This window comes from Pelmatolapia mariae, linkage group LG16_19, assembly GCF_036321145.2.
Source record: "Pelmatolapia mariae isolate MD_Pm_ZW linkage group LG16_19, Pm_UMD_F_2, whole genome shotgun sequence".
NCBI classification, from domain to species: domain Eukaryota; kingdom Metazoa; phylum Chordata; class Actinopteri; order Cichliformes; family Cichlidae; genus Pelmatolapia; species Pelmatolapia mariae.
In genome coordinates, this window is record NC_086241.1 from 20,632,560 (window position 1) to 20,774,476 (window position 141,917).

Here is a 141,917-nt window from a genome sequence, read left to right on the forward strand (position 1 = left end):
CGCTGCTTGTTGAGAGTAAAAGCGATACGCGCTTTCACGTCTTTTTTTAGCGACTTTTTTCAGAAAAAAAGTCGCTAGGGGGTCTGAAAAGTCGCTAAATATAGCGACAAAGTCGCTAAGTTGGCAACACTGACTGAAGTTGGACTTGCTCGTTTTTAATGATGTCCTACGTGATTGCTAGCAAAACAGCTATGTTAGCATAACATTAGCACAGTGAAGCTGAAGGATGAACGCTAACTTTTTTCCACTCGATAAAAGTTAACGTGAGGGTTCCTGGTGGTTAGGGACAAATGCAATTGCATGGCAGGATACTATAAACTGACCAAACTTCAATCAGGAGAACAACTGAGATAATCCATCCACAATACCGGGGTTAGTCATTAATATACTGCAACAACATGGGAATAGAGTGGCTGCAAGAGAATTCGGCATTAATGAATCAATGGTAGGGAAGTGGAGGAAGCGCAGTTTTTGGCTTTCCCCATATTCCGAAAGTGCTTCGTCTCTTTGCTATCCGGTCGTTAAGTCTGACGTCACTAGCCGTGTCTGGGCCTAAACTCCGCTGCAGGTCCATATATCAAATGATCACTGTGGCATTACTGAGAGTTGAAAAACTGTCTAAAGTCTTTTATCTTTAATAAAATGATCAGCGTTCTGCTCTACCAGGTGTAACAATTGAGTTTAACATCCAGGCATCCATGAAAACGGAATTTATGACATTTAATGGAGTTAGAAGTTAACAGGAAGTTAGCTCGCTAGCTTCCATCTAAATACAATATAGCATGTCCTGACTGCGGGGTTTTGGAAACAAATTAAAACGTACAGCTCTGCTACCACTTCCAACATAAATGAAGACAGAAAACTAAACAGCAGTGAACTAAACAGCAGCGTTTGTAGGGTTACTGAAGTTTGGCTAGCTGGTATATAATGATGTGCTACGTGACCGCTAGCGACAGTTATGTTAGCATAATATAAACAAGCTAACTTTTTTTCCACTCGATAAAAGTTAACGTGAGGGTTCTCAGTGGTCAGGAACAAATGTAATCGCATGGCAGGATGCTGTAAAAGGACCAAACTTCAGCCAGGAGAACAACTGAGATAATCCATCCACAATACGAGGTTAGTCATTCATATACTGCTGCATGGGCTGGGCTGTAGTTACATCGTAAGCAATGTTCCCTCTAAGCTGCGCACGTGCGCAATTGCGCACTGCTGGCACGGTCTCTGCGCACAGAAAATCTGCGTTGCGCACAAAAAAAAAAATCTAACCTGAATTGAAATTAAAATTAATACTTTAACAATTCTGTTTTTCAGTGTTAGTCAGTAAGTGACTGGCTGCTCCCGTATGGGATTAGAACGATGCCACTTTATCCCATAGTCCAGCCAATAATGCGATTCACATTCACGTATATACGCAGCCAATCAACGTCGTTGACAGGCTATGACAGCGTCCTTATGTGCCGACACTGGAGTTTTAGCTAGCAAAGCAGGGTGGCTGATGTGGAGTGAAGCCACGTTAATGACAACGTGGACAACCATTGAAGATGTGAGCAGGACAGACGAACAATTGACGGAAAAAGTGTGGACTTTATACCAGTTTTCAAATTGTGTTGATAGGCCACGTAAAACCAGAGTTGTGATAAAAAAAAATATGCAATGTTTGGTTTTCTTCCTGAATACTGTCGTTGTTTATATTTACTGCGGGAAGAAACGGTAAAAACTGCGTTTTATAAGAAAAAAGGCTCGAAAGCGCTCTCCACCTGTGAGCAAAAACAAACCCCCACCCCCCTCTCTCTTTCCTATTCGTCCAAAAAAAGTACCATGTCGACCAATCAAAAATGGTATGGCAACGTGGCATCTAGTTGTTAAGAAACGGGGGGAAGTTTTAGGAGTGCTGGCGTATTTTGAGATGTGAGAGATTTGAGACGTTTAGCGCAAATCTTGTGTAGTTAGTGTGTAGTGTAGTCAATAGTTTTGTTGTGTGTGTCAGAACAATGAGGCGACTGCTGAATGTTACAGGTGTTACAGGAGTGATACATCTCCTGTTGTCAGGCCTGCAGGTATCAGGCTGTTGTTCTCCTTTATCTCATAGTGGACAGAAATTTTTTGGAGTGGCACAAATAATTTGTGTGGCATCAAATTTAATGCAGAACAGCTGATTGTTCTGTAAATAGTTTGAAATGTTTATTTAAAAATGCATTGGCTGCATTTAAAAAAAAATAGCTGCAAAAAACTTTGTTGTTTGCCAAACTGAGTTACTTTTTTGAGGAGTAACTATATGATTAATTGCCCAGCATTGGTCATTATATACTGTATTTTGCAGACAGAGAGTAACAGGACTCTCTCCCAGACCACAGACTCATACTCATAATACAAGTCAGAGCTTTATTTTAAAAAAAAAAAAGAAAGAAAGAAAGAAAAGAAAGTTGTGTTTTCGAAATTGGAGTTCAAATTATTTTTACTTCCAATAGTGTTAACATACTACACAGGCCAATGGCTAGATTTTTTTTTTACATTTTCATTGTAAGTGGGCTAAAGCAGTTTAAAAGTAGTCTAACATAAATGTAATTGCTGTAACTTGATTATTTTAATAAACCATGTAACTTGGATGGATTAGATGCTGGCGTGACCACAATGCACACGTCTGATGTCGCTCACAGTGGTCCAAGGGATCGCTCAGGGAGTTTGTGTGTTCGCTCAGACACATGAAAAATTAGAGGGAACATTGATCGTAAGGTTTTAAAAACTGAGCTTAAATAAATGATTAGCGGTAATAAAAGCCGAGGGAGGTCAACAGTGATCACTGACTGTTTTTAGGAGCTTTTTGAGATTAAATAGAAGAAAATACAAAACATTAAACGTGTTAACAACACAAAAGCCATATTAAACACAGACTACTTTAGGCCCGGAAGTAGGATTCGTCACGTCATCACTTAACGACCGGATTACTGTCGCCCAGCATAATTTGCAGATGATATTGTTTGCAGCCGCTGCAATGTTTTGGACCAAAACAGACGCCGCTTGATGACACCATCAACATGTGCTATCGCGGTAGAGCGGTATAGTCAAAATCTCTACCGTTGACCAAATTTATATCGTTTCTACCGTATATCGTTTATACCGCCCACCCCTAGTATAATTCATGTGTAACTGGAAGCCTTTTTGCAACCAGAGGAGTCGCCCTCTGCTGGCTTTTAAAGAGAATGCAGGCACTTCTGCATCAGCTGCACTCGCCCATCTGTTATTCTGTCTGTGGTTTTTGTTGAAGTCCTAACGACCAAACTCAGCATTACAGAACCACATGATGCACAAAGGCCAAGGACGGTCTTCAGGCCCTCAGTTCACTTATCAAAGTGTCACTGGACAAGATGAAACTTGTCCTTAATGCACTGTGTGAGTGTGTATGTGTGTCTGTGTGTGATACATGAGCAGTAGCATTCATGGTCCTATCGAAAATTACATACAAAACGTCACAGGTACAAACATTACATCCATCAGCAACAAAAATGATCAGCAGCAGCTTCACAAAAATGAATTGGGTGCAAGCGACGCGTCAATCAATAATTTAAAAATAAAATCAATGCAATAGACTCACCAAATAAGGTCCAACACAAGCTTGGTTGTTTTTCATGAAATAACTCAGTGAAACTCATCAAAAAAACTCAACAACAAAATCTATGGCAAGAAATTCCAACTAAAAAATGAATAGTTTGAAAATACAGAATTCAAACGTTCCATCCAACTTTTGCCTCTTATCTGAGTTCAGGTCGTGGGGATTCAGTGGAAATATTCAGTCACCTATATAATTAAAATTAACTTTGCCCTTTCTTTGCATTTACACATACAACGAGACCACACAGTGTTTGTGTTACGTGTGGATTTAAGTCCCCGTGGATGGCATTCACTGAACTTTGACAGTAATTGCCGTCCTAAATCATAAGCCAAAAATGGTTTCTAGCTACCGCTGTCTGCTTCTCCTGCTTGGATCTCTTGACTCATACATTTGTGACACAGACAAAATTTACTTTTCAAGACTCTGGGAAAGTTTTCCAAACATAAGTTTTCAGTGGATTAAATCAATGAATCATCATTGGTCTGGATTAAAATGCTGAATTTTATAGTTCTTTGTAAATCTCACATGAAACCCTTTTCACTGAATTTTCCTTAAAGTCCTTCAAGATTTATTTGTAATGTGCACATGCAAACCTGTGGGGACTACAAAGACGCAGTTTATGCTCAGTATGCAGACTGAGCCAGAGTGCTGCAGTAGCTCTCTGGACACGGTGTATTCTTCATCATTAAACATTTAACTCTGCTATTTTCAACTTTATTGATTTCCCAGAAAGGATTTGCAATGATAATAGCTTAGAGGTTGAACCATTTGCTGCACTGACGCAAGTGTAACTTTCTTGGCGAGGGGTCGTGACTGCAGGTGTGTGACCCGGTGACTTCACTCTACTGGGTTAGATAATGGTGGCCGGGAGGTGTGATGTGCTGTACCAGCAGGACTGTTAGTGACACTGGCACTGGCACTGAGGGATTTGAGGCCCGAGTCTCACTAAGTGACATAACTGAAGGCAACAGGCCAGTGACGAGAGTCCTCCGTCACTGCCGGTAGCTGTGCACCGGCTCGGAAACGATGAGATTCAATTTGGGCCACTTAGACAGAGACATGTCATTCACACCTCAGTGTGTGTTCTCCGTGTGTGTGTCACTGTCGAGCATGTGTTGACAAGCACATCGATTACGTCTTTCCTGCATATCTCAGCATCCTCCATCTGATTCCCTGCACACTAAACAGAGAGTAGACAGGCATTTTTTTCATAGCAGCACAATCTCTGAACTCAACTGCGAGAGCTGATATGCTTTGTCATATTTGGGGAAACAAAACTATGGAGCCATATCTTGTATGCAGGTTATACAGCATAATATATAACCTTGCACGGGTGAGATCAGCGCCTATGCAGTCTAGGGTAGGGCTCTCTAACCTGCAGCTGCAGGGCTGCATGGAGCTTCTGCTGTGGCTCTGATTAAAATCTAGATGAACAGGAATAATATATGAATTATAATTTTATTTATCATTGTAAGGAAGTCTAAATTTTCCAACTGTTAAAGGGTGTAACCTCTGCAAGTTTTAGAAATAAAGTTTGTTTTTTTTGTCAGCTTAAATGTGCCATTGCTTATGCCTATCACCTTATTTCATTAGTTTATCCGAACCCATGACTAGCATGAATGCACACACATAAATGGCTAGTCATGACTCCTGCTATTTAATTTTATCTGTTATGAAAAGTTGAATATAAAGAATTTAATTGTGCATGAATTTAATTGTGCACCACTAACCCTGCTGCTGTCCCATGTGCATGACCTGCAGCTGGGCTTTGGTCAAATTAAACTGAAAGTGGCCTATGTTTTTTAAATTTTCATTATTTTTAAAACTATTGGGTTTTTGTGTGTTTTATTTCTTATCAGTAATTTTAATAGGACTCATTTGCACAAACACAGGTAGTATTCAAACTGACTTACACAGATTAATATCTACTCCGTTTCAAATTAGGCCTATGCAAGGTAATTGGTTTTTCCCCAATTTGAGAATTGTTCCATAAAAAGGAAATAGCATTTTTCTTATTTTTAGTCTATAATTTCATAAATGCAACAAAAACATGGTATTATTTAAAGGAATATCCAAAGTTAACGTGCCAAACAGTCATAAGTAGCACAGCGTAGGCATAAGTGATTATAGATTTGAATGTTTACACCGCAAATAATATTGATAGTCTGATTTAGACTTAACAGGCTGGATCACCTTTATTATAAGACTAATATATTCTGTGGCTCCATACCATACATATACACCATACATGGCACATCTGTGTTTATGCTACAGGCTAACATTGCCTAAATTACATCTCTGTGTGGATGCCTCTCATAATACATCTATGTTCCATACTACATACTAGAGCCCAACAGTATATTTGCCAATATGTCAGTGTTGGTATTTTTAAAGGCAAATAATTTAATAAAAAGTGAAAAAGCTGTGGGAGAAACACCCTTCAGCTATGTTACCAGTGTTGTTGTTGCATATTTTTGTCCACCGGGGGGCACCCTGCAGTTTTCGCAAACACATCAACCAGCTGATCTGAGTAGAGCCAGATCGTCAGTGAGTCACTTGTGACGATGAAACGACCTTATTGTCTTATTAGCTCAGTAAGGACTCATGCTGGGGAAAACTGTTTTGTGTGTCTGCTACTTCTTCTCCTTCCTCCAGCTCCTTGCAGGGGTAGCCACAGTAGATCATCTGCATCAATCTCACCCAATCTGTAGCGGACTCCTCCTTTACATTAACATGTTCTGTGTGCCTGAAAGAAAAAGCATCAGCTGATATACTGGATTTTTAAATGACCACTTATTTTTCTCAATATTAGTCTTTAAAATATATATCAGTCGGCCTAAACTACATGCATCGTTTAATGGGTAGTGTTGCACTTAACAGTAATGACAAACTCTACTGTCATGCTAGTTTCTTCATTTTGTGAGCTTTTGACTGCACATCTAATATTAAATACTACATGCTTCTGTCTATAAGAGTAACATGATTAACTAGGTTCAAATGCTTGAAAGCAAACAAGCTCTTGGAGAAGATGTTGCCAAGTTAGGTGTAAAGTGTAAAAGTGATTTCAAAATATATTCACACTATTTACAGACACTTATGATGATGTGTTAGCTTCGTGGTTTCTCACGGAAGACCTTTCAGTTTCTGACAGGAAGAAGCTGTGTGGCTCAGCTTATGAACAGTGGCAAGAGTAAAGGCGCTGTTTCTTTTAGTAAAAACAGAACCACATTAACAAACAAAACAAAAAAACAAGCAAAAAAAATCCCTCATATCCCAAAAGTTTTAGAAATGAATAATACACTACGTAGCTAGCTAGTAAGTTGACGTCTGTGTTCTGGTTCTTGGTTTATCTCCAAAACAAAAAACAAGCCATTGCAGAAGTGACTTAAACCTGCCTTCTTTCCAGCTGAGGTTTTGCAGTGGCATGACCACCAACCACATGACGTTAACTTGAGGACATATGACAATGCAGGGCCAAGTGAATAAGGCATCAGTCACAGCCTTTAACCATCTGGGAACCAAGGGTCACAAGGGAACAGAGTGAGGGTTAAAAGTACCAGCTGAGAGTCAGTGAGCGATAAGAGGGCCTGATGTGCAGGAACAATGAGCCTAAAATAATCAGTGAAATGTGTTTGTATGTATGTATGTTTGTATGTATGTATGGAGGCATGGTACATGAGGTACACTGTCAGTTTATATTGTTATATTAAGCACACCTAAATGAAGGAAAATGCGATCAGACTTTTGGTTGCAGTCTTCTTTACAGCTCATCTGGACTTTGGCTGGGTCAAAGTTGGTATGAGGTGTTCCAGGCGTCTTGTGGCTTGTTCAGAGGCAGTTTTGGAAAACCTAATCCGTGCTGCCGTGTTCTTTTAATGCGAAAGAGGCTTCCTCCTGGCAGCTCTTCCAAACACGGCATAAGTATTCAGACTTTTTAAGTGTACTGTCATGACCTTTAACATTTAACATGCTAACTGAGGCCTGTAGAGTCTGAGATGTAGCTCCTGGGTTTTTTGCAGTTTCTCTGTCTGGGTCTGAGGCTTGGGTGAATTTTCTGGGACATCCACTCTTAGGAAGATTGTAGCATTGAAAAAAAACTAACTAAAAAACTAATGCTTTTATTAAGGTGCTCACAGTTGATGATGGTCAGTTATTCAAGTGCATTTGATAAGAAACACATGGCTGTTGCTTACGCTCTTAATTCTTATGGAAGCAATAAGGATATACTCAGTTTTCCCAGAACTGCATATGATAACGTTATTATAACAGTAATACTCTGCATTTGTGAATGTATCTCAAGTGAGTGCCTGTAAAATTTATGTGTATAAATAAAGCATGTAGATATTTATTTGCCCTTGCATATATATGCATGACTTGATATACTACATTTGATTCTTCTCTTCTCTTTTTTTTTTTAATTTACTAACCTTCCTGTTCTATGGAACACTGCAAGAGAAAATGTGCTCACAGTCTGAGGTGTATCTTTTCAAACCACGCAGTTTGTAGTTCAGACAGAGTTGTGCATTCTTGCATGCAGCCGCTGCTTGAACACAGATTGAACAGTGGCTGTGTGAGCTTGTAAAGCGGTCAGCCTCTATGAGGGTCAGCCTCAGTGGTTTTGAGGCTGAGGGCTAACGACCAAATGGGGGAGATGCAGACGTGAGAAAGGCAGAGATGGCGAGTACCAAGAGTGCTGCTGACTTGGGAAAAAAGGTGGTATTTTCCAAACATGGAGGCATTTGAGTGAAGGTCACGGGCTGATTTAACATTTCTAATCATTATGAAGACAATATGCTTTTGCTCACTCTGAAAAGATTGTTGTCTTTATGCTATTTTGGTGGCTGCAAACTAGGAAGTACAATGGCATATTAGGGCCACTGAAGAGAAAAGTGGCAAATTTGCCAGGAATAACTCAGAAAATATAATTATTTCGTCAAGGCAACTCATTGCTTTGCACATCTCTTTGGTGTGCACTATGCCAACATTAGATGACCTAATTACATGAGGCTTTTCAACTGGATTTAGTAACAAAGAAATACTTGTGATTTTAGCTCAGAATCACCCACTTTATCATGAACTGGGTCTATTCAGAAGAAAGCAACACACTGATTTGGATGAGGTGATAGTGTTTGTGTGTCAAGAACTACAGCACAATGGGCATTTGCCACTTTAAAGGTAAAGATTTTGTGTTTTTTCCACACCCCGCCCCCTTTTTCCCCCCTACCTTTAGTGGCCCTGATAAGCCGTCATAAGGAAGTGACATATGGAGAAAAAAAATGAAATGAAAGGACACGTTCTCGATTGCGCGTCTTCCTGCTCATGCCTCACAAACAGTGCCGCACAGACAACATCCTGTATGCACAGAATAAAGGGGGCAGTGCACCCGAGTGCTTGTGGAGTGCTGTGTGACATCATTTGTGTGCAATGACGTTTGTAATTACAGATAATGACGCATAATGTTATAGACAGCGTTAGTTTGGGTCCAGTTAGTATTTAATTTTTCTCTATGACCTCATATTAGTCACATTTACTCTATTCACGTCTTTATTTTTAAATGGCAAACATAAACATGTCTGAATGATTACAGTGCACTTTCAGTCTCTTCATGTAGGTATAACCTACAGACAGTGTTGGGAAGGTTACTTTTAAAATGTATTCCATTACAGATTACAGAATACATGCCCCAAAATGTATTTTGTAACGTATTCCGTTACGTTACTCAATGAGAGTAACGTATTCTGAATACTTTGGATTACTTAATATATTATCATGTTTTTTACAACTACATGAATGTACTATTGCTGTGTGATTTATTACTATTACTGAAGGTCCGCGGCTCCGAACCATAGTAAAGGGACCTCTGGCTAATACGTAGGGTTCCATGTCGGGCTCGTAGCCGAAAACTAGCTTTACTTTGTTGTCTGGGTCAACTTTGCTAGCGAGAGACAGAGAGAGGCGTTGAAAGGCTGCTCCAACGGAACTTATTGTTTCGGAGGAAAACACGAACACAGTGTACAGTTGAGTCTTAATAGCGTACTTACAACTGGGCTCGTCAGGCACTCTTATTGGCTGCAGTGGTTATTATTATATTTACATGCTTCCAGCTCCCGTTTCTGCTCGATGACAGCTCGTTGTTTTCCACTCTCCTTTTTCTCCCTCCTCGCGCTCACAGACACATAACGGGTATGGCAGTCCATTCTCCCTGCAGCACGGACTACACTGCCCATGAGGCTACATTCTTTAGGGCTATGCCTGTAGCATTCTGCCTATTAGCTTAGCACAACAACAACAAAAAGGCGCTCTCTCACCCAGGAAACACACAGTCGCAGAGAGCGCGTCATCCTGTAACCATGGCAACCGTAACGCTGCCGCCTGGAACAACAGAACATACCTGTCAAACAAAACCCAAACAGTCCTGACCTGCGACAATATGAAACAGGAAAATACCGCCGTGTAATCCATTTATTTCAACAAAGTAACTGTACTCTAAATACCACCTTTTTAAATGGTAACTGTAACGGAATACAGTTACTCATATTTTGTATTTTAAATACGTAACGGCGGTACATGTATTCCGTTACTCCCCAACACTGCCTACAGAGTAAGGTAATACAATTTTATTTGAATATTTCTTGGTCTGCAAGACCCACTGAGGTTTAGTGATTGTGCACATGCCTATTGCAGCCAATTGTTCGCAAACCAAACCATGAACTGTGCAGCTAATTACCCGAAGCAAAGCTTTTCAGTCAGAGACATAAACGTCAGTTTGCTGTTTTACGAGATCTTATCTCCCTTCCTGGAGTCTCAGTTGCCCGACAGCTGCTCCCAGCCAACAAGCGTCCCAGCACGTAACAATTTACCACGCCCACAAGGCCACAACGTGGAGTTTCTACACTTTATTTTTTGTACAAACAAGATTAAAAATATGTTCATTAGTGACCTTTACAGATGCTTGTGGGAGCAATATGTTATTGTTCAGCACAACCTGACAAACAGTTTTCCACTCATTTGTAGGCTTTGCATGCTGGTTGTTGCATCATATCTGACATACAAATGCTAGAGTGGTATCAAACATCTTATCTACCTCTCATGAGCAAACCATACAGACCGCATATATATGATGCTTGTAGCTACCATCATGGGCGTTTTAAAGCTTTAAACCTGGCATTTTTAGTCATCATGGTTTATTTAAAACCGATCATCATGCTAACATAAAGGGGTACACAGCAATAAAAGACTACTGCAGACTTGTTGACCAGTGGGGATTAATAATATTTAGTGCAAAAGCTGAAGCGGCTCCCCCTGAAAATGAGTTACTGCCTTTAAGCTGCATTGTTTTTACTGGCTCTTATACAGAGACATTATAAAAATGCTTTGAAACCAGATGTGATGAGAGAGGGGCGGGTCGGACTGTGAAACATGTGCTTACCAATTAGCTAATGACTTCACAGTTTGTCAGCCCAGGAGCATATCTAGATAATCTGGAACATAGTATGACCATGATTTACAAAATGGACCAAGATTTCAGTCCAGCGCGACCCAAAATGTGCAACTGAACCCATAAACTCATGAGGAAAATGCTTACAAAGGTCAGGGCAGGGCTGTTTCCCCCCACAGACTTCTATAGGACCAGAAGTGTTTTGCAATCACTGCTATTGCTCCCAGGTGGCTGTTGAAAAGAATGCAGAAGACACCTTTAAGAACCAGAAGCTACAGTATGTCCATCTTTTGTATAGAACATGTTGTACAGAAGTCTGTAGGGGAACAACCTACTGCCCCCTCGCTGTGTGACCTGTGTAAGCATGAGCTCTAGTTTATAGAAACTTTGTTGATATTAAATGGAAAATGTGGTCAGTTTTGTAAGTTATGGTATTTGGCTAACAACTTATCAATCACAAGTCAGGTTGGTTGCATCCATCTTTTACTGACTGGCTTTTTAAGCCAGCCTCCTCAAGGATTTATTGTTTTTGGCATCTGACTTTGGCTTCAGGTGCTGCTTGGTCTAAGTGCTATGCTAAGCTAACAGGCTGATTTGTATTTTATGCATAGATGTGAGTCTGGCAGTGAATACGTCATTCCTTTTAATTTACTGAGACCTTTTTAAACTATTAGGAATTATAAAAGGAAGCTTTGTAATTCATATCATTATTATAATTCAATAAAGAGCCATGTCAGTAAAAAATCAAAGAAGGTAAACGTACTAGCTGGATATAGTGGATTACTAATTTTCCCAAGGGGCCACATGAGAGACTGGAGGGCCTCAACAATAAGCTGAACTCCTTTTTTGCTCAATATTCATTTTATGTCTTTTAGCTTATTGGTCTCGCTCCCCTAAAAATTAAGGCATATTGTAATAGCCTTGAAAAGTAAACTGCAAACTCTCTCTACAGATGTATTGTACTAAGTCAGGTTCTGCATTTAAGGTCATTTAAGTGTTCCAGAGCCCCCCTCTGTCTGTGGTGTAACATTAAAACTTTGATTGCTTTTAAAAGTCTGTTTTGTGACTTCAAACTCACCCTTCCTGATTAGTAGCTTCAAGCCTGCAGGCCCAGGGCAAATAATTAACCTCCAATTCTGCAATTATCCCAGCAGGCAAAAGAAGCATTGAAAGACTGAGAGGACCTGAGCTGGAAGTGCGTCATGCTTAATTTTCGAATGCGCCGACTGTTTTTAGTCGCCAGTCACACACTGGCAGCAATCTGCAGCACTTTGGATAACCTGTTGATTCTGAAAATGGTTTCATTTTCTCTTTACGTCAAAAACCAGCCGGATCTAAACAACCATCTTTCCAAACTAAATAGACCTACATCGACATGCAGTAGTGTTATGTTAGAGTGGGTAAAGAAACTCAGCAGGGCTTTAAAGATTGAAGAGATTTAAAACAAGGAAATGAAAGTGTGAAAGCCCATCTGTCTGTGTGCCTCTGACACTATAACTGACTAAAGTCAAAGTATGTGGTTTTATTCCTTATGCTTGATGATAAGAAGTTTAAATTATGTGTCTTTTACCATGAAAAACCACTTTCCATGTCATTTTCCACCTAAAAAATATTGTTATAGCTGCTTTAGAAGGCTTTTCTACACTCAGGGGGTCACTTAATCCAGTTGGAGTTTCTGGAAATCAACGTGTAAGCACTTTCATGGATACAGCCTGGTGTTAATGACAGAAAGAGACCCGCGTCATCATGGGATACTGCCTCTGCCTGCTGGTGATGACAGATCAGGCGAGGCTGTGATGTGCAGAGGACAGTCAGGGAGAGTGTGACAGTGGTTTTCCATCTGCTCTGATATTGGTTGTGCAATGACTAGTTTGGCTCTTTAGAGTGATGGTGTTGATGGTCATTTTGATGTGAGGGTCACCTTGTTAGTTTAAAAACAAAGTCTTTTACAAGACAGGAAATAATGGTGCAGTGACATAACAGATACATCACGGTGTGTTGCTTTTTAAATGTGATGTGCTCCTTGATAACGACAGGTGAGAATGAAGGAAGGAAGCAGCAGACTTTCAGCACATTTCTCTTTGACCAGACTCGCTGCTGGAAAAAACACGGCTGAGAAAAATAAAAGCTTTGCAGAAAAACAAATGTCAACAATAAGTAGAAAGTTTAAATACGGCATGTTCCTTTATCCACTTTTGCATCTTTTTGTTTTAAATCAGCATTCAGACATGACTTTCATGTCATTTCCTTCTTATCTGGGTCTTTTTGCACTTTTATCTATGTACAATAAAAGCTTTCAAAACAAAAATAAAAATGAAATACAGTAAAAACAATTTAAAAAAGCTGCCATTTGGGCTCAGCTTTAATTGTTGTCAGGATAGTTTATTAAATCCAAGGCAGGGCATTAAGTTACACCTTGTTACACCTTGAATTATTGACATTACTGGCTGAAGGTCAGAAGGATGACGCTCCTACAATCTGTGTGTGTCCAGGATGAACTGAATATACAGAGAGCTGCACAGCTGGTCTACCTGTGCCAATACTCCCTCCCTGTGGTTTAGTGAGTCATTACACTTCAACGCAGAGCAGTGAGTAAAATTAGGTTTATGCACAGAAGTGAGAGAAATGTTCAATTAAAAAAAAGCACATGCCAGTATTTATGCATGTCTTCTATTTAAATTGACTATAGACAAAAATGAAATCTAGTGTCAGATTAAGCAGTAGAATAGAAACATCCTCAAACATGTTTTGGAGCACAAGAGGGACTTTAAAAAATAAGAAAAGGAATAAAACAAAATCTGACATTGTCCCTTTTCTACTTTGTTCTAAGACATTTGAACAAATGTTTGAGCAGCAAATGAAAAAAATAATTAATAAAAATAAGTGTAACAGTACTTCACTACTTTATCACTACACGCTAATAGCACTGTATGAACAGCGGAAAAGGCCTCAAAGCATCTCTGCAGAAGAAGCCGATACCTTTGTCTCTTCACTGCATGATCCCTACATTTCCCACGATGCAACTTCACAAACAGATAATCAGGTGTCCTCACAGTATTTGATGTAAGCTTGAAATGCAAGCCCTTACCCTCAATAACAACGCCACAAATGACAATTTAGCCAAAACGAAAAAAAAAGGTTTGAAACGTTAAACTGGGGTTGTTTCCTCCTTTAAATGAAGTAAAATGTAGAAAGCAGCAACACCAGATCACAAACCCTGTTTTATGAGCTGTGTCATAAACTTAGTTAGAGAGAAAAGTTGGACAACCTTGAAGCTCTATTCACTTTAATTACACTGTAAAAGCATTTTTTGTGCAACAAGCTTATAACTAAGCTTAACAAGTAAGTAAGTAAAACAGTGAGCTGAATTTATCATCACTTTCTGTTTGCAGGTACCTGGTTTGAAGGTTTCTAGGTACCTGCTAGCTAAGAGGAAATACAGCAAATTAATTAAAACATGTCACAGAAAAGCGAAACAAACCAGAGTCTGTAAGCCCCCAAACTTTATGTATGGCTCAAGTCTTTAATAGTAGGAATAAAATGCAAAGAATATAAACTATTCTGTAAGAAATGAGACTGTAGGCCTGCTTTCCACCATTCAAAGATTAAACGTAAATATCAGACCAAAGCCAGCCGCTGCATTATTGACGGTGAAGGGAACAAATTCATTTTGCACAAGTCGGAGAAAAGAGTCAAAAAGCTCCAGAAAGATGATGGTAAAGTCCCTCATACAGCATTTAAAGCTGCAAGGTGAATACACTCAGATTACTTGTAACAACACTGTCAGGATTAAAGTTAAAAAAAGGGAATGTTATTTTCTATTTTGCTTCAACTGTCAACAAATCCCAAAAAATAACAACAACAACAACAACAGCTATAAATATAATTACAACTTCTCTGTCCTCTCTGCGACTGTATATCTTATAATTTCGATGACACTGCAGGTGATCGTGTGCTGTGTCTCAGTGAGAAGAGAGTAAAATCCACCTTAAACAGGACACAGTCACTGAGTTACACCGCCTGACTTTGATGGTTGCAGTCCTGCCCCTCGTGTGTGGTGATGTAGGAGAGAAGGTCAATCGCTGTCACGACGGCAAATAAAATCTGCCTCTGGAGGGCCGACCCATCGACCCCGTCTGCACAGAGACACAAAACTGCTGTTGGACAGAGATCTGCTAATCTCATAAACACGTATTTTATTTGCAATATAGAAAATATATCAGATCTTTAAACTGAGACACACTATTACAATAATAATACAATATTTAAAGCGAAAAATGTTGACTCATTCAGAATTTGATGGCAGCATCATGAAGGAAAAAACAAAGGAAAGCCAGAACTGCAGCTAAAAGAAGAGGGGATGTTACACAGTGGTCATTTCTCTTAAGATGATATACGTGGGTTCTATTGTATATAAATGATAACATATCAGCTTTTTTTGGGGGGGGGGGCTAATAATTCACTCATTTAACAGTTGATTAATCCAGCCTCTGGGTCTCTTTTGTGTGACTGTAATTCAGCATCTTTGGTTTTGGTCCATTAGTCAGTCAAAAAAGTGGAGTCCTCGCAGCTTTGTGAACGACATTTATCAACCACGCAATAAACAGCTCATTATAAAAATGATCTGCACATAAATGTTCTGTATAAACACTATTTAGGAAATGGATTTTCTCACATTGCGTATGATTGTGAACCACCAGGGCAAAGTTATCAGTTTTGAGGATATGGGAAAGCTTCCCCAGGTTGTCTGTCAGGTGCACCTGAAAGCACAAGTGGAGGAAGATTAAACAAGCGTGTAAAAATGTTCATTATGTCATCAAAGGTCGCCATGAAGAGCTCTGCACTCTCTGACTGACCTGTTTGAAGTCTTTGAGGAGCACCGTGCTAACAGCAGCTGAAAGTTCAACCTTCCCCGCCAACAGAGAAGACAGAATGGTTTCCAGAGTCACCATTCCCAGGATAGCCCTGTGGAAATACACAAAACCCAAAAACTCCCATCAGACTCAGGTGTCAAGAAGACTAACCCATCGTGTCTCTGTCTGCTTATGTCAACCAAATGTCAAGATTAAAAAATGAGTAACCAAACTGGATGATTAATCAATATAGTTTTTAACTAGAGTTTATCTTGAGACGAGATCCAACTTATATGGTTACACACTCAAATAAAGATACCTCACATGGGGATTTACACTGGAGGGACAGGGATGTAATGTATGTGTATATACCCATCAGACTTCCAGCTGCCCAAACATATCTTTAAACTACAACACACATCTTAGTAAGCTGAATCAATTGACCAGAGGCAATGAGTAGTTAAGTCCACTAGAGGGCAGTCATCCTGGCACAAGTCAAGAACAGGACCCCAGGCAACCAAGAACTGCCAAGTACCAACATTCACAGGAAGGCAGGAACTTGTCCCATGTCCCATAGGGACCAAGGCTCAGGAAGCCTCAGGCCTGGCATTTATAATACTAACCTGATATAGAGAAGAAGAGACATACCCTGACTCAGTGACGACTGGTGCCTGATCCAGTGAGTTCTCCTTTAGGATCTCAATGGTTTTCTGGCAGGACACAGAATGTGTGACAGTGAGGGGGGCAGACAGGTGTAGACTCTGAACAGTCCGGTTCCACCACCTGCAAGACAGAAAAACTGAGGTTTTAACACCCATCTGCCCCGTCATACCACCTCTGAGGGGTATAAGCTATAGCTGATTTGGGGATTCTTGTTGTTGTTTTTTACCAGGGTTTTGGGTTCATTTGAGCGTCCAAGCAGAGGAAGCCTTTCTCACACATCCACTGATCCTTCAGGAACTTTGACCTGCAGGTAAAAATCGGTGAGTTTGAAGAAGTGTGCTGAAGTTTGGTCAGACTTTCACCTAAAACATGTCTGACTCTAGAAAATCTTTTTTTAATGGATGCAGCATTTCAGTTATGGGAAGACAGGGAAGACACATGACTGTAAAAAATAAAAATAAAAAAACACGACAGCTGAAAGTCATCTCTCATTTTCTTTCACCTTTGTCTTGTAGAAAAAAATCCACATAAAAAAGAAAGTGCTTTTGTGTACTGATGTCTAACTGCAGAGGTTACTGTTTTTAGCCCGTGTTATTTCTTTAGCATGTTTAAAAGCGGTAACATCAGTTGAAATGTTTTGTAAGTTAGCTTAACAATTATTGGATCATGTACTGTTAAATTTGGTGCACACATTCATGCCTTAGGCCCTTATTTTAAATCCAGCACCATGAGATTGAGGCCAAAGTTTTTTCAAAAACATTTTGTTAAATCATCAAATACCATAAAAAAAATTGGCATTCCCATCAGCTTCTGCTGTATTTTTCTTTTTTCATGATGTCAGTCCTTAAAGCAAATAGAAAAACTGGCATTAAAGTCTTTGGACTTTGGAAACTTGGATATTTTATTGGCGCTGACTTTACAAACACACATCGTGTAACAATTACAGTTACTTAATATTTTTATCACTCTGTGTATCTGCCATTGTGTCTCATACATGTAGTTGCGGACAGAGTCAGGCAAGATGACCACACAGCGCTGCCCCTCCTCCAGCTGCTGAGCCATCTTCACAGCTGCTGCCATCGCTGAGCCAGAGCTGCCACCTTCAGCAAAACAGGCAAATCGATCATTTAGAGCGAACTGAGAAAGAGGGTGCTCATAACATACCACAACTCACTGATATGAACTTACCGCACAAAAGACCCTCCTCTCTGATCAGTTTGCGGGACATAAGGAACGTTTCTGTGTCGGTTGATTTGTACCAAATATCCACAATCTGTGCAGATTCAACAGAGACGGGCATTTAGCAAAAATACTCACTTTACAAATGTGCATGTTAACAAAAATACTCACAGATCTGTCCAGCGTGGTGGGGATGAAGTCAAGGCCGATTCCCTCCACTTCAAACGGAAACTTTTTATTCTTCCCTTCTGAGCCTTCCAGAACAGAGCCTTCAGGATCCACACCGACTATCTAAAAACAGACATGAGGAATGAGGTAAGAGGCTGCAAACACTGCAGGGTTAAACAGTTATCAAGTAATGTTTGATGGAGCTGCCAATACATGCATTGCTTCACTGATGGATCTGCATCAGTGTGAGTCAGAAATTTTGGCTCGATGTATGAATACAGTAAATAAAAACCATCCATTAAAGACTGTGGACTAATAGGTTGTGTGGTGCTCACTTTGACATTTGGACATCTTTCCTTTAACTTTCAAGCAACACCAGTGAGCGTGCCGCCTGTGCTGACTCCAGCCACCAACATGTCCAATTGGCCTAAAAACAAAAACACATTTTCTTTTTCAAGCTGTAAAAAAAGTTTTTTTTAAATATTAATATAATATCACATTCATGCCTAAAAAGCTAATATGAACGATTAGAGGAATTTTCAAGGTTTAACAAAGAGGACAAGCTATATGGCTTCATTTACTCGTGCAGTTTGATATACAGATCAGTGTTTCAGGCATGTTTCTTGTATGATTAAAAGTAATTGAATACATTTGTGCAAATATAAAACAGGCACTGAAAAAATGTGGAATCTGTCCATATATTTACTGTTCGTCTCCTCCCAAGCATTGACATTTTGTCATGTTTTCATGAGAAACAACGGAAAGTCTAACCTCAATGCACAAACAGATTACTTCTGATTGGATTACTTCCAAACTCGTCCCACCTCATCTCTCCAGAAATTCTTATTATACTTTGTTTTTTGTTGATGAAAGTGATAAAAAATAATTTTGACACTTTCACAGTTTTTGTGCGTTCATTTTTATTTGGTTATTGTCTTTTCTCGTTCTTGTTTTCATCAAGAAAAAAATATGGTTGTTGAGAACAAAATTAACCCTGCTCCTCAGAGCCAGGCTCAGACTTTTTACTTCAATGAGTGAAGGGAGAGAAAGAAAAGACTTAGTGGCAGAGCCATGTATTTCTTTTCATTACCCTCAAAATCAGTTGTTGAATAAAACATGTACAGCAAAAATTAGACTCAAGCTAGAAGATGCATCAAAAATCAGAGTTTCTATCAGCTCGAACCATCACACTGCTCCAGTATCTCCTCAGCCGTGGTGTCATAGTGAGCCAGGGGGTTGCTTGCATTGCCATACTGGTTGAGGATGTGCGAGTTGGGGATCTCGTTCTTCAGACGCCAGGCCGTACGTATATGAGACTCTGGTGAATCAAAAGCTGCAGCTGTGGGTGTGCGGACAATTTCTGCCCCGAGAGCTCGCAGGACATGCACCTTGGACACAGGAGAGGATGAGACTTCAATAAATTCCTCACATTGAAAAGAAGAAACAGAGCTACTTACCTTCTGCATGCTCATCTTCTCAGGCATCACAATGATGCAATGGTAGCCTTTTACTGCAGCTATGAGGGCGAGGCCAATACCTGCACAAAGAGCAAGATTTATATAAATGACCTTTTTCCTTCATTATGGAGCTACAATACTGCACTTCAGTTCGGTTTATGTTAAACCGTATCAAACACTGAGCCTTCAACCCATTTGTTCATTCACACTCATGTACCCGTGTTTCCAGAGGTGGGCTCGATGATGGTGTCTCCTGGTTTAAGGACCCCGGCTCTCTCGGCGTCCTCCACCATGCGCAAGGCGATCCTGTCTTTCACACTGCCTCCTGGATTGAAGAACTCACACTTGGCCACTAAACACAGTCACCCATTAAAAAGAATACTGTCATACTACACAGATAATGTGTAAAAACTGAAATAAAACTAACAGAAATGAATAAATAAACAGATAAAAGAAACACATGAACAAGAGGAGCCTATAGAGAATTTATACTGCTCATCTTGGAAAAGCTAAATGTGTTTGGCACATTGCGTTCGGATCATCAACGTAGGTTTGAAAAGATCAAAGAACCTGGATTTTGAGATGGGCTGCCAGTATGAAATAATGAAGAATAAGGCAGGAAAACCTTAACAGTTTTCAGCTTTCCAGCTCAATTTAATTTACAGGTGTTTTTGTTCTTTCATCCAACAGAGAAAAAAAGTCTTTCAGTCTCACCTCTCCATCCAGGGAATGAGCTGCCTCCTCATACAAAACAACAACAGTCTCACAGTAGGAAACATAAGGCTACAAGCTACATGATACTTCAACGCTCCCTTCTCAGCTATTTTGCTTGTTCTACGGCTGTGCCACAGTCATTCAAGGCCCTGCTCTTTACTTCTCCCATTTAAACAAGCAAAGTTTCGTGCAGATTCATTCACATAATGAATCTGCATGAAATGCATAACAATCATTCTAATGTTTATTTGGAAGATTTTGCAGAAACTGAAAGTAAAAATAGTCAAAGTGATTGTTTGCAGAGAAGCTTATGGATTCTGCTTGTACTGATATCCAGGCATGTGTGGGTGTGTCACATTTTACATTCATACTCACAGATATCACACTTGAGCCCAAACTCTTTTGGGATTTTGTTCAAGCGAACCAGAGGTGTGTGTCCAATTTTCTCAAGGATGCTGGGGAGGATGCCAGAGGGCTTGGTGCTGTAATGTAAGAGATAACACACAATTAACAGTCATTACCATCTTGGAGATACCATACAGCATGTCATGTTCATTATATCTCGTGAGAATTTAATTACAAAATACCAGAAATATCAGAACTATCACTACAACATACTCTAACTGGCCAATTTGTTAGGTACACCATTGGGTTTAACGCCCTTTTTTCTTTCAGAAATGCCTTAATTCTTTATGGCATCAAATGGGTGACATGACCGCATCGAAGAGTTGCTACAGACCAGGTGCCTGACGTTCCACCAAATCCCAAAGATGCTCTACTGGATTGAGATCTGGTGACTGGAGGCCATTTGAGTGGAGTGGACTCATCGTCATGTTCAAGAAACCAGTTTGAGTTGATTTGAGCGTTGCAGCACGGTGTCCTATCCTGCTAGAAGCAGCCATGAGAAGATGGGTACACTGTGGTCATAAAGTGATGGACATGGTCAGTAACAGTACTCAGGGAGGCTGTGGGGTTTAAATGATGCTCAGTTTATACTAAGGAACCCAAAGTGAGCCAAGAAGATACCCCCCAAATTATTATATCACCAGCAGTCTGAACCACTGACACAAGGCAGGATGGATCCATGCTTTTATGTTGATTATGCCAAATTCAGATCAGGTGAAGTTTTTTCTATTGTCCAGTTGTCCATGTGAGCTGTAGCCTCAGTTTCTGGTGTTTAGCTGACAGGAGAGGCATCCAGTGTGGCCTGCTGCTGTAGCCCATCTGTTTTAGGTTTGATATGTTGTGCATTCAGGGATGCTCCTCTGGATAACTTGGTTGTAACAAGTCTTTTCCCTCTAACTTCTGTCATCAACAGAGTTTGAGCACATTTCCCCTGTTTTAGCTTCACTTCACTGGCTGCCCATTTCTTTTAGGATTCATTTTAAAATTCTTTTATTTGCTTTTAAAGCTCTCCATGGCCTCGCCCCATCTTATCTCTCTGAGCTGCTTCAGCCTTATACACCCACCCGCTCTCTCAGGTCAGCTGATCAGTTGCTCCTGAATGTACGCAGGACTGGGCGTAAACTTAGAGGAGATCGAGCTTTTGCTGTAGCAGCCCCAAAACTGTGGAACGAGCTTCCTTTAGAGATTAGACAGGCCAGTTCTTTACCTGTTTTTAAATCACTCTTGAAAACCCACCTCTTTACCCTGGCCTTTGACACCACGTGAGATGTTTTTATTTTTATCTTATTTTAGTTGTTTTTAGGTGATTTGATGCTGTTTTATCTTGTTTTTGTTTTAATATAGGGCTGTTTTAAATTTATGTATTATGTGTTTTATTATTTTCTGTTTTCTGTTATTCTATTGTTTTAACTTATGTTCTGTACAGCACTTTGTTCCTGTGCTGGGTATTTTAAAGTGCTTTATAAATAAAATTGGATTGGATTGGATTGGATCAACAAGGCATTTTTTTCCCCAGAGAACTGGACATTTTTGTCTTTGTTTGACCGTTTTCAGTAAAGCACAGAGATAGTTGTGTGAGAAAATCTGAGTAGATCAGCAGTTTCTGATAGTTCTGAGTCAATTAAGTCACCGTTCTTCATTCTGGTGCTCAGTTTGAACTTCAGCAGGTCATCTTGATCATCTTTACATGCATTGAGTTGGTGCTGTGTGATTGACTGTTTATATGTTTGCCCATGAGTGTATGTGTGACATCTGTTTGCAAATCAACATTCTTTTACAGCTGCAATGGAGTTTCATTATTTCAAGGCTGAGCTTAAGCTCAGAGCATCCTCTCCTCTGCACAGCGACTTCTTTATTTCTCCAGACTCTTACCGTGCTGAGTGGCTATGAGGCGACTCTGACATGGGCGCGCCCAGTTTCCAAGTACATCTCCTGGGCAAATCAGGACGGATCCACTTCGTCTCATCAGGAGTCTCATCTGTTTTCTCCAGCTGAGTCTCAGTGAACGATTCATCCTTATCTTCACCATCAGCAGGTAACCTGTCACCACTGTTCACAGCTGCTGTAGCCTGAGAAAAAAGCTGCACGTTAACCTATCCCAGCTGTCTTATTGTGAGAGGCAGGGTACACGCACAGGTCGCCAGCCTGTCGCAGGGCTAACACACAGACACAGACAACCATTCACACTAACATTCACATCTGCGGGCACATTAGAGTTTCCAATTAACCTATCCCCACTAATTGCATGTCTTTGGACTGTGGGAGGAAGCTGGAGTACCCGGAGAGAACCCACACAAACACAGTGAGAACATGCAAACTCCACACAGAAAGACCCAGGCCTGATGGTGGAATTGAACTCAATAAATAAGCTGCACATTATTTTATCTAACCCTAAATTAATTTAAAGCCAATTTGCATGACACAGTTTGATTGATGTCCTCCAGACATAATTTTAAGAATTTGTTGCTCCTTCTGTGTTCACCCACACATTGTTTTGGCTGCTTATCCAGCTTAGAGTCGGAGGTGCCCGGGGGGTGTGCCACTGACCGACACAGGTCGCTGGTCCATTACGTGGCCAACACAGAGAAAAAGACAACCGCACACTATCACACCCCCACCTACAATTTAGAAGCATCAATTATCCTAGCAAGCATGTCTAATCAGTGGAAGGAAACCCACACAGACACAGTCTGGCCACACAAACTTCACACAGACATACCCCGGCCAGACCGCAGTAGTAGTATGATCCTTTATTCTGTGCTGTTTTTCAGCTTTCTGGTTATGGGGTTATGCTTACTTTCCTTGTGCTTGATATGATCCTGTGTTCTGTGCCTTTTGTCTCCTACTTGCTTGAGTTGCTAGGTTTGTTTATTTCATTTTTCCTCTGTTCCTTCTCTCTTCCCTTCATGTTCATGTCTTCTGTCTGTGTCAGGCTCGTGTGTCTGTTCCCTCATTACCCTCTGTGTATATATATATTATCCTTGCCCTTTGTCTCTCTTGCATCGTAGCCTTGTTCCTGAGTCCTACGTTTAGGACCTTAGTCCTGCCTGACACACAGCCTAAAGAAGAAATACATATTCCGACTCCAGTTTCAAAAGACTTCCAAGAACACCCAGCCCGCATAATAATAAAACCATTAATATATACAGTCACAATGTTACAGTCATCTGTGGCTATAGGGACCCAACATTTCTGCTTAATCTTCAGAATAAATATAATGACAATTTCATTCACTTTGTAAACCATGGAATATGATTACATACTTTATTTTGTGAATTAAATCATATACTGCACTACTGAAAACACTGAACACTTAAAAAAAACAACATAAAAGTACTAAAAAATACACAGCACAGATGTACTTCCGCATTTTAAGGGCGACCCAGGTGGGGAAACCACACCCAACTCCCCGCTGGCTAATACAGTTAGCTAAATCAGCTTAGCTAAAAACTTACTAAAACATTTACTCACCAAAACCGTGAGAAAGTAGTTGGACATTATCAAGCTGGTAACGCAATCACTTTTACTTTCATTCCTAAACACTTTAAGAAGAAACAACAGGCTTTTTTTTCCACTCCTGTGTTGTTGCATTCCAGCTCAAGCAGAGAGGGCGGGACTTGTTTCCTCCCTCCAATAGAATTTCAGTATATGCCCCAGGGGAATCCAAACTTCAATAATACACAAATTAACCTAAGATCTGGAGTTCTAAATCAGAATGTAAAATAAGACACACAGAGGGCTGCTTCTAGTGGGCTACATTGTAATAACATTGTAACAAGTGAACTCTGCTTTCCGCTGATAGCACACAGGTGAGTCCTAGTTTCAGCATAACCGCAGCCTGGAGATAAAAACAGGAATCAACATGTTTCTCTGTGTACTGAAATGCTGAATTCCTACTAACTGTAGTTAAAGGAGTGGTGTGCAATAACATTCACAGAAAGGCATGGAGTGATGCCCACCTCCATACACATGAACGAAAATATCTTCCTCCGCTGTTTAGAAATTCAAGATAAATTGAATCAGATTAAAACATACCATTTGCACTCCCTGTCTGCAGAAAGACACAAGCCACTCACCTGTGTGCTGGTAGAGTGTCAAAAACTGATTTCCAATATTTGCCATAAAAATGACTGTTGGAATTTAAACAGTTATAAATGATTGCTGGCAACTAAGATATGCCAGACATATAATATCAAGTCATTTTGACTCAGCGTTAACACTCCTGTTAGCAATGAATTTTTTGTGTATTCACTGTTATATTTCCTTTTAATTTTAATGTCTCACCAACATTAAAAATGTTTTTATTCAAGAGTGATCTGGCCATGAGGGCAGCTGAAATAATAAAAAAAAAATCCAATTTCTGTGAACACACTGAGAGACCAAAAAGAACTAGATTGATTATACTGCAGTTGCAATAAGGCAGAGTCATAAAAATGTTTGCAAAACAGGTTATTTCTTTATTTTCTATATAACCTCATCATAAACCTTGTTCACTACAGTCTAATTACAATGTAAGTAAATATTAGACATAAAAAGCACACGAGAACAGCAGGAATCATTGTTTGGCTTTTTTGGCACAACACCAACAACATCTGATATCTCCTATTGGTGCTGTTTCTGCATCATCATCATAATATTGGTCCATGATCAACATTGTAACTGACCAATAACATTGTCATGATGTTATATGCTTTGCATTGTGAGGGACACAGAAGAAACAAAATATGCCTCTGTTTATATCAAACTGTCTTCTGGACATAATTGTATCTATATTAATTTATACAACATAATAAACTATTTTATCAGCGTAGGTTTCTCTTAGTCAAATTTAGGTTATGTTGGTTTGCTAGTTTTTAAATGTATAAACTAACTTCTTGGCTAATGCTAAGTGACTTACAGGGAGCAAATAAAGCAAATTGATAAAAACATGTACAAAAAAGAAAAAACACTAAACACAGAGGCACCACACTTAAAAAAGACATTATGTGTGGCAGGAATAAAATGCAAAGAATATAAATATTTTACTGTATTGTAAGAGAAAAGAGTCATAAAGTTCCAGAAAGATGATGAACGTCCCTCCAGAAAAAACTAAGTTGCCCTTTAACTGGAGATTTTTCACTCATTACAAGATGCACAAACTGTTAAAAAAAGAACAAAAATAGCTATGAATAGTGCTTTACAACTTCTCTGTCCTCTCTGGAGCTCTATTATTATCATTATTATTATTATTATTGTTTCAGTGACACTACAGGTGATCGTTTGCTGTCTCTCAATGAACAGGAAGTAAAATCCACCTTAAACAGGACACAGTCACTGGGTTACACCGCCTGACTTTGATGGTTGCGGTCCTGCCCCTCGTGTGTGGTGATGTAGGAGAGAAGGTCAATCGCTGTCACGACGGCAAATAAAATCTGCCTCTGGAGGGCCGACCCATCGACCCCGTCTGCACAGAGACACAAAACTGCTGTTAAACACAGAAGACTGTTGTGATTTGTTTACTGCACAGGCTCATGAACAGAGTTTCCCATGTCATCCACAAATACAGGTTTTAGCTCAATGATGGAAAGAAAGAGCCATATGTGAACATGATCCAGGAGAATGCAAATGTGTGATTGTAAATCAGTGTCTTTGGGTTTAGGAAGATTAGCTGGACAAAATATAACCAAACCAAAATGAAGCTTTGTGAACGACATTTATCAACCACACAATAAACAGCTCATTATAAAAATGATCTGCACATAAATGTTCTGTATAAACACTATTTAGGAAATGGATTTTCTCACATTGCGTATGATTGTGAACCACCAGGGCAAAGTTATCAGTTTTGAGGATATGGGAAAGCTTCCCCAGGTTGTCTGTCAGGTGCACCTGAAAGCACAATTGGAGGAAGATTAAACAAGCGTGTAAAAATGTTCATTATGTCATCAAAGGTCGCCATGAAGAGCTCTGCACTCTCTGACTGACCTGTTTGAAGTCTTTGAGGAGCACCGTGCTAACAGCAGCTGAAAGTTCAACCTTCCCCGCCAACAGAGAAGACAGAATGGTTTCCAGAGTCACCATTCCCAGGATGGCCCTGTGGAAATACACAAAACCCAAAAACTCCCATCAGACTCAGGTGACGAGAAGACTAACCCATTGTGTCTCTGTCTGCTTATGTCAACCAAATGTCAAGATTAAAAAATGAGTAACCAAACTGGATGATTAATCAATATAGTTTTTAACTAGAGTTTATCTTGAGACGAGATCCAACTTATATGGTTACACACTCAAATAAAGATACCTCACATGGGGATTTACACTGGAGGGACAGGGTTGTAATGTATGTGTATATACCCATCAGACTTCCAGCTGCCCACACACATCTTTAAACTACATCCCTGCAAAGTTTAACATCTCTGACAACAAGTGAGGTGGCAACACTGCTGGAAGTGTTAATAAAAGCATAAATAATCACTGAGGTTTTAAAAGCTGTGGGAAATACAAGCTTCACATGTTCATATTATTTATCTTTAAAAAATATTTCAGTTGGGTAGTATAAAGATGAAAATAAGACAAAAAGATTAGACAAGACAAAGGTCACTGACAAAGTGTTAGAATCTCGTTCTGACACTGTGATGTCATCCCGAAATTCAATTTCCACCATCAACTCGAGAACAGAGCCACATTTCAGTGTGAAATCCTGAGATCAAAGTACGACCTGTGGAACATCTGCTGAGCATTTAGCTGCTCTGCACAAGCGAAGATGATGATACAGAGGATGAGATCTGTTTCTCTGAAATCTCCATGGAGACCACTGTTTGTGTTTATGCTGGAAGTTCCTGTCCTCTTCCTGTTTATACAAGGTCATATCCAAACAGAGCATTCATAATACTAACCTGATATAGAGAAGAAGAGACATACCCTGACTCAGTGACGACTGGTGCCTGATCCAGTGAGTTCTCCTTTAGGATCTCAATGGTTTTCTGGCAGGACACAGAATGTGTGACAGTGAGGGGGGCAGACAGGTGTAGACTCTGAGCAGTCCGGTTCCACCACCTGCAAGACAGAAAAACTGAGGTTTTAACACCCATCTGCCCCGTCATACCTCCTCTGAGGGGTATAAGCTATAGCTGATTTGCAGATTTTTGTTGTTGTTTTTTACCAGGGTTTTGGGTCCATTTGAGCGTCCAAGCAGAGGAAGCCTTTCTCACACATCCACTGATCCCTCAGGAACTTTGACCTGCAGGTAGATACGGGTGAATTTGAAGAAGTGTGCTAAAGTTCAGCCAGACTTCCACCTAAACCACATCTGACTCTAGACAATCTGTTATTTATCAGCTGCGTCACTGCTTTACGTCAGTTTTTCTTTTTTTAATGCTGACAGCTTTATTGTGGGATTTATTGGTTAGGGATAGGACATGGCTGTAAAAAGAAAGAAAGAAAGAAAGCATCCTAGTTGAAACACATGTGTCTCTTCCTCTCTCATTTCCTGTCACTGCTGTTCTGTCCTTAATAATGGGAAAAACATCCACACAAAGGGTTTCAAAAGAAAGTGCTTTTATGTTAAATTCTTGTCTAACTAATGGCTGGTGGGAGCAACATGATTACTGCTTTTAGCCAGACATAGCTCAGAGGAAGAGAGTCCAACTCTTTGAAACCATGAAGATCTCTAAACTGTTCAATGGACTGATTTAATAATTTCTACACACATTTACACATTTTTGAGGACAAAGCTAAAAACTATTGGATGGTGTGTGGTTAAATTTGGTACATATGTTCATTCACTGGCGTTTAAAGATTTCATTAAAATGTTCTTTTTAAAGGGGGAAAGATTATAAAGCATACATCTTTAATTATCTTAAAAAAAAACAAGAATGGAAGCAGAAATTTAAATACATTTTCTCTCTAATCCACACAGGATCAAAAGTATACATACAAGCCCCTGGTTCAAAATCAGCAGCTTCAAGTTCAACTGAAAAGAGCAGCTGCCCCACATGGACAAGCCAAATGCCTTCTGAAGAAACGTTTTATGATCAGAAGGGACAAAAACTGAGCTATTCGGCCAGTAACAAGAGGTGTATTTGTAGGAATAAAGCTGAGGCTTTCACAACAAAGAACATTATAACATCTGTTCATGCTCAAGGGTGTTTTGTGCCCAGTAGTGTGTATGGATGCACAAATAATGAAGAAGGAAAACTACCTCTAAATTCTGAAACTTTACATCAAATTAACAGCTAGATAAACTTGACTTGATAAAACCTGGACACATTAAGGTGTTCCAGCAGGACACAAACACACATCCAAACTGGTTTTGGAATGGAAATAGCAAGCTTGTGAAATGACCATCGAAAAGTCCTAACGTCAACCCTATTTAAAAAGTATTGATATTCATGGGCATGATGAGTGCATGTAAACGTCTGCCCACAACTGTATTTTTGAAGGCATGAAGGCCTGTGAGCACTCCAGACTCTCGCTGGATTCAAAGTGTATCTGCCATTGTGTCTCGTACATGTAGTTGCGGACAGAGTCAGGCAGGATGACCACACAGCGCTGCCCCTCCTCCAGCTGCTGAGCCATCTTCACAGCTGCTGCCATCGCTGAGCCAGAGCTGCCACCTTCAGCAAAACAGGCAAATCGATCATTTAGAGCGAACTGAGAAAGAGGTTGCTCATAACATACCACAACTCACTGATATGAACTTACCGCACAAAAGACCCTCCTCTCTGATCAGTTTGCGGGACATAAGGAACGTTTCTGTGTCGGTTGATTTGTACCAAATATCCACAATCTGTGCAGATTCAACAGAGACGGGCGTTTAGCAAAAATACTCACTTTACAAATGTGCATGTTAACAAAAATACTCACAGATCTGTCCAGTACTGTGGGGATGAAGTCATATCCAATACCTTCCACTTCAAATGAAACCTTTTCACTTTTCTCCTCTGAGCCAACCAGAACAGAGCCTTCAGGATCCACACCGACTATCTAAAAGCAGACATGAGAACTGAGGTAAGAGGCTGCAAACGGTGCAGGGTTGGAGCTGTCAATACATGGATTGCTTCACTGATTAATATAAATCTCAGTAAAACAATACTTTTATTTCAGATTCTAGATAAGTGGGTTGGGAATCTCGCCTTGACATTTGGACATCTTTCCTTTAACTTTCGAGCAACACCAGTGAGTGTGCCGCCCGTGCCGGCTCCGGCCACCAACATGTCCAATTTACCTAAAAACAGAAACACATTTTCTTTTCCAAACTACAAAAAATATAAATATTTTTGGGATTCAAATAAACACCTGTTCCATGAAGATTCGCGGTTACAGGAAAAACTATATACGGCTTCCTTCATTCATGTCAGTTTGACGCATAGATCTAAGTTCCAGGAAATATAAAACACACACCGTAAAATTGTAGGCAAATCCTCACTTGTTACAACTAAGGTCTGCAAAAGATCATCTCTGTTTGCACAAGACAAATCTTGCGCTACAGCAGCAGAAAACCACACTGGGTGTCACTGACAGGAGTGAATGGGAAACTTCTGCTGCCACATTCGAACGGTAAGGTCAAAATTTGGCATAAAAGATAAGATCATCTTGTGTTAATGGTTCAAGGTGGTGGTGGTTTAATGGTGTGGGGGGTCATTTCTTGAAAAAATTCAACTTCAAGCTAGAAGATGCATCAAAAATCAGAGTTTCTGTCAGCTCAAACCATCACACTGCTCCAGTATCTCCTCAGCCGTGGTGTCATAGTGAGCCAGGGGGTTGCTTGCATTGCGATACTGGTCGAGGATGTGCGAGTTGGGGATCTCGTTCTTCAGACGCCAGGCCGTACGTATATGAGACTCTGGTGAATCAAAAGCTGCAGCTGTGGGTGTGCGGACAATTTCTGCCCCGAGAGCTCGCAGGACATGCACCTAGGACACAGGAGAGGATGAGACTTCAATAAATTCCTCACATTGAAAAGAAGAAACAGAGCTACTTACCTTCTCCATGCTCATCTTCTCAGGCATCACAATGATGCAATGGTAGCCTTTTACTGCAGCTATGAGGGCGAGGCCAATACCTGCACAAAGAGCAAAATTTATTTAAATGACCGTTTTCCTTCATTATATAGTTATAATACAGCCATCAGCTCATTCGCTCAAACTGATGTACCCGTGTTTCCAGAGGTGGGCTCGATGATGGTGTCTCCTGGTTTAAGGACCCCGGCTCTCTCCGCGTCCTCCACCATGCACAGGGCAATCCTGTCTTTCACACTGCCTCCTGCATTGAAGAACTCACACTTGGCCACTAAACACAGTCACCCATTAAAAACAAAAAAAGATATATTGCATCAGGGAGTGTTCAAAGTTAATCCAAAAGGTTTGCATGACAAATTTAATATGCATTTTAAATAACTAGGACTGAACCACTGCAGAGACAAGAATAATAGTTAATCTATTAACCTTTACCAGGTCACTGACGACCCATCTAGGGTTGGTAATTTGAGAGGAAACATCTTAAAGCTTTTGAAATAAAACCGCTATATAAAACTCTAAACTTAGATGGCTCCCCAATCACCCGCTAAAAGGTTAACAAGTATGAAAAGCATGCTTCTGTCATCTGTAACTAGATTCTGGTTCCCATGAGAATCTAGTTTTTACTTTGCCTTTATTTGTCCTGCTGAAAGTGCGTGTCTATGCCAGTCCACGTCTTTTATTTCCACAGAGAATAGTTCATGTCAGATCTCCCTCTGTAATCCTGACTGACTGTGTTTGAAGTAATTATGGAAATTCAATTTGTGGAGTGTGAGATCTGGATCTGCTCTTTTGCAAACTCATAGCAACACAGGGATAATGACATGCCTGCCAGCTACTGCATCAGCAACAACATGTTGTTAAGGTACCGGAACAAAATAAACTCTAACAGTTTTCAAGTTTAGAGCTGCATTTTATTTGCAAAGGTTTTCTTTTTACTTTGTTGGATGACAGAACAAAGAGTCTTTCAGTCTCACCTCTCCATCCAGGGGAGCGAGCTGCCCCTCATACAAGAAAACAACAGTCGCACAGTGAAAAAACATAAGGCCACCAGCTACATGATACTTCAACGCTCCCTTTTTAACAGCTGAGCAGGAAGCCAAGAGGGACACAGTGGGATCAACAGCCCTAGCTTAAACAACGGCACCTCTTCCACTTGGATGCATCAACTTAACAACATATCCCCTAAAAGACGTTCTTTTACACAAATATGGTAAGCCAGGTGAGATTTCACTCTGTAATCTGCTGCTGCTCAGCTACAGTCTCATCCAAGCAGGGTTTTTTTCACCCCACAGTAAACTTATCAGCTTTCTTGCTGCTTTGGAGGGAGAACAATAAAGCTGCTGTTAGGACATTTAAAGCATCTTCTATCCTGAAAATAAGAAGACTGCACTCCTGCTCATTTTCTTGCAAGGACATATCAGCGTCATTTTGGGGTGAGCGAAGGGGACTATTCAGAGAAAAAACTTAACATTTCATATCCATAAATATCCATAAACCCATATCTTTTGGATTAAAGTTGTAGCTTTGCAGTACAAGTACATGGATAGCAGTCAGGTTAAGGATCATGTTATTTATTTATTAAGGTTAATGTCATGTTTTATATTCTAAAAGGTTAATTCTGTTTAAATGTGTTTTGTATAGTACTAAAACTTAAAGCATGAAAAATGTGAAACTTTCTCTAAGTTTCCTTTTCTTTCTTTTTTACTTATTTATTTAATTAGCTTACCCTGTTGTGTAATATTCAAGAAATGATGGTGGCAGAGCCATTCAAGCCTCTGCTTTTACAAGCAAACTTTCAATTAGACTTATTTACTTAAATGCATAATAATAATTGTAATACTTATTTTGCAAGATTTTGCAAAACCATAAGCAAAAATAACTCTTTTTTTAAAATCATCTTCTTATTTTTACATAATTTGTCACATCATTTACTCACAGATATCACACTTGAGCCCAAACTCTTTGGGGATTTTGTTCAAGCGAACCAGAGGTGTGTGTCCAATTTTCTCAAGGATGCTGGGGAGGATGCTGGAGGGCTTGGTGCTGCAATGTAAGAGATAACACACACTAGGAGATACCATACAGGATTTCATGTTCATTATATCTGATGAGAGTTTAACCAAAATTAGTGGAATTGTCAGAAATATCATCACAACATACACTCACTGGGCAATTTGTTAGGTACACCTTGCTAGCACTGTGTTGGTTTTCAAAACTGGCTTGAAAACCAACCCGGGAAACATTCCTCAGAGATTTTGATCCATGTCGACATGATACTATCACACGATTCGATGGCCTCACAAAGATTTTCTTTTGGATTGAGATGTGGTGACCTGTGAGCTGAGATCATCTGAGCTTTACAAACACTAAAGAGGGCAAAGTGTCAAAAAAAAAAACCTGTACACCAATCCACCAACACAAAGTGCCAGAACCACTGACACATGGCAAGATGGAGCCATGTTTTCGTGTTGTTTACACCAAATTCTAACCCTACCGTCTGAATGTCGTGGAAAAACATCACCATTTTCCCTCATTCTGATGCTTTGTTTGATCTTAAGCAGGTCATCTAGATCGTGTTTACATGCACTGAGTTGCTGCCATGTGATTGGCAGTTTACATATTTGCATTAACCAGCAGTTGAACAAGTGTACCTAATAAAGTGACACATCAGTGTATGTGGGACATCTGTTTGTCAAATCAGCATTAAATCTTGCTGGTGACTCAACTCTGCTGCAAAGAGTGAAGTGGACAGAGTCACTAGTTTTATTTAAAGACACAGCGACCTTTTTATTTTTCCAGACTCTTACCGTGCTGAGTGGCTATGAGGCGACTCTGACATGGGCGCGCCCAGCTTCCAAGTACATCTGCTGGGCAAATCAGGACGGATCCACTTCGTCTCATCAGTAGTCTCGTCTGTGTTCTCCAGCTGAGTCTCAGTGAATGATTCATCCTTATCTTCACCATCAGCAGATAACCTGTCACCACTGGTCACAGCTGCTGTAGCCTGACGCACACTTGAAGATACTTTAGTACAAGAGACTTCTGTGTTTGTTGGGTGAGCTACAGATGTGCAAGGAGAAGGAACTTCTTCCAAGGATGCAGCACCAGAAACAGAGGGCATGGCTGCAGTGGGATGAGACATATAATATTATCATCACGCTGTATTTTTTATTTTATCTAACCATGCATTAATTTAAAGACAACTAGCATTAAACAGTTGGGTTGATATCCTCCAGTTATAATTTTAAGAATTTGTTGCTTCTTTTGTCTCCATCAACACATTCCATTCACCATTTATCCAACTTTGTCTTTGGACAGTGGGAGAAAACGCACACTGGTACAGTCTGGCCACCTACACGTCACACAGACAGGCCCAAGCAAGCCAGCAGGCTTGAACCTAAACTGTGTTGCTGTGAGGCAGCAGCACTGACCCCCACAAAATATGTGTCTGGTACATTTTTGCATTGCACACAAACAAATTCCAGTTTTTCTAGAACATGAACCCTTTTGTGTTGGCTCAATTTATTTATATCTGGGGGACAAAATCACATCTTACATAATTTTCTACTGTTTAATCAGTTTTTTATATTTTTTGCTCATTTATATCACAGCTCCACAGTGCAGTGCCTTACACATCTGGTTAACAAGCAACAATTTGCTCCAGAATCAAAATCAAAACATGAATATGAAGTGAAAAAATTATGATGGACATTCTCCCCTGATGGGCATTTGCTTCAGTAAACAACAAATCGATTTATTTAATAATTTAAAAAGTGATAGCCATTCCTCGTTTCACATTATGCAACTTCAGTTTTTAGGAATTACAAGCTAGACAATTAATAGATAAAAGGCCTTTAAATTTAATAGTTTCAAATATAGTTAAATATGTTCATGTTTTCTCCCGATATAACAATAGCTCACGACTAGCATAAAATAACAACGTTGTAATAACGTCGTGACATCTCAGCAGGTAAACTTGGGCTCTGTTTTCCTGATAACGCACAGGTGAGTTCAGGAAAGCCTGGAAATAAGAACAAAAACAGTCTTTCCCCAGCTGTGCACCAGAGTACTGAATCTCTGCTGTGTTTAAAGCCATTCATATTGAGCGTCACGAAAAGCGCAGTGCACTCACCTGTGTGCCGGACATGAACCCCTGCAGCTGACTGATGGACACCTGAGTTCTCTGCGCTTTATCTTCAGGTCCCCATCCGCCAATCAGCGCACAGTGATTGGTCTTGCCCCTGAGCATTTATGTCCAATAGCATGCAGCGTGGACGCTTCTTACAGTGAATGTTCAGCGATCACAGGATGCTTTTTATAGAACTGTTTTTACTTCAAGCTGTATCTATATTTTCTACCGTTACTATCCAAACATACAAAGAAGTCTCTCACACAGCAGGGTTTAGCAGTGGGCTTTCAGTTTCACGCTTATGTGGTTTTGATTGTTACAAAGAAGCCATTTCTGAGAACTTTCATGTATATGACTTATTAATTTTCAAATTAACGTGTTTTTAATCTGTAATTTTACATCTATACACATTTTAAGCCTCTGAAAATGGGGCATTCCTAATTTAAATGAATTTAAAGGTCCGGGCTTCAACCATATAATGATTGTTTGATTTAAAATCACAAAAACTGCCACTCTCCTAAAATATATTGTGGCGTAAAGAATATATACTACGTTTCTGGCATCATTGCTGTTCACAGTGCTGCTACCGGACATCGTCAAAAAACAAAAAAAAAATCAGAGAATCTGGAGAAAATTTTGTATGAAAATCCGTAGTGGATGCCCGTGATGTTTGGGTCTTTGAAATGCATTAAAAGCAGACATGGAAATCACAGTCCGTGAATGCAGTTCATCGTACCAACCACAAAAGCTCCATAGTGTAAAGAAAGTGCGTGAACGTGATCTAGAAACGCTGCTGTTCTCACTGAGCCAAAGATCATTCAAAATGGACCGAGCCAAAGTGGAAAACTGTTCTGTGATCAGATGCCCCCTCTCCTCTTCAGGGAAGGCCTTGCATATTTCAGCAAGACAATGCTAAACTTCATACAGCATCTATTACAACAAGCATGGCTTCACAGTAGAAGAGTCCACGTGTTGAACTGGCCTGCCTGCAGTTCAGACCTTTCACCAAATGAAAACATCTGGAGCATTATGAAAAATAATGATGACGAATACAACAAAGAAGACCCGGGACTGTCGAGCAACTTATCCTCTATGAAACAACAATGGAACAACAGTCCTCTCCTGAAAGTCCAGCATCTGGGTCCTGGACAACGAAGCTAGCTCGGCACATTCGGTGATATCTTCACATTATCTGAAACAACTTACCTGTAACCTGCACAAGTCAAATCAATGAGCGGCCACACGAGGCTGGTTATCAACTCGATAGATTAACCCTGGGTTTCCCTGCGCGTTCACATGAAAGGGGTGGCGTTGGCAGAATCTGACCAATCACAAGCGGTGCGACTGACTTAAGAGAGATAAAACTATATTATTAGAAAAATCTAAAGAGGTTAGAAGCACCGGGAGGAAGGTCAATAGAATTCAATATTGTTGAAATTACAACTCCATCGTAAAGTCACGTTGTGCTTTTATGGATTATAATAAATATATATATTTCTGCATTTGTTGTTTAAAGCTGAACAAAATCCAGAATCTGCGCAAATTTGATGAGGTCAGCAAACACAAATAAATGTTCTATTTTGACATCGTGTATTTATAGAGCGATAATACTGTAAAATTGTTTTCCAGAGAGCTGATTGGTCAGTAGGCGTTGATTTCATACCAGCTGATCTCTAATCTCAAAACTATAACCGGCATTCGGAGCAGGTTATGGTTACAGCATGGGTTTCCATGGAGATATTCCTCATTTAATAAGTGAACCACCTTCACTGTGCAGGAAACCCAGAGTTAATCCTGAAATTAGCAGGATAAGACAAAAGTGCTTCATAGTATGGGCCTCTGGTCTCAGTTCCCTACATTAGACTTAGGGCCACCAAAAAAAAAAAAAAAAAAAAAAGTGGGCACATCTTTTAATCTCAGAATTTTGACTCTCATTTTTTTTCCTTGGTGGCCCTAATCCTCTTCTGTAGTTTAAACATTCAGTTCTAGGTTCTATTGTGAATTAAAAAACAAACAAACAAATGTTCTCATGAGATTCGCAAATCATTGCATTGTTTTTATTTACATTTTACACAGCCGGATATCGTTTTATCCGCCTATGAAACAAATGATCCAATTTCTGTTTACAGCCTATATGAGATATAAAATCTTGAATCACATGTAATAGAAATGGAAGTAACTATGGCAGCAGAAATGAGTGGGCAAGAAAATCCTGTTTTTTAATTTTTAAACTAAGAAATTATCCTGGATCGTGAACTTCTTCATGACTAAGTTCAACAACACACTACATGTGAGGAATAATGACTCATCAGTGGCTATATCTGATTTTGAAATGAATGCTTAATATGAAATATGAAATGAGACTCAGTAATCATTATCGTTTGGTACAAATTTAAATTTAATGAAGTGAAAGTCATTTTCAGAAATCAAGAAAAACCAAACTCCTCAGTGGATTCACATCTTCGAAACAGCTACCTTTCAGTTAGTCCCAAAACAGATCTGCAAGGGTACAAACTTAAAAAAAAGACAGGGATGAACACAGGGAGGGCGAGTAGTCACTGCTCGAAGTTCAGAATCGCCCCGAACGTTCTCTGTCTCTGGAGCGACGTCTCTCATGGTCACGGCCGCCTCCTCGACCCCTGTCCCTGTCTCTATCCCTGTCCCTCGAGCGAGACCGCCTGTCTCTTGATCGAGACCGAGACCTGATGCGGCTGTAGGTGTGAGGAGGTAGAGGATTAGGAACTGTGACAAAATGTGAAACATCCGAAGGTTTAACGACGGGCCTGACATGCAAAGTTTGTACCTCTTCCTTCGACGGCCGTAGAGCTCTCTCCTCAGCTCACGTGAGATGGGTTTCAGATGCATGAAGTTACAGAAACCACCACGAGTGCATTCCCTGTGGAGAGAGCACACAAAGCATATGAAAACCAGGGCAGCAAGAATCAGATTACTCAGAGGACATATTTCACCCATCTCTCTACTATACTGGCTTCTCTTCATTGGTTCCCTCTTGAATCAAGAATCTAATTTAAAATAATTCACATACAAGGTCTTGAATAATCAGGCCCCATCTCATCTTAAAGACCTCATAGTACCGTATCACCCAAATAAAGCACTTCACTCTCAGGCTGCTGGTTTACTTGTGGTTCCTGGAGTAGATAAAAGTAAAATGGGAGGGAGAGTCTTCAGCTTTCAGGTCCCCTTCTCTGGAACCAGCTCCCAGTTTGGATTCGGGAGACAAGACACCTGCTCTACTTTTAGGATTAGGGTTAAAACTTTTTTTTGCTAAAGCATATAGTTAGGGCTGGATCAGGTGGCCCCAAATCCTCCCTTAGATATGCTGCAATAGCTGTAGGTTGCTGGGAGATTCTCATGATGCATTAAATGTATCCTTTTCATTCCCCGTTCTTTCTCTCCAATCACTATGACTTTATACACCACTCTCCATTTAATCATTAGTTATTATTAATCTCTAGCTCTTCCATAGAATATTCTAGAACTTGGTTTTGCTGGAGGTTTCTTCTCATTAAAAGGGAGTTTTTCCTTCCCACTCTCGCCAAACCACTTCCTCACAGGGAGTCATCTGATTGTTGAGTTTTCTCTGTATTATTTTAAGGACTTTACCTTACAATATAAAGCGCCTTGAGGCAACTATTGTTGTGATTTGGCATTTTATAAATAAAAATGAATTTAATTTAATTACTTTTCCCAGGAACAAACAGAAGCTTCTAGTTAGAAACTTTACCTTGAACTTAAAAAAAGAAGTACTCATGAGTGGACTGTGACAGTGACTTTCATTAGGCACACAATGAATAGGATACCAAAAACTGCTTTAAACTTTAAACCTCTAAAATGAATCAGCTAATTGGCAAATAGGTTTTACTTGTGCTGATTAAATGATCAGAAATTGCCGAACAGATCTGAGTTTCTGTTTCTCTCCAGCACAAAAATTGAATTTTTATTTTTTACAAAAAATAAATAAATACATAAAACAAGGTAAAATAATCAAAACTGGCCAAACCTATACCGAACAAGAATTTCACCACTGCTAAACAATATCATATTTCTACCATCCTCACTTTAGTTCAATAAAACAATTAAATACTGAACTACTGGAACCACATAGCTGGTTTTGCAAATGAACTCAATGTTGGAAAAAACAAAAAACAGTTTAGGACACTGTCTGAAGCTGTCCTTTATTACATGAGGTACACAACATTCTCTGTCACAACTGGAAATACTGTGTTGGCTTTGGCTGAAGCAGCTGGCTAAACAGAGCGAATAATGCAACGGGGGAAAAAGAAAAAAAAAAAAAAAAAGACCAGGCATCTGCTCACTAGCTGTGAATTTACCAAACTATTATAATCTGACTCTGTATCAGAAAGCTGGCCCAATCTGACTGTGTTGGATATTCCGGATATTCTGGACCCTCTGTAAGGCGTTTTGGGGTTAAATAAAGCTCGTAAGCTGTTTCCTTTGATGTAAAACTCACCCGATCTCATACTGGCGACAGCAGGCTTCTCTAAAGTCTGTGACAGGAGACAGCTCAGCGTGGATGGGCTGTCCATTAAACCACCGATTGTTTAGGTCTATCACAGCCTTCTCAGCGTCCTCCTCTTTACGAAACTACAAAGAGAGATGGCAGTCGAAGAGAAAAGTAATGTCAGTGGATCAAAGCCAAATTTCACTACATTTCAGGGAAAGTGGAAGCTTGACACTCACCTTCACATACACGTTTCCAACTAGGTGGTCACCAAGGTTGTCACATACGTTCATTTCCTCCACTTCGCCGTACTTTTCTTCCATCTCTGTGAACACCTCCTGTGAGGAAATGATAGAGAAGTGAAGTCTGACGTTATGTGCGCTGTGTGAGCATTGACTACAACAAATCAGTTAAGAGCCTGTTAAAGGAAAATATGCACGACTCCTTTCTCAGTGGGAAGCTGAAGAAGATATCTGAACCCACTCTTCTGTTTGTTCAGTGAATGTGCAACAGCAGCTATCAGTTAGTTAGATACATATGTAAAATCTATAAAAGAGCACCACAATAGATCTTTTTCAAAATCAATGAACACAACATTTAGCTGTTTTAACCCAGTTTTAGTTCTTGAGAATGGATCTTCATTAATTACCTTAAACACAGTTAGAAAAAAATGTACCAGTGGAAAAGTGGTGCAGTCATGGTTTGAGGCAGAGCGGCACAACATGAGAAATACTTCACAAGGGAGTGAGTTACCTCAAAAAACTCATCATAGTGCTCCTGCATCTCCGTGTCGCTGATGGTACCTAGTGGTTAGAGATAATTCACAGTTTAAGCAACAAATACTAAGTTGCATAAAATAATCCTTGCAATGACATCATGGTCAGTTCACATTAACTGCTCGTTTTCAGGTGGTAAATGTAATTAAAGTGCAAGTGCAATTCTTTAAATTAATAGGTGTGAGTTAGCATTCAAAATAACTGATAAATTAAAATTTAAAAAAGGAAGAAGAGACAGGAGAAACACCCTTAAACAGAGTCATGCGTGGCATTGGCAACATATGCTTGGAACAAGAAATTAGGAGCTGATCCGAGCAGAGTCAGGGAGAGCTCGGATCTGTTTGGGAAATCTGTTTATACTTTATATGCTTGAAAGTAAACAAAACATATCAGCAGATATATTTAAATATTTCACATTTTAATATCAGCAAATATCATTATCAGTATCGATCTTAAAATCCCTGTACGCAGAATGCTCTTTCAGACTAAACCTCAGACTCTAATGTTAATTTGTCTGTGATCCAAACAACACAGGTTAAACCAAGCTAACCTTTAAATGTAACAAATGTCTAATAAGATTAAAAAACAGCTAACCAACAGTTTGTTATAAATAACAGAATAAATAAATCCAGTGAATATGTGCTTGAGATGTAGACATGAATAATCTATACACAGTGTAAGTGTTGCTATATTCCAGATAGAAGACACTTTTCAGTTGGCGTGATTCTGTAAGTACAGCTAACACATTGATTTTAATTAACTATGTAAATAAAAACATTAGAAAGGGCTTGATAAGCTTCGCTTCATTGTGTCACTTTAAACCTCAACTGCTGCCTACTCGCAGCAGCACGGGTGGCAAACAGACACAAGATGGGTACATGGTCAATAAAAAATAAATAACCTTTCCAACACTCACAGACCACATTTTCAATAATAGTAATATTTTAATATATAATAATAATAATAATAATAATAATAATAATAATGCATACTTTATCAATCCTGTAGGAAATTGCTAAGTCCTCTACATTTAACCCATTCACTCAGTGAAGCAGTGGGTATGGTACCTTAACGGTACCTTGCTCAAGGGTACCTCAGAGGAGCCATTCGGTGGATCTGAACCCCTGACCTTCCAATCATGGGGCGAATACTCTACCCTACTGAGCTATCTCTGCCCTTGTTTTTTTTTTTTTTTTTTACTTACAGGTCAGGCCGTCCACAGACTGGGCGCTGTTCTGGGGGTTCCGGTAAATGTTCAGGAGGGCAATCGTCTGAAGCACAAAAGTTGATGATGATGAGCACTTACACACATTGGGTATCAAATTATAATATTTAGCAGATCAAGCCAATCCCAAAATCAAAAATTTTGATTGTAAAGTACACTTTTATTTTGTGTGCAGTTTATTAACTCTTATCTGCCGTTTCTGTGAGGTCTGTGCTGCTCTTTTATCAATTTGAATACTAGAAATAAAACTGGAGGATCGGGAACTTACCTGGCTAAATGTCGGCTTATTGTGTAATCTGGAGCAGCGGTCACCATGTCGGCAGGCACCAATTTTAAAATAAAAAGAGCAGTTCACCCTGTAAAACAAAATATATTAAGAGCACTGAAAAATGGGAGGCTGTACTCTGAGGTGAGGTAAACATAAAAAAAATGTTTATTAATATTTCTGAATACAAAAAAACAAACTGATAGCCTAAACGATCTAGATGGGACTAGAAAACATACAACACATAACAAATAACATTAAAAAGAACAAGAATGAAAAACCCTCCAGTGTGAACTCCTGGTAGTTTACATGACTACTGACATTATTTCTTATTTCACTGTATCTTCTTCCAGCTGCTCCTACCTCAATCTGCCTTTCCTCCTTCACTACATTAATCAATTGTCTCTGTTGTTTTCCTCTTTTCCCTCTTTCCTAGCAGCTCCACATTCAACATCCTTTGTCCATTATTTTCACCACGTCCAAACCATCTTAACCTTGCTTCTCTATCGTTGTCTCCAAATCACTCAACTTGAGCCATCCTATTTTACATATATACTCATTTCTAATCCTGTCCATCAAGGTCATTCTCAATGTCAATCTAGCATATTCAACTGTCTTTTTGTCAGTGCCATTATCTCCAAACCATACATCATAGCAGGTCTCACCCCTGACACTCCTCCTGCCTGCACACTCTTCTTCAACTGTTGTTTTGGATGACTGTATGGCCCAATATTTCAGAATTGTTTATAATATTAAAAAAGTACGTTTCCATCACCTTCGAGTTGTACCATTTACTTCAATGGCAAATTTCAAAATTCTATTGTACAAAAAATCAGCTCAATTTCTTCAAGATCGCCCTGCTCTAATACACCCAAACTACTGCTGGTTACACATTACACTTTCACTTTACATGATCATTTAACTCAGTATTGAACCGTTTTCGCTCAGTATTATTACCTCTAATTAAAAAAAAAAGGTTAATAACAACCCATGAAGTTTTACACGTTTTCATTTCAATGTCTGCTTTACATTTCTACGAGGCTACGTTGCTTCATTGGGCATAAAAACGCTTTTTTGTTGGCGGTTCAGCAAATTAACTGTTACAACTCGCAAAGAGGACAATAGAAAACAGTACAATGAATAAAATAGCGGTCTAGACAAATTACAAAGACGAAGTTTATTTACCTAAATGCGATTAAGGAGCACTTGTAGTATGTTGGAGGTTTCCATTGTTTCAAACACGTGTGAGTTTTACAAAGTATGATATTTGTTAACGCCAATAAAGGGTCTAGTTTGTGCACGACTTACGCTCAACTTTGATTAGTGAATTTACTATATTTTCATTTAAAGTTACCCGCTGTGATTGCTTTCTGACCAGCTCAGCACTGTCCATCACCCAGATGTTGCTAGCTAGCTTTTAGCACGAGCGGCGCGGTTTTTCACTTGCGAAAGCTAGCATATCGCGCTAGCAGATAAAGCCACAGAAGCCTAGCCAGCTGCATGCTGTAAATACCACAAGACCAAATCCTGTCAGTAAAAAGTAGCCATAGGATAAACAGATGAAAATTAAGACTGAAATTACCAAGTTAACATTAAATACTTACTTATCTTTTTCTGTCCCAAAAATGGATGCTAGGTACTCCGCCATCTTGGCTCGCTAGTAGCGTCAACAATTGTATTTCCGGTAAAGGGCCTCCAAAGTAAAAGCCTAACCTCTGTCTGCGCTAATAATAAAACAATTTAACAGTTTATAAGGCACCCATGCATAGTATCTTTGTAAAATTATTATTTTTTTGCCAGCATAGGGAACTGTCATTTAAATTTAAAATGTAAAATGTGCTCAACTGCATAATGGTGGCATCATTAAGTTAAATTTTCCACTGTACAATGAACGGTTAAAATCTATTTATTTATGTGTGGGCTCAAGAGTTAAAGTTTCTTTTGTTTCTTGCCCCTTTTCTTTTTTTTTAAGACTAGAAACTCCAAAAATATTCCTCAACAGAGAAAAATTATTTATATTTGTACAAAAGCCCCATAGTCTTACAGATTTTACATATGATTATTTATTTTATATGCAGCTAATTCGTCCCTTAATCTAGCAAATCTAGAGTTGACATATTTCAGAATTCACTAATCAACTTAAACTTGTTTTAAATTCTGATAAAACGAGGTCTATATTATACACAAGCTTATTTAAAAGTATCCAGCCAGTCCATATTGAAACAAAATGAAACTACTGATTCTTATGGATGTTTAAGACTCTGCCTGGATGCTAGTCTCATTTTTAAGACCCATGTGGAACACCTATGAAGAAAATTAAAAGGAAAGATTGGATTCATATTTTAAAACAAATTCTGTTTTTCAATCATTAGTCATCACATAGCTTTACAAGTCACAATTTTGTCTCTGTGTTATTATGGTAATATTGCTAATATGCATGCTTCTGCATCCATCTTCAAGTTTCTTGATTCGGTCTCACAGTTGTAATTTATCAAAGCTGAATCTTTTCTTATTCAACCTTGCTATAATATGAAAAGGTGTGATGGTAGCATTGTGTGATGTTTATTTCCAAAGTTATACTGCAAAGATTGCCTGATTACCTCCGCTCTTTGATTACTATTAAATCAAAAATTAGATTTAAATGGAACAAGCAACAAGTCTCTGATTTCATTGGATCTCCATCTGTCTGAATCCCTGTATACTTTTTCTTTCTGTACACAAATGTTTTTGAAAAGGAGATCTCAATCTCAATGCATCAACCTGTTTAAATGAAGGATTTAACAATAGTTCACATGTATGTGTGTGTATTTGTTTTCCTTAAAAATGGTTTAATGATTTACCGATTTAGCTTTCTTGATTATTTTCATATTACATCATTAAAAAAAGCAAAATGATAAATTGCTGCAACATCTAACGCCTTGAAATACATGAAAATGATACACAAAACCAACTTGCAATGTTTTACAAATAAAATAAGGAAACATGAATGCTATGGACTTCATCAAGAGATATTTATTTAGTAATCTCTATATTTTACATGTCAAAACATTACAGGGAATCAAAAGGAAACATAACCACATGTTTAGTGGATAGATTGGCTGGTCCACTGCATTATGTTTGCGGCTCCTTTACGAAAAAAAGAACAGCAAAAACACATGTAGGGTCTATTACAATCAAAGTACAATTAGAATAACACTTTAATGATTTAACTTTCCTATTAGTTATAATCCCATCAGTTATAATAATGCACATCAATATAGTCATGGACAAAAAACTGAAACTAGACCCTGAAAAGTAAAGTTTATATATTTACTTATAATGTCATGTTTGATATAAAGCACTTTTCACAGAAAGACACAGTCACAATGTTCTGTACAAAATAAAAAGTAGGAATAATCAGATATAAAAATATAATAGCAACTTAAAATGCAGTTTAAAGCAAAAACCCCCAACATGTTAGGAAAGAGAACACCAAAAAAAGCAAGAATAACATAATAATCTTAGTAGAAATCTGCTTTTTACAGAGGTGGTGTGTGTCAAAAGGGGAAAATTCAGCCTACTCCTAAAAGGAAAAGAGACAGGGGATCATCTGGGGATGCACACAGCTCATTTCTTTGCCCAGAGGAACTGTTGCAAATATTTGAAATAGCCCAGTACAAAACTTTTACTTTTTCACATGCTTTTCAGAACTGAAAACAGTCTGTAGCATACATTAAGGGGAAAAACTAAAAATCAGTTACGGGAGGGCATGGTTGTAGTAAACTGATTAAATTTATGGTAACATTTTTCAAGAGACTACCTTTATATTTACAGTTGGTCCTATTAAAAGGCAGTTTTATTTAGCCATTAATGCTAATCTAGTCAGGATACATCTGGACTGGACATTTGTTCCTAAATTGCCACAAAGTTGGAGCTGAGAAAGGCACGTCCAGCTAGCATGGAAACATTTAGCTGGCGGTTTTTCACTACACAGACTTTAAGGTAACTACAGTCTCTCCGGTTAGTCTCCGCCCCTCCTCAGAGTGAGTGTAGTTGGCTAAAAACTTGCATGATATCACTCGACTGTGTGCATTTTTTTTTGCCGATTATCTGCCACAATAGAACATCAACATCTCTGAAGGTCTAAATTTTAAGAGGTATGATTATTTCAGAGACAGATATGCTTGTTGTGAGGAAAATGTACCACACCGTCGTCACGTTTGTTGTATCTGGGGTGTTCCCGCTATTTTATGTAGCTCAAGCAGCAAAGCTAACCTAGCTAGCGTGTTGTTGATTCCTACTCAGCCTGCTGGGAAGAGGCCGCCCACCTACGAGGCAGAAACCCACAGTATTAGCCAACTTCCACAGAGGCTAGGCTAACGCTGGCTCCCTCGGACTTTTGCTTCCTCCTCGGCTTGAAAATAGAAATAACGTTGGTTGTTATACCAGTCGCTAGTTAGCTGTTTTGCTAACAGCACAGTGGAGAAGCTGCGTACTGTCGCGGTGCTGATTACCGTCCAACCACAAACTCAGGGTGGGTATAATTCCATACGCGGTAAAACAGATTTTTTTTAGTCCTTTCTTCCCCTTATTATCCATTTACACGTCTAAACGAGCGTTGTTTCAGTGTATCTCGGTCGCTTTCCTCTAAAACTTGTTGTTGGATCGATCATCGCTGCTCTCGGAAGTCTTGCAACGCTGTAAAACCTTAGCCAGGATTTCCGGCTCCTTTCCATTTGCCCTATGCTGTTTTGTTTCCGTTTATTCTATTTCCGTTTTAAAAGTTTTCTACGTGCAGAGTTAAAGTGTGCTTTAACAAAGATTTGCTGAAGTTACGAAGCACTCGGAGTTTATAGGATATTTTCACGGTTGTTTAGCACGTCGGGATCGATGGTTGTGTAATGCAGCTGCCTCGCCCCGCGTTGCTATATTGAAGCTAACTTGTTTTTTTGTAGGCCTGCTTCACTGTACACGTGTAGCCTAACGCATAAATTTGAGTTTGGTGAATTTTTCCATCACGTTTTTTGGACGTGTAGTTATACTTGGTTCCTATTTTCTGTAACTACTGGCCTACTGGTTGGCCTTTAGAAGCCACAGCCTCGCCCTCGAGTTGGCTAACGTTAGCAGTCATTGAACTGTTGTAGACGGCCAATGAGGAGTCGAGGCTGAGAGGCCTTTATAGTAGAAAACCCCCATCAAAGTGCCCTGTTTTATTTAACAGACACAGTATGCTCTTTAAGTTACATGACGGTGAAGGCGTCATTGTTATTTACACTGTAGTATGCTTTAGTTGTTTGTATTATTTCGATTAAAGAAATTACAACATAAAGGTGTTATTGTAGTGATATTGCCCTGTTAATACCTAGTTTCATATTTATTTTTAAACTTTTTTTAAAGAACGTAATTATTAGTTTAATAATTTATTAGTTTAAAAGATCTATTAAATATCGTTTTTCAAGTATGTTTTATTTTAGGAATTTATTAGAAGATTACAAGCTATATCTAAACGACCACTATTATGTTTATTTTCGCGTTATTTTTACTTAAAATATTTTTAAGAAAGTAAGTTTAGTAATTTAGTAGAAGAATAAAAGATCAATTAAATATCCACTTTTATTTAATTTTATTTTACTTTAAATTACTTTTTTAAATGATTATTAGTTCTGTCAAAAATCAACCTTTTTTTACAATTTTAAGTAAAAAAATATTAGTTGATTAATTTGTTAGTTGATTAAAAAGATAAATTTTGTTTAATGATTTCATGTTTTTTAAATACTGAATTTGTTATAATTTTGTTTTACAAAACCAAAATTTGCTTGCACCAACTTTGGCTGGTTAAAATAATTTTTGTGATTAAAAATATATTTAATCAATATTAGTCTTTACAAATGGGTTAAATTAAATTCTGATTAAAATATATTTTTGTTTATGAATTGTCTAAAAGTAATTAAGGTAACAAAGACTCTTTCCCTATATAAATATATGTGGACCAGTCCTTCTTACATGTGTAGTGACCCCCAGAGGCCTGTTTTGGATCTGAAAAAAAATCGTGCATCTCATGTTATAAAGTTATTCCAAAAAACAAACACATGCATTGATAAGTCAGTGCAGCATGGTGTTGTGTTGGTTAGCACCATCACCTGGGTTGGACTCCCGCCCAGCTGTGAACGTTAACTGGATAAGCAGAATAAGATGGATGGATGGAATTCCATTAATAATCACTACAAACATCAATGTGATGTGCTGGATAGATTTTTGGGTTGTCCAATTAAAATTAGCTGTTTAATTTAACAGTTAGTGAGGAGGAGGAGGATAGAAGATAATTATAGTTTTATTATAGTTTTAGTTTAATTTTAGCATTTTTTAAGTAATTAATTAGGTAGTGTGGCCAGCCAAGCTCCAAAGGAGCTTTATGATGATGTCCAATCAGGAGTAATATTGATAGTTTGTTGGTTCTTTTCTTTTATGCTGATTATCTGGTTGACAGTAATTTTTGTTTAATGTGTCACTTTATATTCGCGTTGGTAAAACATTATCTCCCAACAGAATGTCTAAAAGTGAGCCAGAAGAGATGATAGAGATTGAGATAGATGAACGGGAGAAACAGGCATGCCTGGAAGAAGGGTGAGAGAGATGATTGCATAAATAAAACAATTAATTTGTTCATGCAGCAGCTGTGTTTTTAAATTTCTGTCTCATGTTACTTGATTTGTAGTGTTGAGGAGCAGACCATCACTGCGTCAGACTTGATTCAGCAAGATATCGACATAAACGAACCAATTGGTAATCTGAAGAAGCTTTTGGAGCCTCGTATCCAAATCTCATTGGATGCTTATGAAATTTGTTTGCAGGACATTCAGGTAAGAATTAGCAAATGACACCTTTCACGATCTGTTCATGATTAAATTATTTTTGTTTGGTCCTGGGTTGAACTGTTTCTCACTACTGTCTCGCTTTATCTGTTCTTTTCTTCTTAGCTCCACCCTGATCACAGTCTCTTCGATCAGGGAGTAAAGACTGATGGCACAGTGCAGCTCAGCCTGCAGATAATAACCAAACCAGGTACCAAAAGGATGACACACTTTATATTAAGTACTCAAGTCAGTAAAGAGAGAGTACATTTTAAAATGCATTGTTTTTACTTTTGTTTCTAGGAGAGGAGAGGCTGAACATCTTGGAGATTGTAAAGCCAGTAGAAACAGTTGAAGTAGTGATTGATCCAGATGCAGCAGGGGAAGAGGGTGCTCTGGTGGAGGAGGGACAGCTTATTGCTGTAGAGCGGTCTGCCCTGTCTGATGAGACCTCAGAGCAGGTTACACGTTGGGCCGCAGCTCTCGAAGGCTATCGGAAAGAGCAAGTCCGCCTGGGCATACCGTACGGTGAGGAATACTTGAATGAACTACCTTATTGTAGTGGAAAACAATCATTATTGTGCTAACAAACAAAGACACAAACACGGTTGGTAATGTGTGAGGTTTCTCTCCTCAGACCCTATGCTCTGGTCTGCTGATCAGGTGATCCACTGGGCCGTGTGGGTAATGAAAGAGTTCAACATTGATGAGATGGAAATAGGAAGCATTCACATCCCAGGGCGAGACCTCTGCACTTTCACTCAGGAGGAGTTCCTTCAGAAAGTGCCCAATGGAGAGATACTCTGGAGTCACCTGGAACTCCTTCGCAAATGTAAGTCTGAGTCAAATGTTTGTTTCAGCTGATGGAATAAAATGTGTTTTCATGCCAAAATGGAACTAATATTTTGTGCTAATATCAGACGTGTTGGCCAGCCAGGACCAGTCTGGAGGAGACGCCACCGTCACGATTGATCAGCGTAAGTGTTGGAGTGAAAAATCATCCAAAAGACAATTAAAATAACTGTTTACCTTACACTGAAGAACTCAAATGGATGAGTGATGAAACGTCTCTCACTGAAAACACAACGTCCAGATAAAGATAATCAACTTTATTGAACTATGTTTAAACTTTGTAAATCCCCTCGGCTGTTTGGGTTATCTTGTCTGATTATATATGACCATGCCCTCCACATAGTTCTGCTCGTTAAACTCTGGACAAAATCCATTTATTTAACAGGAAGTTATTTATTAAATAGATTCAGATCCAAAACACATGTTAATGAAGAGTTTTCCCATCTGTTCCTCCAGCTGTGCAGATAATCCCAGCTCAAGTGAGCACACCAACTGCTATAAAGGTGTTGAAACAGAACCGTGGTCCCAGAGCACCTCGCATTTCAGGAGGGGAGGAGCGCAGCTCACCTGGGAACCGTACAGGTAGGACACACACACACAGCCGCTCTCTAGGCAACTCACTTTTTGTAAAGTCAGAAAGTTTTCAAAAGTGTTCAGGGATAGAGTTTTGTCACCAATTTTAGGTTTTAGTTTTTAAATTTACAATCTGACAGTAATGTTGCTTTGCATTCAAACTGAAAATACAACGTTTTTAGCCATTTTGTCTGACAAAACCTTCCTTAATGTGCTATTTTAGACTAAATAGTTGAATACATTTAGAATTGGCAGATTTAGTAATGGTACAAAATACTCCTATTACCATTTCTAATGTTATGTTCTAATCAGTTGTGGCTGTTAAATTGTCTTTTTATTACAGATACACACATTTTATTTGAATAATCTTTTTCAAATATTTTGTGTTGTTTTTCTGTTGTCAGGTAACAATGGTCAGATCCAGCTGTGGCAGTTTCTGCTCGAGCTGCTGACCGACAAGGACGCAAGAGACTGCATCTCCTGGGTAGGCGAGGAGGGAGAGTTCAAACTCAACCAGCCTGAGCTCGTGGCACAGAAATGGGGCCAACGCAAGAACAAGCCTACCATGAACTATGAGAAGCTCAGTCGAGCCCTCAGGTTTGTGTGTTTTTTGTTTAATGGCAACTTTTTGTGGCACTCTATCTAAAGTTTGGAGCCAGACATAAGCCATTACCTCACAGGCACCGCAGACTGGAGGTTTTACAGACAAATGTCTGGTGCAGTGAGATTGACTTTAAACAGCCTTTACGCTGCCAACTTTCCAGTACAAAGTCGATTTAGTGTGTAGCTGCAAGTTAGCAAGGCTTCCTCCTGCAGACGCAGACAGCAGTCTTCTTAAAACAGAATATTTCCAGTAGTAGGCCGATAGGATGATGCTGACTGTTTCCCTTATGTGGTAATAACAATAATAAAAATAATAGTACATTTTATTTGCTGGCGCCCTTCAAACACACCCTTTGCAAGCCTGAACATTACAGCTAAAAGGGGGATTTTCCTGTCAGTGCAGCTAGCCAAACAATGGAGAACCACTTACTGCTTAAGAGACAGAGTGAAAGTGGACAGTAGATCCTTGATTTCTTAACAAAAAACTCATTGTTGCAGCCAGGGACAGCAGAAGAGTGATCCCCTTATTTTCAGTTTCAGTGCCCTTTTTTCTGACTGAGTTATTGTTTGTTTCTTTTATTAGTTAGCTAAAATAAACTACTGTAAGTCTATTAGCAGTAATTAACCAATTAACCTGGAGATGACACGTTCTGTACTGACACAAGATGGCGCTCAAAACTTTAAACACTTATTTCTTAAATCCAGCTTCACAGACAGCGTGACATCTGTCAGGTTTTTGAGAGCAGGGCACCGTGGTGTAAATGAGCCTTTATACATGTAGTGCAACATGCCCACTTTAAAATAAACATAAAACATAACAAATGAAATGGTTGTAGCTTAGTTATAGCAGGGTTTTGAGGTGTGATTTGAACTTTGTCAAAGAATTTAGGCGATAAAAGTGAAGTGGAAATAAATTCCAAAGACAAAGTGCATCACACCTAAAGGCTCTGGCACCCATCGCTCAGCAGGAGAGCAGCTCAAGCTGAGCAGAGGGAAGGGGTGTAAGGATGAAGGAGGTCTGAAAGATATGGGGCTGCCAAGTCACCGAGGAGGAAAATCTTGCATTGGATATGCTGAGGAATAGGGAGCCAATGAAGCTGGATGAGAACGGCTGTAATATGGTCAGAGTTCTGTACCGTCTGGAGCCAATTAAGGAGATTTTCTGGGAGACCAGAGAGAATGGCATTGCAGTAATCCAAATGAGAGGCAACCAGGACTTGAGTGCTGTGTTGAGAAAGAAGTCTAGAAATCTTAAGTGGGTGGTAGTAGGCTGAACGTGATGTGGACGATAAAGAGTATTGTCCAAGATGACTTTAAGACTTTTGACGCTTTGGGAAGTGTGGACCTGACAACCATCTTTAGAGACAACAAAAGGGTTTATTTTGGGACGTCAGGATAACTTTTATTGCCATTGATATTTAGCCGATTGACTCTCATCCTAGTAGTGATGGCCTGTAGGCAGGAGTGACGGTCCAAGATAGGAGGATATGAAGAGGAAGAAGTGAGGTTCTTTCTGCTACAAAGAGAACTTAGAACAAACCTGATTATTCTGATATTTTAACATGTAAAGCTGCTGTAATATAAAAGAACGGATACACTGATATATCGTCCATTATTCATTTGTTGAAAGCCATCTGCATATCTGTTGTCTCTCATCAGTTGATATACTTTGGCGTGATTCTGAGTTTTGTATTTTCATTCAGATACTACTACGACGGGGACATGATTTGCAAGGTGCAGGGCAAGCGCTTTGTCTACAAGTTTGTGTGTGACCTGAGGACTCTGATTGGCTACAGCGCTGCTGAGCTCAACAGCCTGGTGACTGAGTGCGAGCAGAAGAAACTGGCTCGCATGCAGATGCACAGCATCGGGCAGCCGATCACTACAGTGACCCTGGCCACCACGACGCTAGACAAGGACAGCTGAAGGTCGTCACATTATAGCGCTCGTCGGTGTTGCGGACAAAACGTGCGCTCCACTGCTGATAAAAAACGTCTCTCAGACACAGAAATGCAAAGCTGGTCTCTGATCGGCGTGGATTACCACCTTTATTATTGTCTTTGCAGTTTGATTCAAGTTAGACTGAGACAGGTGAAGTTTTTTTTAGCTTTTCTGTTACTCTAACCAAGAGAAGAGTGTTCAGGATGAAGGGAGAATGTCTTTCTGATTACTGATTGTTGCGTGCATGTCACTGAATGCTTGAGTGTGACTGAAAAATCCAATTAAGAGCTTTGTGTTGTGTTCCTTGTCTGTAGTTTAGGACCATTTCCACTGTATATACCGGTACTTCATGTTTTTGATAGCCACAAGGGCAAGTGTATTTTCATATTTTCCATTTATAGAGGACCCGTTTTGTATTTTATTTAGTGTTTGTTCCCTGAATTATTGGACCCTTTTTGTCCACTGGGGGAATAAAGTGGCAAGCATTTTCTTAATAGCTGTGTGAGAAGTTTCTCTTTTCAAGACTCACATTGACAGACACCCAAATGCTTCTATGTACATTCAAAATTTTATTGATGGTATAGTGAGTGTAGAAAGCTTTTTCTAAGCAAATGGTTCATTTAACTACACACAGAGAAAGGTCACTGAATCAATGAGCAGAGGGACAAAGAGTTTGTTTCATCACTAGGCTCCAAAGATGCCCAGAGTGAGCATCAATACAAATTGAAACATTTACCTGATTAAGAGCTTCAGTCAGTGTCTATCCACGTGTGGGTGCAATGTGCAGGCGATATGTGTTGTATCTCTCATAGAAATGCACAATATGTCACATTCATGGTTAATAATTTAGAGAGGGCCATGTGTCTGTGACATGTGGCAAATTGTTTCCTCTTCATAAGTTGTTACAGATTCGACAGGAGCTGAAATATTGAGCACAGGACAAACAGAAGCGCTGTACACGTATACACAGGTGATGTAGAAAAATAGAACGTGACATTTGGTGGAGGAATGTGTGCAGAGAGGAGAAAATGTCTGATCTCCCCACGCCCAAACAGTCCTATTTATGAAATGCTCACGTACGACGTCCCAAAGTGCCGCAATGTACAATATTGCTGACACAGCAAGAAGGAGAGGATAAACATGAGGGATGGGGAAGGGGGGTTGGGAAAGAAAAGACTGGAAGTGGGAATGGAAGTGAAGGAAGGTGTCGTCATCTGAATTATTTACAGCAAAGACAGCGGAATGATAGGCTTTCATAAAAACTTTCCATCTTAAAAGGTTTGAACCTCGAGCCTCTTTCTAATAAAAATCCAAAGTGCAGCGACAGTTGGCATCAGAGACTGTAACAGCAATATTTGGTGGCAATAATCAAAACTCCCAAAAATGACAAGAGTGCATAGAACGCAAACAAGTAACACAATCATCTTCCTTTCGGATACTATTACACTTCATATATTACATACATAGAGCTTTTTTTTCTGCCCATGCAGCTAACACAACAGTGAAGCATGGAGATGAGCAATAAAGAGCCAAGATTCAGTTAAAGCAAGTCTGTGACGACAAAGCAGACCGGATTCTGAATACTCGTTTTTTTCTTCATGTCACAAAGAAGACACCAGAAATGTACAATCCTTCTAAAATATCTAGGGAGAGGACCCCCCCCTTCCCCTCCCCCTCCTCGTCCTGAGGACCTCCACATACAGTATACTTTTAATCAGTCATCAATATTGCCATGCACTACATATACTTACAGCTAATCTCTGTCTTAATATATTACACGTTAAAAAAAAAATTAAATGTTTTTTTCCTGCTTTTACATATTTTTGATTGTATATATTTATGCATTTTTTTTCTCCATTTTTTTCTCATTTTTTGAAAAATAAACCTGAAACACTATATTCGTGCGACGGGTCGCTCTGAGAGCTCTCGTCAGGCCGGTTTGAGGAGCAGTGAGGGAGTAATTGGTAAATTACAAGTTTCGGCTGTGGGTGTCTTACTGCCGTGATGTCGTATAAACAGTCGACGGGGGTTTTTCCAGTACAAATGCTATGAGAACTCTAGGGGCTGACTGAAATGTGCAGGTGTAACAGGGTACCTTTGTCTAACCGGGCTGCTGGGTAATGTTTAGCTCTGTACAATGAAGGGATTTAAGGAGGCTTTGTTCCATATCAGTTTTCTTTGGCCCAAACCCCTGACAAAAATTTCTCCTTTCCTTACTTTCAAAGACACAAACCAGGCTATGCAGTCATCCTCGCACCCTTCACCTCCTCCTGAACAGGGCACTGAAGGTGCTGGGGTTGAGGGCAAAGGAGCTGAATAGAACAGAGCGCAGGCCGACATTGTGGGGGTTGAGAAAATGTTGTTGTGCAGCTCTTTAGTTCTGCATCTGCTCGAAGAATTTGTAGGTGGGATTCTCGTAGCCGTTCTGCTGCATCTTGGCCAGGTGACGCTCCTCTGGTGTCACAGCTGCATCCACCTTTGGACAAGAGGAGGAGGAGTTACTAACACGCGAACCGCGTTTGATCTATGAGCACAAACTGGTGAGCCTTTTACCTCGATCACGCCGTGGTGAATTGAAGTGTACTGTTTCTTCCTCAGCATCACCAAGGTAATGACGATGACTGTTGCTATGACCACCCCACCAACCATTAGCCCGATAATGGCGCCTTTATTGGATCCAGCGTCATTAGCGAAAAACACCTGACATTAAAGAAAATAATAATATTAAGTCAGTCATAAATCCCTGAAGGAGATGATATTTGATGACTGGGTTTGCTGGGTTTTCCTACCAGTTTTTCATGATAAACTTCATATCCAGCACTCTGCCTCTCTTCAGTCTCCATCCGCACTTCTGGCATCTCCTCCGGCTTCAGGGCAGACACTGAAACCACAGAATCAATCACCCAAATTAATCCCAGAAATCGAGCACATGGATTTCTGCATCTCTCCTAAAACGCAGAGAAACAGAAAATCATTTGCACCCACAGCCATCAGGCCTTTTAATTCTCATCCAAATAGCAGATGAGCTATTTAAGACATATGAATTTCCCTCTGAGATCAAAAAGAAAAAAAGATTCTTATCCTTAGTCTTATAGGAAATGACGCAGTAGAAAGAAATTTAGTGGTGAAATAAAACCCCAAACTGTCCTTTAATACACAAACAGCGGGAGGAGGTGATTTCATTTGACACTGTGGATTCTTGTAAAGTCCTCAGAGTGCGTGGGATTATTTACCTCCGTATTAATCTATCAAGTAGTTGAACAATTTTTGGTGGATCAAAGGACACTTAAAAGAGTCTAATCGAAACCCAGGAGCCAACTACATCTCAAATGAATCTCGAAGCTGGATATAGACCTGCCTTGTCATTTTGAGATGTTTTTATTTGGCATAAGCGTCAACTGCTATTATCCAATTATAATCATTAATCCTTCACACACAGCAACTGATAGAAAACTGGCGTGCAATTCAGATACAAATCATTTACAGGAAAGGATTACAACAGCTTTGTGCAGATGTTGCAACACTTTGATATGGACATATGCACACCACTTATTATTGTAACATTGTAGAGTATTTCAATCACTTTACTGCCCAGTATCTTTTTTGTGTGTTTAGTGTTATGAGAACAAACTCAAGAACATGTGTGCAGTAAGACTGCAAAACCACAATCAACACCACAGCATGCGAGTCACGGTCTACTGTACCTCACCCTCTTTATGGGAAATATGAGTTACTACCATAATGTCAGGAGTAAAGGGTACCACCTTTTTTTAAATTCCTCAGATATTCTCACCTCATGATCACACCATCATTAGGTGTGAGTCTCCTGTCACACTGTGGTGCTCTGATTCTTGGTGATGATGTCGCTGCCGTTATGGAGCTCACTTATGTTTATGTATGAGACGCCTGTTAATGTCTTCTCTATCAAACACTAAATGTTTTTTTCCAAAAGGATCATAAATTCTACAACCTAATATTAAAGAAAGCCTGAAAGCTTTAGTGGAATTATAAAGACTCAGGAAACTGTAATAACTTATTGCTGTCTTTCAGCTCTCCAACTAACAGTTTAAAATCATTCATTTAAGGTTCGCTTGAATTCTGCGGTCTCTGTCTTTTCGCTCCTGATGCTTTTAGACGCCACTCTTCTTCCTCCTCTCATTTCCCTCATCCCCAAACCAATCGTGCCAGAACGCTTCCCCCTCCTTTAGCCTGGTTCTGCCAGAGGTCTCTTCATCATGTGTGTCCTCACAGGGGATTCTCTCTAATATCGGAGGCTCTTTTTCATATAGTATAAAGCACCTTATAACAACTGTTGTTGAACTGGTGCTTATTAAATAATAGGAATTGAATGAAACTGAATATAGCCAGTGTTACATTATGTTCATAATCCCTGAGGTCTCTCTCTTCAGTCTCCTTCTCTCATCTGCTTAAGAGGAGCACAAGCTGCACCTGTGCAGCTCTGCTGTTTCAACTGACTCTTAGCATGAGGTCTGGCAAGTGCAATGTTAGAAACGACCTGAATTTTGAAACCTGTCCTTAATATGCAGTAAATGTATATGAGTGAGGATGTAAGTATGTACTTGTGTTTCCGTTTGGACTTCACATACATACCAGGTCGTGTGGGGAGTCCTCTGTCTGGAATTGGACGAGCATCGACGGGTTCAACTACAGAAATACAGCGTGTAACAAAAATATTCAATATCAAACCACATTTTTAAAAAGTTATTAAAATTCAATTTATGTCACAAAATTTAGTGTGTGTTACCATGGTTCTCTGTGTTGGGCTGATTGAAGCTCTCAGGGTGAATGAACCCCAGCCCATCCAGGCCAGGGTCCATAGGAGCCGAGCTGTAGGCCTGATCAGGCATCAGAGCGTCGTTGCCATAACTCACCCTGCCATCCATCTGCAAACACAGAGGAATGTTAATCAGGATACGTGGCGTGTGGGTGGCCTTTTTATTTATAACCCGATCAAATTATGTGGAAAAGATCACGAATAAAACCTCATTTAAACAGGCGCAGTATCACAACATCCTTTTCTTTGTTAATTGCCTTAATTACACTACATTCCCATCACGTCAGTGGTTACAGTGGCTTTGCTTCGTCATGTCAGTCTATGTGATTCCAATATTTATGCCAGAAAGACCACGTTCACACAGAACACTTTGCATTCATGAGTTGGTGCAACTTGACTCACCCGACCATCGCTCTGCAGTGAAGAGACTTGCTGAAACAGCTCCGCCTGAACTCGCTGCATTATAATTGCTACAAAGAAAAGGAACAAAATGAGAATGAGTCAGATGGCTAAGTGATGACAAATCTGAGGAAGGAATGTGGCGGTTAGAGAGAAAAACAAATCAAGGCTACACAATAGCCTAAAGTGGTGAAAGTAATCTTGGTGGAATGAAACGGCATTATCAGTGTTTCAGTGTCCTGTAATCAGTGGACTTCAAACACATGTTAAAAGCATCGCTTTAATTCATACTACAGGGAGTTAAAGGGTACTTAATAAGTGTGATTTGGATGGTTGTTGCATAACACAGATTGTATAATCTCAAGTTTTATATTTAATCAGGACAATAATCTCAGAATCTCTTTTTACATATGCTGCCCAAAGTAGCAGCACATACACAACAACAGTTAAGTACATGCAATTAGAAAATAAACATACATAAAAACAGAGAAACAACCAAAATTTATAAACTTCGTTGTCAATAAAAAATGAATACCTCAGTAAAAGTAACTGTCTAATGCTGGAAACAAAGGTAAGAATACTCAGGCGAAACATTTGCACCCGAGGAATTTAAAAATTGCCTTAAATTCATGAAGTTAGACCAGTCCCTCAAGTTTTAGTTGATTCTCGCTTATTTCAGGAGGAAATTCCAAATTCCACATGACCCTTTGGGACAGGTAGAGGGAACGAATCTTGGGACCTTGGGGCCTAAAAGACAAGCTTCCCACACTTTTTTTGATGAACGCAATTACACTTGTTTTCTTAATAATGGCCAGAACTGGTCTGATTCGATGTGTAGCCATCTGTAGTGGACTACAACGGTGAAACAGGGGAACTGAAAAAACCTGATGAAAGATTTATTTATTTTATTATCTGACTTTTTCACTCCATTTTATGAGCTGAGAGTCTGTCCGTTGAATATTACTGTCAGTGTGGCTGGACTTATGCTTTGCCCTACATGAATGTTGAAAGGCATATTCACATTTCTGCCATTGTCAAATACAGGCTTTTGCAGTTACATATAATCTGTAGGAGTTGGTACACACCTCATGCTGTAACTGGCATATCTACATGAGATCTCCTCTGCTTCATCTTTCTTGCTTAAAACCCAAATCAAAACTAAGCTTTCAGTCTTTCAGTGAACCACACTCGCCTTTATTTCTTTTTAATATTACATTCTGTTCCAGCATGGTCCGTTTGACCCACTAAGCACTGGTCTCTGCCTGAACAGCATGCCTTAGGAACGAATTGAGAAAGACTTTCTCCCAGCAGGTAAACTGTCCCCTCAAACAAACCAAACAAACAAAAACAAAAAAACCCAAACAAAACACATAAAATTCAAGTGAAAAACTTTAGTCATCGGCTTTCACAACAATTAAACAAACATGCTATTATGTGCCAAGTAAGACAAGTGCTGACAGGTGGAAGGTTTTCCCCATTCTGAAGGCAACAAAACAGCCATTTAATAGGACTGTCAAAATAATGCCTTTATGTCTGCTGAGCACTTGTAACCTTGCTGAGTGAGCAATCGCGTTTAGCATGTGAATAAAACAACAAGAATACTTTCACAGATTTCGCAACCTATGACCTAATTTTAATACCAACTGCCTAAAACTAGTGAGGCACTGGAGGCTACAAATGCCATTTGGATGAATTCTCAGTAATAGATGTTTCGGGGATTTACTGTGACGAGTGTCCTCAACCTTTGACTTTTAAGAATAAGATGTGAATAAACACATACCGACTTGGTTTTGGATCTCATTTGCCACACTTGGCACCTTGTAGAGCAGACCCAATGACTGATTCATCCTCTCATCAATCACACGAAGATGAGTCAAAACCTGGAGATGAGAAAAAAAGCCCACTTTGTGATTTTGTCCATTTTAAAAGCCGTAACTTATTTTTATGATGCTCAAAGACTGACTGTTTGATCCAGATACCTGAGGGCGGATCTGAGCAGCCTTCTTGGGATCGACTGTGCGGACGTGCTCATAATGCTTCAGCGTGTGCTGCCTGTCCTTCTGCTCTGCACGGATGTACTTTTTCAGCAGGCTCAAAACCTGACGGGACTGGTGGTGGCACAGGGTTATGTAATAAGTGGAATTGTAACACGTTGGATACACTTCTTAAACATGTGCGTCTTGATGATAAACAACCTCAAGAGACATTGACCGAAACTGTTTGGCACCAATTTAGAGTAATAAATCAATGTAGCGGCGCTCCCTGTTATTAGGATGTTGTTAGGTGTGTGGGGACATACGCGTACCCGTGGAGGATTGGCCTGCAGGGCGCTTAGGTAATTTTCGAGAGCCCGGCGTCGGCGGCTGTTCAGCAGAGCTTCCACCCGGGCCATGTGGGTTTCCACCAGCTGCTGTCTCTCCCCCGCTGCCTCCTGCTCCAAAGCCTCCACCTTTATCTGGAAGTGCTGCAGATACAGTACATTTTACACAGTCAGTATATGAACAAATACCCACACTGCAATACGGTAGAAACACGTGTTTGGAAAGAAGATATCTGCCTTATTTCCACCATTAAATACAATGATACATTTTCTACCTCAGGCCTGACAGATATATTGGCTAACCAGTATCACAGGCTGATATTGGCCATTATCATTTATTTATCTGAAATGTATTCTACAGGGTTAAAAATACTGATGACCTCCAGTAGCATTGGAGGTCGTCAGCCTCCTAGGAGATGCGCCTTTGGTTTGAAAATCCTAGATGACTTCCTTCTTGAGTTATCACATTTACAAGATTTTCAGTAGACTTGACATGTGGACCTTGAGGTCAAGTATTTTAGTAGATGCACATATGGTATCAATTTTACAATTTTACGTTGCCTCATTCTTGAATTGTCTTGTTCATAAACTTTGCTGCTCGCCCAGCCACCCATCCGGATGACGACAACACCCCATCGTCCTTTTACTGCGTAGGAAGTGTAGGATGAACCCCTCACTGACCCTTTTCAGAATATCAGTTGACACATCGTCAATTACATTTATTAAATCTTATTTTTATCTCCCTGTCGCAAACTCCATGGACATTTAAATCCATTCAATTAATTAGGGTTAATTAAGATATAATAACTCACCTAACTGGCTTTAAATGTAATCTCTCTTTTAAATGCACCCGTAACCAAGAAACTCTAAATTTTATTTCTCTGAAACTTTTGCCAAATTTGTCCATGATAATATAAATCTCAGTTATGTATGTATGTAATGTAACTCTTTTTGGCAATTAGACATTAACAGCAGACACTGTGGCATGATTCCTACCTGGATGACTGCTTTCTTGTCTGCACGAGGCAATTTCTTGGCCTGCCTCTCAGCCTCCTCCCACTCCTTCATAACCTGAAGTGTCAGATTGAAAGAAAAAGCAAAACGTTTAAGCTTCTGTCACGGTCTACATCACATTGAGAGGAATGCTTACGATAAGAAAACACACAAACACACACCTGGGACATCTTTTCACGGTGTTTGGCCTCCAGGCTTTCTTTGGCCTTCTGGAAGTCTGTGTGTTCGCTGTCGTCACCAGGTGATTCCAGGTAGCGATCCACAGCGTCTGGAGGACTGGGGGCCATTGTTGGTACTGGATGAGAGTACGGGGAGACGGGAATTAAACACAGAACAGTTGAAAGCAAACTGAGGCGCAGAACAGAGATAGACAGATGTTTAAATGCAGGAAAAACACTGAAATCGGTCGGCTGGAAACCCACAATGCATTCAGTTATAAACGATTCCACTTGTTTGATGAAAGGGTGGGTTAAGAACTTGAGAGATTAGGTACACACAGAAAATTAATGGAAATTCAATGTAAATATTTACATAAGAGATAAGCAGGATTTCAGGGGACAGAAAATGAAGTGTTTTCCACAGTTTTTGTGCATTTGTGTGTCTGCTGAATGTGGGACCATGGAGATAAGGACTGCTGAGTCAGGATGAGGGCAGACTGTATCGCTGATGAGTTCGCTGTGAGGAAACGGCAAACCAGCTTAAAACTTAAAAGCGTGCATTCCCTTTTTCCACACACACCACCAACACACTCATCTGGTTAAGACACACTGATGGAATCTTCACTACTACAGAGCTGCAGGCACAAATTTTTTATTTTTTTACAAACACACACTGCAGTGAGAAGCATGCAGACACACACGGGTATAGAAACGCATGCAGACACAAGGTGACATTCACCGTTGAGTCTTCACGCTGTTATGACGGCGGTGCTGGTTAGAAATGATTCAATGAGTGATTAAATGGTTTGGAGGTGAACGACTGTGTCATGGCCACTCTGCGCCATAGAAACTCTCCCGCTGGCCAGTAGGATTTAAAAAAACAAAACAAAACAAAACAAAAAACACTGCTGGCACTGAGTCACACACTAATAAATCTGCAGTTTATCTTAATGTAATCCCTCGTTTATCATTCTAATTAAGCAGAATTAACCCTGTTTTAATAATTTGCTTAAACCCACAGTGTCCAGAGGTTTCAGGGAGTAATCAGCCCATTTAAATAATTAAATTAATTGTTATCACATTGATGTGGGTTTGACATATAAGGGAGTTCTCATAAAGAGGTATCTGAATTGCAAAGAAGCAGTGAAAACAGATCTGTGAAGCCTGCTAACATGTTAACAATATTACTAATATAATGTTAAAGTCACTTTTCAATGCAAATTAGTTTGATTTGTAGTATTTCACACATTAAAACTAACTAGGAAATTAGGATTTCAAAAAATCTACATGCCACATTATCTGTTGTTAACATCAGCATGGCTGTATTTGAACATCGAGCTACCACAGGGTGAGTACACTATTGTGCAAGCTACACCTGTTAAGAGCACAAGAATGTTATTGAAAATTATGTAAACATTTCTGCTGCACTTTCTTAGCCAAAAACCCCATATGTGTTTGTTTAACACTGTGTTTGAACCGCATGTGCTACAGTGAAATCTGTAACAAAGTGTAACCCTTAGGACATTATTTATCTTTGCCCTTAATGGTACCTTTGTTTTTTTGTAGAGACTTCAAACAAAGTCCAGTTTTTAACTTTAACCCGAATACCGTCATCTCATCATATCTTAGTGTAAAAGTCATCAGGCCTGCTCTATCTCTCTGTTTAAGCCTGTTAGCCAAGCATCAGCCAACTCGCCTCTGGCAGCAGCTTAATGTGAATAGAGTTAGGGGCTTTTCTCTTTTTACCTAAAAAACAAAATGAGCAATATTCCCCAGACTGTCAGCAGTTATTTGGTACACTGTATGTGTGCCACAGATTTTTCTCCTCAGGTAGAACTAACAATGATTTGGTCCTTTTGAACTAGGTTTGCTCACAGCCTTGTAATGTTGTGGCCCTCTTTTTTTTTTCTTGTGTCTACTTTTGCTTTCCAATTCAAAAATACAGTTTCTATCTTGATGGAAAAATGATGAAATGAATGAAACTACAGCCAGTTGTCAGTGCTCTGAAAGGTTAACAGGCCTCAGACGGTAAGGTCAGTGAGAGACAGAAAGACCGAGCAAGCCAGAGAAACAGTCTGCAGCAGCCTGAGGACAGGAATCAGGCTCCTGATGTGGACACTTCAGGTTGTAGCTTCAGTCCCGGGACTTACACGAGCTGCTGCAGACAGCGAGGCAGTACTCCTCCGACTCAAAGTTATTCCTGTTGCCCCCACAGCCCCCAAACAAGAAGGGGGCGCAGCGGCCCGTCTCAGGCACGAAGTACCAACGCTCCAGCATGGCGTGACATGGGCCTGACTCAGCACGAGCCCAACACACCGCTGAGACATGCACACATAGGCAAATTAAACGTGAATACAAAAGGTGATGTTTGGAATTTTATGGGAGACAGAAGTAACTCAACATAGTGACACATGATGGAAATCAAACCATAAACAAAAAAACAAACAAAGAAACAAAAAAACTTAAGGAGAGTGAGAAGAGGGCAGAACTGCTTCATTTCTCACCTCTAACGACCTCTTCAACTGACTCAGTGGTGGTGGTTGTCGTTGTTGTCATGGCGATGTTAGCGTTGGGCTCATCGCCATCTCGGTCATCCGTCATATCGACTTCCTCGTCATCTTCCTCTTCATCTCCGTTGTCATCCCTTTCAAAAGTCTCCACCTCTTCGTCCACATCCTCGTCATCCTCCCTGGCGGCCAGCTGTATGTCCGTTGGGCGGGTCATGCTGCGGTCAGAACAGTTGGTTCAGCCTTTGTATCGACAGGCGTGCACAGAAACGAGTCACAGTCCACGTGTGATCGTACCTGTTATCAGAGTATTCGCTCTCAGCTCCGCCCCACCACACATCGGATTCCTCTCCCTGAAGCTGTGCGCTGTCTGACTCCCGTTCAGCCCAGGCTGGGCAGCACACAAACTCCACCCCTCGAAAACGGTCTATACCACATGGCAGCAGCATTCCGTAGTCGTGGAGATTCATGGAGCGGTCTCCGCAGTACTAATTTTAACAGCACACGGCATCCAAAATCAAACACCATAATGTTCAATCGGTTTAATCCTTATGAGAGCTAATCGCGGCAAACCCAGAAACCTGAACTATGGCTTACTGAATATAAACGACACAGAAAAGGACAAGAATAACTCAGAAGAAAGTGCCAGGGAAGGCTGACAGCACTGAGTCATACAGTGGCGCTACCACAGAACCAGAAGGACAATGAGGGAAGCAAACAGACACAAAAAGACACCATCCTCACCTCTTTGGCTACAGTGTGCCAGTACAGGTGGCTCTCGCATTGATCCATACGCTCCTGGTGCAGAAACTTACACTTGTCGGGAACGAGCAGGGCGTCGCTCACAAACTCTCCTACTGCAACAGAAATACACCTTTTTAAATTTGCATGTATTGTACACTTTTAAAGATGCAACCATGCATAAACACACTCAGTAACAAAAGCACTAAAAAAAGCTCACCCAGACAGCGGTGTGGCACCACGATATGTGCATGACTGCGGCATTGCCTGCGGTCCTTCCTGCACCAGTTGGAGATGCTGACAGGCTGGTTGGCCTCCACAACATTTGTAATCTGCAGCTCTGGGTACACCTGTGCAAACATGGGAGATTTGAATTTTATTACTGCAATACTTCATACCTCTCTCTCTCTCTCTCTCTGCAGAGCTGTTTTACTCGGTTGAAATACCTCCTGGCAGTACTGCAGGATGCCTTCCTTGGTGTCAATGCAGCTCTTGGTACCAGAAGGGTCGGACTCCCATTTGCCGCTCTGCACATTGATGTGCATGTTGAGCTTCCCGCAGAACATGGCCACCTGGGGCTCGGTTAGCAAACCCACCGAGTCATCATCCGGCACCTGGACAGAGAAAAAGTATAAAAACAGAACAATAATGAAAAGTGCCTAAAGTATAGCTTATCCATAAATATCTCATCATGCAGCTTATATGTACCAAGTTCCTCTGAAGTAATTCTACTGCATACTTCAAATATAAAGTAGTGAGATTAGTAAGTCATAAAGATGAATGCTTTTAAATTCCTCAACAATACTACTGCCATAGAACTAGCGAAAAATCCACAGTTTTATCCCTTTGAGCCAAGATGTCAGATAGTCTCTGTTGTAGGTACAGGACAGCACATTTTCTGTTTTCTTAATCTGTCTGTCAAGTCTGGCTTTACTCCATTAGTTAAAGTACAATGGGAGTGTTCAGAAGGGGAAAATAAAAGTAATCTACAAGGTATTAAATTCTAGCTATGAAAAAAAAAAACACAAGGTATAAATAATGTCTTTCCAGAGAACCGGGTTTGGCAGTCGTTTTAATAGGATACTGCTATCAGCATATTTTTCCCTCCTTTTTGTTTGCGACACAATTGGTGGAAGTCTCGATGTGTTTTCGCCTTTGTGGGGCCTTGATTTTCTGGCAGATAACACAAAAAAGCTGACGGTGCACACTGACAAAACGCTAGCCTCCGAGGCATCTGTTGCAAATTATTAAATGACTAATTCAGACATTATGATGCGTTTGCCTGCGAATAACAGCACATAATTAGACTCCTGTGAATATGCATGTCATAACCCATTGTTTCTAGTAGCTGGTCTGCCTGGTCTGCATTATGTTACCCAATTACTCACTTATTTATATTTCTAATTACATCTTTTTCAAATCTGGGAGCGGGGGGCACACAGCAGCACACTAGAAGTGATTTGTGTGTGCGTGTGTCGCAGATTACAGAATATGACAGTTGGCATATCACCTGAGGATGCGTGTGTGGTTTAACATCATTCCACTCATAGCTGTTCACCCTATATACTAGGTGGGTGTCTCGCTCCAAATATCTGTAGCATCAATACTAACGCTGGCACTAGTATTGGATCCATACTAGCGCGATAGGATCGATACTTTGTTTCTACCCTCCGAGTTCAGTATACAGCCCACTGAATTGTGTTAAAAAATATTTTCTTTTGGAAATGTAAGAATAAAGCTCAAATATGCATTTTAAAAAATGTCTGAACCTTTTTGTGTTGACTGTCACATTTACTTTATTCCAGTTTATTGCACGTTTAAACAACAGAAGTTGACCCAAAGCGCTTCAGAGAGGGGCAGATGTGCATTCCAGGTCTCACCCCAAAAAGCAGTCTCAAAATACATGAAAAGCTGAAAGATGTGAAAATCATGATTTAGTGGTCATCAAAATGTGTTCAAAACCCTTCTTGTGTCCTCTGTAGTTAAACCTAGTTTTTACCAACTAGGTCTAATCTCTAAGGCCAAGCCATACTTACCACGTGAGGATCTTGAAAAACATATCCATGCCTTTGTCACATCTAGATTAGACTACTGCAACTCCCTATACACTGGTCTCCAATCTGCCCTTCTACATAGACTGCAACTTTCTCAAAATGCTGTGGCACACCTCTTAACCGGAACTGGTAGGCTTGAGTCTATTACCCCAATTCTCTTTGACCTACAATGGCTTCCCATTAAATATCGCATTGCTTTTAAAATCTTATTGCTTACTTTTAAAATCATAAATAATATCGCGCCTAGCTATCTTACTGATCTTCTCAGCCTCTATATTCCTAGGAGAGAACTGAGATCATCAGACCAATTGCTCTTGGTGCAACCTAGGTCACAGCTGAAGACCAGAGGTGACCATGCTTTCACTCCAGTTGCACCTAACCTCTGGAACAATCTCCCACAAGCTATTTGCGCGTCTGATTCGATCCAGACTTTTAAATCTCAATTGAAAACGTATCTATTTGGTTTAGCCTTCCTGGCTATCTAGAGTACGCTTCTTGTAAGTGTACTCTCATGGAACCCCTTTTCTTCTGTTTTGTTGAACAATGTTTTGTATTGATTTTACCTTTGAAGTTTTATTTTGATATCTGCTTACCTTGTATGCTTGAATAATCAATGCTTTCTACCTGCTAGCTTATTTGCATTTGTATTTTAAGATAAGATAAGATAAGATGACCTTTATTAGTCCCACACGTGGGAAATTTGTTTTGTCACAGCAGGAAGTGGACAGTGCAAAAGTTATGAAGGACAATTAGAATAAAATAAAATAAGAATAAATACAGTACACAACTGTACAGAATAGAATAAAAATAGAATACTATATACAGTAGAATAAAATAGAATAAAATATACAATAGGATAAAAATAGAATACAAATGCTATATACAACAGAGTGAAAAATACAACGGTGCCAGAAAGATTATTTTGCTACTACTTTTACTGGATTTTGTGAAGCACTTTGGTGTACCTCTGATTTTAAATTTGCCATACACATAAAATTGTATTGTATTGTACTGTATTGTATAATTTGCAGATTGATGATGCTTTAGATCATAAAGCAACCTCTTCTCGACGAGAAGCCGGGGCTTGGGAGAGCCCAAATTGTCCTGCACAGACGTTTGCTGCCGGATACTCGATGGTCATTGCGTTGTGTGTCTGGCGACACTCTCAATGGAGGACATTGAACGACATCTACCAATTCAGAACCACGATAACAGAGTTCTGGCTGACTGGAGCTGGCTTGTACCTGGCTTATCGAAGAACAAGAAGCGGCAACAGCTGTTAAAAATCCCATAAGGCTGGCCGACATGATAGATGATGGGCAGGGCTACTCAGTACTCAGACTGTGTTTATTGAACGCAACATGGATAAGATCTTGGAGAAGCTCATGGCTCTGCAATATGGATAAGATCTTGAGGTGACACTGCAACGGGAATTGAGAGACCTGGTGGCCAGTGACAGACATTAGACCAACTGCAAAATTGGATGTAGTTTGTTCGCACTAACCAAAACAACTAGCATCTCACCTCATTCGGCCCCCTAGGGCGCCAGCTGGACGCTCAAGGCAAAAGCTGACGGGAATAACAAAATTCTCCCTTAAATAACAAAACTGTTGTTGTGACTGTCTCACCCCTCCATCAAGGCCACCCGCATTGACCAAAGATTGTGGACTTTTGCCTAACGGAGTGAAGGGCGACTTTCTCTCGGCTGAACACGGAAAACACACGCACACACACTGACACAGACCTACACTCCCCCCTTCTCAAACTGATTTCCTGTTGGAGCTCAGTCTGGGGGGAGTTCTCCTCGTCTTTCCTCATGTTGTTCGGTTCCGGGTCGCTGCTCGTGCGGTCGACCGGCCAGTCAGCTGAGCAGTTTTGCATTCTTCAACATCATGCTGCTCTGTTGTATCTTAATTGCCCCTTGGGGATAAATAAAGTCTCTCTGACTCTGATAAATCATGACACACTGCCTTCCCTGGTTAAAAGTATAGGCAATACTGGCCCTTCATTTACTTGGTATCACATTGATATCAAATTTGCGTTATCACAGCACTACCATATACTCCATTACTTATTTATGTGTTTCAAAGTGACACTGCCTGTTTTCATATTTAAGCCTCAGCCAGTTTTTCATGAAGCCGCATGTTACTAGTAAACCAATCCAAGATTACCCTAAAATAACTTTCCGTATTTTGGTGCTGCAGGGCTTGTATATCCTTTTCACATTACGACAAAAAACAAACAAACAATAAAACAAAAAGAGAGAAAGCGAAATCACTACAGCATAATAGGTTTGTGGGTGCTGGGATAAACTAAACTGGCAAGAGAGTAAAACAATCCTCTGTATGCTTACCGTGACAACCCTCGTGGAAAATTATAATCTCTATATCGCTGGAGGCTTGGTGCGTAAAAGGCAGCACAATGCTGATTTCAACGTTACAAAACAAATGCAGCTCAAATGTCACGACAGACACGGGTATGGTGTCGATAGTGTGTACCGCATAATTTTGCTGTGGAGACATTTTCACTGCACCACACACAGGGGCTGGTGAGCCTGCAGTGTGAAAAACAACCCCCTTCGCCGTGAATGTAACGTGACAATGAGGAAAAATGCACTAATTGATTTACAGGTGCCCATTCATCCTTTTTTCCAGCTGTCCTGGGCAACATATTCCTCTGTGGTCCATCAGAGGAACACCAAGCTGCAGGCGCCATCTTGCTTGTGTGTGAAACTAATAAGGCTGCATTCTTTTTCCATTCTCCTCAGCAGTTTCACCGCCCCGCAGCTCCGCTGGACCAGGCGGCCCAGCGCCACATTAGCTACGCTATATAAAAATAAATAAATAAAAGCACCATAGGCTGGTGTCACCGGACACAGCTGGATTATTTACACACATGATAAACCCTTCTTGTTTTTCTAGAAGGGTACTGGGTTTAAATCCGTCCAGGTATTTAACAGTGGACCTGACATTTACAGCTGTTGTCATTTTCTAGAAAAAAGCTAGCCACCGTTAGCTCCCTACACCCTTCTCGGTGCTATAACCCGGCGAAAAGCGTAGCAGTTAAACTGTTAATACTTTTCTTAAAGTAAAATCAAACATTAATGAGTAGTAGAAGAATGGAAAAAAAACACTCCGTGAGTAATAACATCCGACATGACAGGGTCAATACCAACCACTGACATCTAACGGTAGGCCGCGGTAGCATTGCTGACATTCCTGGTTTGGTGGTTTATTTTGCGCAGCGACTCTGTGTGTGTACACTGCAGGTCTGCGATTAAGGTGGATTCACAGGGCATATTTTCACCTCTGTTAAAAACAGAGGGCATCCATTTATAGGATTAAAGGCAGCGTGGGCCGCTCACAAGCCCTTACATCGCGTTATCTTTGGCAGCAGCACCTTCTAATAGCTCTTATGTCATCCATTAGCAGCCACGCCGTGTTGTTATGACTCCATCTAATCTGCATATGTTATTTTTTAATAGTCGTTATGAAGATTTAACACGGCGTGTGTATGGAGAGGGGGTGTCGGGGTTAGTGTTTGACAGCCACGGTGGCATAACAGTCCGGCCCAGGTAACGGTTAGCCGCCACAGGCTGCGGTTTCTCCGCTAAACTCACCTCGGATGAAAGCGTCAAGGTCGCCACGAGTAACAGCAGAAACGCCGCGTGCTCCCCCATACCGTCCTCCCGGTGTCCAGCAGCGCCGTTATGTTCACGATTTGTCCGTTTGCACAAAGAGAAATGTCGAAATATGCGTCGACGCAGTGGCGGATGCTATTGTCCCGATCCTGCTGATCCCTCTCTGTGTCCAGCTCCCGGTGACGGCGCGAGGCTGGAGGATGTGTTTGGATTGGTGGGAGCGGGCGGAGGGAGCGTGTGTGTGTGCGCGCGCGCTTACATGTCATTGAGAACATTTACAATAACAACTACAACATCACCCATTTCAAATAAGATTGTGTTGCATACATTTATGCTGCAAGTCTCTAGTGTCCAAACCCACGAGTGTTTTAATATTCTTTGTCCTCAGTAGGTGGCGAGACTTTCGCCGCGTTAGTTATTGATTTCCTTTTATAGGCGTAGTGTGACGGTATTCCGGAGAGGACTTACTTTCATTTCCCAATAACACGAGGTCTAAGTGGAGTGGTTTGGGTCGAGGCGCACACAAGTTACAGAGCTCTCGAAAATGTAGCATCAGAAAGTGTTGTCAGAAGGAGCAGATTAGGACAGCAGACTAACACAGATTATCAATCGCACTCTGGGAAGTACAGATTACCTCTAGCAGCAGTCCACCCGTGGAGGAATTATGCGTTTTTTCCTGCTCTCCGCGTTTTTTGTGGTGTCCGCAGGTAAGTCTTCATGCCAATCAAATCATTTAAATGCAAAGATATTTATGTCGTTCTCTTTTCATAAAAAGGGTACACATCAGAAATGCAAGTGTTGATTCTTCAATGTTAGAAAATCAGCACTACTTAGTGTTACATTTATAACGCTAAGACCGGTGTAGAAATATTATTGGCACTGCTCAGTGTTAATCAATTAAGTAGGTCAGTCAATCTTCAACTTCAAAAGTGTTGATTTAACACAAAAAATCTTCACGGTGTTTCTTGAGTGTTAATTCTGCATTGTATTTGCTGTAAATGCTTAAAAGACCTTCATCTGTTAAGCGGTTGTCCGTTCCCAGGTCACACTTTCATGTCAGCTTTTAACACAAAAGCAAACTCTTGAACTTAAGAAGTTAAGACTTAATGCTAGTCGTGAGTTTTATGCTTCCCTCCCTGTTTCAGCTCATAGCTGGGTTCCCTTGACCCCTCTTGGAGGTATTCAGCAGCACACTCCCAGTTTGCTTGTATATTCTGAGCCTTGTTGCATCAACCCAAAGTCCACTAAGACATCTTTGGTCAAGATGTTATGTTATGATTTTTCTTACAAACACAGCACGGTGTATTTAACATTTTTTCAGTATTTGTCACACTGTACATTTTTTAAAAAGTGTTGTGCTGTTATGCTTAGATTTGTTTCACTTCTTTTGGGAATGCTGATTTGCTTTTGGGGTTATCTTTGTATGACACACACTTATGTTATTATGAACACCCAAACACTTTGTCAGTTGAGACTTATTCATGGGTGGAGCAATTCTAGTCACACTTACAATGATACTGAAAAATTTGATCTTGGATACCATATGAAGGTTACTTTAGCAGAAAAATTTACTTACTTGTTAACTGCACATGAAAAGCTATTAATATGCTAAAAAGATTGTGTTTGTGTATAGATGGAACTCAGATGGAGCTGGGACAGGGGTTTTAGTGCTCCACATGTTTGCTTTATGTGCAAAGATCCCCAGTTTGATTGCAGGAGCTCACTCTTGGCAGCCTGGATCAGAAAATCCAGTGAAGAATTTGTGCCAAATCAAACACAGATTCATCCGCCTGGGGAGTAGCCAAAAGTACTAATGTGTGACCTAGATGAAGTTAAGACCACATTCAATGAGTAACCAAATCATAAATAGTTTAAACAATTCAATTACATGTTCTGCTACAGCAATTAAAAATACCACAGTGTAAGAGCTGTTTGCAAAGCTGTTCTTTTATAATCAAAACTGGATTAAAAAAGCTCGCACACATTTTTTTTGTACACACATTATTACCTTATGAAAACTACATCATACAACTTCTAATAGTCTTATTAAGACAGTTACATAATCATGAAATTTTCGCACAGCTCTTACCTAATAATCAGAAAGGTGAAACACTTGCGTGGGTAGAAATGCAAAGCAATAAAATTTGTAGTGTGTAACATCCTAAAAGACGTATCAAAGTCAGTTCAACCTTGACTCATTCACCCAGTTTCCCAGACGTGGATTAAAGCTAATCCTGAACTAAAAGACTAAAAGAGCTCCATCGCAAAACATTTCTAGTCCATGCCTTATCTGTGAAACTGAAGTTTTAAGACTCATGAAAGCTTTAGCTCTCCCTTTATGAAAGACATTGCAAACGTTTTTTTTAATTTTTTTTTTTATCATACTTTTAGCTATGAGCTAAAGTGGGAGTAACTATAGGGCTGCTGTGGCAAAGTCTATTAGATTACTTAAGGTTCACATCTTTTAACACTCATAAAAGTTACAGTTTGTTTTCCTTTTTAGCAGTGAATGTTTATAGAAAGTTTTTCCACTAATGTCTCGTGATTGGAAGTGTGTTCTTCTTCAACCGTAAACCACTGTTAAAACAGCCTAGGGTGTTAAAACAACAAGGTCGAGTTCAGGTCTAACCTGTATAGGAAGGCAGTCATTTGTGTTTAGTTCTTTCATTTTATTATTTGTTTTAATTCAGTTTGTATAAGATTAAACAATCAATAATAAAAATCAAATTATGTGTTAAATATGGTACAATTACATGTAGTTATATATATATAAAACTCATACATTTTTAGTATTTAGTAATGACTAAACCTAATGCGAATCCTCAGAGATGCAATTTGAATGCACAAATATACATTTTCCAAAAAATCTTAAATCTTTCTCATCAGAATAAAGAAAGTCTTTGATTAAAAGAATTTGATTATTTATAGATACAGAAACAAACACGCCTACTTTGTAAAATCCAGTAAACAGTCACAGAAGACCTTTTCGTTTTAACTATTTTAGTTTATTGGAGATGACCTGAACTGTCAGGTCAGAGCTGTCTGTTTACACAGTCTGGTTATCATCAGCTCTTTCAGCTCTTTTCTTTCGATGTCTTTTCTTTATTCAATCTGAAGAAATGCAAACAAATTGAGGCTTAAATCTCTAACGAGGAGTGGTTGTGCAATCATGTCTTAGTTTCATGCCTAAACCAGAACATGTTGCTAAATTCCATGCTGCAATTGGCACAATGGAAGGGATTATAATTTGAATATAGAAGTATTTAGGCAGTTATCACAGGAAATGTAAAAGAATAACAGATGGAAAACATGAAACACACAAACAACTGTGCAGATATACTGCAGATTTATCAGAAAGTAAAACAAGAGTAACAAAAGCAAACAGTGAGTGTGTGGATGGTAAATAAAAATGTGGAGTTGCCGGATGGATTGTTTGAAATGTACAGTTGTGAAATATGATGATTAATATTTCACAGGGAGGAATGTACTCAGCTAAACATTACACAAGAACTAGATGAAAATAACTAGAGTAGCTTTAACTAGTAGTTACTTACTTAGTTCATTACACTCATTATAGCCTACATAAATATAACAAACCAGCTCTCTAGCGTAGGGCTCTCTCTAATGAAACAGGAACTGACAGCAAACTAATGGCATTGAATCAAACACAGTTGATATGAAATCACAACAAACTTTTATTTTACTTGAATTATTATGATTTACATAACTGAATAACTTATTTCCTGCATTCTTTCATTTATTCACTGTCTTTACAACACTCTTCAATGAAAGAAAACAATATAAAGATATGTTTCTTGTTCTCTTTATTGGTGTTATTTCTATTTTCCCCCAATGTTTCTGCCCAGATTTTTTAATATATGAAATACAGTCAGGTCCATAAATATTGGGACATCGACACAATTCTAACATTTTTGGCTCTATACAACACCACAATGGATTCCAAATGAAATGAACAAGATGTGCTTTAACTGCAGACTGTCAGCTTTTATTTGAGGGTATTTACATCCAAATCAGGTGAACAGTAAAGGAATTATGACAGTTTGTATATGTGCCTCCCACTTCTTAAGGGACCAAAAGTAATGGGACAATTGGCTTCTCAGCTGTTCCATGGCCAGGTGTGTGTTATTCCCTCATTACCCCAATTACAATGAACAAATAAAAGGTCCAGAGTTCATTTCAAGTGTGCTGTTTGCTTTTTGAACCTGTTGCTGTCAACTGCCAGGATGAGATCCAAAGAGCTGTCACTATCAGTGAAGCAAGCCATCATTAGGCTGAAAAAAACAAAACAAACCCATCAGAGAGATTGCAAAAACATCAGGCGTGGCCAGAACAACTGTTTAGAACATTCCCAAAAAGAAGGAACGCACTGGTGAGCTCAGCAACACTAAAAGACTAGGAAGATCACGGGACACAACTGTGGTGGATGACCAAAGAATCCTTTCCGTGGTGAAGAAAACACCCTTCACAACAGTTGGCCAGATCAAGAACACTCTCCAGGAGGTAGTTGTATGTGCGTCAGAGTCAACAATCAAGAGAAGACTCCACCAGTGTGAATACAGAGGGTTCACCACAAGATGTAAACCTTTGGTGAGCCCCAAAAACAGGCAGGCCAGATTAGAGTTTGCCAAATGACATCTGAAAAAGCCGTCGCAGTTCTGGAACATCCTATGGACAGATGAGACCAACATCAACTTGTACCAGAGTGATGGGAAGAGAAGAGTATGGAGAAGGAAAGGAACTACTCATGATCCTAAGCATACCACCTCATCAGTGAAGCATTGTGGTGGAAGTGTCATGGCGTGGGCATGTATGGCTGCCAGTGGAACTGGTTCTCTTGTATTTATTGATGATGTGACTGCTGACAAAAGCAGCACGATGAATTCTGAAGTGTTTCGGGCAATATTATCTGCTCATATTCAGACAAATGCTTCAAAACTCATTGGACGGCGCTTCACAGTGCAGATGGACAACGACCCAAAGCATACTGCAAAAGCAACCAAAGAGTTTTTGAAGGGAAAGAAGTGGACTGTTTTGCAATGGCCAAGTCAATAACCTGACCTGAATCCGATTGAGCATGTATTTCACTTGCTGAAGACAAAACTGAAGGGAAAATGCCCCAAGAACAAGCAGGAACTGAAGACTGTTGCAGTAGAGGCCTGGCAGAGCATCACCAGGGATGAAACCCGGCGTCTGGTGATGTCTATGTGTTCCAGACTTCAGGCTGTGATTGACTGTAAAGGATTTGCAACCAAGTATTAAAAAATGAATGTTTGATTTATGGTTCTTATTCTGTCCCATTACTTTTGGTCCCTCAAGAAGTGGGAGGCACATTTGCAAACTGTTGTAATTCCTACACCGTTCACCTGATTTGGATGTAAATACCCTCAAATAAAAGCTGACACTTTGCAGTTAAAGCATGTCTTGTTCGTTTCATTTGGAATCCATTGTGGTGGTGTATGGAGCCAAAAATGTTAGAATTGTGTCGATGTCCCAATATTTATGGACCTGACTGTAGATGCTTGCAAATAAAAGGTCGGCCACTTCAGAACACTTGACTTTGTGCTGTTTTTGTACTATTGATAAACCCAAATCACTGAATTGTGTTTTTATGATTACGCCAGGTCTTTTAGAAGATACAGCAAATCTTACATATAATGCACAGTGGGGAGTCACTGGTTGGATCCCCACGAGAAATACTTTCATCTGAAAATGACTCTAACAGCAGAGCTGTAAAGCCCACAAGTTGTTTCTCAATTTCTCTGTGATTATTGAACTTTTGTGAAGCAGCAAGTTCTGTCTTTTCCTAGTTTATCAAGTTTACTTTTGATAATTTAATGCAGCAGGAAAACTGACATTGTGATTCTGATAACTGGACTTATGATTGGTCATCTTTTCTGTTGCAGGTGAAGGCATTCCTGTCACTGTCAAAGGCTTTGAGAAAGACGATGTGCTCCTGCCATGTGATTGCCCTAAAAGAGATTTGAATAAGGAATTCAAATGGCAAGTGGAAGAAGATGAGAAGAGAGGGGCAAAATTGATCTTCAGATATAACGGGACCTCACATTTTAGAGGAAACCTGTCCCACCGATATGAAACATTTTTTCATAACGACAGCAGTAATTGTTCTATTCTATTAAAAAACATCACAAAAGAAGACCAGGGAAAATACAGTTGTCGTTTTTATTCTCCACCATACAGACGTTTTTTTGTGAATCTCACGCTTTGTGGTAAGTCGTACATTGTGATTACCAGCAATTTTTGAATATTCATGTAATTTCATTATTTTAACAAAAATCATCTCTCACCAGGGACACATATTTCTCAGCACAGGGAGACTCTTCCAAATGGTGGAGACGTTTACCAATGTGTTGTAAAGCTTGACTGCTACAAAGAGCCTAACATTCAGTGGACTTTGAACAATGGAAGGTGTCTGTCAAATTCAACCACGACTAACATCTCTACCACATACAGCCTGGATGAAGAAACTGGCCTCCACTATTCTCACAGTAGACTTGAGACTAAAGACAGCTTCCCCTCACAGCCTAAATGTGAACTCAGTCCTCTGTGCGAACCTGGTAATTATTAGTTTAAAATTTGGTATTTCAGCAAAGATGGATCTTAGGTGTTGCCTGGAATTTTATAATAAAAGTGCTGTGATATTAAATGCAAAGACAGTAACAGTTATGATACAGGTAACTATGGAACATTTCAATATATCAGTTTTTCTTTTTTTTCCAGAGAGTGAACCAATAATTTCAAATTCAGATACCAAGCCAAACCCCTATTTCAGGATATTATGTAAAGGGCTCCCCGTAGTGTTGGTGCTTGGATTTTTGCTGATTTGGTGCCGTCGTGGAACGTCTCACAGTGAGTTTCGTAACGCCACATTTACTGCATTACTGGTTAAACCAGAGTGACTCTGCTGCTCTTTCTGCACCTTTTTATAAGCCACTAACAGTTTTGCTAGTGTTTGTTGACATTTGGTTTTGTTACTGTGATTCTCCATTAATTTAATCTTTCATTTTCTCTTTGTTAAGGATTTATCAGGGATGAAGATGTGTAAAATGGGTGTAAAAGGGTGACTTCTCTCAGACGAGCTCCAAAGTGAAAATGGGAAAGTACTTTCTTCTGAGCCAAAGGAGGTGATTACTCACTGCTGATGCAATACTGGCTGTTTGCAAAATCTAGTTTTCATCTTTTGTTCCTGCTCATGGAAACTACATCTATTTTTGGAAGCTAAAGGAGGAGGAGACTATTCCATTCATCAGATTTTCTTGTCGAGAGTAAACTCTGAATTATATATACCAGATGCTAAGTGCCATATTTACATATTTTATATTACTACTTTATATGTACCATAACCAGTTTACTCAACATTATTCTGACATTGCTGCACTAATCGGTTATGGGCTTTATTTTCCCTAAATCTAATATTTGTACCAAAATATTTTCTCGTTGTTTATCTCAATGTACTTAAATACTAACTTGTTATGTATGAAATGTATATATTTTATTACCAAACTCAATTTTCTGTGTAAAGGCTTCTTTTCTTTGATGTCATGGAAAAATGTAATTTGTTCTTCTGTAACTGTCTTTTTGGTACATGGAGCACTGTGAATTATTTTTTAATACTTGTTTTTTTTTTTCACTTTTGTAAATAAGTAGGTTTAGGGTAATGTGTATAATGTATAGTTAATAGAAAAAAAACATTCAGGTGCCATGCAAGAAATAAGTAAATGATGTTGCTTAACTCAACTGTGAAACATCACTGTACTAAGTAGCCGTGCAGCTCTGGGCCTTTTTGGGGAATTAGGTCAGCAGCCTTGAAACTGCGATCGCAGTCAGGACAGTACGCCAAAATTTGAAGAATGGAGAAGTGTAATGAAATGTGAATGTGTGGCCTTTTTCAGCACCAAAAAGAAAAGTGTATAAAAAAGAGTCAAACAAACATTTTGGTCTTGTTTTTTACAAAGCTGTTGAGAATGTTTGTTTCTGTTTAACACCCTGTATCCTGATATTGTAACGTATGATTTTTAATGTCAATTCTAACATGTTTAATAACCACATACAATAAGGTTAAAGCATTGTTCACACAATACTGACAATAGAAACTGAGTGTGATTTACATCCACACAATCTACCCAAGATCTGGTCAGATATTTTCCAACACCTTTCTATATTTTTCAAGATTGATTTGTAAAATGGAATTCAGCAATAAAGTTTTTTTTTAAACTGCATGATGGGTAACTTTTATGTCCTTTTAAGAGTTTTCATTTCTCTTTTTTCTCTTTAATGAACACAAGCACACCACATGCTTCAAGAAGAACATAGATCCTGTTTTTTTTGTCTGGTGTAGCACACTTTCAGAGTATCATCATCATCATCATCATCGTTTATTTGTATAGCACTTTAAGAACACACGAGGCAGACCAAAGTGCTGAACAACAGATCAAAACAACTACCAAATTAAAAATACCATAAAATCATTACATACAATAAAATAAATAAGAAGGTGTCAGTTTCCTACAGAGTTAAAAGCCAGGGAATAAAAATAGGTTTTCAATCTGGACTTAAAGACCTGCACTGATGACGCTTGTCTAATTTGGAGGGGAAGGTTATTCCAGAGCATCGGAGCCGCAATTGAAAAAGCTCGGTCTCCTATGCATTTCAGCCGCGACTTAGGGACCGACAGCAACAGCTGCTCAGCTGAACGGAGCGAGCGAGGAGGAACATGTGGCTTCAGCAAATCAGATAAGTAGACAGGAGCCAGACCATTTAAAGATTTAAAAACCAATTAAAGGACTTTAAAACGAACCCTAAATTCAATGGGAAGCCAATGCAAGGAAGCCAGAACCGGAGTGATGTGATCGAATTTCCTACTACCGGTTAAAAATCGTGCTGCCGCATTTTGCACTAACTGCACTAACAGAGTACTCCATCACATGAAAGTCCTGCATGCAAAACTGCAGTATCAACTGAAAATTGTTCTAGTTGTGACAAAGAAACATCATGCAGTGGAGGTCTGCTGTAGCTAATGTACAGTCATGTGACACACAGTCCCATCAGGACATAAAAAAAAAAAGATATGGTTCTAAAATAAAGTAAATAAAAATTCACATATTACACAGTGTCGTTTTTAAGTACACACTATGATTCAAAAGATTGTATAACCAGTTTATCATTGTGATTTTATCAGTCTCTCACATCATGAAGAAATATTTGACTGTCTGTTTGTTGTACATTGTTTCCATTCATTGAGGTTTGCAGGGAGTCATTCGTGCATGGCTCTTTTGAGGTCCTGCCACAGCCAGTGAGTCGAGATGAGGGCTGAACCTTCGACTGAGCCATTACAACATCTTTATTCTTTTCTTTTTAAGCCACTCATTACTAGATTTGCTCTTGTGTTTGATATCATTGTCCTGTTGCATGATCTAGTGTCTGCCAAGCTTTATCTATCAGACAGATGACCTCACATTTGACTCTAGAATCATTTTATATATGGAAGACTTCAAGGTGCCCAGGTTCTGTAGGTGCAAAGCAAGCCGAAGTGATTACCCCTCCATCACTGTGGTTTTCACTGAGTAATGAGGTGGTCAAACGTCTTCGCTTTGGTCTTATCTGTCCAAAGAATATTCCTCCAGAAGTCTTGTGGTTTCTTCAGATGTGTGCCTCTCTGAGGCTCAGTGAATCTATAGATACCACACATCTATAAAGATCTGGCGGTACACCCGTTTGAACCATATGCCAGTTGCTATGTTCCCAGTGACATAGAAAACACCAGGAAGTAACACAAGTGGTCAACTGGCTATCTCGGGGCTAGCATGTAGAAATGAAACCACATCTGGAAAAAGACTGACTTTCCACCCACGGTAAGGAAGGTTGGACTGTGAAAGCGGTCAGCTCCGATGCTTATTAAGATTAAATGTGAAGAGGCGTTTGTCGCCATGACGTTCATACATAACAAGTGTAAAATGTAAATGCACTGAACTTTAGAGGAGCTGGCTACCTCACATCAGCAGTTGGTAATGTTAATGTGTAGACATGGCAGCACTCACGGTTTGGGGATGTCTATGAGCTGATATTATGGGCACACTGTGCAAACATGTATGTGATGATATTAAGACTGAGCTGCAAAGGTTACTTTGGATAATATCGATCAAGGCAAAAGGTTTCTTCTCTTTAAATGGGCATGAATTTTGGTCAGAGAGTGACAAAACCTGAAGTTTAGTAATCTGTCAGATGTCATCTTTTTTAGCACAGGACGGCATGTCTGTGTACATGCCCTCAAGTGAACGGGGGATTTGCGCTTTGTGTTCACATCTTTTTCTAGAATCTGTTTACTTGCTCTTTAACTGTTTGCTGTTTTAGCTGTTTGGTGATGGTTGAAATAGTTTTGTGAGCTTTTAGCTGAGATTCTGACCTTTCTGTAGATATCACACATCTATAAAGATCTGGCGGTACATCCCGTTAAACCAGATGTTCTCCCTCTTGTCCCCGGTACCAGGGGCATTGGAGTTCAACAGGCTGATTGTTTACTGCTTAATTAGTTTTTGTAGTATGAATGGCCATAAGGTTTTTATCAGTAGGAAAGCTGTAAAGTTAGTTAGTTAAAGTTAAGAAATAAAAATAGCTTCAAGCGCACATTCATGCCTGTGACACTCATTCAGACAAGAGCCATGGCTCTGTGCTACATGAAGACATTTCTGCACCTCTGCCATTACAACATAATTTGAATGTATATAGTTTATTTGATGTAATATTCAGTATTGAACTGTAAATTTAGTCTTTTTCAAGGAAGCAATTTTTTATTCAGTGTTTTCATAAATGCCTTATTTTCATGGATTTGGAGACAGACATTTCAGGTTTAAGACCTGGACAAGTTTGAAACCCCTTCCACAATGGAAAATGGCTAAAAATAAAAACAGGTGTCAATTTAGCCAGCTCCTAATTTTATAAATTCTTCACTCAGCTTTGCAGTCTCCAATATCATTGAAATGCAGTAAGAGGCCGCTCTTTTTACGTTGTTGCTCGTTTCTTCACTTTTTCCCTTTTTCTTTTTTTTTGGGCTTTCTTTTAGGGATGCTGCTATCGATTATTCCGTGAATTCATTTATTAATCAGATAAAAAACACTTTTGTCTTATTTTTGTCTTATTTTATTAATAGTCAAAAGAGAAAAGGAAATGCAGGAGAATGAACTGCTAATTGGTTTCTATTTTAGAAATTGCAATGTTTTTTGTTTTATCTGTTTAAAGAAAGGAAAAAGAAAACAAAGCCCTTTGTATTTACCTGCCATATTAAAATTTAAATTTGCAAAAATATAAAAAATACGCTCAAGTACAGTCAAAGGTTAAAGTCAAATAACATAAGATATATGCAATCTAAACTAAGGCATAAACAAAATGTACCTTTACGTTGTCTTCCTCAAAGGCTTCATAAGTTTTTGTACATGTGTTTCTACATGTCAAAGTAATGTGTGAATGTGAATGAGTGACTTTTTGTCTGTAAACCTTTAAAGGAGAATGTGGTGGCTACAATGAAGAGAAACGAGCATATCAGCATTCTGATGTTTGTTCTCTGCTTTGATGCAAAGTTTTTGTGCTGCTGAAAATAAGATGTTATGATGGTGTGGACCAGCGGTCCCCAACCCCTGGGCCACGGACCGGTACTGGTCCATGAATCGTTTGGTACCTGGCCGCGAGAGTTGAGGCTCCGATGTGAAATTTATGGTTTTCAGGATTTTTATCGTTATTTTTTAAATTGTTTTTATTGTTAACTCTGTTTCTCTGGGCCTTTCCCCGTGTGTTATGAATAAATCTTTTTTTGGTACCGGTACTGGTTTCGAATTCGAATTATACATACAGTATCTCAAAAGTGAGTACACCCCTCACATTTTTGCAAGTATTTTATTATATCTTTTCATGAGACAACACTGAAGGTATGACACTTTGATACAATGTAAAGTAGTCAGTGTCCAAACTCTGGCAACAAAAGTGAGTACACCCCAAAGTGAAAATGTCCAAACTGTCCCCAAAATGTAAATATTTTGTGTGGCCACCATTACTTTCCAACACTACCTTAACACTGTTGGGCATGACGTTCACTAGAGCTTCACAGGGTGCCATTAGAATCCTCTTCAACTCTTCCATTATGACATCATGGAGCTGGTGGATGTTAGAGACCTTGCACTCCTCCACCTTCCATTTGAGCATGCCCCACAGATGCTCATTAGGGTTTAAGTCAGGAGACATGCTTGGCCAGTCAAGTACCTTTACCCTCAGTTTATTTAGCAAGGCACTGGTCTTTTTGGAGGTGTATTTGGGGTTATCATGTTGGAATACCGTCCTGTGGCCCAGTTTCTGAAGGGAGGTATCATGCTCTGCTTCAGTATGCCACAGTACATGTTGGCATTTAAAGTTACCTCAATTAACTGTAGTTCCCCAGTGCCAGCAGCACTCATGCAGGCCCAAAAAATGACTCCACGCCTTCAACCTCTGCAGCAATGCTGGCAACACTCATACGTCTATTTTCAAAAGACACAATTCTTTTATTCAGATCCTCAGAGAATACTTTCCTATGATGTGGCATGTTAAACTTCCTGTGACCAGTATGAGAGAGTGTGACAGCAATAACATCAAATTCAACACACCTGTTCCCCATTTGCACCTGAGACCTTGTAAAACTAACGTGTCACATGACACTTGGAAGGGAAATGGCTAATTGGGCACAATTTGGACATTTTCACTTAGGGTTGTACTCAATTTTGTTGCCAGCGGTTTCGGCAATAAGGGCTGTGTGTTGAGTTATTTAGAGGGGACAGCAAATTTACACTATTGTACAAGCTGCACGTTGACTATGTTGTGGAAGTTTTAAATAAACTGCAAAACCCATAGTGAGCATCTTTTGAATTGGGTTTAATAAACACATTGCAATGTGGAGAGAAACATCCCAGCCAAACACTAGGGTGATCTCTGACCGTGGCTGCAGCCCTCACATCTTATATACACACAAAGACAAAGACATTCCACAACTCTTACATGTTGGCCTGTGTCACAGGGGGCTATACCTTCAGCCCCATCCTTAAAACCTTCCTCACAGAGCGAGAATTATGACCTTGTTTTCTGCTTAGCTTCACCTAGAGACAGTGTTGGGAAGGTTACTTTTAAAATGTATTCCACTACAGATTACAGAATACATGCCCCAAAATGTATTTTGCAACGGAATACTTTGGATTACTTAATATATTATCATGCTTTACAACTACATGAATGTACTATTGCTGTGTGATTTATTACTATTACTGAAGGTTACTCACCATACCAATACCGACTAGATTTTTAAATCTTAATATAAAATGAGTAACAGTAGGGTGGACAATAGGTAAGGCTGCACTTTTTGCAGCGATCTCGTATAGAAAACTATTCCGTGCGTATATAAAACAGGTCCGGGGCTCCGAACTGTTGTAAAGGGACCTCTGGCTAATAGATTATGTGCACCTTAGCATATGCTACTTCCGATGGGGAAACTCCTGTATAGCGCTTCGTTTCCGGTATGATATTTGCTCCTTGTTTACGGTCGGGTTTTCCAAAACAAGTCAACCAAATGGATGAATCAAGTGGCAATTTACATTTCTCAAGATGTCTTGGGCATTTACCGAATATATCTGTAGATGATGTTCATCATTTTCACACTTTTCTCTCTTGTTTAAACACTCTCAAAGTTCAGACCTTTGTAGAAAAATAAGTCCAGTATTATAGAATGAAACCAAAGATCAAACCCTGTTTTCAGGTCCAGAACATGGGAATAGAGCAGCTGCCAGAGAATTCAAAATTTATGAATCATTAATGAATCAATGAATCAGAAGTCCAGTTTTTTGTGCGATGGTTATCTTCCTCTGCCTTTTGGGTGCTACCGCAGGTGCCTTTGACGGTGCAAAACATTTCGTCGACATTGTTGCGTTTGTTGGGGAAAAAACTTGCAAACACTTCAGATTCACACTGCTAGCGATCGATGTAGCGATTTTGTACTGTACAGGAGAGAGGGCATGGAGGAGATCGACAATGGCCTACAGCCGATCAGGATGCAGAACACAATGCGCTGTAAAAAAAATTTGCAAAATTGCACAAAAGAAATCTGCAAAACAGCGAGGCCGCGAAAAGTGAACCGTGTCATAGCGAGGGACCGCTGTAATTTTGAAGGTACGTCACAACATACCCGTTGTAAATACTAATATAGAGAGACCCTTACCAGCAATCACTCATAAATTTTTTTCTGTGGCTTTTTTTCCACGGTTTGTTGACATGCTGTGTAGGTGTGTACTTGCCTAGCTGATATCGACATAACGGGGGAAACATCTGGCTTTGACTATTCTTCACCTGTAGTTTGAATGCTGAACATTTGCCTGTTTAAATCATAAGAACTGTCACGTACAGAGATGTGCTTCTGAGTGTGGACGATGTGTCTTCTGGTTTTGTATTGCAGTTCTGCTTCTGTTAAATGATGTAAACAACCAATCGATCTACACTCTTCAAATGTCAAAATTGATCATTTGATTTTTTTATGACACAGTAATGGTGAGTGTTCCCACCTTCTGCTCTTTGTAACTTAACGCGATCTTTCCGTTTTCGTGTTTTTGACATGATTTTGGAGTCCATCTTCGCAGTAGCGATTGACCGCAAAATAAAGCTACCGGAAATGTACAACTCTACATCCGGTCTTAAGACAGGAAATTAGCGTTTTCTCGTGCACACGGTCTATACGTCGAAAGGCTGCTCCAACAGAACTTACTGTTTAGGTGGAAAACACGAACACAGTGTACAGTTGCCTTCATATTATATCATTTTTTTAATAATAATTTTTAAAAATAATTCTTCACGTCATTATGCGGGCCGGAAGTAGAGGTGACATGGGCCGTGAGATTGAGACACGGGCATTAGAGCCTTTTAATGCGTGTTTTGTTTGGGTTTCCACCGGTGTGGAATTACCAAAAATAGATAGCCGAACATATGAAACAGGAAAAGACTGCCGTGTAATCCATTTATTTCAGCAAAGTAACTGTATTCTGATTACCACCTTTTTAAACAGTAACTGTAATGGAATACAGTTACTCATATTTTGTATTTTAAACACGTAACGCCGGTACATGTATTCCGTTACTCCCCAACACTGCCTAGAGATTTTACATCCCGGATAAGCAGAAAGAGTCTCACTATCTGTTTAACTTCTCTCATGAACTTACAATGGCCCCACTGTGTGTGTGTGTGTGTGTGTGTGTGTGTGTGAGTGTAGAACACATGTGATAGAGCATAAGACACATTTGTGATGCTAACCTAGGTAACAAAGTGATACTACTACTAGTAATATGCTTAAATATGTGTTAATACATCAGAAAAGAAATCTGCTAATACAATTCCACCCTTTGTGATAACAACCCCATTAAATTCACATTAAAACTAACATGGAGATTTCTTTTCTAACTCCTGTATATAACATCAGCACCATTGCACACTCAAAGAATTCCACAATTCCCCTTTCCCTACAGTCAGAAGGAAAAAAATAATTTCACACTTTTATTTCTATCCTCAATCTCACTATCTTCTCTTCATCTGAGTCTCCACCCTTTGTTCAAAAGATGGCAGTTATAATATAAAAGAAAACACAAAAATATGAGATTATACACAGAAATATGAAACAGCATTAGTTGTTCATTCTGCAATAGAAAACGTCAACCTTAGTTAGATCAAGTTGTTCATTCGTGAGAACCTGTTGTTAAAATAAGGAAGCCATTCAGTGCGAGACATATTTCTCCACTTTATCATTAATCCCACAACCAATGTTTCCCAATTGAGTAACTGTTTCTGTAGAAGAACACTCATCCCCAGCATTGTTAGGGTTTAAGGCCAAACACACTTCACCAAACATCACACACACTCCTTTGTGCCATTTTACTTTGCCCCGTCCAGTTGTTTACCATCAAGGACAGTGAACATGACTGAACCTGTAGGTAAATGAATACCACAATCATAAGCTAACTTTAATGTTAAACCTCATCATAGTCTAGGATAAAACCCAGAAGTAGCCATGTATTTCCACACAGCCACCGTACAGCAAACACTTCTGAGCTAAATTTTACAACAGAGTGATAGATCTTCATTTTCTTTCTATGCAGTGTACTGTACTCTTTACTGTTGTAGGGCAATCAACCCATTTAAAAACAGTTTAAAACATCTCAGAGGCATTTACAATTATCTTTACTGTTCCCACATCAGTTATGCTTATTGGGGAAACCAAAAATATTTAGCCCTGGAAGAACAACCTCATCCTCTAGGTGCTCCCAGCATGTTTGAGGCCTAGTAAAATCCCTCAATGAAGTGTGATGAAATGACCCTAAAGCCCTATTCGGGGTGTCAAATAATCTCAGAAGTCAATAAAAAGTTCCAACTATATTGCAACTGTTGTTGCTATGTCTACTAAGATAATCAGGACCTAATGTACTTATGCATCAGGAACTGGCATGCCAGAAAAGCAGTCTGGCTGCCCTTCAAAGTGGACACAAGTAATTGTTAGTAGGCTGTAAAACTTGAATACCAGTCACTTCTATTCAGGACTCTAAAAAAGTTTGTGATGTTTGGAGAGTCATGTAAATACATACCATTCACCTTATATTTGCTCTCAATAAAATATTTTATAGCGCTTTTAATTTCAGTCTTGCATGCCTGCTTAAAAGAGAGCTGATTATTAAATCATCAACACACAAAATATCACCACTGAAGGGATGACACCTGGCAGGTTTTCTCTGCTTACACTGTTGCAAAAATAAAATATAATACACACACACACACACACACACACACACATATATATATATATATATATATATATATATATTAGGGGTGCAACAATACACAAAATTCACGGTTCGGTTCGGTTCGGTACTTTGGTGACACGGTTCGATATTTTTTCGATACAAAAAAATGTTCATGCTTCTTTAATTTGTCATTTATTAAAATTATAAATATATATTTTAACTCAAAAGTACAGTTTTTAAATGTAATGTTGCTGAAACAACAAAGTAATAAAAAAATTAATCTGATGGAGAAATCCCTCATCTTTGGAAAAGAGAGTTTCCAAAATAAAAGCTATACTATATGCTTCTTCTGGGCTATATTCTTAGCAGCATATTAAGCATATCAGGTCCCCATAAGGAGAATCATGTGCTAACAGCTGTCTAAATGACTCGGGTAAAGTTTGTAGCATGCGTGCTTGTTGTTTTTGTCTGCTTCCACTTGTCTTTGCACTAGGATGATGTCGGCGTAAATGTGCAGTCATATTCATTGTGTTCCCACTAGTGCTGTCAGCATTAATCTGAAATGACGTTAACACCACAACACCGCAAATCTTCGTTAACGAGCTACCGCGGATCGACCTGTGCTTGGGGCTGGACGGAGTCAACACATTAACGAGCTAACTGCGCTAACGCACTAGTTCCCACCCATGTAATTGAGCATTGCGTGGCACATCCGACATACTGTTTTACTTTTGTCCATGACGCGCTTACCTTCAGGGTCATACTTCACATGAAGACCAAAATAGTTCCAAAAGCCAGATCTGAATGCGGGCGGGGGAGGTTCAATTTGCCATGTTGCAATGAGCTTAACTTCTGTCTTGCTAGCTTGCGCTGCGCTCAGTGGATCTGCGCTCGACAGTGCAGCCTAGGCGGAGTAGTCGAACGCAGATCCACTGAGCTCTCAACACAGACAGCAACGTCAGAAGGAAAGTTGATAAAATAAATTAAAAATGTTGTATTGTTCGATACACATGCGGACCGAACCGAAAGCACTGTATCGAACGGTTCAATATCGATACGAGTATCGTTGCACCCCTAATATATATATATATATATATATATATATATATATATATATATATATATATATATATATTTATTAGACCTATTTCAGGACATGTCCAAACATCTGTTCATTTTCTCCACATCATATTTACTGGTTGCTCCAAAATATCACACAATTCTGGAGAGTCTGGGGTCCACTGACATAGCTCCACCTGTATATACACAAAGAATTTTTTCTTTCTTGTTAGCAGCTCCACAGGTCACACAACACTAATCTTCACCATTAAACGCTTCCTAAACACTTCATGGCAATGTCTCATCACTGGAATGTGAGTTTCTTTCCCAGGTCTGTACTGTTGCACTCATTTTAGTCACAGACCCAATCATTTCATTTGGCTTTTCTTTTTTTTTCTTCCCAAAATAAAACATGTGACATGCTGTCTTGTATTTTACAAAGCAAATTTGTTCTCATGTAATCAGAGGTGTGTTTGTCTAGGTGCAAGCTTCACCCACACATCAGAAACAGGAAACTAAGTCTGTTAGTCTCCACTCATATAACCCTCTTCAACATCCTATCCACAGGTGTTATAATCCAGTCATCTTTCCCTAATCTAATAACAATCAACTAAACCAAAGTTGACAGGACAACAGAAATGCATGTTCAAAATATTATCAAAGAAGAGAATTTCCTTCATACAGTAAATCACTTGTGTTGCTCAATCAGCAAAAAGCATCTCACAATTTACTATGCTACATTATTATCTGATCAATGGTTGGAAACACCAGTCTCTCTTTTTTTTCACAAAAAGTTAACCCGTTGTCCTGCAACCTGGAGAGTTAATTGTCAGCAGTGGATGAACTCAACATTTTATAACAAGTGTATGTTAAGTTTTCCCTGTTTTAACGTTGGTGGGAGATATGGGCATGTTCATGAGTGCAAGCTGATCTTCATTGCATGTCTGCGTGTGTTAGTAGGCCAGTTAATACGCTCTCTGCTTGTGTGTGTGTGTGTGTGTGCATGGGTTTTACCTTTAGTTGCGATCCTCCGGACACTTTCTCAACCTCCACAAGTCAGTCGGCCCCAGTTTACAATTCAGTTTTCATGTGCTCTCAAATTAACAACAACAGCCTTCATTTTTTCCCTCCATGCTCTCTTCTCCCTACTTCTCATAGCCGCTGTCTGCTCTCCCACATCTGCAGCAGTTCACTGTTGCGGCGTGTCAGAGGCCCAGTGTGCCAGTCTTCTACCCTGCCTTGTTTTTTCAGTCTCTTCCTTTGCCATTTTAGCTCCAAGTTTGGCAAATGTCAAACTCAGACAGTCTTCCCAAGTCCATTCACACAGTGATGTCGCTGGTGAACCTCCCAGCTTGTGATTGGGAACGCATGCTTCCATCTGCGATGGTATTTGTACATGCTGCTGAACCCGTTAAGGTTTAGGGCAGTGCTGCTGTCTGCTCACCTGGTGTTGACTCTTGATGCTGATGCCGTGGCTCTGGAGCTGCATTTTGTCTTCAGGGAGAGGTTGATTGTCCTCGAAGCTTGTTCTTCAGGATAAGATATACATGGAGGTAAAGCTGTTAAATATTCAGCTGAAACACGAGCTGGGTATGCTTCCAATTAATTTAATCTATCATTTTGCTTCAGCTGCTGTGCTCGTGGAGAAAGTTGATCCAGGTCCATATTCACCTGCAACTGACACACTAAGGTATTTATTTAATATCATTTTTCATCACTACTTATTAACACTTTCATTCTCTGATTCTTCTATCCATATTTCAACGCATCCATTCTTATCATTTATCCCACACACATCAGCCGATTTAACTCTTTTCTTTGTCAACATCTCTCTTTCTCTCACACAACCATCTTTCACACATTTCTTAACCTTCTAGCACCTGGCGTCCACATATGTGGACATCACATTTTGGGTTATTTAGACCAAAATACTCAATTTTGCTCTACATGGGCCTGATATCCACTTACGAGGACATTATACTGCTACTGTTCTATCAAAATTTTAAACAAATATCCCCATATGTGGCTCTTATTTTTCTTAAAAACAAAAATAAGGTTAAAAAAAAAAATCTGGTAATTCTTTGTTTTTACATTCATCGGGCCCCAATATGCCCAAATATCAAAGAGAAATTAAAAATGCATGCCGTGGAAGAGGAGTCTTAGGAGGTTAAAAATCATACAATAAAAAATGGAGTTTTCACCTTGACTACGGGCCACACCTGCCACGGCTCCCTTTGCCGTGGCTGAGCTCAGTTTCCATCACAACAGGGGCCTCTTTTTTCTTTGCTTGCGTAAAGAGTGCTAAAAACCCACTAAAGCAGACCACTCAACTCGCTGAATTTTCTAGGATCGTGCACTCAATTAAGGTGCTACTGTCAACTGAGAAAACCCACCTTGCTGAGCGTTTACCAGCGCTAAATTTGCACAATTTTCCAGGGCCGGATCCTAGATCCGCCGGACTATCAGTCCACGCCCTCATGGCCGTGAGCCCCTTTTAGCCTGGTTGGAGACTCTCTCCCCCAATTCAAAACCTGCTCACCGTTTCTCTGTTTTTCTCATCCCACTCTTGGCTCGTTAATTTCCTCCATGTGTGAATCGCTGAAGCACATTCTATCTTTTTGTTGTTGTTGTTGTTGTTTTGCTATTTAAATTAAAAAAGAACTGTGGGACCGAGGCAATTTTCCCTCAGGATGGCCAGTCACCACGTGCCCACGATAGGGTGTACTCACTTTTGTGAGATACTGTACAATACAATATAAATACTCGATGAATGCTGCAGCCCTACTTTCTTTATTCAGTCTGAAGAAATGCAAATAAAGTGAGGCTCAAATCTCTAACAAGGAGTGGTTGTGCAAACATATCTTAGTTTCATGCCTAAACCAGAACATGTTGCTAAATTCCATGCTGCAGTTGGCACAATGGAAGGGATTATAATTTGAATATAGAAGTATTTAGGCAGTTATCACAGGAAATGTAAAAACAGATGGAAAACATGAAACACACAAACAACTGTGCAGATATACTGGAGATTTATCAGAAAGTGAAACAAGAGTAACAAACATTAGCGAGTGTGTGGATGGTAAATGAAAAATGTGGCGGTGCCGGATGGTTTGTTTGAAATGTACAGTTGTGAAATATGCTGATTGTTAATATTCCACAGGGAGGAATGTACTCAGCTAAACATTACACAAGCGCTAGGTGAAAACAACTAGAGCAGCTTTACACTCATTATAGCCTACTAAATATAACAAACCAGCTCTCCAGTGTCAAAGAAATAAACTCTAGAAATGAAACAGGAACTGACAACTTTCTACAGCAGACTAATGGCATTGAATCAAACACAGTTGATATGAAATCACAACAAACTTTATTTTACTTGAATTATTATTATTTACATAACTGAATAACTTATTTCCTGCATTCTTTCATTTGTTCACTGTCTTTCCACACTCTTAAATGAAAGAAAACAATATACAGATATGTTTCTTGTTCTCTTTATTGGTGTCATTTCTATTTTCCCCAAATCAGAATCTGAATGGAAAAATGTCTGATTTATTGAACTTTAGTGAAGCAGCAAGTTTTATGTTTCCTTAGTCAGTGATATTTACTTCAGACACACACTATGAGTACACTCTGAGTTGAATAAAATGTATATTTTGATAGACTCTGATACCTGGACTTATGATTGGTCATCTTTTCTGTTGCAGGTGATGACATCACTGTCACTGTTAAAGGCTTTGAGAAAGACGATGTGCTCCTGCCATGCAATTGTTCTAATATAAATTCAAATAAGGACTTCAAGTGGCAAGTGGAAGAAGATGAGAAGAGATGGGTGAAACCAAAATTGATCTTCAGATATAATGATGGGACCTTAGATTTTAAAGGAAACCTATCACACCGATATGAAACAGTAATTGTTCTGTTCTCTTAAAAAACATGACACTGGAAGACCAGGGAAAATACAGTTGTCGTTTTTATTCTCCACTATACACAGTTTTCTTTGTGAATCTCATTCTTTGTGGTAAGTCGTACATTGTGATTACCAGCAATTTTTGAATACTAATGAAATTTCATAATTTTAACAAAAATCATCTCTCACCGGGGACAAATATTTCTCAGCACAGAGTGACTCACCATTACCAATGTGTTTTAAAGCTTGACTGCTACAAAGAACTTAACATTCAGTGGACTTTGGATGGAAGGTGTCTGTCAAATTTAACCACGACTAACATCTCTACTACATACAACCTGGATAAAGAAACTGGCGTCCACTATTTTCACAGTAGACTCAAGACTGAAAGCAACTTCACCTCAGAGCCTAAATGTGAAGTCATTGTCACATACCCATCTGGTAATTATTCATTTTAAATTGTTATTTCAGCAAAGATTGATCTTAGGGGTTCTTCTACCACAATAATGTGATATTAAATGCAAAGACAGTAACAGTTATGATACAGGTAACTGTGGAACATTTCATCAATTATTGTAATTTTTTCTTTTTTTCAGCGAATGCTTCAAGTTCATTGACCAGCCCAGATCCACTTTTCAGGATATTATTTAAAGGGGTCACTGTTGTGTTGGCGCTTGGATTTTTGCTGATTTGGTGCCATCATGGAACATCCCACAGTGAGTTTCATAATGCCACATGAACTGCATTACTGGTTAAACCAGAGTGGTTCTGCTGCTCTTGCTGCAGCTTTTTATCAGCCACTAACAGTTTTGCTAATCTTTGTTGACGTGTGGCTTTGTTACTGTGATTCTCCAATAATTTAATGTTTTATTTGCTCTTTGTTAAGGATTTCCCAGTGACAGAAATGTGGAAAATGGTGACTTCTCTCAGACAAACACAAACTCAGATGAGCTTTAAGTGAGGATGTGAAAGTACTTTATTCTGAGCCAAAGGAGGTGATTAATCACTGCTGATGCAATACTCGCTGTTTGCGAAATCTAGTTTTCATCTTTTGTTCCTGCTCATGGAAACTACACCTATTTTGGAAGCTAAAGGAGGAGGAGACTATTCTCTGTATGCCATTCATCAGATTTCCTTGTGAAGAGTAAAGTCTGAGCTATATATACCAGATGCCAGGTTTTGTTTTTTGTTTTTGTTTTTGTTTTTTTTGTTTTTTTAACTTTTATAAATAAGTAGGTTTAGGGTAATGTGTACAATGTATAGTTAATAGGAAAAAACATTCAGGAGCCAAGTAAGAAATTTGTAAATGATGTTGCTTAACTGTGAAACATCACTGTACTAAGTAGCCGGGCAGCTCTGGTCCCTTTTTGGTAATTAGGTCATCAGCCTTGAAACTGTGACTGCAGTCAGGACAGTATGCCAAAATTTGACGACTGGAGAAGTGTAACGAAATGTGAATGTGTGGCCTTTTTTTTAAGCACCAAAAAGAAAAGTGTATTTTAAAAAAAGAGCAAAACAAACATTCTGTTCAGCAATAATGTGTTTTTTTTAAACTGCATGATGGGTAACTTTTATTTCCTTTTCAGATATTTCATTTCTCTTTAATGAACCATGAACACATGCACACCACATGCTTCAAGAAGAACACAGATCCTGTTTTTGTGTTGTTGTTTTTTTGTCAAGTGTAGCACACTTTCAGTACTCCATCACATAAGAGTCCTGCATGCAAAATTGCAGTTTCAACAAAAAATGTTTTTGTTGTGACAAAGTAACAACATGCAGTAGATGTCTGCTGTAACTAATGTACAGTCATGCGACACACAGTCACATCAGGACATAATTTAAAAAATGAAGTAAATAAAACCTCAGATATTGTGTCATTTCTTATTGATTAAAAAATAAGCCAAATGCAAAAGCATGTGTATTAAATCAAGTACACACTATGATTCAAAAGATCGTATAGCCAGTTTTACTATTGTGGCTTTATCAGTCTTTCACATCACTGTGGAGAAATATCTGACTGTCTGTTTCCATTCACTGAGGTTTGCAGTCATTCATGTGTGACTCTTTTGAGGTTCTGCCACAGCCAGTGAGTCGAGATGAAGGCTGAACTTTCGACTGAGCCATTACAACATCTTTATTCTTTTCTTTTTAAGCCACTCGTTACTAGATTTGCTCTTGTGTTTGGTATCATTGTTGTGTTGCATGATCTTGTGTCCACCAACCTTTATCTATCAGACAGATGGCCTCACATTTGACTCTAGAATCATTTTGTATACAGAGGAGTTCACGGTTGAATCACTGCAAGGTGCCCAGGTTCTGTAGGTGCAAAGCAAGCCAAAATAATTACCCCTCCATCACGGTACTTTTCACTGAGTATGAGGTGGTCAAACGTCTTCACTTTGGTCTTATCTGGGATATTCTTTCAGTATTCTTGTGGTTTCTTCAGGTGTGTGTCTTATCACACATGAATGCTCAAACCTCTGCTCTCACTCTCTGAGGCTCAGTTAATAGAGTAGACTTACCAAGCAGCACCTGGCTGCTCTCCTAATTCCTATGGAAGCAGTAAGGATTGACTTAGTTTTTGATACACTCCTTCAGCATTTTGGCTTCATTTATGTAAAATAAATAATGTAATGTAATAATGTAATTTATGTAAATAATAAATATGACACAGTATATTACGGTACTATTTTTATGTTTGATATGTAAAAGAGCTTTTCACACATTTAAAAAGCTTAGAAGTGAAAGAGGGTGTACTTTCCTTTTACTATGATATTTATAGTCTAATTCAAGTAAAGTTCCCAGGATTATAGTTGGGAGGAATGATGATTAAACCCTGAATGATGTGAAATAGTGTGACAGATCTGACAAGTTTACTTGGAAAATCACTTTTGTGGCGTAAGAAATAGCTATTCATAGAGAAACTGTGCAAAGACGCTTTTTCCTAATTCTTCACATGCCAAACTGGTTTTGGATCACTGCTTCAGTCTGTCATTTGTATCAGTGTTTTGTATTTCACTGAATTTTATATATTTAAGGAAAATATTGCAAAACCTTAATTGTAAAGGCTTAGTCTATAAAAAGCCGTAATCTAAGTTACCAGTTGATAATGCTGTGGAATAAAAGTGTGTAAGTAAATCGTCCCCATTACTTACTTTGTGTGACTTTAACAATGTTAACAATGCTAACAAATTTCCCACGTGTGGGACTAATAAAGGTCATCTTAAAACAACAACAGCAACAAAGCACAAAAAACAGGCATGGTGATAATTTCTGGATTTAGCATTCGCACTAAAAGACGTTTATAACGAGTAAGTATGAAAGAAAAACGCATCTTAACCTTTGGTTTTATTTTACTTGTAAAAAAAACCTCAAAGTTTAAATGTCACATATAGTTTCACTTCCTTGCAGTATACGTCAGCTACCACGTTCCCAGTGACGTAGAGAACACCAGGAAGTAACACAGGCGGCTAAGTGGCTAGCTCGGGGCTAGCATGTAGAAATGAAACCAAATCTGGAAAAAGACTGACTTTCCACCCACGGTAAGGCAGGTTGGACTGTGAAAGCGGTCCGCTGCGATGCTTGTTAAGGCTAAATATGAAAGGGCTTTTGTCGCCATGACGTTTATACATAATGCGAACAAGTGTAAAGCGTAAATGCACTGGAGCACAGAGGAGTTTGCTACCTCACATCAGCAAATCCGTACAAGTGTTTTGTTTCGGTTTGTGTTAATGGGTAGAAGTAGGGAACTTATAGACATGGTAGTACTCTCGGTTTGGTTTTGTCTGTGAGCTGATGTCAAACCCCCACACACTGTGCAAACATGTATGTGATGATATGGATACAAGCTTATTCAGACTGCGCTGCAAAGGTTACTTTGGATGACAATGACCAAGGCAAAAGGTCAAAATGTTTCTTCTTTATTCCAACTTTTTAAATGTTAAATAAAATGTAACATCTCAGCTACAAATCGGCTGCAAAGTTTTAATGTGCGGTTTTGTTCACACTGTCAGAGAGGTGTCGACGTGTAGTGGTGAGATTTTTGTGTTTCTAATTATAAACAATGGAATCACATTTCAGGACAGGTGGACCCAGCAAAGTTTTCTGCCCTTACAAGTGTTTCCAAGGTGCAGGTAGAAGAGGATAAAAACTCAAGAAGTTAAAGCCACAGCAACACTTGCAGGTCAAAGACCAGTGTTGTGGCACGACCAGTCAGAATGCCTATATTACTTTAGGCTTTGAACGTACCATGATTTTTAAAAATTATTAATATCAGTAGACTAAACAATAGAATGCTTATAAAAAATATATTATCGATTGACCCCTCTATCTGTTTTCTTAACCACTTATCCAATTCAAGGTCACAGGACGCTGGTGCCCTTCACATGTATCATTGAGTGAGAATCTGGGTGCTCATGTAATAATATATCTATCGCCCTTTTTTTGTTAATATATTACTTTATAATACTTTTTTTCACCAATGATTCAACTGAGTCAGGTCAAATATATTTACTTTGAAAAATGATTAGCTTAAAAAGTCACTGATGGGAAGCCTCTTTTTTTTTTCCAGTAATTTTTTTAAAATTATTAATCCTCTATTTATCCAGGTAAAAATCTCATCGAGATTCAAATCTCATTTCCAAGACTTGGCATTATGGCAGCTACAGTCAAAACCCATACAACACATAATCCATTAGAATTATACTTATTGTTAACTATTAACTATTTCTTTCAGCACTGATCAAGTACAGAGACACTCAAGAAGCATACCATGGGTCAGCGCCGGAAAGTGGCAGCAGGGAATAACCCTTCATCTCAGAGAAACTCTGGAGTTTCTGCAGAGGCTGCCAGGGTCCACAGCAGGAAGCACAACATCTGCATGGTGTCTGACTTTTTCTATCCAAACATGGGAGGAGTAGAAAGTCACATTTACCAGCTCTCCCAGTGCCTGATTGAAAAGGGGCACAAGGTGGTAATCGTCACTCACGCCTACGGCAGGAGGAAAGGTGTCCGGTACCTGACCAATGGCCTGAAGGTCTATTACCTGCCCTTGCATGTGATGTACAACCAGTCCACAGCCACCACCTGCTTCCACAGTCTCCCGCTGATGCGCTGTGTGTTTGTCAGGGAGCGCATCACCGTCGTGCATGCACACAGCTCCTTTTCTGCCATGGCCCATGATGCATTGTTCCATGCTAAGACCATGGGTCTTAACACAGTACGTGGTTCAGGTAATTTCATGTGTTTCTAACATGATGTTGTTTGAATCACTAAAATGTTTGTCATTTGCAGGTTTTCACTGACCACTCGCTCTTTGGCTTTGCTGACCTCAGCTCTGTCCTGACCAACAAGCTCCTGACTGTGTCGCTGTGTGACACCAACCACATTGTGTGTGTGTCCTACACAAGTAAGGAGAACACGGTTCTACGCGCAGCACTCAACCCAGAGATAGTGTCCGTTATTCCCAACGCTGTCGATCCTACAGACTTCACACCAGACCCCTCCCAGCGACAAGATGACAGGATCACAATTGTTGTCATCAGCCGTCTCGTCTATCGGAAAGGTACTGAGAAATTGCTTTAGACGCTGTTGCGTCTACTTGGAGCAGCAAGGTGCTATGCTGAATAGGTCACAGTTCTTTGTTCAGGCCCTCATCCTAAAACAAGTATTTTACAGTACTTAATACAATAATACAGTGCTGTGCAAAAGGCTTGAGCCACCCAACTTTATTTTTCAAGTAGCTTAAAACTTAGGATATCTTGGTATGGTGTGTAGTGTGTCCTTACATTTGAGGAAACTGGAGAAATGGAGGACAAAAGAATAAGTGACAGTTTTTAAAAATCTATCTACAGCAGATGAAGAGTACCTGAAAGTCATGTGCTTAAGAAACAGGAAAAAATCCAACTAGGACCTGATACAGTAAGAGAGAGATGCACCTGGACCTTCAGCTGATCCATGTACCTACCATTCACTGAAAACTTATCAAAAATGGTGTCAGTGGAAGAGTACCAAATTACACAAGAACTGGACTGCAAATGAGTGGCAGCAGCTCTTATGGGTGAAGGATCCAAATTTGACATTTTTAGTTAAAATCATTGTTATTATGTTTGAAGACGGGCAGGAGAGAGAAACAGTCATTTGTAAAACATGCTGGAAGCTCTGCTAGTTCAGGAAAAGCATCCCTGGAAAGAAAAATGTGCAATCAAACCTGGGCTTAAAGGGTACAGTAAACGTATCTCTGTTTCACTTAATAGTTTTAGAGCTGCAGAAATAAAAATTCAAGCGGGGTTCCTCAAGGATCAGTTCTTGGTCCATTACTCTTTAATTCTTAGTGCTCCCATTTGGCACTTTCATAAAAAATCATAATACATCCTGTCAGTCTTGCATAGATGATACAGTTGCTCCTATCATTTACTTCTGTTCATAAACCAGTGAGCTTCGTTGATGACAGTAACTTCTGGATCTCTCAAAATGTTTTAGAACTGAACAGAGATGAATTTAGAATCAGGCTGCAGACGTGGCCGTGCCAAAAAGAAAACAGTGAAAGTATACACGTCAGGGACAAGAGGAGAAAAAAAAAGAACTCTACTCAAACTGGGCTCCTAACTGGGAGACCGGTTTGAGGACAGTTAAAAAAAAAAAAACACCTCAGCACAAAAAAAAGCACATGAATATTCACATCTTACCACCATGACAGGACGTGACATGCAACGGGGGCGAGGGTATGGGGTAAGGAATGATCCGGTGCAGACAGCAGCCATCTTGTCCTGCAGCTGTTTCCAGCGGTGGACAGACCTGCTGTCTGCATCAGGTGGGTAGCAAGCATCTGGGGTGTCTGGAATGGGGGAGGGTAATGAGTGTACATCTGTGTCAGTGTGTGTGTGTGTGTGTGTGTGTGTGTGTGTGTGTATATCCTGTGTTCACCCGGTTAAGCAAAAGTCAACAGTCCTGAGCCGACGCATGTGTCCACAGTCCCGTCATCAGGGAAGAATTTGTTGTTCCGGAGCGGCATGAGTGAGGCAGATGGTTGTTTGGGTTAATGCGAACAACTGCATCCAATTTTGCAGTTGGTCTAATGTCCATAACTGGTCACCAGGTCAATCAATTTCCCATTGCAGAGCCGTGAGCTTCTCCAAGATCTTATCCAGGACAGGTGGCTAAACACAGTCTCAGTACTCACGGCTTGCCCATCAGCTTGTTCAGAATCTTTTGCATACACTGTAAATATATTGCTCCAGTACTTTTTTGGCTTCCAGTTCAATGCAGAATTACCCGTAAAATCCTTTTATTGGTTCATAAAACTCACACTGGTTTGGCCTCCCAGTGCAATAAGTTGCAGTAGACCTCTCAGGTCATCAGGTCTAGATCTTTTAACTGTTCTCAGAAAAAGATCAAAGCATGCCAAGAAAGTTTACCGTTACTGTAGCTGTGTTCTTTGGAACATAGTGCCTTGCTGACCCAAGATGACTTACATCTGTGCCGACAAACAAAAGCACAGGCTTAAGTGTGTGTGTGTGTGTGTGTGTGTGTGTGTGTGTGTGTGTGTGTGGACGGGTATTAACATCTTCATGGGGACCAAAAATTGGTAGTTTACTATACTTGTGGGGACAATCAGCCCTCGTGGGGACCAAAATCCCGGTCCCCACGAGTTTGAAGGCATTTTTGAGACTCAAAATGTGGTTTTAGTGTCAGGGTTACAATTAGGTTATGGTTAGGTTTAGGGTCAGGGTCAGGGTTAGGCATTCATTTTTGATGGTTAGGGTTAGGGTAAGCGGCTAGGGAAAGCATTGTGTCAATGAGATGTCCCCACAAGGATATAAATACACACATGCGTGTGTGTGTGTGTGTGTGTGCGTGTGTGTGTGCGTGTATGTGAGAAACTTGGACTTTCTTTTTGTAAAGTTTGTTATTTTCACTGTCTTAAGGCATTATAGACTTACTCTTATTTTGATGTATTTACCTTCTATGTTAAGGACATTAAGGTTACATGTAATGAAATGTACTATGTAACTAAAATAGCCATTGCCTTTGCCTTCCATATGAACCTCAGTAGAGAACTCCATTACTCTAATAGTGGAAGGAAGTCTTCACTTTCTTTCCTTCTTTGCAGGAATTGATCTTCTTGGTGGAATAATCCCGGAGCTTTGTCTCAAACATCCTTACCTCCACTTCCTGATTGGCGGAGAGGGACCAAAGAGAATTGTTCTGGAGGAAGTGAGGGAGAAATACCAACTACATGACAGGTACTGCTGGATGCGCTTATTTCCTGAGATAATGATGTCGGCATCTTTCAGGATCTATTAAAGCATGTCTAAGTATTAGTATATTAAATCGTGTCTTTATTACAGCTTTTAGTTCACTTTTCTTTCCACAGGAGCAAATCTCATATAAAGAAACTTTCTGTAGTATATTAAAGAACCAACACTATTATAGAATTTAATTAACTGGAATTTACTGCCATTGTTTTCTGTTTCCTTTACGTTTATTCAACACCTGGAAATGATTGTAGATTAGTAGATAAACCCAGGGTCAATCACTGGGTTCCTGAGTAAAGGTGCTACCACTGTGTTTTGATCTGCACAGGGTACGTCTGCTGGGCGCTCTGGAGCACAAAGATGTGCGTGGGGTTTTGGTTCAAGGCCACATCTTCCTCAACACGTCGCTGACTGAAGCGTTCTGCATGGCCATTGTGGAAGGAGCCAGCTGTGGACTGCAGGTTTGCTGCGGTTTCTGTTCCTCTAGCCATAAACCACATTAAGTTCCACTGTGATGCGGTTAGCTGCTGTCTGACAGATCTAAGGTCAATGATATGAAGTCCGGTAGCAGTGACTCTCGGTGTCAGGATTTCCTTATTTCGCTTTAAGTGAAACAGAATGAAAGCGCTTTTTTGAGATAAACACACCAAACATTTAAGAATATATCTTTAATACAAATGGGAGAGGGCACATCTTGCTGCTACAAACATGCCACAACCTGAAGGATGGTTTAACCAGATTAGCTACATGATGCTATTAGATTGTGGGGATAAACTTGTACATGCTTGTCATTACATGGTGCAATATTTCCTTCTAGCTTTATCATAGTATCGATTTTAACAAGGCACTCTCGTTTACTCACCATTTAGCGTGCCAATCTCTTAAGTTAATGACATCTTCTGATGCACAGCCAGTCATTTTATTGGAAACAGGCCAATATGTGACCTAAGTTGCCCCCAGTAGTCATCCAAGGGGCGACAGATCTAACACTGAATCTTTAGACCTTAAGCTCAGTTCGTGTTACAAATCTAAGCAAAAAAAAATGCAGAGAAACTTTTAGTTTTTTATAGAATATATAATAATGTAATAATGAAAATTAGACTTTATCAAGACGAGGCACTCTCAGATCACAGAAGCAGCTCTGTGAAAGCCCATTCGGCCGAGCGGAGCCAGCACAACTCAGCTGAAGATGGTGAAGTGTTCTTGTGGCAGATTCGCCGTGGGCGTGTGCTCGTAGGTGGCAGCTCGTCTCATACCGCTGCTTTAAAAAAACTCAAGTACATGAGGGAGACGTGGGAGAGGGAGGATAGACCTTTATGTAAGAGCGGCAAATACCAGACAGCAGCTAACCGCATCACAGTGGAACTTAATGTGGTTTATGGCTGGAGGAACAGAAACTGGAAATGTCATTCTTGTTATCTCGTGACGTTAGACCCACAGATGGAAAAAAGTAACCTGAGAATCCATGAGAGAATGCTCTTACCTCCAGGTTGTTTCCAAAATAAATTACGTTGGGAGCTTAATTTCTTTTGGGATGAAAATGCCTTCGAGCTAACAAACAGGCCCGTTTGTTACTCTTTCCTACTAGAGGGAATCCTGAGGTTTCATATCTATAGGGAAAAAAAACGGGGAAACACACGTCGGTGGCATTTAATAACGTAATACCCTTTTGAACTTTCTTAGTCAGACTGTATGATGAATTATACTCTGGAGTCAGAAGCCCGTTTGGCAGATTCTTACACAGATATGCGTACAGAGATTACACACAAAAAAAGTTACTAACGGGAAGACACATGGAGTAACCGCTCTTTATCTGTGATTTATTGGGACACGTAGGTTGGACATAAAGTTGAACATAAGTTGAACTGTGCCATAACACAGGGCAAGAAAGGAGACAAGCACAATGCAGCAACTTCTAGTGTAAAGTGTGAATGCTGTTGGGTGTGTATATATACGCCTTTATCTTTAACACCTTGAGCTCAATCAATAATGAATCTATCAGTAAAAATGTTTTTAAAGACAATTCAGTTAGTAAACCGGGAATTCTTTACTCTAACATTTTTTTGTTAGTAATATTCCAGTAAAGTGGAGTTTGTTTGGGAAGCGTTTGGATACTTGTGTTGATTGCTCTCATATGTCACTTTATTAGGTATACCTCGCAGATACTGGGTTAGACCCTGTTTTGCCTTCAGAACTGCCTAAATTTGTCATGGCACAGAAATGGATGTGGCAAAGGTTAAAATATCAATACTACAGTCTAAATATCAGGAGAGCAAATCAATATGCTTTCAGATGTGTGGCTACATGTTGGTGACCTTTTCCTGGATTCTGGCTCCACTGACAGGTGAGTCATGACTGGTAATCGGCGTGGGTGGCATGTTGAACCTCGCCTCATCAATTAACATCACATTTAGGAGGTCAATTGAGGTCAATGAGAACCTCCCTTTTCACCACATCTCAAAGCTCAGTCCACTTGAGCTAATTGTGACGTTCAAGAAACCAGTTTGATGATTTGAGCTTTGTGACACACAATTTTCTCCCAGAGAACTCCGAAGCATGGAATATTTTCTTCTTTTTGGCTGATCAGATATTTGCTATAACAAGCAGCTAAACAGGTGTACCTAATAAAGTGGCTGGCCAATGCATTTCATTTTCCATGACTCCTAATCTTTTTAACTTTGTACATCTTTGATTGAAATGGACACGTTGCCATAGTGATGTGAAAGTGGGTACACCCTGACATCACTGTTTGAGGTTCCAGGTACAGCAGAGCTTCCTTTTTCAGGTGTCCACAGAGAGCTGTGGTGCTAGATTTAGCTTGAGGTCAAACACACATAGTGGAATATTGCTAATAATCATTCTATGACATATTTTATACGTCAGGAAAGCTTCTGTTTTTCTGTGCTGTCTTTTTTGCGTGCGTGTGTGTTTGTGTGTGTGTGTATTTGTGTGTCAGCATCTGGTTTTTTGTTTGTTTGTTTTGTCTCTGTTTTCTTAGGTGGTTAGCACTCGTGTGGGAGGCATTCCTGAGGTGTTACCTGAGGATTTGATTACCCTGTGTGAACCCACCGTCCGTTCATTGTGCGCCGGTCTGGAAGCGGTCATCGCTCGGCAACGATCGGGCAACGTCCCGCCGCCTGCTTCCATTCACGCGCGCGTGCGAAACCTCTACACCTGGAGGAATGTTGCAGAGAGGACCGAGAAAGTAGGTTCACCAAAGACACCCACACTGGACCGTGTGCATGTAACGGCTTGTTTTACATTTTTGAAGAAAATGCTATCAAAGCATAACATTTTATTGTGGAAAATAAAAGACACAGGTGTGCTCTTTCATCACATTTTCATAAATTGAAAACAGTAATTTAAAGTCACTTACTCTGAATCTTGATCGGATAACTCATTGGACGACTGCAACATCAGATAAGGCGTCCAGGTTACCAGACTTTGCATAAACATGTTTTCTCTAAACATTTCCCACAGTATCTGATTTCTAAAAACTCTCTCTCATTTCATGCTTAGAAACTTGTGAGGTTTAAACTGATAAAAAGCTGAGGCACATCAAATTTATCTTGAGTGTCTTTGTTTTTTCTTTAATTGTACAACATGCTCAAACACATCTAACCTGGAGAGAAGCTTTGCTCATTCATTAATTATTTCTTATGGTTATTTTTGTGTCGGTGCAACCACTCTCTACCAAATATGCTCTTAAAAGGTACGGGAAAACCTCTGCCGTATGCAAATTCCTGTATGAAACTCTCTCTCTCAAGCTCGACAGTCACGCAAGGCGGCTAGACCTGACAGTTGTGTTTTGTTTTGTTTTTTGCTATTTTCAAAGTGCTTGGCATTGCTACATGGCTCTGTTAAACAGTGGCATGCCTTTAAAAAAATAAGCTAGAGCCTCTGCAGTGTGTTAAAGTGCACTCTGTCAACCCTGAAGTCGTTGTCAATTTGTAAGCAGAGCTCGGCCTGTGAAACATCACAGCACATTCAGGTACACCCTGTGAACTCTCAAAACTTGTATTCAAATAGTCAGAAAGGTTTTTAAAATACAGAAGTTTCTATTCTGTAATCAGCCATTTTTTCTTCTTCTTTCAAAGCATTTTTTAAAAAATAAACACAGCAAAACAACAACAACAACAAAAGTCGATTTCAGTTTTTAGAATTTCTAAAACAAATCCAAATCTAATCCTAAAAAAAAAATGTAATCCAGTTTATGCCTAGGTGGTGGTCTTTACATGTTTAACTACTGAAGGACACTAAGGTAATCAGTGTGTTTTTTCCCTGTCAGGTGTACGACAGGGTGGTCGGAGAGGAAGTTCTTCCCCTGGACAGACGGTTACGGAGGCTGAGGGCTCACTGCGGCCCCGTCGCTGGCTCCATCTTTGCGTTTGTGGCCGTGCTGGACTTCCTCTTCCTGCTGCTCCTGCGGTGGCTGGTGCCAGATGGGGTCATGGATCTCGCCGTCGACGCCACAGGCCCTCAACGACAGTGGAGACAGAAAAAGAGCCATAAAAATGACGCTTACTCCTGACGTGCCACGGAGAGAGCAACAGAAACAGAAAGTTGATGACAGTGACCTCTCAGCACCTCTGCCTCTCATCAAACTGCTTATAGAAGTTTCGTATGTGATCTTCATGGTGCGGACTAACATTTTGTTTACATTTACTCACCAAAAGGGAGTTGGTGGAAGAAACTTTTTTAAATAACTGGAATTTGTTGCACACCTTGAGAATTTATTAGCACTTTTTGAAAATGTAAAGATGACATTGAACAGAGGGGGTAAAGGGCTGGCTGCTTTTAAGCTCACAGGGAAACAAAGCTACTGTAACGTACTTATCGAGAGACCTCAAAGTTTGTTTTTTAAATAAAATCCACTCTTTTGTGAAGCGTGTCAGAGCATGTTTGTTTATCATGAATGCCATGGCTCCGTAGTGCAGCAGTGTACACACTCCTACCTGCTGCGGTACCTTTGTAAATGAGGAAGCATCTAAAAGTAGCTTTCGTGATTGCCACTCCTTTGAAACCTGCGAGATTTTTTTTTCTTCAAATGATAAATAAACTTTCAGAAAACCCAACGTGGGAACTAAAGTGTACTTTCTAATATATATGGTATGTACTATGTTCTCACATGTAATTTTTGCAGATCCTGGAGAGGCATCAAAGAAATATTTTCTTTTGTAGATGAATCTGATTGTAAGGAAGAGTGCCCAAAAAAAAAAAAAATCACAACCTTGTGAAAAAGGAGCTGATAAAGAGGTGTCGCTCTTCAGGGTCAGCGACGGTGATTTGCAAAACAGAAACAAACATCATATCAAGAAGTTCAGCAAGAAGATCAGTGTTAAGACAAAATGTTTCTGTTGGAGCTAGGGACTTTTTTTTTAGTTAGTTTAAGGCATTTCATTTAGTTCATGTGGCGATAATATATTTAAGGGTCTTATGGGGCTTGTCCTGGTCTGTGTGTCTTTAAGTGCTTTGTTGAAGACGCCTCAGGATCATTCTAGCAGCTATTGTAATGTAATGTATGCACATACCGTTAACTCTGGCCATGCACTGGGGTGAGAGTGGGTGGAAGGTGGTAATGTGGGGGAGGTGACCAAGGGCCCAGATAAGAGAGTGAGGAAGGCCAGATTCAGGTTTGTGTATCTGGCTGGGTGAGCTGGGTGAAGGAGGTGAAGGAATCTGCTGCTGTTTCATTTTCATCATGGCTGCTGTGCAAACAGACGTTTGCCTGTGGTCGCAACCTTGGGAGAGGCCTTTGTCCATCTACGGAGGGTTGGTGTGTAACTCGCTGATGGCTGGTGAGTTTAATGTTTGTATGGTTTTTTTTGCATCACAGTGTTTCAGGCCTAAAAGCTTTCCATGTAAAGTCTGATGCTGCTGTAGACAATAAAATCTGGGATGAAACCGGTTTAGCATTTTAGGGTTGCGGTCATGTTGAGAAACCAGAAGTGTGTATGTATGTGAATGAGGTTACAGTAGAGAGAGAAGGATCTCTTGGTCTTTGTGCTTTCTGAATGTGGAAACATAACTAATTTGATTCTCTGTGTCTCAGACTTCTGGTCTGACAGAACTCCGCTCCATGAAGCGGCCTTTCAGGGTAGACTCCTCCACCTCAGGGCCCTTATCGCTCAGGTAACCTTAAATCTTGATTTGTACGTCGAGTACTTACAGTCTACAACCCGAAGACTTCTTGAGAAGAAGTCAAATGAAAATCCTCTGATCTCTCCCTGCAGGGCTTCCATGTTGACACAGTCACCATGGACGGGGTCACGCCGCTCCACGAGGCTTGCCTCGGGGGTCGTTACGCTTGTGCCAAGTTTCTTTTGGATAATGGAGCAAATGTAAGAAGGATTAGTTTAATTTTTCTGTCATCAAAAAAACCCACAAGTTTTATTTTGCTTATCCTTTTTGAACTTGATGCCTGATGGAGATTATAGATCCTTTGGCTATTGTCCAAAACAAATGTGAGGTCAGGCATAAATTTGATTTATGTGACGTGAGATAATTAGGAGATCATCGCTCATTCTTGGTATTTCTTTCTTAGACAAACAAAGACTTGGAAAATGATTCTGTTTAACGTGTCTAGCATTAAGGTTTCATCAAAAAAAAAAAGAATAAACCTACACAAGTATAAGAACGTCATATCGTAAACCCTCCTTTGTTGTGCTAGCATGGTCTCAAACACGTTTCAGAACCTCAAAACTTTGAAATTATGTACAGATGCGCCCTAAAGAGGTTACAGAAAAAGCTACATTTTTTAAAAAATATATTAAATTGAGAGCATTTGGGTTGGAAATGCAGGCATTAAAAGTCTTTTTTTCCAAATAAAGATTATTTTTGCACTCATAAAACAAATTATTTTATCTGATATTTTGTATTTAGTGTTAAGAATTTATGTACCGTCTCATTGCTTTGATCATACATGAAAGCGGATCCCTTCACTTTTGATTTGAAAAGTATTTGATGGATTGAAACTCAATCCTAAACTTCACATACACTAATAAAACACTGGGGGTGGGGGGAATCTAACAATTCGTTTTATCATCGTAAAGTTGATATAAAGCCTTGGCATTGTGTCACAAGAGAGTAAACCCAGCAAATGGACTTTAGGCCTTCAAGTATTAAAAACATAGTTAATGCAGTTCTTTTGGTAAACCAATTAATTTACAGCTGAAAAAATCTGCACCTCAGTCACATCTCAGTTGCTTGATTTGATTGATTTTAGCATCGTACTCACTTTCCTGTAAATTTCACTACAGGATGCCTGAAATTGTGCAGCTCAAAAAGAGCTGAGGTCATTTGAGAACTCACAGGTTCTCCTGCTTTAACACAGATTTTTATTTTCACACACTTTAAACCACACCTGGTGTTTTTGCTGAAGAGTTTAGATTATCCTGGAGAAAGGTCAGAGCTGAAATCTGCATGCAAAGAGACCTTCAGTTGTTGGTTGTCTTGTGTGTTTGCTCTGTTTGAGCGTTTGTGTATGTTTGTGTCACATGCATGAATAAATAAATGAGGTACACTGTGTTCTTTTGGATGCATTTTCTCACAAACATCATTCTCAAGGCAATGGCAGTGTCAACAGATGGCGCCACACCTCTCTTCAATTCCTGCAGCAGCGGGAGCGCTGCCTGCCTCAAGCTCATCCTGCAGCACAGTGCCTCCATCCACACCACCTACCAGCTGGCATCTCCAATCCATGAGGCTGCCAAGAAAGGTACACAAAGGTATCCATTTGCAAGAAATTTCTGGTTATGAATGTGGACTACATGTCAGCATTTATCATCTTCTCCTCCAGATCACAGAGAGTGCCTGGAGCTGCTGCTGTCCCGTGGAGCTCAGATTGATCTGGAGCTGCCGGACATTGGGACGCCGCTCTACTCTGCCTGCATGGCCCGGGCTGCGGCCTGTGTAGAGGTGCTGCTGTATTCAGGTAATATAAGTCAGGAATAATCACCAGTCACACCTTTGCTTTTTGTTTGCTTCACTTCTAATATTACATACAAGCTGTGGCAAGCTAAATAAAATATCATAGAGAGCTGCAAACACACATCTCTGTGGTAAAGGAAGGATTTTTACTAAGGAAAGTAAAATTCAAAGAGAAATATTAGCTAAATATACTTAGAAGGAGCTTTATTGTTACTCTGAGCGTGTTCTGTTTTTTATTTTTTATATTATTAGATTTTTATTACTGACACATTAAGTAGAATTCAAATATCAATATTATTTATTTCAAATGCTGCCAGATTTTTCAGTTTACTGGATACAAATTTAATGTAATCTGTTGAAGAAACGTTACAGTGGATGCACTTCCTAACCCAACCCCAAGTTTCAAACCAGGAATCTCTCTTATGTTCAGCAAATGTGTAAACCACGACACTACTGTCTGTGTAGGTCCTGGTAGTTTTAAGAGCTTGAAAAAAAGGGAGTTGAATGTATCACCTCCCATCCATCATGTTTCTTCAGTTCTGACCTGAACATAACTAAAAAGGTGTCTTAGATGAGAGGTGAAACATCTTCACAACCTCAGCGAAGTCCAGCTGCCTTCTTTCAAGCTCTTTACACCATGATACTCATCATGAGAAGTAAAACAACAAGAACCCCGTCTGATTAATCTTAAATCATGTACAGTCATGAAAATTAGTTAAACTTTTCACTTTTTTCCACTCTTTTAATGACACAAACCAGTCCATCAAACAGTTGTTTCAGCAAACACAGTAACAGCTCTTTTATTTGCCGTATACCGTTGTAAAAAAAAAAGAGAGAAAGAATCAGATAAAAAAAACAACTTCTTGATTCTTAAACTGAGTCAGAGTTGCAATGATTAGTTAATTATTTCATTTAGTGTTTTCTCAAGCGAGAGGATTCCTTCCTTTGACATAATTTTGTTGTGAAGCTTTTCTCCTGTGCCGCCTTTCATCTTTGGGACTTAAATGCTCAAACTAGACTGCATATTTTCGAGTTTGGCTCTGCTTATCAGACAAACCGAGGCACTTGAAGGTGTCAGTTGACATTTAACATGTCTGTCTTGGATTTTGCACGTTTGAAACGATAATCGCTGAGCAAAGGTGAACCAACAGAGGAGAGAACCGTTCGTTCCAGCTATATAATATGTAAATACAGCTGACATTTTTTGTTCCTGCTGGGCTCTGAGTTACTTTTAGTGGCACACTCTGCAGTTTCTCTCTTTCACTTTCCATCGGAGCAGAAACTCGGTGTCACAGTTCACATCAGCACACGTTTAAAAGCTTTTCTAATCAATCCAACCTGTCAGACGTGTGCTTTGGATTTATTTTTGAAAACTTTTTCATTAGTAGCTAATATATAACAACATGCTGCTTTAACAATAAATCACTTACAACACACGGATGAGTTTTAATCAGAATTGCGTGATTTGTGTGCTGTTAGGTGTTGAACTGTGCTTGCATGTTTGAGCAGGAGCAGATGTTCAGATCGGATGTGGGCCGGACAGTCCTCTGCATGCTGCAGTTTTGGGGGGAGGAGCTGACGTTGTGCATCTTCTCCTGGACTTTGGAGCTGATGGGTGTCGCAGGAACGCCGAGGCGAAGACTCCTCTTGATCTGTCGAAGCCAAACAGCTCAGTGAGAGCTGCACTGCTGAGCAGAGGTGTGTTATTGTCCTATCATTGTTTCATATTGTTATTATTGTTTTACATTGTTTCTTTTTAATGGCATTTTTATATTGTTAAGCACTTTGTGCAGCATCGTCTGTCTGGAAATGTCCTATATAAATAAATTTGACTTTGACCTTGACCTTTGACCTTTTTGCACTTACATAGAGGACTCTCACTTCCTTTTATTAACAGCTGTGACCTGTCTCCTGTTTCCAGGTCCCTGCTCTCTGTCTCAGCTCTGTCGCTTACGTATTCGTCGAAGTCTCGGAAGGAGTCGTCTGCACAGGGCCTCCAGCCTCTCTGTCCCTCACAGTATCAAGGACTTCCTCCTCTACCGATGACACATCTCTGCCATCCTTCGCTTTTTTTTTTTTTTGCTTCGCCATTCAAGAAGAAAGGATAAAAGGCGTCCACATTCAGAGAGTTTTCATCCATAGCTTCATAATTCAGATGCTTTTAGTATTATAATAACATCTTTCTGAGAATTGTGCAATGAAATATTTTGGATACAAGGGAGGGACGCTTCAGGATAAGCTCTGTTCATCCTGCAGGGACTTTAATGTATCAGGTTTTTGTATTTTTGTACTTTCTTTTCAGCGCTCATGAATTTTACATGATTCCAAAATGTTTTTAAAGTTGAACATCGCCAATTTTACACATCAAAGTCTTTTATGTTTGGGAGTACTTGTGCATATATTAAAAAAAATAAGTTGTATAAAAACTGTAACTCCACAGGAAGCTTTGTGGCTGTCATTTGAATAAGCATCAGCTGGGGGTGAAAACTGCAGATCAGACCTTTTTGTAGCTTTGTAGCAACCACAGACTGTGTGCCTATGAGTACAACACAGGAGAATTCACACCACTAATGTTAGAGAGTTGCATTCTGGGTAATGCAGGTGGCAAGTTTTGAAAATAAAAAACAAACAAACAAATTTTGTGTTAAAATAATTTTCTCATAAATGTTTCCAATGGTTGTGTAAACTTTAAATGTGGCCTGTTTTGTTCAAATTTCTGTGTTTTTTTTTGTGGAATCTTTCATAGTAGCTTTAGTACACGGGCCGAGGTGGTCGTGTTAGGCACATCATCTCTCTGACATCACACAGAGTAAGACTGAGTGTTTCTGAGCACCTCACAGCATGCTTTATAACTGCTTTAAGTCTGGCATTGTCCTTATCTTGGACAACAATACTCAGATATGCTGCGTGATGTTGGTACCAACAGGCCCAAGAAAATATCCGCACAACAATAATCCCCAGCAGCCTTAATCAATGATACATCATCTGAATGTTGCAGCAGAATTCCCATCAGACCAGGAAACAATTTTTAAATCTTCTGTTGTCCAGTTTTGATGATCTTGTGTCAATTCTAGCCTAATGTGTTCTCCTGCTGCTGTTGCTCGTCTGCTACATTTCACTGTGATTTCAAGGATGTTCTGCATTTCTTTGTCTTCTCTGAGTCACTGTTGCCTTCCTATCAGCTTGAAACAGTCTGATTATTCTCCTCTGACCTCTGACATCACCGAGACGTTTTCCCCAAGAGAACTGCTGCTCCGTGGATATTTTATCCTTTTCATTCAATTCTCTGTAAACTCACAGCTGGAAATTCAACACGGCATCTTGACCATTCCTACATGGATAAATGTACTATTTGCTGCAATGTGATTGGCTCATTAGATATTTCTGTTAATGAGCAGTTGAAAAATAAAGTGGGCGGTGAGTGTATTTATGTCACAAGACCCACCTCAAACACCATCCTGAAGAGAACAAAGCTTCTGGAGACAAACTGTTTTATGCTTGATTACGACTGAGCTGCGTGTGAATGATACATTTGTGTACTTGCACATGCTGTGGCTCAAAATAAGAGATTAATAATGAGGGGCAGAAAAATAAAAACAAAATAAACTGAAGGAAAACAGCAGCTGCAGTAAAGGATCCAAATAACTGAGGGTTAGAGTGTGTTTTGTGGCTGATGTTGCTCAGGGGGAATTAATTTTCTGACTTCAAATGTCACTCTGAAAGGTCACCTCTGCAAAGACCTGAAAGAACTTGTTGGAACAGATTTAACTTGACGTGTCTTTACCGAGACAGCAAAGAAAAACCTCAGCCTTCAGGAAAGGCTTTGTAAGGGCTGTATATAGCATGTACCGCTGATTTGTAAAGGTGTGCGTTATAATGAGTCTCCTGCTGCTCAGTTTGAAATTCAGCACTTACCATCAAACGTCTGATATAGAATTAGGCCTTAATTCATTGCTGATTCATTCAGAGATTACAAAAAAACTCAATCGGGCAATTAAATAAAATTATTACCAGCAAGATGATTTTATGTCTCAGTTCTGAGCTCCATTCGGTCCATTTATGTGTATTTATTCTTCACATTTTTACCACTGTACATTAATTTTTGTTGGGATTGACATTCTTACTCTGACAAAGGACGACACGGAGCAGTTGAGGTTATATTTCGTGACTAAAAATTAGTCACAAAATAAAAATTTAATTGAATATTCATCCAAATAAAAGAGATGAAACAACAACAGGTTGCTTTTAATGGCTGCAGCAATACATCAAAAGAAAAAAAGGCTGTTGGGTTAATCTTCAAACACGTTACTCTGAAGCAACAAATATCTGCTGAATGCAACTGATACACTGCACATCTGTACACAAGCAATCAACACTTCACTACCTCACATTACTGCACACACAATGTGTGATATCTCACAGTTTTAATAATGGGATAAAAAAAAACAGCCAATAAATGTGGCTTAATGTTTCTCTGCAGTACACTGAAGCGCACAAGTTACTGCGTTCAGCTTGAAAATTTTACAGCTCATGAACTTTCAAATGTCACAGGCGATTGCTCCTCCGCTGACATTTTTCCTTAAAAATGGCATACTGTAGATATAAACAAACAACAAAATAAATATTGAGCCATTTCATGCATGGTTCACAATGCAAGTGGGAGTGGAACACGTCATTTAATGCAACAGAAAACTATACAATATACAACAACACCCGGTTTTATTTCGCATGGTTTGTGGTTTTACATCTGCAAAGATTTGAGATAAACGTCTGCATCATGTTTTTAAAGAAGCCTTCATATAACTTTTTTATATTTAGGATTATAGGTTGACAGATGTTCATATTCAAATGCACTCATTGACCACCTTATTAAGGGTTCACAAATATCTAATTAGCCAATCACATGGAAGCAAATTAATGTATTTAGGGATTTAGACATGATCAAGGCGACCTCCTTAATTTCAAACCGAGCATCACAATGTGGAAGAGATGTGATTTAAGTGACTTTGAACGTGATATTCTTTGTTTCAAAAAATGCTGATCTCCTTGGATTTATTCCCATTAAACTCTCTTAAGGGTTTACAGAGAATGGTCTGAAAAATAAAAAATATCCAACGAGCTGCAGTTCTCTGGGTGAAAATGTCTTATTGATTTCAGGGGTCAAAGGAGAATAGTCAGGCTCATTTGAGTTAATAGGAAGGCATTATTAATTCAAATAACTCGTTACAGCCCAGGTCTGCAGAAGAGCATCTCTGGATGGGCTACAGCAGCAGAAGACCACACTAGGTGCCACTCCTGTCAGCTAAGGACAGGAAACTGAGGCTGCATTGCCTGGTTCAATGGGTTCTAATTTCTGCTGGACCCTTTGATTAGTAGGATCAGGAATTGGCATAAACATGAACATAGGAATGCATCCTGTGTTGTATCAATTGTTCAGGCTGCTGGTGGTTTAATGGCGTGGGCGATTTTTCCCTTAAAACCACCAGAGCATCATTTAAACACCCAAGCCTACCTGAGTATTGTTGCTTATCATGTCCATCCTATTATGACACTGTGTATCTATCACTGATGGCTGCTTCCAGCAGGATAACACACCATGTCATCTCAGGTGTTTTCTTGAACATGACAATGAGATCACGGTACTCACATGGCCTCCACAGTCACCAGATCTTAATCCAGCAGCCATGGATGTGCAGCTGATCTGCAGCAACTCTGTGATGTTGTTGTATCATTGTGAAGAGAAATCTCTGAAAATTCTTACTAGTATCTTTTTCCATCAAACTCGGTTTAACTCAGTACTAGTATGGTGTACATAACAAAGTTGCTCGTGAGTGTATGGTTTTTTTTTTTGCCTTTCTATTTTTGTGCAGCGCTGAGATCAACTCATTATACATTTCCTCATACAGTAACATATGACAGGCACAGCCTGCAACACTAAGCAGTGGTTTTAGTTTATCCATAACATCTGCTTGTATTTTAACAGATATGATTTATACAGTTTCACACAAAACAGATTTTTTTCTCTTCTCTTATATATAGAACCATAGATATTTAATGGATGGATGGCTAGGCTATAATTGTAATCAATCCATTTATATACAGCCTGTGTATTCTAGCTGTAAATTTAATTATATACAGCTTATAAATTAAACACTAAATCCACCATAATGTCTTAAAATAGGCACACAATCAGAGTCATGTTTACCAAAGAGAGGCATCATGCTCCTCTCTGTTCCTGAGCAGATGTAAACTGAAACTGTGCATGTGGATTCAAGAAGCTGCAGATTCCAGTTATTACATTACTCAGACCCACCGCCTGGTGCAGACTCCTATTTGTGGTTGTTTGAAGGAAGGAATGGTGAGTAGGTGATCCATTTTTTTGCGGTAATTCTTCTGTGTAAATCATGAAAAACTACTTTGTGGAGTTTTGGAATAAATTATGAAATAAGCATAATAGGTTTCTTTCACATTAGACTTAGTACAAACAGTATTCACCTTGAGTAAACAGTTTTTGTGACAAGCAGCCTGAGAGCCTTAGGAATTATGGGGGGGGGGGGAATTACCAACTGTTTTTGCGGTGTGTGTGTGTGTGTGTGTGTTGGGGGGGGGGGGGTGTTACATTTTGGTAACCCTGACCACATGTAAGGCCAAAACAAGTTTTCAAAGTTTTGAAACTTGAAAAGTTTTAAATGTGTTCTTTGTTCCCTGATTGTCTAGAATTGGGAGAACAATTTATGAAGAACCAAAATTACATATTCTGACTGTTTAGACTTTGGTTTGGGGTCATCACGACAACTTAGACCTCAGAGGATATTTAATTCATTTAATTCAGGTACTATTATGATATAATAATTTTCTATCATGTTACTGAACTCAAAAGTGGCTCAAATCCTGCCAAAGCATGGGCGTGAAGTTCATGAACACAGATTGGTTCAGACGGTCGTTACATTTGTGCTCCTGCTGCTCTGGCTGCGCAGCTCTCTGGGAGCGGAGCAGCACAGCAGCTGCTTTTTGAAGTGTTTCCTGAAGCTTTTGCTCATCAGGTACAGAGCAAATGGGTTCACACAGGAGTTGGTGAAGGCCAAGATGCGAGCGCACACGCTGGCGATGAAGTGGCCCAGCGACGTGTCCACCTGGTCGTAGTGGTAGGAGCGGTACAGGTAGATCACATGACTCGGGAGCCAGCAGAGCGCAAACAAGCCGACAAACACAAGCACAGTTTTAGCCAGACGCTTCCTGGACCTGATCTGACAGGAGAGGAGAGAGAGGAGACAGTAAGTTCTGCATCAAATGGATGGATGGGTGGAGCGTTAGGTCTGAAAAGTAGAGCCAAATGATTCTTTGCAAAGGCCAGCAGGGGGCGACTCCTCTGGTTTAAAAGAGAAGTTTCCCTGTATAGAAGTCTGTGAGGACATTACCTAGCTTTGCCCTGAAATTATGACCTCAGTGAACACTTTCCTGATAAAGTTTTGGCCTCAGTCGCTTGTTTAAGGTGCTTTTGAGTCTTTCATGATATGTACTTTATAAATTAGGGTCTAATTTAGAGTAAAAGAAGCAATAAAGCAAGGTGTGCTGTAGAGAATCATTTGGCATTAACAGTTTGACTTGTGGAGAAATTATTGTTCAGCGAAGCTATCACATTCGCAGTCCGTGCGTGGCCTGTCTACATGCAGAAACTGTATGTTGTCAGATGGGCACAGTGTCAGAAATATGTGGTGCAGCTGGTCTGTAGATACTCCAGCTTGTGCTGCTGCTGGTCCATCAGTCAGCCAAGGAGAAGAGTAAAGTGAGACAAAGTGTTCACTCCTGCCACTGTCTCTGTTTTTCATGCTGTATTTTGTTTGGCTCCATCACAGCAAGACGGTCCTGGGTTTGAATCCACCATCTGGTCGGGACCTTTCTGTGTAAAGTAGGGAGAACCCACAGACATGAGACACAGTTTATCCCTCTGTCTGCGTGGGTTCTCACAGGTACTCCTGCTTCCTCCCACAGTCCAAAGACATGCAGTTAGTGAGGTTGGTTTAATTGGTGATTCTAAATTGCTCATAAGAGTGAATGTGAGAGTGAATGGTTGTCTGTCTCTCAGGCCGGTGACCTGTCCAGGGTGTACCTTGCCCCTCGCCCTATAGTATCAGGGATAGACTGCAGCACCCCGGTACAGTAAGAACTGGATCAACACAAGCCTGAATGGAAAAAATATTTTGTTCACATTTCTGGTGAACTCTGCTGTTGCTCCCATCCCTGTCCCCCCGATATGTTAACTAATCAGCCGATGCACAGCATCATCCATGCTGAGCAACATTTGGGATTTTTGAGTACATTTGCGTTGGTTGAAAACCCTCTCAACAGGCTCTATGTACGCAAATACATATGAATATTGGACACAGTCACTGTAGCATAAATGAAGGATCATGAATGTGAAGTTGTCACACTTGGTTTCACAAAACTAGGATGGCAAAGGCCAGAACTTTTAAATTGAAGCTTCAAAACAGGACTTTACTAAGCAATTAACCCAGTGTGTAACACCATTACAAAGGCCTCATTAGACATAAAAGTCTACAGTCTAAGGTTGTGTTTGTGTTTTTGTGAACTAAAGGGAAGTTTTCACTTTGGCAGATAAAAAAGTGGATTTCTTTTTCTTTTTTTAATTTGCACTAAACCTTAATTTTCAACTATAATTTGCAGTTAATCAGGGGTTCAGGGACTCCTTTACTGGAAGACGTTACCAGGCAACCAGAGGAGTAAAAGAAGAAAAAAATACAGAAAACCTTCCAAAAAAGAAAAAAAAAACCCCAACAATGTGTTTTCAGACAGTTGCCAGCAATTACTTTCATTATCAGCACATCCTAATTTTTTCTTTAATAACTGTTTGATTTTAGTGCATTGAGTGAAAAATGTCCTTCATTCACTGAGACCCAGTTTAACATCTTCAAAGTGCTCAGCACACTCAGAGATGTGGTTCAGTATCTGACAAATTTGAGAATTTTGAGTATTATTATAGATGAGTAAGAAGACCTGATAGTTAGTGTGAATAATGTCCACAGTTTCTTTCTCTTTGTCTCTTTTGACTTTGAAATAAAGACAAATTGGTCCACCTCTAATCGCCTTTCAGCCAACTAACTGACCTCTGACTGATCCTTGGGCTCCCAGTGCAGGTTAGTTTTTGGGGTTTTGGAGTAGGAATGAAACTTTAATGGACAGTGGGGATCAGCAGGGTCCCAGCAACAAATGCTCCAGCTCCTGAAGATGTTAATCTGGATAAAATGTGCCAATTAAAGTGAATTAAGACTTTGGATACAGCTGTTACCCCTGCACCCAGTGGTAAGCTAATTAATTGTTGTGTGAAACCCTGTGAGTCCCGTGTCTAATCTTCTCAGATCAGAACAGAATGATCCTCAAAAAGAAAATAAAAAACAGCAAAAAGATGAATCTATTCTGCATTTCAGAGCAGAATAAGAAGAGCCCGGGGTCTGACCTGCTTCTGAAGGTGCAGGTGTCCCTCGGCGGGGATGTCCGCGGAGCTTCTGACCAGACTGCGAGCGATGAAGCAGTAGTACACAGATATGATGAAGAGGGGCATGATGTAGAAGATGAGGAATGAGGCGGTGGAGTGGATCTTCGGGTGGAGCTTCCCCGCGTGAGGGTAAGGGGCGCAGGTCACAAACGTCTCATTGGTGTGGATGGTGGTGAAGGTGTGCAGGTCGGAGAAGACGGCTTCGGGCACAGCCAGAGTCACCGAGAGCAGCCAGATCATCCCTGCGCGTAAACCGATGCTCAGAGCAGCACTGGACTTGTTGATGTCCATCGGTTTGACGATAGCCTTGTACCTAGAGGAAGAAACAGCATTTGTGAATGAAGATGAGCTCAGTGCAGTTTCTTCATTACGCATGCAATCAAAAACAACCGCAAAAAAGAGAAATGATTATCTCGTGGCTGATTTTTAACAGCAGGCACGGTTGATTTTTTTCTAATCAAACCAAATTATCTCCCCGTGGCAGAGAAAATTAAAGCAGGCTTTGAATGAAAGGAAGCAGAAGATGAGAAAAGCTCCTGTGGCGGAAGTCAGAATGCTAATTACAGCTGGTGTTAAATACTCCAACTGTGGCTCAGTGTTTTCCTGCAAGATATCTTAATAGCAGCAAAGCAGTGAACAAACAGAAAAACACTTTGATGGCTACGCTGCAATCAGCTTGATTAACTGTCACGATCTTCCTGTGTCTTTATTAAATTTGCAGGATAATTAAACACACTGGAAACTCAAAGCGTCCTCGACATATTTTCAGACATTTGCTTCACTACAATCTTTACCCGGATCCTGTTTCTGATCTTAGATCAGCACAATGACTAATAATCCTTGGACGTGGACTCATCTATGCATGTGTGAAGTCAATATCTCAAAACAACAAAACAAAAAAAACCCTTTTGGCAACTACAGGGGAATGAAAGAATATTTTTTAATGATTGGTTTAACCAACAAGAAAATGTTGTTTTCTTTGTACTGAATTCATTCAAAGTCATTGTTTAATTCTCAAAGATCTGAGGAGAGTCTGACAGACAGATATTTTTTCCATTTTTCTGCTCAGATCATTCTTTTTTCTTTTTCGCCTCTAACTCTGTGCAGGGGTACGGACCCCCAAGTGTGAAGCTTTATCTATATTTAATCAATCTATACAAATAATAGCGCACTTAGTATTCCAACAAGAGCCTGATGTTTATCGGGTTCCTCTAAAATCTCATTTAAACCAACAGAACCAATTCTTCATTTAACCCAGGGTATTCAGAGACACTGCAGTGGTGCATGCTTGTTGTTGCATGTGGGAAAATATGAACACTGGGCATGAGATTAATAGAGATTAGAGATTAGTTCATCACCTAGCTCAGGTTGCTTTCTAAATATAGATTTTTTTTTTCAAATCTGTTAAACCATATGCTGTTTGCATTTATTAAACAAATTGTTATTTATAAAATTCCTGCAGCATTTTTAAACATAAATCGAGAGAAAAAAACATCTGCCTAGCACTGTTTACAAGAGGAGTTAACTGAACTACACAAATAGTCACATAATAAAAATATTTTTTTGGGAAGCAATTTGATTGTTTTAAAATTAGACTTTCTACATCTTGTGTCTACAATGCTAGAGCCATGCGTAAAAGCGCATTTCCCCCCATCATTTGTAAGCATCATATCCTGCCGTTAACACAATAGCACAAAGAGTTATAGCAGCTCAGACTGGCTGTGTGACAGGTACCGGTCAGCGGAGAGAGCAGTGAGAGTGAACACGGAGACTCCCACAGAGGTGAGCTGGATGAAAGGGATCAGTTTGCATCCGACGCGGCCGAAGAGCCACTCGTCCACCAAGTACCGACTGGCGTCCACCGGCGCGCAGGTCACCAGCAGCAGCAGGTCCCCCAGAGCCAGACTGGACAGGAATAAGTTGGGCACCGTCCGCATGGACCTCACCAACAGACACGTCTTCATTAAAGTGACATTTCCAATCAGCCCCACGATGATGATGATCCCGTAGATAGCAGCGATGCCGATACCAGGGAGCCAGATGCTGAAGTGGTGCTGCTGTTCTCCTGCGGACTCCCAAAATACCCTAGAAACATTCAGGAGCAGAAGTGTGCTGTCCTCTGGGGTTAACAAGAACGACTCCTCCAGCGACATATCGGCGGTCTTCAGTCTGCTATTTCAGTCCTAATAATCATGCCTTTGTTGGCTGCTTTTATAAACTATACCTCCCTGCTCACGCGTGCGTCACAGGCTTAAAGAATGGGGGGTATAGTGTGATCTGACAGAACACTTACCATTATGTGTTAAAGGCACTTAAAATCAACATATTCCTCACTCAGAGGCTGGGAGGGCTATTTACATGTTTACATGCACATACTTTCTAAGTAGGAATCCAAGAATATGATTGATATGAAGGAATCAGCCTTTCAGTGAAGACTGACACCAAAGGAGTGCGTAAAATTGAGGTTACGCTGCGCATTTGGTAACAGAATGATATCAAGATATCAAGATGCCTTAAAGATCAGTATAACTCATCGCACTTAACATCAACATAAAGAGATTTCACGTATGCCATCAAGTGGATTTTTTTTAATCATACTGGTTAACAATGGACTTCTATTGGATGTGCTGTGGAATTCAATATGAAGCTATTAAAAACGTTGGGTTGGACAGCACTTGTAAAAGAAAAAATGAATTATGTAGCTCAGCTACACAATATTTCGCCATTTTGTGCTCAGCATAAATAATTTTTATTGAACATAACATGCTCTATATATTGCTTATGTTCATGTGTAATGTTTTTCACGAGGCGGCGATGTATGCCAATAACTCATACACCTACGTCTCAACAGCTTCTTGTCACTTGGTCACTGTTTACATTATTTATCAAAAGACTGCTTCCTGATACAATCTGTACAACATTCCTCTCTTTTTCTTTGGATGGTGTTTTCTTGTCAAGCTGCAAACAAAACACGATTATATATTTAAATATTTTTTTTCTTCTGGCGATACATCAAAGTTGGACAAAGTCCAGCTTCTGGATTGTCATATTGGCTTCATTTCTGCTTCTTAAATAGGGAGATAACACGTATACTTATGACAAAATGTCACCATATATCATCCAACATGTCCCGCTTTTAAGATCTATGCGGTGCCTCTATCTGGCTCTGAACCAGGCCTTATATTTCATGCTGCTGAAAAGTTACATATTCACGTGTTACTGATGACTCAGCCGCTTTATGGTCTCCTCAGTGTAGGAGGAGAGCTGTTAATTTGACCACCCAGTGAAGGTCACATCTTTCAAAGTTTTCTGTTCCCCCTTGTCTTGCAGGTAACTTTTCATCATCACTATTGTGATTGAGATTTTTAAGATTCTGCTTTTTCTCTGTGTCATACTGGCCTCACTGAGTGAAACTGTCAGTAATCTTTCAGATATATCACGCTGATGTACGAGGTAGCGTTTGCACACAATATTCTGAGTGTGCTATCTGACCATGACAGATTGAAAGGTTTTTTCTATATTATGAGTTTACAGAGGTGTGCACAGAGTGCTGTCAGGCTGTGTGTACTGTTGTTTGAGCCTTTTACAAATGTAAAGAAAACTCATAAAGCTAACTGTTCAAAAGTCTTTAAATAGATGTTCTAGCACCAACCGCCACAGAAATCACTCTTTTCATTGGTTGTGTCTCGCTTAGAAATGCCTTTCTGTGTGCAAATCCTCCACCATACCCGACACCAGTTCCACGGACAGTTCCAGGACAGTCTTCTTCAGGAGGGCTCTCTCTGCTGAAGCTCTGCAGTCTTCATGCATGTGCCACTTCTGTACATGCTCTGTGACACACTTTTATGCAGTGTGAGCAGGTGTCGAGAATCTTTGACTAAGGTGTAGGTATGAAAAGTACTTCAAAATAAAAGCATGCAAAATATATACAAACACGCATAAAAGCATACTATAAAGCTAAACCAATAAAAGACACAATAAAGCAGTAAAACAAAGGCAACCTGGCTGTGTGCACCGAGATTTATTTCAAATTTCCACAACAAATGTGATGACAGAACTGGGATCCCATCTGGGGTCTGAGATGGGCAGTGACTGATTATTCTGGAAAAGCTTTGTGAGCCTCTGCCTTGGAAAGTTAAGAGATGAAGAGATCTTACCTTTTTTTTTTTTTTTCTTTTTTTTTTCCTTTTTAACCCCAGAGCAGCTCCACAAGGATCTCCAGGAATGGACTGTGTTGTTCTCAGAGGTGAGATATCTGAAAACAATTGCTGTAATTTTTTTTATGTATAGATTTTCTTAGGTCGCCCTAAGGTTTACTGCTGTTGTGACTGTTTCTCTTGGTTGAGAGTCTAGATTTGTGTTGAAAACACCATAGTAGAGATGAATGCATCAGAAAGACCAGACTAGGAATTTGTGAACAGGAGAAATAAGTATGGTAAAGAAAAGCCAGTGGATTACATGGCTCCAAATGTGGTTTCATGTGCAGGAATAATATGGAGATGGAGCAGTGCTATACATGTTTGGTTAAAGCATTTTAGGTTTCCACATGGAGGAACATTCAGCAGGACATAGCTAATAGCCTCTTAAATGACCTGGCCACAGCAGACCACATACCTTTGGCTATGACATTTAGTGTTGTGAGTCTGTCTATACTGACAAGTTACAAAAAAAGGGGAAAAAAGGGAAATGAAAGTACAGTTTACAGACCAATAAAGGCACCATTGATGTACCATTTGATGTGGAAAACATTAAATGGGAGAATCAAAGTCACAATACTGATTTAGGCTTTAATGATGGTGCTGAACCATTCTTTCAAAAAAGGACTAAAACCATATAATCCTATCCCTGGATCTGAACTCTATATAGAGTCTGAAGAAGCATCTAAAAAGTGGCTTTTATCAGGTAAAGCTCGATACGGACCAGAGTATGAACACAAGAAATGTGCGAATGCAAGCTTTAAATGTGCAGTGTGCTTTATTAAAAGAAATGAGCAGGCCATGAGGGCAAACTCCATGCACAAAAAGCTGCTGCAGAATAATTTGTATGAATTTTGGAAAGAGGCTATTAACAATAGTAAGACGCCTCTGGCAGCCGGTCCTGATGGGATTTCTGGGGCTGAAAATGTTGTTGAAATGTGGAGAAAAGCTTTGTAGGGAATTTCCTAACTGTGTTAAAAGCGATAAGTTTAATGTTGGCGAGGTTTCTAACAATGAGCGTGTTGTTAGGCGGGATGAAGTGTGCTATGCTGGTGAGAACTTGGCAGGGAACAAAGCATGGAGCCCTGATCTGTGCAGAAGAATCACAGCATTACTCACATTGTATTGTTAATGCGTGGCGTCCTACCAGACTACATGTTAACTGTTCTGTTGGTACCAAATAGAACATTTTTACAGACAAAACTGGTTAAGTAAAATCCAGCACAGAAAACTACAGGCCAGTTGCTCTGACTAGCATGCTGTGAAGGCTTCGAGAATATAAAACCACTGATATTCAGCTTGGTTTCAGAAATGAACACAGCACTGATGTGTGCATACAGGCTCTGAAAGAAGTTCTTTTAATACACTGCAGACAAGACAGCACTATTGATTCAATTAAAAGCATTTTGTTGTATTATTCATGGTAAATTAGTACCAGTTACAAGAATGCTACTCACATCAAACTAAGCAAATCTGATGGGGTTAGAAAACTCTGGGGTTCAGCGAGGTGGGATATTGTCTGTCAGCTGTTCAGTTCAGCTTATTTAGAGATGATCTTTCTAAAACACCAAACAGGCAGGGTACTGGATCGTGATGGAGGAGAGCCTTACTAATCATTTGATGTTTGCTGATATCCTTAACGGCTTGCAGCAGCTGCAGTTTGATTTTGAATTCAACCCTTAAAAATAATGTAGTAATGATCGCTTCAGCTAAGGTGGACTGGAGGCAAATATTCAGTGAGGTGACCAAAGTTAGATATTTGGGTCACATCATCAGGGATGATCTCCGTGATGATGATGATGATGTGCAGCACCCTTTTGGTAAACTGTATGCAGCAGCAAATGTACTAGTCTGTAAATTCCATATGATGGATGATGTTTTTAGAGCACATACCCATACAGTGCAAATAAATTATATGAAAGTTGATGGGTGGCATATAATGATGCATTCAGGATCTTGGTTGTTGTGCTCAGAAGTCACATTTGACAAGTGTAAGCTAAATGTGATACAAATGTTCCCTTTCATGCGTTGCTTACAAATCTTATACAGAAATTTACATGTCGGTTAATTCAGTGTGTTTTGTCCTCATGCCGTCTTTTATTAATTTTCCTGGTCTTTTATATTCAAATGGACTACAGTGTCTGAAATAAAGTTTCTCTAATGTAGTTGGAAGGAAAAAAACATAATAGAATACAGGAGATAAAAGCCAAGTAAGTAAGAAAAATATGAAAGATTTTATTGAAATGCAAAATCACCTGAAGACATTAAGTGTGTGGAAATGTGACGCAGGGACAGAGAGAAATCTAAAGAAGAGCTCGAGAAAAGAGAAAAGAGGAAAGGATGAAACCTATAAATTCTGGTCAAGGTTTTCCTCGGGCTAGTCAGAATGGTCACACGGAGGCTCTGAGGAAAGTCTTGACCTCCACTGCCTCCACCACCACCATACAACAAAAGATGGACAGCTCACAGCGCCAGCAGACTCTTCCAATGATTCTTTACTGACCACAGCCCACCATCAACAAGCCGACTCACTGGAATGCACGACAACCACACCAGTGTTTAGTCCACCACACCAGACAACAACATGTAGACCCTCCAGCTGCCCTACAAAAGTCCACAGTAGTCTTGGCCCTGGTCAGAAGCTCAGATTAAAGAAGTCATGGCTCATGACTCATTTCCCAAATGAGACATCAGCACACAGAGTCTGGTTTGGGATGATGATGACAGGGAGGTGTACAGGGAGGTCATGTGAGGTCAGACAACATTTACCTTGAAAATAACCTCAGAGCAGAAGAAAGTGGACAAAGAGATCCACATGGAAGCCCTCGCTTTTGTTAAGGTCCTGGGTCTCTTACCCAATCCTTTTGGGCTTTTTGGACTTTTTCCTAGTGTCCCACCTTTTTGTGTAAAGCCTCCATCAGTGATGTTATTTCCTCTTTTTATTTTGGTGACCCGTGTCTAGTGAGTTTGGCATTTAGTTACTCTTACCTCATTACTTCATCCATTTATTGTCATCATCATTGTCTTCGCTCACCCTTTCTCAAATGATGATGTGTGATTATTGTGTTTGTATAAATGATGTGCTGTCCCTAGTGTTTTTCCTGTTTCACCTGTTACTTCTTGGAATAAATCCTAAACTTTATGTTCAATCTTCATCTATCTCATCCGTCATTAGAGCCCTGGCGTGCAGCTATTTACACATGTAATACCAGCTGCTCCCCACCTTGAAGACAAATTGACAGTTTCTAAGTCCTGTGTGTTCAACAACCTGCGGAGGACATGTAAGTTCACCCCGTCAGGGCATCAGGACAAGTGGTGAGAGAAAGTTTTACAGTGATGATACACACACACACACACACACACACACACACACACACACACACACATACACACACACACACACACACACACACACACACACACACACACACACACACACACACACACACACCAGTCATTATAGTTAAATAAAACCAGATAGATGTTAAAAAAAGTTATTAAAGTCATAATAAAAATGTACGCTACAGTTTAGAGAAAAAACTCAGTGAAATGATTTTATGAATTTAGAAAACTAACTAATATAAAATTTAAAAAAACAATACATACCTACGCCTACGAGAACGTGGGTCCACTGCTTTCAAATGCTCTGTGTTTTTATTATATTACCTGTACTGAGTTTCCTAAATCCTGCCTGCAGTGCATGTGATCCATAAAATCATACTTAAAAGGACCAAAACTAAACATTTTCAAACAATAAAAAATACACAACGTTTTCTAGAAACTAACTAAAAAACAACAACATGTAGACTGTCTCTTTGCACATACCTCTGGATGTACAAGGACAACTTCAGAAACAAATACCTCGATATCACAAGCTCCTTGTAGTCAAAACATAAATTTGCAGCTCACATTTCAGCCTGTTTAATGCACCAAGTCTGCTCCCTATGGGTCGCTGTCAAAGCATGACAGTGACAGATGGGAGGATTTTGGCCCGTTTACACGTGTTTGGTCAAATACAATGCAGTTCTGTCAAGCACTGCAGTGTTTAAATCCATGCATGTTGCTACCCGTTGCTGTTGAAGTGGAAGAACATAAATGTGTTGCTATACTAAATGGGCCGTGCTCACCTCACCTCCTAGACGATTAGAGATGTGTGTAGGCTCCCAAGCAACCACTGTGAGATCGACATGTTGATATACTGCAAAACTAATCTTACTGTGTTTTCCCAAAACACACATGATGGATGCGACCCCCCCACACTGGATGAACATCACATTTACGGGGAGAGCAGACGGGGAGAAGTAAAGTGCTCTCTTCCACCGAACACCAGGTCAGGGAGGAAAGTCTAAACCCTCATTGGCAAGGGAGGCGTGCCAAGTGAGTTCTGCCTGCACTCCGAGCTCCAGCCATTGGCCCTCTTTAGGGCTATAGAGCAGTAAGGTGTGATGGACTGACTTATCTGTGTGTCAGTCCATCTTATTGTTTCTCTCCATACATCAGTGTGACAAATGCACACCAAACCAGAGATGAAGGACATGCAAACTCAGGATCTTAAGGGAGATTTAGTCACCTCTTTGAACTGAATATGGTGCCTCATTATGCCCAATGTTAACCGTGTTTGTCATTCAAAGTTTTTTGTTCTCTGTTCCGTTGATCGCTCACTTCCCGCCCACTTAGTTCAACAAACACCTGACTGAGCCTGACCGGATCCCAACTTCTCATCTAGACTGAGATAAGGAATCTGATGTTTCAGAGCCTGCCTTTGTTTCTCCTTAGAGATCGCTACGCCTCAAGGAATGTCTGTGCCATACGTAAAAACCACCAACGTGCTTCCTGTGACTCACACACACACACACACACACACACACACACACACACACACACACACACACACACACACACACACACACACACACACACACACACACACACACACACAGTGATGACCTACATTGAACCTGCCTGGATTTTTAGGTCTGTTGCTTGTGCCATATTTGTGTAGCAGTGTGATTAATGAATGATGGAAATAGAGGAGTGTGTTGGATTTTTTTTGAAAAAGTCCAAGTGACCTTCATGAACAAAAATCTCCATATTATAATCTTTATAATCTATCTAGTAGATAGATAACTTGTCTTTATAAAAATTCCAAGTTTACAGCCTCTCTTTGTCCTAGAAGCATACAGAGTGCTGTCATGCTGTCTGTGCCGTTGTTTGACCCCTCTGCAAAGGTGCACCGCGATTTATTTCTGATTTCCGCAGCACTATCCGAGGCCTCTGTCTCTCGCGCTGGAGACATAGAGGGAGGCATCACTTTCTGGGGCATCAGATGGGGCCATGTTGAGCCCCAAATCATTTTCTAATATAAATGCAAATTGAGTTGTCTTGTATCAATGCAGCAGATAAGACAGATGAAAATATGCTTCTCTGAGCACGACTCGAGCCACTTTAATTTTCCAGAACTTTACTAAAAATTGCCTCAAATGTTTTTTCAAAGAACAAAATGGCTGCAGTGTTTGGTAATTCTCCGAAGTACCCCCCTTCCCGCCCAACCACAACTTCCACCCCCAGTGTGTGCATACGTTTCTGCTATTTGGAAAATGGCCATCAAAGTGCACTTGCAGTTGAACCGGGCTTTTATCTGAACTCCCAGAGAGAAACTCGCTCCAAGAAGCTGCCACTGATTCCACCGCCGTAATAACTAGCTCGACCAAAAACAACGTTTTCTGAGCTCTGAGTGAAGCTGCATCCACTTTTGTTTTCTCTTGATGTTAAAGCAATCTCTTCTCCCGTGCGCCGCTTTAGGATAAATGCCCACAAAAGCTTTGCCTTTGCTTAATTTGGATTTATTTCACTTCTACTTTGTCTTTTTTGGGGGGTAGAAAAGTGAAATTTAGTGGTGAAAATTTTTAATTAGTTCTATATTCATAAGATGGCCTTTACTACCAAATTCATATCTCCTTGGCCTTCATCCTCTTTTTTTTTATCTCTTTGTATGCAAATGGTGGCAAAAAAAGTCTGGTTTCAAATTAGAACGCTCAAAGCTTTTCACCATCACAATCTCGACTCTGATAAATACTCGAATTATCTTGGAAATGGCACACAGAGGGACAAAGCTGTAATGAACAGAGTGTGTGCCTAACACCTGTGATAGCCCTGAACATTTCACGTATTTCTTTTAGGTTGAATAGAGCAGATTAAAAAAGCAACAGTGCAGCTTTCTTTTAAGTCTGCATTTGCTGGGAAGAGTAAAACGTGTGATAATACAGTAAATCCTGTTTTGGTAGTTTACTGCTGCAGGGCTGTTTTCCACCTCTGAACACTCACGCTGTCACTGAGAGTTAAATTGAACCTGTTGTGCTCATTTCCAACTCTGTATTTTGATTCTTAGACTCTACAGTGGCTCTGCATGACACCTGGATCAAAATAATCTTTCTGGCACTTGGACTTGACGCAGCCCCCTCGGTTAATCTTCTGAGTGAAACAAGAGGTTTGAGCTCCTCAACCTTTAAGCCAGCCTTGGTCTGATTGGCCAAACAGAAAGCGATGATGTCTACTCTCACAGATAACCGCCTGATACTGAGTGTTTGGTTTAGTATGAAGTCTTTGGATCTGTGCAGCCACACAGCTATGAAGTCGGTAACTGCATGCACCCTCGCTTTTATACAATTTATCTGAATTTCACTTTATACAGTGCACACAGAAACAAAAATAATGACACATAAATCTTGAGTTTAAATATCATACTCATATTTACTGTTGGAACACATGAACCCTGTTTGTAGTATGCATATTTGGTTAATTTTTGTGTATTATATTCAAATTTCTTAAATTATCTTATTTGTTATCAATTATTTCACCATAACTCTGAACTGGATAAGTAAAAGAAAATGGATGGATGGATGGATGGATGGATGGATGGATGGATGGATGGATGGATGGATGGATGGACTGGGCTACACCAAGCATCACAGGAGGGTGGGTAATTAATGCATTCATCTTTATAATTTAACTTAGGTATGTAACTAGTTTTGTCTGATTATAAGTTTGAAGTAACTGTTTTTGTTTCTTTGTTTGTTTGTTTGTTTGTATTTGTTTCGCCTTGTGTGTCCGAGTGGTCAGATCAGCCAGTGTTAAAGTTCCCTTTGTCTCATGTTCTTAAATTGAAGAGAAGAAGGAACAGCTCATGCTCCAATACCACATCATCCATCAGACATTTAGGAGGCAGTTTTATGGCATGGCTGTGTATGGTTGTGAGTGGAACCGGCCTATTAGAGCTTATTGATGATGTGACTGCCGATGGAAACAGCAGGATGATGTCTGAAATGTACAGTGCAATAGTCTCTGTTCAGATTGAGCCAAATGCTGCTAAATCTCTCTGGCCAAGTGCATAGTGATACACAGCAAAGTACAAATGCAAATCAAGGCAAAGAAATGGGATATTCTTCAATCACTAAGTCAGTTGACTGGTCTCAACCTGACAGAGGCTGCGCCACAAACAAGCTGCAGCTGAAGGTGGGTGAAATCAAGATCTAGCAGAGGATCTGAACTTCAAGAATATTTGTAATTCCCAAACATTTAATGCAACATTTTTCTTAAACCCTCTAAATTAAAGCTGAAAGTCTGCACTTCGATTACATCTCGATTATTTGATTTAAATTCCACTGTGGTGACATGTGATAGGAAAACACAATAGGTCCTCTTGAATGTTCACAAGATTGTTGTGTTAAAACTTTGGCTCTCGTTGCCAATAAAAGCTAACTAAGCAAAACTTTATTTACATTGTATTTGACTACAGACTTTGTCAGAAAAGGAATGCAATTATTCGGACCATAACAACATAACAAACACCTCAATGAATATTTTAATTGAAATTGAGAGAACTCCTTTATGAGACATGAGCAGCCATTACCAAAGTGGAATGAGATGATCAGTGTTTGCAGAAGCACTCGGACTCTTTACTGAAGAAAAAGTACAACAATGTATTTTATAAACATTTTCCACCATGATCTGCTAAAAAAAAGAAAGAAAAGATTTTCCTCCTAATTAAACCAAGCATAGCTCATTAAAAAGAAGACATTTTTCACACCAACTAATTTTCCTTTGGATGCTGGATATTTGAATTCTTACAGAGGTTATAAATTTGTGCTTCCTCACTGATAAGCTAGTGTTCCTCCTATTTTAAATTGTGGTGTGGGTGTGAAATTTCCAGCTGGTGTGCCATTTGCGATTTTCTCACCTTTGTTTTGTAGAAAGTGAACAAATGCAGTGAAATCTCTCTGTTAATTTCTGTCTTTTAATTGCTCTTTTGTGTTGTTGTTGTTTTTTTCTGATCTTTTTGTATTCATTTTGTTTCTTTTGGACTTTTTCCCATACACCCTCTTGACTTTGACTTTGGTTTGTTTCTCTGTGTGCATTTTGAGTCTCTGTGTAGTCACTTGGCGCCCATTATTGTGTTTGTATAATTCTGTTAGTTGATTTTACCAACCAATTCAATCTGAAGTGATCAGTGAAGTGAAGCTCCTGACCCAGTTAAGTAATCCTCTGCTCAGTGAACTCTCTGTCACAATGAACAGCGCCATGCGTCCTTCAGCACCATGGATAGCAGCCAGAGTGAGCCTGCGGGCTTTTGTCGCCACCTGCTGGTCAATATGATTAATTGACATGAACGAGTTCACATTGATGAACAGCAGAAGATATTAATATTAGTTATATTGGCAGCCATGGAAGTAGAACACATTATGCCTCATTCCTGTACCAAACAACATACTGGATATTTCCCAGTGGCCTCCGGGATTACAGGCCTGTGGCACTGACTTCCCACGTCACGAAGACCCTAGAAAGACTCATCCTTGACCAGTTCCGACCTATAGTCAGACCACATCAGGATCCCCTTTAGTCCACTTACCAGCCCCACCTTGGAGCTGAGGACCTGCTACACCCACCTGGACCAGCAGGCCGACCCTCCTGGGTGATAAGCTGACAGAGATGCAGGTGGAGGCCTCTTTTGTGTCCAGGATTGTTGATTACCTGACAGGAAGACCACAATATGTGCATCTTCAACACTATGTTTTTGACAAGGTGATCAGCAACACAGGGGCACCACAAGGGACCGTCCTCTTCCCTTCCCTCTTCACCCTCTACACCACAGACTTCAACCACTGCACAGCTTCAGAAGTTTTCTGATGACTCAGTGTAGCTGTGGTTGACTCCTTTGTCACATGGTGCAAGCAGAATCATCTGCAGCTCAACGTGACAAAGACCAAAGAATTGATTGTGGACTTTATGAGGACCAGGAAACCTCTGACCTCTGTTTTAATCCACGGGGTCAACGTGGACATTGTGGAGGACTATAATTATCTCGGATTACACATAGATAATAACCTGGACTGGGTTAAAACACCTCTGCACTTTACAGGAAGGGCCAGAGTCATCTCTGTTTTCTGAGGCGGCTGTCTTTTAACATCTGTCAATCAATGCTCAGGATTTTTTATGGGTCTGTTGTGGCCAGTGACATCCTCTATGCTGTTGCATGCTGGGGCAGCAGGTTGAGGGTTGATGCCACAAGACCCAATAAACTGATCCACAAAGCCAGTAATGTTGTGGGGACAGAGCTGGACTCCCTTGAGGTGGTGTCAGAGAGGCAGATGTTGTCCAAGATAAGGACAATGCTGGATAATACCTCCCACCCACTACATGACATGCTGACCAGTCACAGGAACACGTTCAGTGAGAGACTGGTATTACCCATAATGCACCACTGAACAACACAGGAAATCATTCCTGCCTGTGGCGCTCTCCTCCATCTAATGTACAGGATGCAGTGCAGCAGTTACACCCTTTTGCACATCCTCTACAGTGAAATAACAAATAACATGTTTTACAGGTTAGAGTAAATGTCAACCATATATACTCCACCTCTGCAATTTTCTGAACATAATAATTGAGCTATTTGTACATATTAGAGCAATTTTTTTAGTAGATTTTGTAAACTTTGCAATAAAGTTGTATTATTTAATTTAGTTCAGTCTGTTACTGTTCTTATTGTTTTGGGGCAACTGTGACCACATAATTTCCTTTGGGAGTAATAAATGATTATGATTTTGATTCTGATTTTATTTATTTATTTCTGCTTGTGTGGTTGGTTTTATGTCCACTTCAGCACATTTCATAATTAAGTTCTTTTTACTCTTCTGTTTTCTTGCAGCAGTGTCCTCTACGGAGCACTGATCCATTGCAGAGTCAAAATAGTACAAAATAAATTCACAAAATATGATGGCAAATCTCTAAGCGCCCAACAACATACAGCACAAAGGGTTATAGTACAATTGTATGTGCAGCATTTAGGGTTAGCATCTGATATGCAACACGTTCTCACTCCCTAAGCGTAATATTTTACGTTAGGCGACAAATCGTCAACATTTTACGCTTTCGGGTACCCAACACGTTCCTAAATGACGACATCGGAAAAAGGAGAACACATGAGAACCGCTTGGACTCAATCTACACATGTTCATTTTCTTCAAATTGCTTTGTAAAACGCTATTTTACGTCAAGCTGTTGTTTCATAAAACTAGTTGAATTTGATCAGCTTTAACATACGAAATTAAAATGTTACTTTTCTTTTACATATTGAGCTTGTTTATTTTATTTTATGTTACTTTGTAATTGAGATTCTGTCTTCTGTGTGGTTTTCCCTTACTGGGTTACTTTATTTTGCTTTATTTTATTTTATATTTTATTGATCTATTCTACTTTATTTAAGTTTAATTATTGGTTGTGTTTATTGTAACACTTGGAAACAAACTACAGTTATCTTAATAGGAGGAAATGCACGGGCTGTATGAAGGTTAAACTGTCTCAGAGTGGTTAATGTTCATGACTGCATAGTTTCCCATTAAAATGCGTCTTTAGCCTGTTTTTGTTGTGATGTACTGTTAAAAGAGGCCAAACCATTCGCTGTGCTTGTTGTGGTTGTTTGTGACTCTGTTACTTCTAGAAGGACTTTGCTGAGAGGGTGCAAGCTGGAGGCTGACATGCTCAGGTCCTTCCAGCCAATATGAGGCTGAGCCATCACCGCTCGCGTCCAATCAGCTGAGACCTGATGGGATTGGATGAGCGATTAAAGTGTTTCTCCTCTCTCATCCTTGGATACTTTGAGTAGCTGACACGGATCTGCGTTGTCAGTGGGCCCCTGCGTGCACGTCGTGCTGTCTCTATCGGCTTTTCGTCGGTGATGGAAAACACTCGCTGCTTTGCTAACCGTTTCTCCGACTACAAAGGTGCGCTGCGCCCGGGCCAGGGCGCCGAAGCTGCCGTGCCCGTCGTGGTCGCCAGCATAGATAAAATCCTTAAAACTGTTCCCATCGACCTCAGCGACTGTGACGGAGGGCTATACGATGGGCCGGCCGGGGTGGCTTACATGCTGTATCACGTCAGCGAGTGCCCGCTGTTCTCTGAGTACCGGGATGTCTACCTGAAGACGGCCAAGCAGATGATCGACATGTCGATCAGATCCGTGGATGCGGAACCGGACAAAAACATGCGTGCCGCCTTCCTGCTCGGCGGGGCGGGCATCTACGCGGTGGCCGCTATGATCTACAAGTCCCTGGGCTTGGCTGATTTCGTGAAGCCGCTGACTAAATTCCGTAACCTGTGGGAGGTGTGCGCTCCCATCCATTTTCTGGAGTGCGGTTCGGATGAGCTGTTTGTGGGGCGGGCTGGGTACCTGTGCGCCGCCCTGGTCCTCAAACAGAAGCTGGGCATAGAGGTGAGCGCACAACAACAGCATGGCGCACTTTAAAATGATAAATCCCTCTCCGAGAATAAACTTCAGCTGCCTGAGCTGCCACTAACGGAACACGGGTCTAAATATGGCACGTGTGGACTAGATTAGATAAATATGTGTAGCTAATCTGAATCCAAAAGGTTGTTTACATCATTTTTTCTGCAAAGGTTATTTTATAGACCGAGATTTTAAAAACACAAATGATTTCAATTTTTATTTCGAAGCTCAAGGTGCTGTCATAACTTCCATTTCATATTGCAGTTCATTGATTTAAATGCTTCTTATTAGTTTACTGATTTGTAAATTTTGTGTGAATCTCTTTGGGAAAATCTCAAATTCCCACAGAAATCTTGATATTTTCCCCGAACGGGAACTAACTGGATAAATCCATCATCTCGATGAATGCTGATAAAGATTTTCTCAGTCAATTAATTGTCCGATTCTTCTCACGCCATTAATTATACAAAATAAAGATAAAAGCAGATAGCACCACAGGGAGACTGGGTACAAGTTTTCGGCCGTTGTGTTGAAGCGCTGTTTACGTTGGTGCCGTAGCGCCCACTGCTGGACAAATTGTGTGATGCACAATTTCCAAATTCCTCCAAGGTGGGGAAAAATGAGGGCGTATATAAAACTAATGTTGGCCCTGGTTCAGCCCTGGTGACTGGTCATTGCAAGTGACCAGTCATACTGTTATTAAGTCATAGCTTGACAAAAAAAAAATAGTATTCAACCAATAACATGGCAGCAACTCAGTGCAATTAGGCAAAGTAGACAAGGTCAAAATGACCTGCTGAAGCTGAAACGGAGCATCAGAATGGGATGATGGTATGATTACTTCAGCAAATGCTGATTCACTGGGATTTGAAAAATGAAAAAAAAAAAAGGTTGTTATGGAGTACAAAAAAGTGAGTTTCCCAGACATCTGTGGCTCACTGTAGTGGATGTCTGCCTGAAGCTAACAGGTCTTGAACTTTTCATCATCTCAAAGTCAGTTATTTAAATGTGTCGTAGACCTTTACATAAAATAAGTAAGTAATTGCACCACTCGTGAATTCTAATGCTTGTTGGGTGTCCCAGAGATGGTGGTTACTAACAGCTGTCTAAATGAAGCTCTTGAGCAGCAGCTGGAAATTATGCAACCATGGTGCAGTTTGCAAACAGCCCAATGTTGATGCTTTACTTTTGCCAATTTAATTTGCATTTCAACATTTCTAAAAGTGTTAGTCTGTGAGTCTTGCTCAATAAAACATTTTGAATCATAAGTTTTTATTTCTCAGAGAACTCATCCCTGCAGCACTTTGTCACCATAACATAACCAAATTCTGCGAGTCATTGGAGTTAAACTAAGAGTGTTGTTGGTTTTGACATAAAAAAGATAACAGGTGAATAATCTATGTTAAACATTAAGCCTGCTTCTGCTTTAAAAGTTTTTATTCTTGTCATTATTTCTTTAAACATTCATCACGAGTCAGTCAGTGTCATTATTTTGCATGATTAGACCTGTACTTGGGAATGTTTGGGCCTGGCTTTGCTAGGGGGAAGAATAGCAGCACAGGAAGCCTTTTCACTGAGCCACTGTGCATTATCAGACGTTGGGCCTGCCTGGACTGAATCAATACAACAATCATGTTTTTAATTACACCTGTGCTTCATAATATTAAAATGTCTCCTGGGAGAAAGGTCAGTTTGCAGCATAAAGCGGTGTGGGCGTGCACAACCATTAAAATGTTTAATATTTCAATGCTTCACAATGTATTTCCTATTGAGTTTTTATCAGTGTTAACTGCAGTGTGTCATTTGTTCTGCAGATTCTGAGCAAAGATCAAATCAAATCTATTTGCCAGGCCATCATCGAGTCAGGAAAACAGTATGCCAGGAAAAAGAGAAAGCCTTTCCCCCTCATGTACTCGTACTATGGAACAGAGTACCTCGGTAAGAACCGTCAGCTTCATACAACGTTCAGTGCCCTTGTTATACAGGTGTGCCCTTGATGGGCATCAGAGGAAGAGACACCTCAGGGTTGAAGTAACTTTCACATCAACACAGAGTTCATAGTAAGCATAGCCCTGCTGGCCACTTTTGCATGGATACAGCAACATCTTTGAGGATGATGAGGAAGTGGAACAGTTATATTTTGAGACATCTGTAAACTAGAAACACCTGGATGAAAATATATGCTGATGATCCTGCATGTGTTCTCAGTTTGCCTGTCATGAGAGGTTTGCTATTGGAGGAGTTTCTCAATCGATTTGCGGTGGGCGGTGGGCTGGGCTGCCTCAGAGAGTCTTGGTTTGCTGCATGTGTTTAGCATTATTTAGGAAGTCTCGCTCCAGGATCCCAATGAATTACATCCATGTTTGATGATGCTGTAACTTACAATTCACATCCAACGCCAGTGCAGGAGGAAGACATTTCTTTGGTGGAGTCTGGGGTGGTGGATGGTTGGAGACAGGAACTATGGTCCTATGATAAATGCTTTCCTACGGTAACTGATTTAGTCATGTTCACAGTGTTTTTTCACGTTGTTTTCAGGTCATTTAAACATTATATGAAAACCTGAATATTCAGTACAAAAGTGCAACAGTGCAAAAGTCTTGAGCCACCACTCATTCCCTTATATTTATCGATTAATATGGGAAACAGCTGCAGTGATTTATTGAAACATGTGCAAACATACATGGAAATACAGTTTAAACGGCAAAAACAGATTCTGTTCAATTCTATTAAACTTGAAAGTCAATATTTGCGATGACCACCTTTATTCCCCAGCACAGCCTGAACTCTCTCAGGAAAGCTTTCTTCTATTTTCTTTACGCAGTTTTCAGGAATAGTGCTCCGGGCTTCTTACAGGATGGATCTTGGTTCCCTTTTGTTCCATTTTCTGTCAAGATGATCCCACACAGCCATTGCCACTTTCCAGATGGTATCACACTTCAGTGTTGTGTCTTTTTATGCTTGAATGATTCATAGGTCAGTATTTAGTGGCTTATTTAAAAAAACAAGTCCTCTGAAAATGTCCAGGTACAAAGACTGGATTGAATTTGAGTGAAAAAGCAAAGCCAGTGTCCAAAAAAGAAACCCAAATTTTTGAAAGACCTTCAGAAAGTCTAGAAAACTACTTCTCAAGACCACTTTGATAATGACAAAGTCTGGCTCTTTAGAAGCAAAACAAAAAGAAATTATGAGTGACTCAAGACATTTGTACGTTACCATAGTTACTACCGTATTTTGAGTATTATGTAGTTGTTACCTATAATGCGAGAGTTTGGAAATATTGTCATTGGATGTGGAAAGCAGTTAAACTTCATGTGAATCTAAAAATGTGCAGAATCATCCAGCTATGATGTTCTTGTCAGGAGATAATCTTGTCGGATGGTTGCAAGACTACAAAGGGTTACTCTTCTATCTCTTGTTATTTCCAGCCTCAAACATGTCCGTATATTTGTAATTAGATCAGTGTGTAGACGTGTGTGTCTATTGTTCAGGCTAGAGGACCTCCAGACGACACATGTGTTCAGATAGTCTCAAGCTTAATTACTCTATATTACTGGATCCCTTCAGTGTGTTTTTAGCTATTTAGTACAGGTGTTGCAGTCCTGCATCATGTAAATACTGTCCCGACGAAGTGATCTCTAGTTTTGAAGCATTCTTTTTGTGGGCCAGATGTCATGTAGCTGACGGACACTTCCCTGTTCTTGCATCAAGTTCGGGCTGCTGATGTATTTCCTCAGTGCTGGAAAATAGGACTTTATGTCACCTATCAAAACTGTCAAATATGTACAGTGAGCTCCGGATTAGAATGGAACAAAAACAAGTCCTCCCGTTGTGCTCTGTGAGCGTTTGCGCTTTTGTGCTCTGGGTGGTGTCCATCTGTGTGCCTGGCATGATGTTTTCCTGCATGCCTGATTTCGTTTGTGCATGTGCGACCCTCCCCACACACCTCGACCTCCCTCCTCTGTCAGGTGCAGCCCATGGCCTTTCATCAGTGCTGCAGATGCTGCTGAGCTACCAAGACATGCTCAGTGGGGCTGAAAAGGATCTGGTGTGGCAGAGCGTTGATTTCCTCATGAACCAGGAGCAAAACTGTAACTGGCCTGCAGAGCTGGGAGCCATCATCGAAAGGGAGAACGAGTTGGTGCACTGGTGCCACGGAGCCCCGGGTAAGCTCAGAGCTGTTAATGCCCATCATCCTGTTCCTGTCCCCTGGTTTAGAGCCCCACTGCTACACTGTCCTGTCTCTTACAGGTGTGGCGTACCTTTTCGCAAAAGCCTATCTGATCAATAAGAAGCCACAGTACTTGGATACATGCATTAGAAGTGGAGAACTCGTATGGCAGAAAGGTCTGCTGAAGAAAGGTCCTGGGATTTGTCACGGAGTTGCTGGCAGCGCATATGTCTTCCTCCTGCTTTATCGGCTCACAGGCAACTCCAAATACATCTACCGTGCTCAGAGGCAAGAAAGCCCTTCTTTTCCTGGGAGCTGCAACAACCCAGCAAACATTTTGATATTGAATAACTGTTTTTTGTCAACATCAAGTTCGAATAAATAGTTTCAAAATGACAGCTAACCTGACATTGGTTTGAGGTACTTCAAACCAACAAGGCAGCTTATGTGAGAGCAGTGTGTAATTCAGGGTTTGGTAACATTAACATCTAACCGTCTACAGTTTGGTTTCTGCAGGTCTACTGCATCCAGTTTCTACCAGGAAGATGATGCCAGGGTTTCGACCATGTCTGCTATTAAGAAGTGTAACATAAATGTGATTAATGGCTTTGTAAATAACCAAAATAGTGGGAATATTCAGGCTGTATTCAGCATTATCTAGTGTGTGTAAAATTGCTGGTGATTTAAAGCTGCTCAAAATTTTAAGAACTTTTGCTTGTCAAGAATTAGATGAGTAAATTGACACAATGGTCCTGTCTTCGTGTCTATTTGAAGCTGACCGAAGACAGTTAGCATAACGTAGCACAGAGCTACATAGGAGGAACCGGCTAGCCTGGCCATTAAACAGTGAACTGTCATTTTTACACTTTGATTTTTGGACACATTTCAAGGGCTTTAGGGGTCCTGGCATGTGAATTATTTCACCTTTATTATATTACCTTATCAAAGCCAAGCTGTCTTTTTTTGTTTATTTGCAGTGCTAATGCTAAGCTAGGCTTCCTGGCTTTTGCTACATGTATAACACAATGAGTGCGGCATCAATCTTTTCTAACTCTTAAATGTTTGAAAAAAAAAAAAAAACATTTGGCATAACAAGAATCACAAAAACTGTTTCATCACAAAAGCTTCATACATGTGGGTCATGTTTTTACATTAGCAGCCAGTGACAAACACGCATTATCTACATCTACAGCAGCCGTTGCCATGTGACTTTTACACAATATGCATATCAGGTCTGTGACTTTACATGATCTGCTTGCACTTTGCAGCAATAACATTTACAGTTGATTGTGGAATATCTTGGTAGGAAGAAATTTCACAAACTGACTTGTTACAATGATGAAATCCTGTTAGAGCACCATGCTTCAATGTCATGACCTCTTTTGAAACAACCTACTCTTTTACAAATGTTTGTTTAAGTTGTACTGCGTGGCTAAGTGCTTGATTTTATACACCTGTGGCACTGAAAACACCTGAAATCAAAGATTAAGAGGTGTGGCCCAATGCTTTTATCCACATTGTGTATCTTCATATACAAATTTATTGTCTTAAAAGGAGGTTCAGAAACTTCAGGTGCACTCCTGATCTCTACAAGAAGTTATAGCTCAGTTCTGGACATGCTGCTTTCACATTGTGTTTTTATGTGTCTCCATTCTTGTTTTGTCCACACAGGTTTGCAGAGTTCCTCTTCACTGAGGAATTCAAGGCAGGCTCTCGCTCAGTTACCAGCATCTACAGTCTGTTCGAAGGCCTGTCGGGGACCGTTTGTTTCCTGGTCGACCTCCTGCAGCCAGACCAGTCAGAGTTCCCTCTGTTCAGTGTCTTTGTGTGAATGGACTGAAAGGTTACTGCTCTTCACTGACCTGAACAGACCCTGCCCCTTTCCCAGTGAAATCGCTAAACAACTTATAGAAACTTTAGAGTCAGGATTGATACTGTGATCAGAACGGGAGTGGAGGGATGAATGGTTTTTGTTTGGGCTTTAGATCAATATCACACAGAGGAAAGTTGCTGTAGAAAAATGGTCTTTTTTCTGTTTGAATGTTGAGCTTTGAGGCTTTATCCGATGCATGGCACTCACAAAAACATTGCCCATTGTTGTCACTAGTGATGGAGGTCTATATGAGATGTCCGTTGGGCGTATACATCAATAAATCTGCTTGGGGTCAAATAACAAAAAACAAAGATGCTTCTTGTAACTCCAGATTCGTCTGAGAATCATCAAGTTTGCTTCTGTATCGTAAAAGTAATGCAGTGATAGTCGTAAGTGCATCCATGGGTACAGTGCAATATTTTTAATGGTGTAAACAAATGTAGGCTAAAAACAACGCGGCCACAACTAACTCACTGACTCCGCTAACACTAAGCTGTAATTCTTGTTTACATCACCCAAAGCGCCCGAATTGTTCCGTCTGTGTTGTCGTCTGCTTTATCAGGGTCACACTAAGAAAAGAGCCCAGCACTAAAGTACAGAGATGAGAAACTGAGATATTCTTCCAAGATGCTGCTCTCAGGTCAGAAACACACAAGCAACTTACACATAAAGGTAAAAGGCAATCACACCCCAGTCACACACACAAAAAAGCTAAAAACAGAAAAACAAGTGTCACATAAATGCCTTTAAAATTTTTCTACCAGTTCACCAGCTCAGCGTCACATATCGCAGACCTTTGAGTTCATGTGTTTAGGGTACGTAATCGCAAACTATAAAGATCATCAAAGCTGGGTGGGGAGGTACAGAAGGGATGTAACTGGTGTTTATCGACAACGTAAAAGTAACACTTTGTTTCCGCTGTGCTGTTCTCACCCATTGAAGCTGAGGTTACGCCTTGTACCAGTGTGACAGCCATTTGTGTCTATTAATATTTCAAAACCATGTTAGTTACTGTGTGGGTACTTTCAAAGTGATCAATATGTTGTGATTTGTTTCAACTTTTACCCTGTAGATAAAAAAAACAGTAAGTTAGTCTGTACCTTTGTGATGGAGACGGAGGAGAAAAGAACAAAGTGTGCTGCCGATGTGAGAATTTTACTTTCGTCCAACTCAGTCCGTTTCATGTGGTGTCTCTTTGTGTTCTTTAGTTAAATGCGCAAAGAGGCCTTAAAAACAAATTTCTAACTTTCAGATATGATATCACATCTCTCGGAGTATAAGAAGGCAGAGAATACAGGAAACTGAAGATGCTTTGGGAAGCTTTTATGAACATGTGGCTCATGTTGATTAAAAAAAAACTGCCTGTGAATAACAGCAAACCAAAGCAGTTTCCCAACGTTAACTGAGCCGGTTGTGAATTATTTACAAGCTGTACATGTGTGCTGCTGTTTTTCATTTGCAATCCAAGCTGTTTAAAACAATACCTGCTACTGGATTATTGATACCAATAAAGTGTCCAGATGACAAAATAATAGAGATGACTTTGGTGTTTTATTCATTTTGGGAAAGGCCTTGCAGGAAAACACACTGAAAACATGAAAACACAGAACCGAAGCGTCCACTGGTGATTGATAAGGATCTGTTATTGGAGACTGCATAAAAACTGATGACTTTTAATTGCTGTAATATTTTATCAGCTTTTTCAATGCAGCTTTATGAACAATGTAACAAAGAAAAAAAAATCCCCTTGTGAGTGCGATCAGTACTTGCAATAGAAAAATATTACACTTTTTCAAATGTATTTTTATGCTTTTCAGAGCTGGAACCATCAAGCTTGGATGTGCTGGTCCGCAACCGCACAACTGCTGTCAGTGAGGTTCATATAGATAAATAAATGATGGTGTACATACTTGTTTTACAACATTTTAACAGTATTTTATAGGTATATGCAAGTATGTATAGGTTGCACTAATTATTTTTCAGTTTTGGGGGCATTCTTTTATCAACCTGGCTCCTGCTGCAGTCTTTTAAGGTTAGAGCAAAAGTGGAGGTTGAAGATGGAGCTAGTTTAAGTCCAAAGGTGAAACAAATGGACTTAACCATCTGTTATGACGATATGGGGGGGTAACAGTTTGTTTTTTTTTTGGTTTGTTTTTTTTTACAAAATTAAATGTAGTTTTTGTTCCTGTTGTTTCTCCTTTTGCATTTAAAACGGTTTACTCAGTTAATATATACATTCAGCTGATTTAATTTTGTTAGGCATTATTTTTTGGTGCTGTTGTATTTAGCTGAACCTCTTAGTACCCATTTATTTCTTAAAATAGCTTATTTATGTGATTGTGTATATCTGACATTATTTTTGTTGTTTGTGGGGTAAAATAAAACCCACATTTTGGAAATCATTACACTTGTGCCTGTATGTTGATGGCTGCTTAGTCCCCGATATTGGTAGAGGCACTGAATAGTTGGCTTTTAGAGCGTAATAGGAGAATGACGCTTCGCTTTGTTGCAGCCTGTAAACATTTGTAATTTAATGGAAGCTGCGTATTCTGAGCAGATAAAAACTACACTATTACATCTTTTATTTTATATTTTACCTTTATTTT

General features: G+C 39.9%; 8 protein-coding genes, 1 long non-coding RNA gene and 1 pseudogene across 11 annotated transcripts; 5 read left to right on the forward strand and 5 right to left on the reverse strand.

Moving 5' to 3' along the window:
* Nucleotides 1–15,062: 15,062 nt before the first annotated feature.
* Nucleotides 15,063–23,058, reverse strand: LOC134644470 (cystathionine beta-synthase-like; annotated as a pseudogene).
* Nucleotides 23,059–25,808: 2,750 nt separating this feature from the next.
* On the reverse strand, nucleotides 25,809–33,609 carry LOC134644471 (cystathionine beta-synthase-like). The gene is made up of 14 exons (XM_063497553.1): nucleotides 33,296–33,609; nucleotides 32,425–32,531; nucleotides 30,625–30,759; nucleotides 30,453–30,532; nucleotides 30,179–30,383; nucleotides 29,604–29,695; nucleotides 29,335–29,454; nucleotides 29,173–29,257; nucleotides 28,979–29,084; nucleotides 27,632–27,709; nucleotides 27,391–27,525; nucleotides 26,455–26,563; nucleotides 26,274–26,358; nucleotides 25,809–25,933 (listed from the first exon to the last, which is right to left on the reverse strand). The coding sequence occupies exons 1-14, from the start codon at nucleotides 33,607–33,609 to the stop codon at nucleotides 25,809–25,811; spliced, it is 1,776 nt and encodes a 591-aa protein (XP_063353623.1).
* Nucleotides 33,610–36,997: 3,388 nt separating this feature from the next.
* u2af1 (U2 small nuclear RNA auxiliary factor 1) lies at nucleotides 36,998–43,050 on the reverse strand. Its single transcript, XM_063498165.1, has 8 exons — nucleotides 42,971–43,050; nucleotides 41,370–41,457; nucleotides 41,081–41,147; nucleotides 39,854–39,903; nucleotides 39,340–39,438; nucleotides 39,110–39,243; nucleotides 37,421–37,513; nucleotides 36,998–37,328 (listed from the first exon to the last, which is right to left on the reverse strand). The coding sequence occupies exons 1-8, from the start codon at nucleotides 43,012–43,014 to the stop codon at nucleotides 37,187–37,189; spliced, it is 717 nt and encodes a 238-aa protein (XP_063354235.1). The 5' UTR covers nucleotides 43,015–43,050; the 3' UTR covers nucleotides 36,998–37,186.
* Nucleotides 43,051–44,371: 1,321 nt separating this feature from the next.
* gabpa (GA binding protein transcription factor subunit alpha) lies at nucleotides 44,372–52,639 on the forward strand. Of its 2 annotated transcripts, none has more exons than XM_063498855.1 (10): nucleotides 44,372–45,879; nucleotides 47,892–47,969; nucleotides 48,061–48,205; nucleotides 48,323–48,407; nucleotides 48,500–48,724; nucleotides 48,834–49,028; nucleotides 49,117–49,173; nucleotides 49,505–49,630; nucleotides 50,026–50,218; nucleotides 51,928–52,639. In XM_063498855.1, the coding sequence occupies exons 2-10, from the start codon at nucleotides 47,893–47,895 to the stop codon at nucleotides 52,148–52,150; spliced, it is 1,326 nt and encodes a 441-aa protein (XP_063354925.1). In that variant the 5' UTR covers nucleotides 44,372–45,879; nucleotide 47,892; the 3' UTR covers nucleotides 52,151–52,639. The 2 variants fall into 2 exon arrangements, with proteins under 2 accessions (XP_063354925.1, XP_063354924.1); XM_063498854.1 differs by having other exon boundaries at nucleotides 44,372–45,502.
* A 75-nt stretch (nucleotides 52,640–52,714) lies between these two features.
* appb (amyloid beta (A4) precursor protein b) lies at nucleotides 52,715–69,972 on the reverse strand. 2 transcript variants are annotated; one of them, XM_063498852.1, is made up of 18 exons: nucleotides 69,773–69,972; nucleotides 64,546–64,713; nucleotides 64,320–64,449; nucleotides 64,103–64,215; nucleotides 63,656–63,846; nucleotides 63,356–63,576; nucleotides 63,002–63,169; nucleotides 60,855–60,988; nucleotides 60,676–60,750; nucleotides 59,665–59,823; nucleotides 59,339–59,467; nucleotides 59,140–59,239; nucleotides 57,363–57,430; nucleotides 56,931–57,069; nucleotides 56,777–56,830; nucleotides 54,955–55,046; nucleotides 54,719–54,865; nucleotides 52,715–54,641 (listed from the first exon to the last, which is right to left on the reverse strand). In XM_063498852.1, the coding sequence occupies exons 1-18, from the start codon at nucleotides 69,830–69,832 to the stop codon at nucleotides 54,540–54,542; spliced, it is 2,250 nt and encodes a 749-aa protein (XP_063354922.1). In that variant the 5' UTR covers nucleotides 69,833–69,972; the 3' UTR covers nucleotides 52,715–54,539. The 2 variants fall into 2 exon arrangements, with proteins under 2 accessions (XP_063354922.1, XP_063354923.1); XM_063498853.1 differs by lacking the exon at nucleotides 63,002–63,169 and having other exon boundaries at nucleotides 69,773–69,970.
* Nucleotides 69,973–70,148: 176 nt separating this feature from the next.
* On the forward strand, nucleotides 70,149–78,039 carry LOC134645428 (uncharacterized). The gene is made up of 5 exons (XR_010573959.1): nucleotides 70,149–70,500; nucleotides 75,718–76,041; nucleotides 76,123–76,389; nucleotides 76,553–76,681; nucleotides 76,852–78,039. It is a non-coding gene; the product is annotated as an uncharacterized LOC134645428 (long non-coding RNA).
* Nucleotides 78,040–95,035: 16,996 nt separating this feature from the next.
* On the forward strand, nucleotides 95,036–104,895 carry piga (phosphatidylinositol glycan anchor biosynthesis, class A). The gene is made up of 7 exons (XM_063499668.1): nucleotides 95,036–95,133; nucleotides 96,327–96,809; nucleotides 96,884–97,154; nucleotides 99,702–99,834; nucleotides 100,175–100,307; nucleotides 102,845–103,051; nucleotides 104,135–104,895. The coding sequence occupies exons 2-7, from the start codon at nucleotides 96,363–96,365 to the stop codon at nucleotides 104,375–104,377; spliced, it is 1,434 nt and encodes a 477-aa protein (XP_063355738.1). The 5' UTR covers nucleotides 95,036–95,133; nucleotides 96,327–96,362; the 3' UTR covers nucleotides 104,378–104,895.
* A 652-nt stretch (nucleotides 104,896–105,547) lies between these two features.
* Nucleotides 105,548–110,377, forward strand: asb11 (ankyrin repeat and SOCS box containing 11). Its single transcript, XM_063499244.1, has 7 exons — nucleotides 105,548–105,644; nucleotides 105,899–105,978; nucleotides 106,080–106,187; nucleotides 107,413–107,563; nucleotides 107,645–107,779; nucleotides 109,285–109,473; nucleotides 109,697–110,377. The coding sequence occupies exons 1-7, from the start codon at nucleotides 105,548–105,550 to the stop codon at nucleotides 109,819–109,821; spliced, it is 885 nt and encodes a 294-aa protein (XP_063355314.1). The 3' UTR covers nucleotides 109,822–110,377.
* A 4,023-nt stretch (nucleotides 110,378–114,400) lies between these two features.
* LOC134645703 (gastrin-releasing peptide receptor-like) lies at nucleotides 114,401–119,457 on the reverse strand. The gene is made up of 3 exons (XM_063499245.1): nucleotides 119,024–119,457; nucleotides 117,251–117,602; nucleotides 114,401–115,022 (listed from the first exon to the last, which is right to left on the reverse strand). Exons 1-3 carry the CDS (start codon nucleotides 119,440–119,442, stop codon nucleotides 114,708–114,710), a joined length of 1,086 nt encoding a protein of 361 aa, XP_063355315.1. The 5' UTR covers nucleotides 119,443–119,457; the 3' UTR covers nucleotides 114,401–114,707.
* Nucleotides 119,458–132,638: 13,181 nt separating this feature from the next.
* On the forward strand, nucleotides 132,639–140,831 carry LOC134645626 (lanC-like protein 3). The gene is made up of 5 exons (XM_063499136.1): nucleotides 132,639–133,252; nucleotides 135,082–135,205; nucleotides 137,236–137,433; nucleotides 137,519–137,726; nucleotides 139,110–140,831. Exons 1-5 carry the CDS (start codon nucleotides 132,719–132,721, stop codon nucleotides 139,267–139,269), a joined length of 1,224 nt encoding a protein of 407 aa, XP_063355206.1. The 5' UTR covers nucleotides 132,639–132,718; the 3' UTR covers nucleotides 139,270–140,831.
* The last annotated feature ends 1,086 nt before the right edge of the window (nucleotides 140,832–141,917 follow it).

Bases quoted from the DNA above. Each gene is read 5' to 3' on its own strand.
- LOC134644471 (XM_063497553.1), bottom strand. From the start codon at position 33,609: ATGCCCTCTGTTTCTGGTGCTGCATCCTTGGAAGAAGTTCCTTCTCCT. The intron at 30,533-30,624 runs GTACATCAGTTT...CTCTTTGTGCAG, and splicing joins GCCCACCTCTGGAAACACGG to GTATTGGCCTCGCCCTCATA. The intron at 30,384-30,452 runs GTAAGTAGCTCT...CCTGTGTCCTAG, and splicing joins AGAAGATGAGCATGGAGAAG to GTGCATGTCCTGCGAGCTCT.
- u2af1 (XM_063498165.1), bottom strand. From the start codon at position 43,014: ATGGCGGAGTACCTAGCATCCATTTTTGGGACAGAAAAAGATAA. The intron at 39,439-39,853 runs GTAACTCACTCC...ATTTCCTCACAG, and splicing joins ACTATGATGAGTTTTTTGAG to GAGGTGTTCACAGAGATGGA. The intron at 39,244-39,339 runs GTGAGTGTCAAG...CTCTCTTTGTAG, and splicing joins TTGGAAACGTGTATGTGAAG to TTTCGTAAAGAGGAGGACGC.
- gabpa (XM_063498855.1), top strand. From the start codon at position 47,893: ATGTCTAAAAGTGAGCCAGAAGAGATGATAGAGATTGAGATAGATGAA. The intron at 47,970-48,060 runs GTGAGAGAGATG...CTTGATTTGTAG, and splicing joins CAGGCATGCCTGGAAGAAGG to TGTTGAGGAGCAGACCATCA. The intron at 49,029-49,116 runs GTAAGTCTGAGT...TGCTAATATCAG, and splicing joins CCTGGAACTCCTTCGCAAAT to ACGTGTTGGCCAGCCAGGAC.
- appb (XM_063498852.1), bottom strand. From the start codon at position 69,832: ATGGGGGAGCACGCGGCGTTTCTGCTGTTACTCGTGGCGACCTTGACG. The intron at 64,450-64,545 runs GTATTTCAACCG...ATGTTTGCACAG, and splicing joins TCCTGCAGTACTGCCAGGAG to GTGTACCCAGAGCTGCAGAT. The intron at 56,831-56,930 runs GTAACACACACT...GTATTTCTGTAG, and splicing joins GCCCAACACAGAGAACCATG to TTGAACCCGTCGATGCTCGT.
- piga (XM_063499668.1), top strand. From the start codon at position 96,363: ATGGGTCAGCGCCGGAAAGTGGCAGCAGGGAATAACCCTTCATCTCAG. The intron at 99,835-100,174 runs GTACTGCTGGAT...TGATCTGCACAG, and splicing joins AAATACCAACTACATGACAG to GGTACGTCTGCTGGGCGCTC. The intron at 103,052-104,134 runs GTAGGTTCACCA...TTTCCCTGTCAG, and splicing joins TTGCAGAGAGGACCGAGAAA to GTGTACGACAGGGTGGTCGG.
- asb11 (XM_063499244.1), top strand. From the start codon at position 105,548: ATGGCTGCTGTGCAAACAGACGTTTGCCTGTGGTCGCAACCTTGGGAG. The intron at 105,645-105,898 runs GTGAGTTTAATG...TCTGTGTCTCAG, and splicing joins GTGTAACTCGCTGATGGCTG to ACTTCTGGTCTGACAGAACT. The intron at 107,564-107,644 runs GTACACAAAGGT...CTTCTCCTCCAG, and splicing joins CCATGAGGCTGCCAAGAAAG to ATCACAGAGAGTGCCTGGAG.
- LOC134645703 (XM_063499245.1), bottom strand. From the start codon at position 119,442: ATGTCGCTGGAGGAGTCGTTCTTGTTAACCCCAGAGGACAGCACACTT. The intron at 117,603-119,023 runs GTACCTGTCACA...TTCTTCCTCTAG, and splicing joins ACTGCTCTCTCCGCTGACCG to GTACAAGGCTATCGTCAAAC. The intron at 115,023-117,250 runs GTCAGACCCCGG...CTCTCCTGTCAG, and splicing joins ACCTGCACCTTCAGAAGCAG to ATCAGGTCCAGGAAGCGTCT.
- LOC134645626 (XM_063499136.1), top strand. From the start codon at position 132,719: ATGGAAAACACTCGCTGCTTTGCTAACCGTTTCTCCGACTACAAAGGT. The intron at 137,434-137,518 runs GTAAGCTCAGAG...TGTCTCTTACAG, and splicing joins CTGGTGCCACGGAGCCCCGG to GTGTGGCGTACCTTTTCGCA. The intron at 137,727-139,109 runs GCAAGAAAGCCC...TTGTCCACACAG, and splicing joins TACATCTACCGTGCTCAGAG to GTTTGCAGAGTTCCTCTTCA.